At 38.3% G+C, this 110,030-nt stretch overlaps 3 protein-coding genes across 3 annotated transcripts; 2 read left to right on the forward strand and 1 right to left on the reverse strand.

The window, feature by feature from the left end:
- The first annotated feature begins 8,490 nt into the window (after positions 1–8,490).
- Positions 8,491–14,910, forward strand: LOC139744911 (uncharacterized). The gene has a single exon (XM_071655327.1). The coding sequence runs from the start codon at positions 8,491–8,493 to the stop codon at positions 13,678–13,680; it is 5,190 nt and encodes a 1,729-aa protein (XP_071511428.1). The 3' UTR covers positions 13,681–14,910.
- Positions 14,911–22,714: 7,804 nt separating this feature from the next.
- On the reverse strand, positions 22,715–33,258 carry LOC139744928 (CBY1-interacting BAR domain-containing protein 1-like). Its single transcript, XM_071655342.1, has 8 exons — positions 33,221–33,258; positions 30,320–30,402; positions 29,547–29,781; positions 28,747–28,815; positions 27,533–27,634; positions 24,773–24,883; positions 23,982–24,095; positions 22,715–23,077 (listed from the first exon to the last, which is right to left on the reverse strand). Exons 2-8 carry the CDS (start codon positions 30,349–30,351, stop codon positions 22,826–22,828), a joined length of 915 nt encoding a protein of 304 aa, XP_071511443.1. The 5' UTR covers positions 30,352–30,402; positions 33,221–33,258; the 3' UTR covers positions 22,715–22,825.
- A 15,704-nt stretch (positions 33,259–48,962) lies between these two features.
- Positions 48,963–73,540, forward strand: LOC139744929 (oxidative stress-induced growth inhibitor 1-like). Its single transcript, XM_071655343.1, has 6 exons — positions 48,963–49,088; positions 56,034–56,826; positions 63,585–63,718; positions 67,204–67,395; positions 71,466–71,554; positions 71,910–73,540. The coding sequence occupies exons 2-6, from the start codon at positions 56,688–56,690 to the stop codon at positions 72,916–72,918; spliced, it is 1,563 nt and encodes a 520-aa protein (XP_071511444.1). The 5' UTR covers positions 48,963–49,088; positions 56,034–56,687; the 3' UTR covers positions 72,919–73,540.
- Positions 73,541–110,030: the final 36,490 nt, after the last annotated feature.

Raw genomic sequence — 110,030 nt, forward strand, 5'->3', positions numbered from 1 at the left:
TCACGTTAGTCAAATAATAAATGTTGGGTGTTTTATGCCTCCGCCACGAAGTGGTGCCGGAGGCATTATGTTTTCGGGTTGTCCGTCCTTCCGTCTGTCCGTCCGTAATGAATTTTGTGGACAGTGTAACTAAAAAGCCTTTTGAGGTATCCTAATGAAACTTGGCATGTATGTGTATTAGGGGTGAAGTTGTGCCTATCAACTTTTAGGTGCACGTGCTCAAGGTCACAGGTCAAAAGGTCATGGTCAAATGGTCAAGGTCAAATGCTCAAAATTTCACTATTCCCCCCACATCTACGCAATGCCTGAAGATATTTTCTTGAAACTTAGTGTATATATGTATTAATTCTCTGGTGAAAGTTTGGGGCCATGAGGTCAAAGGTCAAAAGGTCAAGTAAAAATGTTAAAATTTCACTTTTTTCTCCATTATATATCTTGGAAATCGTTCAAGTTATCTTTGTGGAACATATATATATATATGCATGTACTGACTGTCAGTGATTATCTAGGGAATTTTGGTTCATTGGATCAAAGGTCAGGGGTCAGTGGTCAAGGGCAATGCTTTAAAATTTTACTATTTCCCTCATATTTATGCAATGCCTGCAGGATTTTTTTTTTAAACTTGGTGTATGCATGTATATCCCAATAGAGATTCTCTGGAAAGTTTGGGGGGTTTTTAGCCAAAAAGGCCAAAGGTCAAAAGGTCAAAGATCAAGAACTTTACTTCTTCCTCCATATCTCGAAGTGGCTCAAGTTATCTTGAAACTTAGTACATATTTATGCATGTTCTGCCTGACAATGATTCTCTTCTGAATTTTTGGGTCAAGGGTGAAGAGTCAAAGGCCAGATAAAAATGGTAACAATTTACTATTCAATACAGAAATTGCACTTTTTCTCCATACCTTGAAAATTACTCGATGCATAAACTTATGAAAGAGTCAAAGTCAAGTTAAAGTCCTAAAATCCCCTAATACATGCGCTCCCATTCATCCAATTAAATCTAGGTCAAGGGAGGTGAACATTCAACACATTTGTGACAAATATGTCATTTTTAATTCTACGTTTGCCAATTTGGTGGAAATGTAATCACACATTGTCCATAATAATTATGTACTTTGGACCTTTTAGGATAATCACGCATTATAGCGGAGGCATACCAAGGAGGTACATTGTACTAACATAGGCGAGCTCGCCTAGTACCTCCTTGGGCATACCAGTCGCCATAGCCACATTTCTAGTTTTGTTTTGTTTTTTCTGCAGTCTGTTTGGATTGGCATAGGCCTGCCGAAAAATGTGTTCCACCAAAAGTTGTGCCGTAATGAAGACGATACAGTGATCTTCTTCGGGATAAAAACTGAATTAGGACAAAGCATGGGGGTGAAAGACAAACACTCAATACTCGGGTAAAGAACGTACATGATGAATCATGAATGAGTTTATTATGTAAAATTGTTCAATTCAGCGACGCTTGCATCTCAACGAATACAGTTTCAGGTGTAAGGGCAAATGAACTCTTTCGGCTGCCGCCCCCCTCCCCTAGTTCCATATCGCATTCCTGTTGATATTGCCAATTAGATTTTCCGTAAGAAAATCCAGTCAAAATTTGATAGAAACCCGTTTCAACACTAAGGCGTTTAAATCACAGCCCCCCCCCCCCCACACACACACACACACAAAGTTTTGTTATCACACTTCATTCATACCACTTAATAAAATCCCATTTCCAATATGTACAAAGTACAATGTAGTTTCATGCATTGACGGCCGAGGTCGGCGACAGGAGTAGCGCCCCTCCCCCCTTTCTCCTTCAACTTACTATCCATGCCTTTGCAGTTGTAGGTTAAAACATTTAGGTATGTATGAATATGGTATCATCTCCACTGCGTCGAAGATGTAATATCATTTGAAAAATACAGACGAAGAACTTAACAAGAGGAATGAACAGAAAGGCAAGTTCAGCCACTACAGTCCAGTATAGGCAAATGACTGGCCAAAACGCATGATCAGCCAATAGACATCCTTTCATAATAGGCCGTTAGACCTATACTACCCTCTGAGGGTCATGCCAATGTGTGTTTCCGTTTCTATTAGGGGAAAAAAATAAAGAGAGAAACAAGAAAACATCGATCGAATCTATCGACTCGGAAGGCAGTGTTATGTATTTGCTGTCCAAGAGACGGTGGAAATGCGCATGCTTTTATAATCACGTAAAGAAACAACAATTGTTTTGTAGGGTAGAAACGCCTAAAGAAAAAAGAAACACACAAAAACTCGAGAATTGAAGAGACATCGAAACAATGAAGGCGCGACGCAATAATCTCAACATCCCGTCATCTAAAAGCATCAAGTTCAACCTTGAGCTTCATTATGAAACTGATACATTATTGTACTGCCGACAATACAATATGCTTACATAGATTGCTTCCCTGAAGAGTATCGGAATTGTGAAATTGAAAGGTTAGCAGTCAAATCCCTGAATTTCCGTCTCCTAACTTAAAAGGGGTGGCTAGTAACTGATCAGTGGGAATGCTGGGGGATGATTGTTCCAATCCTTGTGGGATTCATTTAAGAGTTATTGTTGTATGAAAATTATTTGCTTCAGAACGATCTCATATTCAAGTAATGTGCAGTTTAAGGCCCCGTCACTGTACAGGCATGCTAACCTGGAAACATTAAACTGCACATTACTTGAATATGAGACCATTCTGAAGCAAATTATTTTCACACAACAATAGATATACAATGTATAATGTACTCTTAAATGAATCCCACAAGGATTGGAACAATCATCCCCCAGCATTCCCACTGATTCCCGCTGATCAGTTGCTAGCGAGCATAGGGAAAATTTTTATTGCATTCTTCAAGTGCTATATTTCGCACGAAAATCGAAATTTTGGGATGATGTGGTATTATACGTGCTGCCGAATGAACCGCGTGACTTCTAGATGTGAAGATTGATTCCAAGACCAGTTTGTTCTTTATTTCTGTCGTTTTACCTCCGCCTACACGTATAGGAACAATATTGTACATACACTGTATATACGCATCTGTTGAAAGCGGCAGGAATAATTATTGACTACCGGATAGTGATGACCGAGCCGTATATAGAGTTGAGGATCCATGACCAAGATGAAATCCAAGGATTATACCGTTTCACTGCATAATCAAAAAAAATCTGTAAAAGTTCAGCGCTCTGGGACATCAAGTTCGCTCACACAACACTTTGACGGAAAGGCAATTTACCGTAATCACGTCCGAGGCTTACTCCTTGAAACATGAAAACACATAATTAGGGGGTAAAGATGAAATCTTGTGATTTAGAAAAAGAGCGTGGCTTCATTGGCGGCGACTGAACACAGGCAGGATTGAAACAGACTGAAATGAAGAGGGACTGCAAAGGTATAGCCCTGTCAACAATTAGGCCTACACCAGTGAGGTGAGACGAAACTGGTCTCGCCTCCTTGATAACACACAATCATGCTTGTGATATTATAATGTATACTGTGAGAAGAGTTGCAAATGCAGTATTATGCCTTCTGTTTTTGGTTACACATTGAATGGACGCACACGAAACACACACCACACACGTGGGGTGGGGATGTTTAGCATATGGGTTTCTATAGATTCTGCATATATTCTCCGAAGTTTCTTTGATTGTCTAGAAGCGTGACAAGACCATAAACGTGAACAAACGATTTCATAAATCGCTGTCGTGCACACTGGCAAAGGACCGCGAAGTTTAGCGGGGGTGGGGGAAATAAGCATGGCGGTCACCGTGGCAGAACTTCGCGATCTTTTACCAGTGTGACTGCGGCCAGTGCAAACGGGGCTTTTATACTGGTACATGCATGTAATGTTAAACCAGTATCGTGGATAATACCCCCAAAGACACTCTTTACTTCATGGTTTGTTGTTGTTTTTTAATGGGGAGATGGTTCTGTATTTGATTTGTGATTTTCCTTTTATTGTCTGATGGACCTCGTAGCGGAAGCGAGACATAGGCGTCACGATTCCATCGTTGTCGGCGCCGGCGTCAACAATTTGGTGCACTGTCGGAAGCATTCAGCAGCTTTGTACTATGACGACCAAACTCGATCACACGCAAGTACATGTACATAAAAATGCTGATCAAGTTCGAATATGGGTGAAATATGGGTGAAAATGTATAATTCCAAAGGTCAATGGACTTTCCCATGATAAGCACCATGCAAGTGGCTGTATAGACTTACACAGACAACAGTGGAAGTTTCATTGAAATTGAACTTAGGCACGTTTCTTGTAAATTGTGGTGATTGCACTGTTCTCATGTTTTCATCATTTTGATACCGTGCCGTTAATCACGCTCCCATGAAGATGAGGATATACATGTAATGGTAACGTTTCATCACAGCTCCTCTCTTATAGTTTCGTGTAAAATGTTATAGGGCTTGACGCTGACATTTTCCCCTGGTTGCGCTTTCTGGCCATTACTGTAGAAATCGTTAATTCTAAAATTATGGTTGCCCAAAATAAAAGAGAACATAGAATTTCATTTCTAAGTTAATAAAGTTGCCCAGTCGGGCCACCAAAAGGATAACCTCTTTGGAAATTTAATGGCCCAACATTATTTTATCTTAGTGACTCCGGGCCACCACTTTAATGTTCGAACCCTGTATATTCTTGAAAATCATGATAATGCATCATTGCAGCTATTCTGTCGTTATAGGGTTGTTCATTGCAACTCGAACATGCGTGTACGTTTTGTTTTCCTTGTCATGTAGAATCTTTTTAGACAAGGACTATATATGGGAATCCTGTTGCAGTCCAAGGTAGTGTGTAAGACAGAGGCTCAGGCTTTACGCGGCTGGGAATGTTACGATCAAATGATTTTAATTTCTTCGAAGAAGAGTGGGCCGTCGTGGGACGACAAAACTACACTTGTATCTGTGCTCAATTTCCCTCCGGAACAGAATACAAAAGGGACTGTATGATGATGAAGATGATGTATAGACGACATTCTGGCGAACAACTGGAAAATCTTAGCGCTGGAAAATATCAGCATACAAGGAATCATTATGCTGTTACGAGATTTCCCGGGAACTCCTTGGTGACGTTGCAGTGTGAAAGGCATCGCGGGTAAAATCCCAAGTAAAATGCCGGGTGACTTTGCAGAAATCCCGAACTGTCCCTGGTAAACTCCCAAGTGTCCCTAGGAATTCCCGGTTGACGCTGGAGTGTGAAAGGCATCATGGGTAAAATCCCGAGTAAAATGCCGGTTGACTATATATCCCAAATCGTCCGTTGTAAATTCCCGAATGTCCCCAGGAATTCCCGGATGACGCTGTGGTGTGAATGCATCACTGATAAACTCCCGGGTGAAAAACGAATGTCGGTATACCAACAATGCGTCATGCGCACCGTTCCCACGCGTGCATCGTGTAACGGATACTTCGACAGCAGAATATCAAACGAGAGAAAACCGTGAAGTCATCGTCACTAATTTGAAAGTTGTTGTTGTTTTCGCGTGTGTTCTACGTCTGGAGTTCCAAACCCCCGATATGGTTCTCGTGTTTTATCGTAATGATGCATTTGACATCAGTATCCCTCGACGTTATTTACCCTATTTCAAGCAATGTCAAAATAGGATCATGTTTATTACAACGCATCACATCAGTGGGGATGTTACATTAATATATGAATTAGATTTTACGGCACAAATATGTGCTGACTGCTGAAAATGAATACAAACGGTGTTACCTTGTATTGCCCCGTGCTCTTCAATTCAATGCGGAGTGTAAGGACCTATCGTGCGTATCATAAACAGCTTATCAATTTTGTTGTAAATTCCCATCATTTCTTTGATTGTTTTTAAAGTTGTCTACCACTCGTGTTCGGAATTCCGAATTACAGATTATATCGAGTGCCAACCCATCACCTTCTGCCCAATTCTTTTCACAGAGAGAGAGATAGCGAGAGAGATATTTGAAGGAAGGACGATGACAATGTAACTAAATCACATTGAAATAAAGAATTAAAAAAAATCATCAGAATGTGATGTCATATGCTCATCTCTTGATACAACGTACAGAAGTTAGAAAAATCAGCGGCTTTTCTTTACTGGTTTTGTATCTCAAATGATTCAGCTACCTTCCCACAAAGCAAACGGCAACTGCAAAGCTTGATCATAATTGTACATACAGCAGAGTCAAGTTTATGGATTCGCGGGAGGATGACGTGCAAAATTTGTGCAGTTGTGGAGTGGAGTAACATGTACCTCATACCTTTATCCAATTTATATTCAGACCCCAATGCATAGTGTTCTCGCCGTGTACTAGGACACGATAGTTTGAATGCAACCGAAAAACCTAAACAAACAGTTCAATTCACATTGCCATCACTTTTAATAAATAAAAATGTATGCCATCATCAATCCATATTTCAGTGTCCTGTGTCTTATGTGTTTGCAGTTATTGATTGGATCGTCGTCTTTTCAAGTTCAAAAGATTGGATAAGTCTTACCGGCATTGTTACACCTACTGGTTATTTAGAGCAGTTGGTGTGATAGTAGCAGGTTGCGATGATCTGGAAGACAGATACCCGCCCTTTTCATTCACTGCTGTCATCGATTGACATTTCAAAATTACTCGCACATCTGACTATTGTAAACTTGCGTGTCATTTGTGCAATATATCAAGTATACAATATGTCAAATTTTCTGTTTATCACGAAAGCTTCTTTTGCCCCCTATAACTTTACGAATATTGATATTCTTACTTAAAACGTTTTCTGACGTGACTGTTATGCACATCGTGGTATATCTTTTTGTGCCTCCGCCACGAAGTGGTGCCGGAGGCATTATGTTTTCGGCTTGTCCGTCCTTCCGACCTTCCGTCCGTCCGTAATCAATTTTGTGGACAGCGTAACTAAAAAACCCTATCCTAATGGAACTTGGCATGTATGTGTATGAGGGGGTGAAGTTGTGCCTATCGGCTTTTGGGTGCGCATGCTCAAGGTCAAAAGGTCAAGGTCAAATGCTCAAAATTTCACTATTTCCCCAATATCTTTGCAATGCCTGAAAATATTTTCTTGAAACTTTGCGTATACATGAACTACCCAATGAAGATTCATTGGTGAGAGTTTTGGGTCATGAGATCAAAGGTCAAAAGGTCAAGCAAAAAATGTTGAAATTTTATTTTTTACTCCATATCTTAAGAATGGTTCAAGCTATCTGCATGGAACATAGTATAAATGCATATACTGACTGGCAGTGATTATCTGGGGAATTTTGGGTTCATGGGTTGAAGGTCAGGGTCAAAGGTCAAGGTCAACCCTTCAAATGTTATTATTTCCCTCATACATGCCTGCAGGAGTTTTTTTTTTTTTTTTTTTTTTTTTTTTTAACCTGGTGTATACATGTATTACCCAATAGAGATTCTCTGGGAAGTTTTTCTTTTCCAAAAAAAAAAAAAGGTCAAAAGTCAAAGATCAAGTGAAAGTGCAGAACTTTTCTTCTGCTTCCATATCTCGGAAGTTGCTCAAGTTGTCTTGAAATTATGCATGTTCTGCCTCACAGTGATTCTCTTATTATTTTAGGGTCATAGGGTCAAAGGTCAAAGGTCAAGGGTCAAAGGTCAGGTGAAAATGGAACAATTTAGTATTCAATACAGAAATTGCACTTTTTTCCATACCTTGAAAATTACTCTATGCATAAACTTATAAAAGGGTCAAAGTCAAGTAAAAGTCCTCAAATCCCCAAATACATGCTCAACCATTCATCCAATTAAACCCAAGTCAAGGAAGGTAAACATTCAACACATTTGTGACAAACATATCATTTCAATATTTTGTCAATTATGTGAAACTGTCATCACACATTGTCCACATGTACTATAGATGTATTAGGAGAATCATGCATTACAGTGGATCCATACCAGTCGCCATAGTGACAATTCTAGTTCTCGTTATGATTTCAAGTAAGTGTGACTCGTATTTTCCCCACTGGAAGGGTAGTAAACCCCGGATATTTTCCCAGCTCTTGCTTTCATTGTTACAGAAAATGAATGAATTTACCGTTCAGTAGATTCATCGTTAATACTGCAGTTAACATATGTTGCAGTGGCAGATCCAGAGGGGGTGCACCGGGGTCCCTTCCCTTTAATTTTGTTTTCTTCTTTTTAAAAAAAATAGAAGATAAAAAAAAAAGAAAAATGAAAGGGGACGCTGGTCCACCTTTAATGGTTTTGTTGTTGCGTGTCAGCCGATAGACCCCAGAAGTGGTACGAGAAAATACCTGTTAAGGCTTTTTGTTTTGTTTTGTTTTGTTTTTTTGCTTGTCAGCTGATAAAACCGGGAAGTGGCACCAGAAATATAAAACAGAATTGCCCCCCCCCCCTTTGCCTGATTCTTGGATCCACCCCAGCGTTGCAAAATGAAAACAAAAAACGAAATCCAGCTAATCTTCCCCTTTCTCGTCTCTGTATTTTCTGTACTTTCAGGTATAGTAAGTCAACCATGATTATACTCCGGTTGCAAGGGTTGCCGTGGTCGGCGACCGCTAAAGATATTCGACAACACTTTGAGGGCCTTTCCATCCCCGATGGTGGCGTTCATATCATTGGTGGTGAAGAAGGTGATGTCTTCATTGCGTTTACTACTGATGATGATGCTCGAAAGGCAATGCAGAGACAGAAGCAGCCATTGTGCGGCAGTCGCATCATGCTACTTCTCAGCAGCAAGGCCGAGATGCAGGAAGTCATCGCAGAGAGTCGCGCCACGGCACAGTCTCGAAAGCCTGACCCATTCGCTCCAAACACTTCAACTGAGATGACCCTACCCACTTCTCAACCAGATGTTCATTCCAGAGAGGGGAATGTTCTGAGTTCTCAAAGTCAAAACTATCAGAATTATCACCCAATGTACGATCAACGCAGGGGACCAAGTGACTATCCACCAGACGGGCACCGTAGTGGGAGTGATGCTTTTCGAGATCCCTCTCCTGCTGGGCAAGGATATGACTCAGCCTATCCACCTAATCTCACAGACCGAATGACAGGCTCTGGCCAGTCCTCTTCCAGCATGTATAAAGGTGACGTTTACCCAAGTGATGCAGAAAGATACCGTGAAGGAGCTGATAGAGATTCTTTTGGACGGGCTCACACCGCAGGTCAGTTCATGGAATCTAGTGGAAAGATGAGCATGCCAGAAAGGTCAGATGGTGGACAAGCAAGGCAAGTCCCCAGCAGGGATTTCGGATTTGAAAGAGATGTTCCTCGTTTTGAAAATAGACAACACCGTATCAATCCTGATGAGCAAAAGTCGGCCGAGTATCGAAGTGAACGGAGATATCAATCCGAGCCATTTGCCAATTCACGTGACCCATGGCCTTCTGATCATGGTGCACCTTACCAAAGAGATCAGCCAAGAAGTCTTCTTGGAACGCCAGGAATGTCAAAGCCTACCGGCAGAGATTCAGCAGGCATGCTTGATGATCCAATGGAAGGTATTTCAACATCATATCCACCAGGCGGGCCTTCAGGTTTACTTGATTATTCCCGCATGCAGGCAACTGCTGATGAAGATGATCGTACTCCTAAACAAGGTAATTATCCACGACAACCATTTGATGAACGTCAGCCTCCAGTAGATACCTATCGACAACAAACCTCTGATGAATCATCACCCGGTTTCCACATGCGATATGACAAGGCTTCACGAGGGACAAGATTTTCAGAGCCACATGGCCGTGGAGATCAGTATTGGGTAGCTGATGACTCTTCCAAGACCACCCTTTCACGGCAGGCTCAAGGTGACGTCAGTTATGGAAGCAAGTCAACTGAGCCAGAGCCTTTTGGCCGTGAAGACTTTGTGCATGCCTCTCGCAGAGGAGAAGATGAGTACCTCAACCAGAGATCACATGCAGAAAGACGGATGAACGTACCTCCAGATGGCTATCCGAACATACCCAGGACAGGTGTCGATGGCTCACATTATGGAAGGTATGACTCAAGAATGCCCTATGATGCGGGAGGTGATGCGAGATCAAATGAATATTCTATGCCTCCATTTAGCAGTTCCCAGGAAGTTTCTTTAGATTTTGACAGTCGAAGGCTGAAACCATCTGTTGCAGAGGCCCTCGAGAAAGTGTCTAAACTTCCTCCCTCTTCTATTGAAGCACTTCTCCCAACTCTGACAGATCCGCAGAAATCAACAGCTTTGAATTATGCCATAGGTACTGTACAAGAACCCAAACCTCCCAGCAATCTTCAGTCTTCCAGTCCTTTTCTGGCTATTAACCTAAGTGGTCTGCCATTCCATTGCACAGAAAATGACATCAAAGAGTTTTTACGTGGTATCAACATCTTGCCTGGGGGAATACAGTTTGTTCCAGACTCGCGAGGTAACCCCAATTGTGCAGCAAATGTGAAAGTACAAAGTTCTCAAGATCTTGAGGAAGCCTTCAGGAGGGATAAACAGCTAATAGGCAAGCGATATATTGATGTGAGAGCATGCAGTGAAGGAAGGTGGGAGAGAGATGACAAGCAAACAAAAAGCAAAGAGACAGAACGAAGAAATCGTAGTAGGTCACCATTACGATCAGAAAACACAGCTGTTGAAGTGAAAGGTGTGCCGTCCCTTATGCAGTCACTAGATATTGAGAGTTTCTTCGGTGGGCTAGAAATTAAGCCCAATGGCATTGCCATTGAACAGGCTAAGGATACATCTGGAAGTGTCACAGCTTATGTCGACTTCATTGATTCTGACAACGCACAGAAAGCTTGTCAAAAGAGTGGCCGGTATCTTGGAAGGAGATCTGTAAGTATAAGGATCATATCTAGAGAAAGCTTTGAAGCCAAGAGAAATGATATCAAAAAGAAAGGGGAGAGACGCTCTCCTGGGCGAAGGAGTCCAGACAGACGCAAAGGGAGTAGTCCTCATAGCAGAAGAGGGCGTAGCCCTGGCAGAAGAGGTAGAAGCCCATCTAGCAGAAGTAGTCGCAGTTCACCAGGAAGGAATGGCTCAAGTAGGAGAGGATCCAGCCCTTCAAGAAAGGATTCAAGAGATAGGGATTCTTCCACACGGTCAGGAAGGAGAGGCCAGAGCCCTTCAAGAAACAATTCTGCCAAGAAGGATAACAACATTGAGAAAAGAGATTCAAGGGATGCATCTCTTTCAAAACCTTCATCTCTTTCAAAACCTTCATCTAGATCAGAAAGTTATAAAGATCGTGGCGACTCCCACTCACAAGAACGAGGTTCATGGCCTGAAGATTCCAGAAAAGATAACTCAAAATCACTGCTTCCACGGCCAGTGCAAGATCCTATTGTACCAGAGGAAGGTGAAAAAGGACATGGTCTTCTCAAAACACCAGACCATCCAATTGAAAGAAGTGCCATGGAGTTTGGTCATGAAAGGAGAGATATTGGTCATGGTCAATCATTTGCAGAGAAAAGCTCAGATCATGCAAGGGGAAGAGATGATAGAGACTTTATCAGTGAAGGCAGAAGACATGCTGACGATACTAGCCATAGATTTACTCCAGGACGAGAGCCAGATCCAGCCAATAGGGGCAATCGTGATAGCCAGGCAATGTTTGACAGAAACCAGCAAGAATGGCTGCGAAAAGAAATGGAGAACAGACGTGAATTTATGAGTGATCGACACAGAGGGCTCTTAGGAGATGCACAAGACAGACCACCTGAAGACATGCCTATTGAACCTGCTGAAAACAGACGTGGCTTAATGGATGACAGACGTGGAGAACCGTGGAGACCTAGGGAAGACAGAAGGGATGATATGCCTAGAGATTCAAGGGACAATAGGGCAAGTGTGTATGATGCTAAGAGAGATCGCATGATAGTGATTGGTGACCCCCATGATGAACACAGAGGAAGACCTGGCCTGCTTGGTGATCGTGGTCCAATGCCAATGGAAAACAGATTTGGTGGCCCTATGGATAACAGGCACACTAGCCCACTGGAAGGCAGACCTGACATGGACATGGAGAAACGAGGAAACTTCATGGACAAGAGACGTAGAGAGGATGAAGATAATTCAGGTCGCCAAAGAAAGGCACTCTTGGAACACCCTGAAGCTGCGAGGGACAGACAGAATAGAGGCCCTAGGGATGATCATCATCGTACTTTGTTTAATGCTCCTGAAAGAGGAGCACCAGATGGACGAATGGGTTCTGGTCCAGTGGACAGGAGAGACGGTAGCCCTTTTGACAGACATGGTTTTCCAAGCAATGACAGACGCATGGCTCCTGAACAAGAAATGATGGAGGCTGAGCCTTTTAGAGAACGTGCTTCATTTGGGGATGGTCGCAGGAATGAATCTGGGAGGATGCAGTTTCCTCCACAGGAAGGGCGTGACAGCTTTCCTTTTCATGGTCGCCATCCTGAACCGCCTGGAAGGGGCAGAGAGAGACAATCACCAAACCGAATGCGACATGGCCCTGGTGATGCAGATCTCAGACCAGATGACAGGAGAGATACTGAAAGAATGGATTCTGAGCCAGAAGGACATCGCAGAGGTGCAACTGATATGCAGTTTTCATCTCAGGAGGGCCAAGGTGGCAGACCAGGGGAGCAGCATGGTCCCAGGTCCAGAGAGAGGGAGGAGCACAGAGTGCAGACCCCTGAAAAACTTGATATTAATGCTCCTGATGAGTCATATGTTTGCACCCATCTGCGCAATGTTGCATACAGTGCTCGCTGGCCTGACATTGCCCACTTCCTCTCAGGGCTTCGAATTGTGCCAGGGGGAATTCATATAATGGTGAATGCAGGTGGCAAGCCAAATGGGCACTGCTTTGTTGAATTTACTGACAGACATCAGGCAATGATGGCAGAAGAAAGAAGACTTCAACCTCTGAATAATCGAAGTGTTCAAGTCAATGTGTGTTCAAAGATGATGATGATCAGGGCCCTAGAAGAAGGAGGAGAGTTGCAACAGAACACTAGGATGGGGAGACCTAGAGACCAACAATTGCCACCACGTGGCCCTAATCCGCTCTTTGGACCCCGAGGACCTCCAGGGCCCCGTGGGCATTTTGGACCTCGAGGTTTCCATGGAAATCGTCCTTTTCCAGGTCCTAGAGGTCCACCTTTCGACCTGCGAGGACCCCACTCTGGTCCCCAATTTCGGCCACCTATGGAAGGTCCACCTGACAGAAGTGATCGTCCACAAGTTGAGCGTCCAGGACCTTCTGTTGGCTCAGATCACCATGGCCAAGATCGGCATGGCCAAGAACATAGCAGAAAGCATGATGATCCCCAAAAGTCAACAGCCAGGTCTGATTCTTCACGGAAAGATGATGCCTCTGATAAGGGAGGAGATTCTAAACCTTCAGCTAAAGAACCAAAGTCGAGAGAGGAAAAGGCTGAAAATAAGCAGAAATCTCCTCCAGCCACCACTCCAAAGGAATCACCTGCAAGACCCATCAGCTTTGAAAAACAGAAGGGTTGTGTAATCAGTGCTACAAATCTGCCTTTGACCATCACTGTTGATTCAATATTGGAATTTTTCAAGGGGTTCAGCATAGTGCCAGGAGCAGTTAAGGTGAACACCAATGAGGCAACAGGCAAGGCTACTGGAGAGGCAAAAATCGTCTTCACTACCTCTGCAGAAGCCAATCGTGCTGTCAAAGAAAGAAACAACAGACCCCTCAATGGCCGCATTGTGAGACTTCACGTCCTTTGACTGCATTCTTGCCAAAACAGGAGAGACACTTAATACTTACATCAACTGGTTTTCAAGAATTGAATTGATCTCTACATACAGTGCAAGCAAGAGTTGATAAGATCCATCAAGGAAATGTTGGAAACTCTCTACAACAATTTGGTGTTGTGCTATGGGCCAAAACAGTCTGCTTTCTTGTCCAGTAATGTATATAGATGCAGCATTGTTCATGCCTTGTGATAGAGACTGCTTTGTTATTCTTTTAATGTTTGAGTGCACTCAGTCATCCTCAGTATAATAGCACCTCTTGCAGAATACTGGCATTATTATTAGTCGCCTGAAAACAATGTCATTTTGTCAATGTGTGTTCACATCCAGTCCATATGTTTAAGCAAGGGGGTGTACTGTAAATATGTTCATAAGTAGACTTCTTCAAATCAGAGGGTAGTATTAACCTTGCAGATGATGTTATGAAAATCTGTATTTGATGAATCTGTCACAGGTGCGATTTGAAAAGTTTGCTCCCAATCAACAGGCATGAGGAATGTAATGGCAGTTTCATGGGGGGGGGGGGGGGGTGATGGTAAGATTATGTTGTTATTTCTGTTTTGAGGTTGACTATCATTTCTGTTTAAAATTGCCCCTGTCGAGTCACATTCATGACTGAAGCATGTATGTAGATAGGCATCTGTGTCTTGATTTTAATACAAGAAAAAGATATGGAAATCTATTTCATTTTTTGTCGGAAATGTTTCATTAGGCACCTCACAAATTCTTATATGGTTCATTTATACTACAAAACTTGAGCCTTCAGAGGCTGGTTTGCTGATTCCATGCAATGTATTTCACGTTCAAAGTGTAGAATTTTACATCATGTGATTGTGGGCATTTTTTAACTTGTTGAAGCTTGAAAAAAAAAAACGTACACATGTACATCAAGTAATCTTGTAAATAGGCGTACATATGTACAATAACAGTAGAAGATGTAGGTGATATGGGGAAAAATGTGTTACTGGGTGTTTGATTAGTGAAACATTGAACTACTAGTAACACCACTCTTCAGTGGTGACAGTGAGGTGAGATTGTGAGGAAACGAAAAAAAAAAAAATACTGTGATCTGTTGATATTTGCATACTTCCTGCACATATAAAAGCTGTGTATGTAGAGGTAATTATACAGAGGGTCCAATGAATCTATGGTCAAACTTTTGGGGAAAAGCCATAGACAAAGTGTCTTCATATCCCCCCAATGTTGTAAGGGGATATAAGATCATGCATGTTTTGTGTTTTTGATACAACCATAGATCTTGAGGCAAAACAGGCATTAAGTGTTGTTTTTGTCGTCAGATACTGAATACAGAGCAAGAATGAGAGTCTATAGGCCTACATGTTAGACAATCTCAACAGGGAACATTGATGGAAGGATAAGACCGAAGCATTATCACCTTGCAGTGATTATGTAATTGCTATAAAAGCTACTTTATCTCATGCTCATTGTAAATTTTGTCAACAGTCTTTTGAGAGATAATTCACAGGAAATGTTGCGTGATTGTGTGTATTTCCGTTACTTTGACATCTCTTTGAATGTCTGAAGTTTTTGGTTGTCAAAAGTGAGCAAATAGTGGTTGTGGTATAGTGTACTGCAAGCCACGACATGTAGCCTATTGTAACATGACAGTGATTTTTTTTTTTTTTTTTAATGTCATGTAGTATTACACGATAGTGCTAGACTTGTGTTCTTGTTATTTTGTATCTCCTCTGTATCATATAATGTGTTTTGTATTGTAAAATAGAAGCATTTAGTCCCTTCATATGTTATTTTGTATTATGAAGGCCCATTTGATGTTTAAAGTGGCTGCCCAGTGGGAGATACCTTGTGGAGCTGATATGTTGTTTAGTATTGACTCACTTGTTTTCAGAGTATTACCTGCGAAATGTGCCAGAATGTTCCTACCATTCCTTCTTTATCTCGTTGAAATTTAACTAATTCTCAAAAACAAGATACAAAAGCAATGTTAGTTTCCCATTGTATACTATGGCCAAGATGAAAAGCAGTGGTGATCATAGTATTAGTATGATTCATGTTTGACCCCCTTGTCATGATAATGACAATCATTACTTCATCTTGAGTTCAGAATGATGCCACCAAGGTTGAGGTTGAGTTTGGATGCCAATCCTTACAAGAGCAGAGGAAGATGAAGAATAATACGAAGAGAAAGCAGCCAAAGAATACATCTTTTGATGACATATTTGTCTTCTTTGGGTTTTTTGTTTGTTTGTTTTTTACTTAAAAGAGAAGGTAGATGTGAAAAGAAACAAGGATAGAAAATGTTTTGTGTTGTACTACTTTTCAAAGTTAATTATTCATGTTTGTGAGAATACCTGCATTTCGCAGTGAGACATATTGTTAATCAAAAAACAGTTACAGCATGTCCAACTTACATTTCTAGAGTACTGTTCAACATGCTTGAAGAGTATTGAGATATTGCAAAAGCAGTACAATAAGTCTCTAAACTTGTTTGGAAAGCAAAAGTTGGTAATCTTTATAGACTTGTTAGCTAGTGCAAAAAACAAAAAACAAACAAAAAAAAAACAAAGAAAAAAAGACACCTCCACAAAAGCATTTGATGGAAGGTACATGTATCATTTTACTGTGAAATAGGCACCACCAATGAAAGCATATATTAAAATGAGTCTGTTTTTCCGTTTTGTTTTTGACATTTTAATTTCATTATCTTTCAGAGCTGTTTGGTAATGTTAAGGATGTACATCAAGCATACATATTATTGAATGTCTTTGCGTAGCAGCGATGAAGTGGTTTTTATGGAAATTCCAAAGAGTGTGCATTCACACGTACCGTATCTACAAGTTTGTAGCTTATGCAACAGATTTGCTGACTGAGGTTGCTCCAAAATGGACAAGTATCGCAAGTGAAATATTTGTATGCAAAATTTTGAATCTTAAATGTGGATATAGGCATTTTTGAGTTATTCGATATTGTTGGTTTTTCAACATTGTTGGGGTTTTTCCCTTGTACATAGTTAACATTTTTAGTACATGTACTGTGTGTCCTTAAGTTGTTTTGTATCTCAAGAATAGCACTCGTACAAAGCATCAACAGATGCCTATTACTCATTTAGTATTTGTTTTTCATTTATTTTATAGTGTACTTGTTAAGCATACTGAGTAATTTTGTATTCACAATCATCTTGTGTACAAGCAAAGCATGTGCTAAGTAATTTGATTTCAATGTTCCAGATTGCAAGTGAGAGACACACATGTAACTCTATTGGACAAAATATGTCAAATTTCCACAGATATTTGAGTTCTTTTTATCTGTTCTCATATTTGCTTGACTAAGGAGCAGGATGTGTACATTTTTCTGGGCAGTAGAACCCTATGGTTACATCATCGCTTTCCCCAAAAGTTTACAATCGGTTAAAATCCAACATGCAAGAAAGCATGCTCTCCCAGCTAGAGAAAGTCAATTCATGTTTTATCTTATCATGCTTGCATTTGTGTTTGTTCCTTGTTTTTTCTCAATAAAAATGTCAAGTTAGACATACATCTTAGAGACACTCTTTATTTGTGTGTGCGATAAAGGAATCAAGATTGTTGAATCTTCTTTAAGTAAATCTACTCAGGGATGCAACACTTTTATTTGGTTTACACACCATTTTCCATTTCATAAATGTGGGATATTTCATGCTTCCAAGTTTTTGTACACATGTCATGCAACGTCATGTGTACAAGAAAAAGATGTGTTAATTTCTTGCTACAGTGTACCAGACTTTGTCACTTAAGTAAATTTATACTGTCTTTCACTGTTTCAGCAGCTGGCAAATTTTAAAAAGGCAAAATTCATCTTCACCTGACTGACTGCAAGAAAAAAAATCTTTAACTTGACCAAGTGCAAGAAAATACACCAGTCACTAGAAAATTTCCACTGAAGAGTATTATACAACTGTAGTGGCACCAATATTTAATCCAAGGGAGTATCAAATCAGTGCTGTGCAGAAGGTGACTGCTGCTCATGCTTCAGTTTATCATCGTGGGACGACAAGACCTCATATCTACAAAATGTGAAATGTTCAGGAGAGCAAAAAACAAAACAAAACATGGCAGCCAAAGCACTATATCAAATGGGATAGCCTTTCATATGACATGCTGTGATGGCTTCATTTTGGGGGCAAGACAGCTAGGATTTGGACAGGACATTACTGAACTGATTATCTGGCCATTAATCAAAGAAAGTCATTTTCACCAAAAGTTGAGATACAAGGTTTTGTCACCCCAGCAACGATATGTTTTGTGTACATATGGATATATTGTACTAGTACTCATACTTACATTTGTACTTGCAGTCAACCTTGCATAAGTCAAAGGCCTTTTCAAGTCCTCTTCTCTTTATATTCTATTGATTTTAAGCCGTCATAAGTTCAATTTTCTTCAAGTTGAAGCTATTTCTTCAGTCCAAATATGTACTAGATTCAACTTGAGCAAGGTTGACTGTATATAGATGTATATATATATATACATTTATATATATATATATATATATATATATATGTGTATATATATATATATATATATATATTGCATAGATACCCAAAATGGCATTAAAAAGCTTCATACATGCATCTCCTCTCCAGGATGAAGCATTTTAATGCCATTTTCGGTTTTTATCACACACACACACACACACACACACACATATATATATATGTATACATACATGTATATGTTATATATGTTAAGTAATTTGGAGTCCATGTGTTGGTCAGTTCAAATACATATATCATCAATAGTAGAACAGAAATCCAGAATTTTATTATGCTGTCAATAAATAAACTGTTGGTATTGACAGCATGATAAATTGCTGGAATTCTGTTCTACTATTGATGACACATGTACGGTGTATATACAATCATGTGAGTCTGTGTGTGTGTGTGTGTGTGTGTGTGTGTATACTAATGTGCATGTAATATAAATGGAATGGCTGAACTGTTACCAAGTGATATAGACATCTTTTATACGATGGAGCACACTCCTTGCACACAAACTGCAACGAACATCTCGCAAAGAGGGAAAACCTATGTCACAGGGAAAGTAAAACATACACTTTGTGAAAACTTTCAACAACAAAAAAGTGCATGTAATCACATACATGTACTATTTTACAAGACAGTACAACAAATGCATAATCACCCCATCACATGCATTTCTGGGGCAATTGCACTTCGGATAATAATGCGTTTGCTGCACATAAAATCATTAAATGAAGTCTGCTTGCCAATTTCAACTGGAATCAGAAACCAACTACCTATTTTGTACATATATAATGAGTATACGTAACACCATGACACTTTTGCAGTCCAGAATGAAAACCCACAAAATAGTCATAAATGCATTTGTTGACATAAACATAAATATTTATTTGTTCACATATGTACTACATGTATATGATACAAACTGCATCCTCTCCTGTTCCAGAAAGGATAGTGCCAAATCAATTCTGGCTGCTGTGGGCACAACCATTAAGAAAATATGAGCACACATATTTGACGACAAATATGAAACCCTAAAACATCAAATGTACCGGTACATACTGGACGGCTGCGAAGAAAGGTTAGCGACAACTGGGTTTCGGCCTTATGTTATTTTTCACATCTCTGTGGCTGGTTGTATATTCAACATGTATGTACCCACTAAAATAGTCATTTAACTTCAGAGGCATTTGTATTTAATTCACCCACTCAAACCTATCTCAAATAAGCTTTTTGAGCTGTAACAATTATAAAGGCTGTGGGTGCAGTAGGTGTCAATCATTGAGTTCACAACGGATGATTTGGACTGGTGGTGGAGAAGTGAGGATTCTTTCTTCAAAACAGTTTATCCCCACATCAAAACGGCAGATCCTAAATGTTCTGCCAGTAAAACAATTGACTCCATTAATCTGAATACTGAACAAGGACCTGGGGTCTACAGACAGAGAACATGCAGTCATGATCAAATTTCTACTTCACATGATGTATTCTATTACAAACTTGGTATGCAACTGGCATTACTGATTTAGGGCAGATTGTTACAATTAAATAATCAAAACAACCAAAGAGATTGTCAGCTCAAAAGATTCAAATAAAAGCTGGCTGTATCCAGGTCAGGTTGCACCAATTGATACATGCCTATTGACCATTCGTTCTAGCTAATCCAACAAGATGGAACTCTGTCATACAGTCACACGTTGAGAATCAAGGTGAGTAAACATCAATGAGGTACTTGGTAAACTGCAAACAATAACCCTGTTTCTACATCACAATCTACAGGCACAAAACTGGAAACTGTACGACAAAACATTTGTCATTTCAATTAAAAACCTGTTTTAACAATGCCAATAACAGCACAGTCACATTAAAGCACATACCATGAAATCATTTTCAATGTAGTTAATCATGTTGTCCTGGAAGAACATTCCAAAAAGACATAAAACAACAGGCAGCTAACTGGCATAAACAGTACACACATCTGTCCAGTCTGCAGGTCCTAGAATGAAATGCATATATCTTTAATAACTACCTATCAAATTGACTTGCTACGTTCTGTAGATATGAAACAAATGGAAGAAAACTTGTGGTGACGAGTCCTACTGAAGTGTCACAACATTCACCAAAATGCTTAACCATATCTGCCGATCTACGGGATATCCCGAAGTTCGTGCAAATGCAGCAATCACTAATCTATGGGATAATCCATAGCAAAAATGACTTGGACAATGACGTCAGTTTTTTATAGCCTAGCTGTATGTGAACTCTGACATAACATTCTACAGTCCCTTGCCTCACTTTCTGTCACTTTGAAGTTTACAGCTAATGGAATATATTTTCCTCTGTGTGAGCTCAAACAATACTGTACGCATACATACTTAACTGTAGTACCATTCATAGGTTTGTGAGTTAGACTGTGCTTATCTGCAGCTATCTATCAGTCTCCATTCACATATTTCTTCACATCAGTAAACATTATAACTTAGAAGTTATATATATCATTGGAAAACATGCATTATGAAAATTTTAAAAATGTTGACTGTCTTCCCATTCAAAGACTATATTTTCATAAGTGGTGTCTTCTAAACAAGCAATATGAATACACACATTCATAAATGTTAATGCGTACCGGTATTTAATATGCAAATATTTATATTATGTGATGCCACATAATAACTCAAGAATGATCTAAATCTCATATCAAATACCATTTCTCTCTCTTTCAACTGATACAAAGTTTTCCATACTATTCTTCTCATAAGTGTCAGTGACATCAATTTGAATTGAGAGAGCACAGTTGAGTCAATGCATGAAACAGCCCCTGGCACACAACAGCTTGAAAACTGCATTATGTGACCGTCGCATATGGGTTAGAATGGAACAAATCCTACACTAGTAATTGAAAACAAAAAACATTAAGCCTTGTGAAATAATAGGGGGAAAAAAGGCTTAATCAGACCAGGACTATCCTATCATGGAACCAGCCACAGAGTGCTACTTGGTGCCAAGAGCATTGGGCAAATTTTTTGAGTGCAGATCAATAAATTAGCAATCATCTGACTATAAAATGGCAAGCTTTAGCACATCTTACAGTATCATCTGAAGCTTAACATGTATGCCTTCTTCCATTGACCATGCCTAAATCAGGTAGCAAATAGCACATACCTGGTACTACTAGTATAATATACACAAGAGAATACAATTGCTTATAATTACAGTAATAGAAATACTATAAGTACTGATGCATTCATTGTAATATATATAGCTTTAGCATATTCCCGTTCTCTTCCATTAAGACTAAGGCAAACCATATTCCAAGGTGAAAAGCTGAATGAGGATGCATTGACAACAATGAAAAGACTTTATGAACAATCCAGAATATTTGTGTGTGGACACATATAAAAATTACTTATCATTGTGCTCCACCTCATAATGTAAACAATCTGTCCATCTTGTGCAGTGTATGTGAACAGCACATAAATAAAAGTTAAGTTTGGGGGGGGGGGGTGTTTTATTTCAATCCCATGATCTGACTCACTGCACTTTTCAGAGATTAAAAGTGCTTCGCTTGATGCCAAGTGAATTTTCATTTGCTATTGCGAAAATGGCAGTGAATATATCACTTATCAATTTGCATTGCGATCCAAAAACGGGTATAGTTTCATGTGTGTGAATGAGCCTATATCATTTCTCTACTGTCATTTACAATGACAAGCACAAAATGGTCTATAGCCTACATTTCTTTCATAGCTTTTAAAATCCATTCTGTTTTCCATTCAGCCATCTGGGAAAATTGAACATCACTATCCTTCTCCATCTGCAATTTTGAAACATTTCATAGATTTTGTACTTACATTCTACTGCAAACGACCCAACCTGCAATTTGGTGTACATTAACCCATGCTACATCTGCAGCCTGCTTGAAAAGTAAATATCGGTCTGATTTGACTCTAAATGTATAGATCAAGCATGAATGTGTATGCTGGTTGCACAGTATCCTGTGATCATGTGTACACACTTATCTCCACAGTTTCTAAATTCACTGGGTAAGGAAACCAAGACTAGCTGAACAACAGATGACTTTAGAATACACTGGTAAACACTGACTATGCATCCATGCTACAATTTCCCTGATATCAAACATTTCCACTTTCCCATGGCATTCATTACTTACACGTCAACAAATCAAGGTCATACAGCAGATCTCACACAAAAGTATGCAGTTGACACTGGGGAACAACAGCTGTTGCACAGCAAGCTGTGTTTTGTTTTTCCGTCCTATCTCCTGCAAAGAAAAAAAAAGACACTCACAATAACATCTTTCATGATCAATCAGTCCAGATTCATCTGGAACCAGCAATATCAACTGTCCCCCTCTTGAGTGAAGAAGTTGTCTTTGTTTCTGAGTTTTGGTCACAGTCTTAAGTCTTTCAACATCCTACACAAATCTTTGCATGGCTTCTGAAAAATGTCCTGACCACCTTGCAAACGGTTATCTCTGTCAGAAGATGTTCCTCAAGACTTTGTTATTACATCACAACAGCCTTCATGTGGATCTATAAAGAGGTAATCTTCCAGCTCATGAAGTGCAGCAAAAAGGACCTCAGAGATCCATGTCCCAACTCAATAATCTTCCACAACATAGTCTTCGCTTTCGTCGTCATCCTCATCGTCATCCTCGTCCTCGTCCTCCTCATCATCCTCATCTTCCTCCGAGTACTGGAGCTGCTGCTTGCCCTGCTTCCGCCGACTGTTGGTGGAGGGGTAAGAGCTGGCACCAGTTGAGTTGAGAGAGGCCTTGGAGTCGTGTCGGAGGAGGCTCTGTCGAGATGTGCTGTCAGCAGCACTAAATGGGCGCAGGGAATTCCTGAATTCCTGTTGGACATGAGTAGATAAAAGAACACATTGACTAAAGAGTATTCTTTCACATATCTAATGGGCAGAGCTTGGCCATAGTCATCTATGACATATTCCTTTGCAGTTGTTTCAATAACATGAAAATTGATTTTCCTTACTTCACTTACATATTAGACAAAATAAACTTATTAAAACTTATAAAAACACACAATGTAGGACTCTTGCCAACTGTTCGTTGAAAGTATCAGTATGAAGAGAGATAGCTATACAATGTGTAAGAAACACCCTAAGATAATCAGAGCAGGCAAAAGACATCCTGGAATATTCGCAGCAGGTGACATGATAGATGGCACATCACCTGAAGAGGGAATGAGAGGCAGCTACGCTAGAAAGATTTTACATACCATCATGCTTCAAGAGATTCATAATCCCTCATGTAGTTGTGTGAAATGGGTGCGGGCATCATTTACAACTGATGTCATCGCAACAAGCCCCCTTTCAACAACAACAACAACAACAACAACAACAACAACAACAACAACAACAACAAAGCTCCAGAATAACAGAAAAGAGATAGAGATAGCAGCATCAACATATCATACATGAATAGCGATAGTGATAGTGACTTGAAAAGAATACACTGTATATAGTATAGAAACAGATGGAGCATAATTATGCAAGAAAACAGTGAGAAAGAAACTGAGAGTACAGGAGGGGATAGAAATATGGAATAGTTTAGGAAAATCAAACAAGCACACACCTCGCTTTGATGCAAATAAGCAAAAGAGATAAAAGATAGTTTAAACTCCAATATCAATCAGACTACATATTTTACAAAGTTTGCATTCTTCCAGAGTGTTCTGTGTAGTGTGCACAGATCAAAGAGGTGATGTCACTACCCACAGTCCTGTCTGTTTCCTACCTCCAAATCATCCTCATCACTGATGGACTGCAGTGACTGGTAGGCCTCTGTGTAGGTTTCCAGACACTTGGCATGGAACAGCATCTCTATCTTGACAAACTCCGACAGTATGCTCTGAAAATTAGGGCAAAGACAGATAATCATAATCACAGAGCTACAAATGGTGTACTCTGTTTTTTGCCATAAGCAAAATACATTATAAATGTTGATTCTTTATCAATGCTGCAAGTTTACATCTTCATGAGCAAAAGAACACAAAATAGAAAAAAAAATCACCTAGCACCCCGTACTTTGCATATTGCATGTAATTTCTTCTTTCTTAGTGCATCATTAACAATGTTCTATTGTTTTCATAGTAATTACTTTGTGCCTGAATGAAATATCACATGCAGAACTTCCACAGCCATGAGCATGTATGTGTCCTGAATTAGGCAAGACGTGTAAATTATATCGCAAAATAAAGAAAAGAAAGAAACAAAATACTTTACCTGCAAGCTTTCATAGAATACGAGTTTTTCACCATGATTTGGTGGTTTTGTCAGCATACAGCTGATTTACTAGAATCTACGTTTATATGGATCAATATAGACTGCACAAGCAGCTTTTTAGAACAAGTCTCTAATGATTTCTCGATACACATACAACTCGGCTACACCTCAATGGGACACACAGAACTCCTTCTGGAGCATTGGGTTACATGAATTTGTTGGCAGTTTACCCTGACACTGGCACCATCTTCAAAACCATAGTAACCACGGCAACCAACAAAGACCTGCTTGAAACCAACAGACCTTGATATCCTGGAGTCTCTTCCTCTCAAAGGCATCCATCTGATCCTCCAGGGCCTTGTTGCTCCTGGATGCATCTACCGTGGCCTTCTGAAGTTTGGACTCTGCTTGGGACTGAAGGCCATGACAAAACATTTTTGCAAATAATGTGAAACAGGTGTCATTGTTTGCATGGATAGCAGTAGTACTCTCAAAGTAGCAGACAAACTTACAATATCCAGATGGCAGAGTGTGTTAGGAATGAGTTTTAAAGACATTAATAAATAGTAAATGCAGTGCATCTAGGTTTAGTGATGAAATCTTAAAGGTTTATTACATTTCCTTACATGCCCTTTCCGGAAAATGAAGTGTCTTCTGGTAGCATTACAATATATTGCTCATTGCACTTCCCCTCAGAAGTCACCATTAAATTACAATCTAGCTTCTCTTTGTTTTGTTTTATTGCCCCCCAGTTTGAGATCCAGAAATAGTCTTCATAAATAATGGTTCTTACCTTTGCATATACACCGGTTGAATTCATAACTGTGAAAAGTTAGATTTTCCCTTTTACAGAGAAAAGGTAGTGATTTCCAAATTTGGTGTTGATGTACTGTTTATTTGTGATACAGGAGGTAATACCTTTGCAAGTTATTCATTTCATGTACCTAGTATATATTATTTGACTTGCAAAATAAAAAACAACAACAAACAAACACTATGAAATCTTCCACATATACATTAGCTGATTTAAGCAAAGCACACAATATGTCAGTAAAGCATGTTGTATGAAATGACAGAGATGTAAGATGGGATTTACATGATGTAACTTTTCATACCCAGCAAAGTGCTTGTAGCTGGCAAAATGATACTGATTTTGAACTTCTCTTGCATTTGTATAGTACCCCTAGTATAAACATTCGTCTCAATTCATCACATCTCCCTAAAACATATATTCCGCAATTATTCTGCAGGAGTCAAGCCTTTCAGTTGATATTGCATTTCCAATGGCAGTGTCTTTCTATTATGAGTTGGCTTGCCATTATCATTAGGTAATGTATTACTTTATATACAGACTGGTCTGAAAGGCAGCCTGTGTGGACAGTATTCACAAAACATGGTTTTAATATTTCCATATTAAAGCACAGATCAGCACTGATAACTAGACATGGTAGAAATGAATCACAGCAGCATATGATCTCACACAAACAGCTGCATGCCAGTGATATTTCCATGCATCTTACATATCATTTTCCTCAAAATCACTTCTCCTATGTGACACTTGGCATCAGGATATAATTATGTGATAGATAGTTCATTTTACGCCAATCTGTCTCTCTAATTGTGAATGGAAGTTTGACAAAAAAACAAAACAAAACAGATTTTCTTTCCTTTTAACTTGCATGCTTACAATATCCTCCACTTCCCTACATCACAAGTCCATCTCAGATTCTTAAGTTTTCCACACTCTCAGCTCGTGTCCATGTACTGAACATTCTGATGAACCTAAGTAATGATGTCTTCATATAAATCACTATGTGGCCACTTTTGTTTGAGACAGCCCGAAGGCATTGCAAATAGCAGCTCATCTCATTAGCATGCACTTGCTTGTAATCAGTGAATATATGAGACAATATGAGACAGTAAGTATTGTTTATAGTACGGTATGTTTGTATTATCAGCATCATATATCAATGAGCAAATGTACAACAATGAATTTAATATGAATATATGTTATTGGTATAACATATTGGTGCTGTCATTTTCATTCCAGTGTTCCAAGTATTACAAGCTTCTTCTTTTCTTATTCTTGTGTTGGGAGCTTTTTTTTAAAATTGTTTGTTTGTTTGTTTGTTGTTGTTGTTTGTTGATGTTGTTGTTGCTGCTGTTGTTGTTATTGTTGTTGTTGTTGTTCTTGTTGTTGTTGTTGTTGCTGCTGCTGCTGTTGTTTGAAGGGAGCGGCTTGTAGTAGAGGACTAAAACCTCCAAGGGGAATGATTCCATCAGAAACAAAACACCATGTTTGTTGAAATGGGAACTTGAGTCTCTGCTTTTTCATCATCATACACCTAATGTATTTAGTGACACACGCATCCAGCATGCGACTCATGCAGATGATATTTCAGGGGTGAAACACTCCCAAGTATTGCAAATACACTAACACATTTCATTCTGTTGTTTACATTCCTTCATGGACGATTATTTGTGCTTCACTTGCTGACATACGACAGATAAATGAGTGGGGCAAAGAAATCATCTTCATACCTGACCGTTACCTCTGCACTGTAGAAACACACACAATAAAAAGAAAATGCAGCATCAACAAAATCTCAAAAGGGTGTGCTACGTGCATTCTGTGTGCACTCAGTCTCTGCTTTCCACAGTTTCCAATAAGTGGTGCTACATCATCATACACATCATACTCGATAGAACCAAAAGACGACAGTCAGTGTTTGCAGTGTCGTTACAGCACAGAGCTCAGGACAAATTGGTACATCTACTGAGAGTATTTTTCTAATGTACACTACATGTAAATAAGTACTTGCAAAATTATAGAAAACAGAAATCAAATGAGAGAAGAAACATCGAAGAAATCTACTCAGACAAGTAAGGTGACATACATACATAATCATACATCAAAAGAAAATTGGCTGTTGCAAAACTTAGCAATAATCTATGCACCTGTACCTAAAATAGCTTTAACAACAAGAAATATCTTATCTAAACACAAACTTGACAAAAAGGAGTACCAGGTAACCATTTCTTAATGCAGTTCTAAGGACTTACTATTTGCTGTCGGTCTGCTGGAGCCTTCTGTTTCACCTTGTCCAGCTTTTTCTGCTGATTAATTTCCTTTTCTCGAGCTGCAAAGCTGCTCTTTAAATCATCCTGGGGTAGAATAGAAATAATCCCATTTCAAGCCAACAGGAAAAAATTGTTCAATGCGTTTGGTACTGTTGTACACTTGACTTAACGAATCAATCAGACATTGTTGATCACAGCACACTCATAAAATCACATAAATCTACAGGTGTCAAGACATTACACACCACAATGCTAGCTGACATGGCTCTAATATTCTAAACTTTATATTTCTCATTAAATTCTGGAGCAAATCAAGGACAACACTATAACATTTTGCTAAAAATGTGATTCATCAATTCCACTCTAACACTACTTTCTTTTACTGTGAAGAATGAAATCAAATTGAACATTATCAATGATCACTAAGATTTCAGAATTTGAACTTGCATTTTGACATGTGCTTTTCAATTCACAAGTAATATCATGTCAATATTAGTTTGAGAGTGAAAGGCTTGATCTTTAAGAATATCTTAGCAATACCCAATTTGGACAGATCTATGTGGCACTTTTTTACCACTGATTTCAGAATAAGTGCACACATTTTCAAAACTATTTTGAGTCCATAACTGGTAGAAGAGGAGCAAATTATAATACAATGTTCAATGGCATATGACTCATTTTGGTACTAAGATGGTCAGGGCCTTGTATCATATAACCCAACAACCATTGGCTCATGATTGATATATGATTACCATCTGGTAACAGTGAACTCTAGCTAGACAGTACTGAGAAGTTACAAGCAAAGGTATTCAAAACTTTAGATTGTATTATTGATACATGATATGCTTCTGCTGGTGTAAAATATGTAAAGAAAAATTAAATCAGAGAAATTAAAAGACTGGGGGAAAAAATCAGACACACAAAAAAAGCTTTGAACTGAAAAGTTTAGAAAATAAGAGAAATTGTCAACTCTGTGTGATGTATGTGTTGAGCAGATCTCCATTTAGTTTGTGTACAAATAATCACCAATATCCATTTTTTTTAAGTCATGACTTTGGAGTGTCTTCATGATGTATAGTATGGCTTTCATTGTAGGCTTGTTTGTAATGGCATCTATGATAGGTTCTCTGTATTGATGGCAGGCATTGATCATCCCAACTCAAACCAAGCGTCAGACATGGCCCAGTTTATCTTACCTTGGCATGTTTGCATGCTGTGCCATACAGCGTTAGGGGCTGGACCACCTTGAACTCCAGTCGGCTGACCTGCATTGGAATGAGCAAAGGGACCATGTTTGGAACACGAACACCCACATCCAATTATTGAGTAAGATTGGCAGAGAATGTCTTCCATTTGTAGGAGTCTGGTTAAATGTTATGGTTTTGTAAATACCAACACAATATGTCTGTTTAACCAGTAAAATCCTTGGGGGATTTAAAATTATACAGTCAACTTCGTTATGTAGACTCTTCTGGGAAAGACACAAAAAAAAATGCATGAACACACAAAGCATCAAAACTTATGTGTGCATATAAATATTTGCTTAGATTGCGGCAAGAACTTGTAGAAAAGTCAGATTTGATGAAAATTTGGGTTATGTGAGGCTGACTGTACTTTATGCAAGATCTTTGACTGTTTTTTGAAAGATACTGAATATCATTCATAAACACTTAGTGTTCAAAATACTATTCAATAACCAGAGGAATGAAAATTAATCCAGATTTGGTAAGCTGACAAATCAGATGATTGGCTGGTGCATGTAAACAATACTATTTTTAATGTTTGATTAGTTGCTCATAACTACTCGCTTTGGTACCGAGAGAGGAGCTAATAAACCAATGGATCAGTGACATTGTTGCTCCGTTTGATAAACTCTAAAACATGCATGATGCATTATGATCACTCTAGGCTCTTCATACAAACATGCTTACAGCTTTTGCTTGGCAGTGCTGTTGGCAATCTTGAACCAAATCTTTTAATGTCACTGCACACGTACCTGTGCTTGTCTGTAGTCCTGAATGGATGAGATGTGCTCTGCAAAGGCTGTAAGTCCCGTCTTGGTAGAGGGCGCTTCTGCCTCAGCATATGTAAGAATAGACTTGGACAGCAGGTCTCCCCTGTCGCGGACCCGGGCAATTTTCCTGGTGTAGGCCGAGAAATCCTGGCAGAGCTCGGCAAAGTGTTTCTCCACATTGTTTATTCGCTGCTGTACAAATTTGGACTGGCCCTCCCTGTGGTTTGATGAGACAACACAGGATTTTGAAAGGCATTGCAGCCCTGTTTGGATGTTTCCCACAGACATCCAAACATTGCTGCTTCTTCGTCCATCAGCACAACTCATGAACTACAAATACAAGTGATCTGAACATATCAGTAATTATTTATGTTAGAGTCTGTTCCTACTCGTCATCATGTCATTTGATTATGCCTGACTGAAGTCACTCACAAAATGTTCACAACAAGTTTCACCCTGACTGCGGCTAGCTTTGTGCTAACCCTATCTCACATTTACATTTCATTTTGCATTTCCAGGCAACAATAGTGCCCAAATCCAATATCAAAACATTCACATTTTCTTGTTGAACAAGGGTTATGCTAATTTATCAACTAATTTTAAAGTGACACTCAGCTTTTTGTCGCTCATCTGGAAACATCATCACGAGAGGGCCAGATGGTTAGGGTATGAAACAGGAACAAGCTGGCCACCTGGGCCACTTTTGAGGTGCAAACATTTTGCCAGAGGCATCTGTGTGATATGCAGTGACCTACCTGGCCCTGAGGTCAGCTGATCGTTGTGCCATGGTGACTGAATGGAGCAGCTACCAGAATCAGACTTGCACAATGGCTGTTGGCTAAAATGAGAAATAGAACATTCCAATGCAAAGATCTATATAAGGATTTTGAACTCCAATGCAAAGATCTATATAAGGATTTTGAACTATAGTAGGCAACACTTTCAAAGCAGAGCGAATTCATTATCTGTGTTTTCCCTTGGTGGTTGCTGGAATACTTGTATCCACTTCAAACGGAGAAACGTACAGAACGATATCATATAAAAGTTTTTAAATACTCTTTAACAAGCCATTCTAAACTATTAATACTCATTTCACATTGCACATGAACAGGAATTTTCTTCCTTTAAGAAATCAAAGTAGACATGGCAACATATCACAGTCATCTTCCAAAAGACAGATTATATGCCTAGTAAGAAGAATTAAGATATTCATAACATTTAGAAAACCCTATATTATTTCCTTCCACTATAACACAGGATATCCTGAAAAATTTTGTGCACCATAGACCCACAGCAGAAATAGAAACCTACGTAAATGCAAGACACAGCAGTTGTCTGTACCCTTTACCTCTATACCAAAGGTGGGAGCTTATTTTGTATCCATCCCATGGTTGAAACTGAGAGTGATGGGAACAGTAACATTAAAAACAAAGGAGTGAGGCTCGAGTATTGATTACTTATTCTACATCTTGTACCCACGAGGGAAGCCGAATCCAAAGGGAAGCTGACCTCCTCATAATCTAGGTTTACAAGAAGGCATCAAGAAGGGGATGACGTTGATAAGGTCACAGAAATTCAGAAGTCAATGCAGTGCAGTCAGTAGGGCACAGTAGAACAATTGATTCCTCTGTTTCTATTGAAACTTGGCACACCTTCCCCACCCCAGCCCTACCTCCAGCTAAATGAATCAAAGCAATTAAGCTCCAAAGCCATCTTACAATAGACCTTATCAGCAAATCCACTTTCAGTCAAACCACGTTCTGCAATCCATTCAGTGAAGCAGGGGTTTTGATTGGTTGGTGCAAGTTGCCCATTCAACTTATCCCTCTTCCCAAGTGCAACTCAATTAACATTGATATTCTCTTCTTCTGTATTTATCTTGCTTCACTAAGTCTTGGCCCTATTCATCCCCATTATCACAGCAACCCCTTACATTATATTAATTATACTAGTACAATTTGTACATCAGCCCTTGCCATTACTAGTATACATCAGGCACACAATACACATACATCATCCTCAACACATTGTGCTAACCCTCCACGTTAGAAAAGACAGTTAAAAAAAAACACCCCCCCAAAAAAAAAAAAAAAAAAAAAAAAAAAAAAAAAAAAAAAAAAAAAAAAAACAGCACCAGCCATCCAAGGGCATTGGAAATACAGTGTTAATCTTGAACTTTACAGTACGTGTCAATAGATAAATTTTGAATCAAGAAAACAGACAAGTCATCTGCAGAAAACCCACTAATAAGCAGCACTGTTATGTAATGGTTCTCAAGTCATTGGTCATTCTGAACTGGTGTCAATTCTAGATACAATCATGGTAGTTTGTACATTTTACTTGGAAGTGGAACAGGTGATAAACATGGATGTACATTACAATAAACAAAATCACCAAACACTGAACAGTAATTCTCAAGTTTGATGGGGATATTATATATATACAATGCAAAGCTCCACAGTGATGAGGTATTACAGTCATCAAGAAGAAATCATTGCAATCATTTTGCCCCTCATCTAAATAGCTACGTCCTCTATTCTGACTCTGCCTGATTATTATTATTTCTAGAATTTTTGTCACCTGGTTGTGACAAACAGCGCTTTTAACACTACATAATCGGGCAAAACTAGTGATCTAGTTCCCTAGCTATATCAGATCTAGAATCTAACGTTAGGCCCAACTAGGCCCTACTAATAAAACTTTCTACAGGCCACCAGCTAGGGTCTAGACTAGATGTAATTTAGATATCTAACGTTAGTCGTGTCGAGTCGTACCGTCACGCAAAGTTTTGGTCTTTCTGTTTACATGTATGGAAGCAGTGCAGTGGGATTGGGTTTTTTGGGCAGTCACCCTTGACTTCCCCTCCTCTCTACTGTACTTTACGACCTTAACCAGACCCAGACTGTGACTTTAACCTGACTGCGTGGTCACATGACTGACACATTCAAACCTGTCTGGTGACTATTGACCCCCATGACCTTGACTTAATGCTTGATGACTAGACTGAGATTTCCCACAGATGTGTAACGTTTGTAATACACCTGTGTACCTGAACTCCTGGAAAATCCGCGGGCATCAGGCGCATCAGGCCGTTGGCGTAGTCGGTCAGTATCTATTCCCGTTAAAGTAGGACTAAATCCCACTTTAGCATGTTTCAAACGAAAAGTAGCATGACATAGTCATAGACATGAGCTACCTAGTGATTAGTGTAGTCTCTAGAACGAAGTAGTCACTGGTAATGATACATGGGGTGGTAGAACATCATCTAACTGCGACCAGCCCAAACGCGAAACAGTATCACTGTCTGTGTCCAACGAGCGCCCCATCATCACGATTATACTAGTAATAGTGGTACATGACACGATTTACATCCCGGTATAGCTTCCTTGGAGCAGCGAATGGGATTACTGCAACAAGTAATTTAACAAGTAACAAGTAAAAAAAAAAATCCTCTGGTCTACTAACACAAATTTCCACGTATGGGTATGCCCTTGTCATTTACGCCAGAGGACCAACAGTATCGGCTATTACAATGCAGTCTATGCCACAGGGCAGTATTTTCAAGACACACAATGAATAAGACAATATTCAAATAAATTCGACTTCAGCTAATTTACATTCACAAGGAAGAAACGTGAAAAATAACATGAACGCACCGATTCTGGAAAATAGTGTTTACCAGGCAACCGTCAACAAAGTCGTAAGCGGTTCGCCAATGGAATGTCAAATCTAGGTAGCACGAGAGAGGGCGCAACACAACACACCAGTTTTCATTCATTCATTCATTCATTCATTCATTTATTTTTCATTTCCAACAAAAACATATAAATATATTACAAAAATTGAATACAGTGCATAAATTTCATCATACAAAGTAAAGGATAAATTTACAGAAAACTTGTAGGTATAGGAAAATGTTGGAAATGGGGAGGAATGCTAAAAAGCTGAGCTTGTAGGCTGCATTCCCCCCACACGTAATACAAGAAATTATATGATCGATAGACTGATAAGCATTGAAAATGGATGAAACAAAGAAACTAAGACAAAAAGACCTATAACCTAACTTATCCGAAACAAAAACCCTGAACAAATCCCTACACTACACTAAGTCGCTGTCATGCCGGAAAAGAGAGGAGAGAAACAAAATAGTATGTGTGTGTGTGTGTGTGTGTGTGTGTGTGTGTGTGAGTGTGTGTGTGTGTGTGTGTGTGTATGAGAGAGAGGGGGGGGGGGGGGGGAGAAAGCAGCTTAATGCGTGGTGTGAAGATAAGAGACAAAAAAAAAGAATAGAAGGACACGAGAGGTAGTGGATGGATGGAGCCGCTTAGCTGTAATTCCAATAGAATATAAGGTTGGATTTTACACTTCTTTGCAACCAATAAAGAATCAACAATTCTTATAACTGTTCAAAATATTTTTCTTCAGATTACTCTTAAAGGAACTTAAACTTAGAGATGTCCTCAAACTGTTAGAAAGGTTGTTCCAATATTTAGGTCCAGCAAATGTAAATATAGAATGTGTAAACATTGTTCTAGTTAAAGGCAGATGGAATTCATCTGAGTGACGAGTTGGATATTTATGGAACGAGCGGTTTCTCGCAAACATGCTTGTGAAGACAGACGGCAACAAATTATTAGAAAGTTTATACATAAATTGGCCAAGACAATAATAATAAATATCAGTTATCTTTAAAATTTTGTTTTCAGAAAATAAAACATCGGTGTGGGCTCTCCAAGAAACATGACAAATTATTCGAAGAGCTTTTTTCTGGAGACGGGACAGTCTGTCGAGATATGATGGATGTGTGTTCCCCCAAGCTATGATGCCATAATTCAAATAAGGTAAAATCAAAGCTGAATATAACATTAAAAGGGTGGGAATAGAAAAATAATATTTAACTCTATTAATAACACCAATATTTCGAGATATTGTGTGACAAATACTATCAATATGTGACTTCCATGAAAGTTTATTGTCAATAACCAAACCTAAAAATTTCATTGATGCAACTTCATCTATAACTATATCATCTATTTTTATATTATTAGGAAGATTATTTAAAGTATTACTAAATAATATACATTTAGTTTTAAGAAGATTTATAGACAACTTATTTGACCTTATCCAACATAACAATCTCTTTAATTCAGAATTTAACAAATCCACCAAAATATGAGGATCTGAATGAGAAAGAAAAACATTAGAGTCATCAGCAAAAAGTACAAAAGATAAAATGTTAGAAGCATTTATTATATCATTTATATACAAAATGAATAAAAGAGGTCCCAGTAAACTACCCTGAGGTACACCACAGGTGACAGATTGGTTGCAGGAGTTTTGACCAGATAGAAAAACATACTGTTTACGATCAGAGAGGTAACTCCTGAACCACTCCAAGGCCTTGCCACGTATACCATAGTGACATAATTTATGAAGTAATATTTTATGATCAATGGTATCGAAGGCCTTGGAGAGGTCCAGGAAGACACCCACTGTGTGATGAGCCCTATCTACTGCTTTGGCTACTTTTTCAATAAAGGAGAGAATTGCTTGAGAAGTGCTATGTCCTTTGCGGAAACCAAATTGTGAATCAGAAATGATATCATAAAAATCAAGAAATTTAAGGAGTCTAGAATAAACAACTTTTTCTAACAGTTTTGAAAACGATGACAACAATGAAATTGGTCTATAATTACTAATATCTTCCTTATTACCTTTCTTATAAATTGGGATTACTTTAGCAATTTTCATTCGTAGCGGAACAACACCACTGCTTAATGACAAATTAAAAATGTAAGTTAAAGGTTCAACAATATTCTCAGCTATATTTTTCAAAATAACGTTATCAATACAATCAGGTCCCGAGCTTCTTTTACTTTCCAAACTCATAATGATATCTTTTACTTCATAACTAATAATCGGATCAAAAAAGAATGAATTTGAGTTGGGTAATTTAAGAAATTCATAGAAATTTTTTTGACAAGCAGGAGTTTTATTAGCAAGATCATGTCCAATCTGCGAAAAGTAAAGGTTAAATGCATCTGCAATCATCACAGGGTCTGTTATTTCCTTGTCACCAGAAACAACTCTTGTAACACAAAACTTATCATTTTCTTTATTTATAGCACTGTTTATTATTTTCCAAGTTTTACTCATGTCATGCTTACAAAAGGATATCTGATCCGCGTAATACTTCTTTTTTTCATAACGCAATATTCTTGTAAGAGTGTTTTTATACATAATATATTTACGATGAGATTGTTCAGTACGTTTAATTTTGTCTGCATAATACAAATTGTTTTTCCGGTTTATAGATCGTAGAAGAGATTTTGTTATCCATGGTGATCTAGGATACTTTTTGTAATCACGTTTAACTTCTACCAAAGGAACATATTTCTCTAAATGAGAATTCAAAATATTCATAAAAACATCAAATGATAAATCCGTATCATGAGTGCTATATACTTCTCTCCAAGTTTCTTCATTCAGACTATTCTTCAAATTCTGTAAGTTATCCGGTGTGACTTTTCTAAATACTTCTCTAGTGGGACTGATTGGTTTCGTGGTGACTGGGATGGATGTGAAAATTGGAAAGTGGTCCGATATATCTGCTAAAATGATATTCGATTTAGGAGTAGGCGTAATATTACAAAATATATTATCAATAAGTGAAGCTGTATTATCTGTCACTCGGGTGGGTTTAGTAATAAGTGGTAAAAAAGAAGCTGAAAACATACTATCAAGTAAATTCTGAGAGGCATTTACTGTGTGGCATTTCAATATATCTATATTGAAATCGCCCATAACAAAGCATTTTTTATTAACAAAAATTGGGTTATGGATGAGATCCTGTAAGGCTTCTAGAAATAATGCACTGCTGGAGTTTGGAGGTCTATATATCAATGTAATCAAAATATTCCTAGACTTTGGGATATTTATTTCAACAACCAAAGATTCTAAAATTTCATTCATGGAGTTAAGTTCGGTGTGTACAAAATAATCAAAATGTTGTTTAATATATAATGCAACCCCTCCTCCTACCTTGTTAGTTCTATTATTCGTAATAAAATCATAACCAGGAAATGCAAAAGAATTAGGGGAATATTTAGTAAGCCACGTCTCAGTGAGCCCAATAACAGAAAATGAATTCTGGGTAGGATTTTCTAGTAAAGATTGTAAATGTTCGAAGTTGCTATTTAAACTTCGGACATTTAGATGCATCAATGAAAAACTATCATTCGATATCTCTAAAGACTGAAATTGATTAATCGTTAGATAATCAGAACCTTGATGTAATATATTTTCCTCATTCACATTCAAATTATCGAAGATAGAATTAATGGTATCTGCTGCACGGTATTCATATCTAAATGGGTTATTTTCACTTTGTTGATCCTTTTGATTGATTCCAAAAAGGTTAATCAAATCTTCATTCCCTAGAGAATGAAAAGCAAAACTATCTATCTGCGCCATCATTAACAACCAAAATTAAGTATTAGATATGGAGCGTAAGCTCCTAATTGGAGAATAGCAAACTTTACATAAGCCGAGCGGGACCCAACCATGGATTGGAAATAGATTAACAGCTGATTGTGAACACGAGAGATAGCATGACAAGCGACAACATAAACAAGTAAACATAAACAACAAAACATAAACAAAACAACAAAAGCACACATATTGCTCAGAACATAACTAAACCTGATAGACATCAAGCAAGGCGGAGCTCCCGGCGTGCTTGAAAACACACGAGTAAAAAAAAAAAAAAAAAAAAAAAAAAACCACTCATGAATGGTATTGATCTATGGCTTACGTATAAGATAGACCAACAACGCCATAGTAATCGCAGACAACTGCGGTTAAACCAGCTAATAATCAACATCAGTTTAGATCTCAGTTTTATGTATCATAAGAGACAATATTACCCCAAAAAAAAAAAAAATGGAATGCCGTGTGGAGAGAGCAGTGGATAATAACAATGAACAGGACATTGAAAGATGCTAAACTGTCACTGAATACATTCAAAATGTACAGTATAGCGTCATACTCGACGGACCCTGCACACATTTTCCAATACACATTAATTAAACCCATATATTACAACACTTTTGGTACTTCATGATAATAATATCACAAGAAAATAATTCATGTCGGGCTTTCATTGTAAGCGGTTCCAAAGCCAGCCTTGATTTGTCAAAAAAAAAAAAAAAAAAGAATTATAATAATAATAATAATAAAAATAAAATAAAAAGTGATTCCAAGACTTCCGATATTTTATAGTACTATTTCCCCCCGTTTCTGTCTATTCGAATCACTTTTTTTTTTTTTAATTCCAAGATACGCTGTCTAACGTTACATGTATTGGATGAAATTCCTGTATTACTAATATCCCAGGTAGAGTTTTATAATAAGAGACACCCCCAATAGCCATACTATCATATATTTTGTTGAGATAATGTTGTTTTGCTCATTGATTGATTCATTAATTGATTAATTGATTCATTCATTGATTCATTCATTCATCCATACATCCATTAAATATTTTTACCATCAGATTCTCCAGCAAAAACGAAAATTTAAAACAGCCCTTTTACAGAAAATGAATGAATATTATATACATTACAACATACAAGTTTACAATCATACATATTATGAACGAAATTTTTAAGCTCAGCAAAACATTTTCAGTACTGGACGAAGTTGAATGCAAAATAGAATTTCATAATAAAAAGAGGAAAAATATTTTGTGAATGATACTGTACTCGTTGCATAACAAGAAGTATTTGAAAATCATCACTTTGATTAATCATTTTCTTTGGGGATATTTTTTGTAGCAACTTTTATCTCAGATATCTCTGGTACTGATTGAAAAAAAAAATGTATACATATATATGTTGTTGCAGTTAAACTCTTCGTACCAAAATAATATTAGAAACCAGGAAGAATGTTAAAGAAGCAGTGTTTGAAGAGTGTATCCCCGTAAACATGACGATACAGATTCATATTGTAAATTTTGTGAATGCACTACAATGTCGGTCTTGATAGTTTGTACTTCGTAGTAAGACATTATTCATTCCTTTTTGTGCTAAGGGATTTTATCAAGTGTGTAGGACCTATACATGCCACGAAATGGGGTTTTCTATCTTAATCAACACTCAGAGCACACAAAAGGCTCATTTTTCTGAAAAGATTATTACTCTGCATCGTTTGTTTGTTTATTTATTTGTTTTTGTTTGTTTGCTTCAGAACGAGGCTCTGCTTGAACGACTGCAGCAGAAATATCTTGGGAAGACGTCAACTTTTACCCTCATAGACATGTGGATTTTGCCAAAAAACAAAACAAAACAAAACAAAACAAAACAAAACAAACTCTCACCCTTTCGCTTAACAATAATTGTCACCAAACCGCTTACGTCACCCTCCCAAAGGGTCTTTATTTGTGTCGTCCGTATATCTATTCTAATCTCTGTCTCTATAAAGGTCCTCCAGTTTCGATCGAGGTATTGATTTGCTATCTGAGGAACAATTAACTCCATGAAAGAAAGGAAAGACGTCTAATTAATGTTAGGTGTGAGGCTCTCGGTAATATTCTTTCAATCTTAGCTAAATCAACAATTATAAACACTTAGTCTACAGGGCCGGCGCACTGTTTTCAAAAGTGTGGGGGCCCACTTCCGGGTTTCATGAGCTAACAAGCAAAAAAAAAAAAAAAAAAAAAAAAAGGTCCTCAGCTCATCTCTCCCCTCCGGGTTTCTTCAGCTGACAAGCAAAAAAAAAAAAAAGAAAAGAAAAAGTGTGGGGGCCCAAAGTGATGACACCTTATGTATTCCTTTGTATGGTGCACAAAAAGTGTGGGGGCCCGAGTCCCCACGGCCCCCACGGCTGCGCCGCCCCTGGTCTAGACTAAAACAGAGAAGCTAATCCTTTCAGCGATCGTCCAACAAGAATCTGAAAGTGGCCTCCTGGTCCAACCTCGGACATGTCTGATTAACGAGGCGGAGAATTCCATGTATTCACCGCGGCGTGAATTGCTGCCATCCAGTGGCTGTTCCTGAATGATCTAATGGGGTTCGGAACAAAGGATCCAACTCCTTTGGTTCAACAATTCGCTTGAGACAGAAACTAAGGAAGTATGGAGATGTTTGCAGACATACACGATGAAACTTAGATGCGTATGTATATAGGGCGGCCTCCATATCAAAGCGTTCTCCATACATACTACGTCATTATTGACAAAGGCAAAAGGTTTGAAATAAGTTGAATGACCAGGAATGGGAGAGGAGTGACACGACAATATATTGCGATGCACAGTTGCTCCGGTCTCATTTTGTCTTAACGGCATCAGGTTTAAATTTTCAGGTTTAATTAAGAGGATTAGGATTAGGGTTAGGGTTACGTTTGTGGGCAGAATTTATGTTTGGATTACAGAGTGCAGATATTCTACGGGAGAAATTGTCGCAGGAGCGAATGTCATAAAACCGGGAAAGGGGGGGGGGGGGGGGGGGAGGGTTGGAAACAAAGTCATGCACTTGTCATTTCAAAGGGGTAATCCAGTTCATGATCAAATTGACTTGGGTGTGCTGCTCATAGCCGCTAAAAAGAATTCAGTTCCGCGTAGAAAACACTCTGTGCTATATTAAACTTCTAATGCGAAAAGTCAAACGGCGAGAAAAGTAAATGTGACTAAAAATAAACGCATTTTAAAGTTTAACACTGTTTCGAGCTACTAGTCCTAATCATTATGCCGATAGTATATGCATGTCAGTTAAGGTGATACCTGAGACATAATAATCAATAGATGAAACAGCATAGCCCTAATTAGGGCCTACAATGTTGTATATCCATTAACAGTCTTTCCTTTTCTTGAGTGCATGTATAGGGCGTTCGTGTTATGCGCTATATAATCATTGTTAATCATTATCATTATCATCAATATCATTATTTCTATTATGTCCAATTATTCCTTATAGGGAGCGCTGTGGCATAATGGATAACCTTCCGACTCCCAATTGGAGGACCCGAGCTCGAGTCCAGCCCATCAGCTTAACGTCCATGGACAAGATGTTTTACCCACGATGTCCCTCTCGACCAAGGAGTATTATGGGTGCCACGCACGGAAATGTTAGGGCAATAATAATAATGGCTCACTGGTAGCAAAGTGTCAACACTGAAGAGCCTATTACCCTTCCAGAAGACTGCAGCTATTATTATTCATGTATAAATGCGACATCAACTGCGTATCTATAGTGACACCTGCCACCATTATCGATATGGAGTCTTCATCGCACAAAATGTGATATGAAGCAATTTACCTTACTGTATTATATATAAACGTAATTTCTCCTTTTGGAATTGATATTCTTTTGATGTATTGAAGATTTGCAGATCCATAGTAGAATGGCATCACCAGTCGTCAGCTAAATTAACGATCATACGTTTCGTGAACACACGTGGCACCTTCAGGGTTGGAGTAGCCCTATACTAAATGAAAAAAACAATTAATTAATATACACTGTAAAAAATTTGTTTAGTTTCTAAACACCTAACTAAACACTTTTCTGTGACAGTTTAAAAACACTGCGACGCGTTTATATATTAAACATGTTTAGGAACTAAACACATGCTGTGTTTATTTTCAGCACACCCTAGGTGTTTATCACACACACATGTTTATGTTTTAAACGGTTGTGATGTTTAAAAATTAAACACCTGCTCTGTTTATAGCCTAAACACCAAACGTTTACACCATAATCACTCACAGTGTTTAAATACTAAACACCACACAGTCACATAATCACCCACAGTGTTTAAGATCTAAACACTGAACCAAAAAATAAACATGACGCACTGTTTACGATGTAAACACTGCGACATGTTTATTCGCTGTGACAGATTAAAAACACTGCGACATGTTTATTTGCCATTGAAGTGTTTATTCTCAGAACACATGTCTGATTTTTAGATCGATCACAAAATTGCATACACTAAACATGTGACATGTTTACATATTAAACATCGCAATTTCTCAGTGTTTATGAGACATGTTTACACCTTATACATGCTGAGTGTTTATATGAGACATGTTTACACATCATACATGGTAATTTCCACGTGCTTATATGAGACATGTTAACACATACATTCATACATGCTAATTTCTACGTGTTTAAATGATCATGCATGTTAATTCCCATGTATTTATTAATGTAAAGTGGATTGTTTCCACTTTTTTTTTTTGCATGGAATGAGATAAACGCATAACATTATATAGAATTTACCCAGTATGTACCAAATCATCAGCACACTTACATCGCATAATACCAGGGAAGACCTGGGTTAGCTTTCACAAACATTTTGGCTACAAGAGTCAAAGGCAATTCTCTGAATGCAAGTTATCAAAACATCGATCAAAGCTTGGGCAATATCTGATGAATAATAAGTTAAAATCCTTTAAAGGGGGAATCGAGTCCAATAAATAAGACAGTCTGATAAAAAAGAGTAAAATCTTACAAGTTAAACAGTAAAAATTTGAATGAAATCGGATGAAAAATAAGGAAGTTATAAAATTTTGAAGTTTTGCTAATTTCAGCAAAGCAGTTAAAAGTGGAATATGCAAATGAGTGAGTTGACCATGCCATAACCTCACAATTTTCCATTGATCGTGTACAAAAAAAAATGATGAAATTCAATGTTTATGTTAATGAAATGTGAAACATTATGGTATTGCTGGTTGAATACCTTCAGAAAAGTGATCAGTTAGATATATTAGGACTTGAGCCTCGGGAATAATTGCGTTTGAACGAAAAACTTGAAATTAAGTAAGTTGTGAGAGAATGACATGCCCACGTTGCCATTTGCATATTCATATCAACCATTCAAGAACTGTTTCCTCAAAAATTAGCGAAACTTCAAAATGTCATAACTTCCTTATTTTACATCCGATTTCAATCAAAATTTTACCTATGAACTCTTAATATATTACTCTTTCTTATCAGACTAACTTGTATTTGGACTGCATTTCCCCTTTAAATATTGCCATATTTTGCTATACGACACAATACTGAGTTAAATGCAAGATACCTGGGAGTCACTGGGTGTACACGAAGACGTAAATGAAATTCTTTCCTATACACACAGCAAAGTCTGTATATGCAGGAAATGGCACACAACTCATTTTGGAGAAAAAAAATATTGCATTAAACAATTACTTTTCAGCCACATGTAATTCTTGGCCTACTTTCAAGAATTGCCGTCTTTCCTCTGTATTCAGAACTAATTCTTAGTATTGTAAAACAAACTAATAAACTTGTTGATTGTGACTTGCAACTCAACGCTTCGGAAGCTTGACATGTATGTAACACCTCCAGGAACATAACTGCAGTCTGTGAACAAATCCATGCCGACCTTGAAGATTGCATCAATTATTGGCGAAGTACTTTGGGGTGTACCCGAACCAGATTAGGCTCACGGCAAGTTATACCATGCACAACACTATGGTCGTATTGGTACTGGTCAGGGAGTGTAGATGATGCACTCCATCATAAAGAGACCAAAGGAAAAAAAAAAATGTTTTCTCTGTATTTAGCCTGTGGTGAACATCTGCACTCCCTGATCAGTACCAATAATGGAACTTAAATACATACATGATATTGTTCTTTTCACTGCGACGATCACTGAAAGTATATGTAGGCTAACAGTACTGTATGGATTTTTCACTTTTGCTATTTTGAGAGAAATATTAGAATGTTAGTGGATTTCAAGGGGTGAGTGAGAAAAAACTTCTACCTTGCTAGAACCTTGAAGAAAGAAGTCAAACTCAATGAGTATACATGCATAGTCTATTAGAGTCTAATCAGTCTCATCATACTCCACATAATCATGGTATGGAGGGCTACTTTCAATCTCGACACAGCAGAATTTTTGGTAAAGACAAGAGGATATGAAAAAAAAAATAATGCATTGCAACTGGAGGCGGGAGGGTATGCAAGGCTGCCATGAACACGCGATGTGATCAGCAAGACTCCTCCCTTGTCAATTTGTCAGTCAGTTGCAAGACCCCTCCCTGTTCTCCACACATGTTTTACTACATTTCTAATACCTCTCTCCATGTGACCGATTTCAAGAATATCCCAGAAAGAAAATATTAACTACCGAATACTGCATTTCCTATCAGGTCTACAAGAAGATTGCAAAGAATTCCAAACAAATGCAACTACTGGCCTCTTATTTGCGTCCAATATCTGCTGATTGTATTGGAAGCACCTGAGGGGAAAAAATGATATGGCTGATATTTTGATTTGATTTGTTTTGATTTCTATATTCCTTTTTGCACAAGAATATAACAGAAAGCCACTCGAACAATGTTCTTGAGAAATATCTTAACAGGGAATTACAATTAGTACATTGGTTGATGAATAAAATGAAGTGAATTAAACTGTTTTTCTTAAGAGTGCGAAACGATTTCGAGCAAGTGTCTTTACATACTAGTATTAGATAAAATTACAATTTTACGTACCAGCTGTTAAAAAAAAGACAATTGCACATATCTATGAGCAATAAGAATGCAGGTGACCATTATCGTAAGCACAGAGGACAATAGACTCGCTTTGTTTTGGATATCTCTGCCATTTCAAAACCAATTTTCATCAAATAAGCATTGAATTCCTCTTCGAATTATATAGGCCCCCTACCTTCATTTTTTTTAGAGGTTCGTCATTATGTAATACACACACGCATACACACACACGGAGAACTGAAGCCCCATCGCATACAAAACCCTATCATCCCCATATGATTTACTTTATTCTAGTATACAGGTTTAGATGCACACTGTCAGTGAAGAAAAAAAATAGAAAGGTTGCTCTAACAGGTGGGATGCCTCCTAATTGGTCTGTAGTGCATCATGACGATGTGAGACATCACATGGCTAGCGGGAAAAAGATTATTAACATTCAAAATTATTATCCATGGTTCATTTCCTTCATATGGCATGTAGGCCTATAGATATACTGTATATCAGTATATCTTGCGATGTCCTTGTAATCCTCAGATGTTTGCACTTTTAGACGGGTTGTATAGAAGTAAGCGCATGCATCTTTCATTCTAATCCAGACAGGTTTGGCGTGATCCCTGATCAATTCTTCCATGATGTACTGGTGCTAGTAAAAAGAAATGATTACACAAGGAAAACAAATCAGTTGGCTTTGCAATACAATGGACTTAGCTGCTAACATAGATTCTGAAAATGAATAGATAGCAAAGAAGTTGACTGAATCCATAAGCAAGTTCAAATTAAAAGGAATGTCAGAGTCCCTTCATCACATTAGCCCTTGGTGTCTTGCGTCAGTTTTTACTTACTTTGCTGAATTTTCTGGAAATAATTCAAGTCTTTTTTGTTGTTGTTGTTGTTGCTTCTTTCTTATTCATCATCATTATCAAGCAGAGTTACGACCATTACTGTATCCTTTGTCTCTTGGGTGAAGATTTTCACATCCGTAATTTACACTTTCAACAATATTTGCAATAAATCATTTTCCATATTTATTTTAGCTAATGGATTAGATTCGGGAGTCGGGAGTAGGTAATCCCCCCCCCCCCCCCAAAAAAAAAAAAACCAAACAAACAAACAAACAAACAAACAAACAGAAGAACTTAAAGCATCTAAAATCTGCATTTTATAGAAACTCATTTACATGCCCTTTCATTGATTTGGCTCTGCAATTTTGAGTACTTACTTGATTTCCACTTTCCACATGGGTAGTATACAGTGATGTACTATCCCCAGTTGATGTAATACTCCGCTGACTGCACCATGCCTCGTTCTCTGCCAGCAGAGGTAATGATGTCTTGCAGAATTTATACAGTCGTCAGGACATCACGTCACCCACTTTGGTGCCATCGGCATCCCTTTCCAAGACATCCTAATGGGCTTTACATTCAATTTTCACCACCTGTTGAGTTATGAAGAATTTACAGGGAATAAAACTGAATTTCACTCAAAATATAGATCTAGTCACTATTCCCATCGTCATTCACATGAAAGATACTTCATAACCTCGTAAATACAGTGAGTTTACCCGCTAGGCCGAGTTTACCCATAACTATGGTACCGGTAATCTGTAGAGTGTAGGCCTATTGTATTAACGTTAACAACACTAACACGTTACAGTTACAGCGTTCCCCGTTCAAACGTAAGATTTAGAAATAGAAAACTAAAACAAACGAGCAAAATCTTCAGGGCGTAGCCTATTTCTACGCCTACTACAGTTTTACATTAAACGAGGGCAATTTTGCAATAAATCTTGTTATTCACCGACTTAGCAGACTTACCGCTTTCAAAGTTTCATGCAGGCCGGCCAGGCTAGAACTTCTTTATCGCTTCGACGCCATCTTAGCTAGATCCGTTCGTTTAGCTTTTTTTGCATGCAGTACAACAGTACAGTCAGTGCATGCAGTCGATCGAGTCGTAAGTACAGTGTAGTGGACGATACCAAGCCTAGAACGAATGCGCACGTACTATAGGCCTACGCACATCACGCTGCTAGGGCAGCACCAGCCAGCCAATCAGACAGATCCATCCGTGCAGGTACCTACGCGCACATCTCCTTTCCCGCCAATTGTGCATTGATTATGGTCATAATTATGCATAGCACGAGTGTGCGCTAGAAGCGCACGCACAGGGCACCACTGCGTTCGTTGTGGCCGCGGCCGTCACGTCACATCCGCTGCTGACTGGTAGAGTACTCGTATCACAGTGTTTATGTTAAACATGTGCGGTGTTTAGAACGTGTTTACGAGGCGTTCTAAATGTAAACGCGTCTGTTTACCCTGACAGTAGAAGTGTTTAGGCCTAACCAACAAACATTTGGGTAATGCCCTAAACCATGAACGAAATCATTAACAAAGGCAACTCCCATTTGTTTCTAGCAGTTAAAATATAGGACTGTACATGCAAAACCAAAATATGAATTTATTACAGTTGTATTACATATTTTTAGGTTATCCTTTTTCCTTATTGGTTAGGCATTTCAATGAAAGGCCTAAAACATGAATTATTTCATAGTGCCTCTTGATGTCGTAACAGTTTCCACTTTCTCGTGATAAAAGGAAACTAGAAATTGCAATTTACACACCATTTCCAACACTTCTCCATATATACATGGACATATTGAGATTAACATAGCGTGACCAGAATAAACACTCCAACTAAACACTCCAAGCTAAACACTTTAACTCTCAATACTTTACACGTGCTATACACACCGGGTGTTTAAATGTTAAACAAAGTGTTTAGATTTTTAACACTGTGTTTAGTTCATAAACATGTCGCATGTCGCATTTTTTACAGTGTAGTTAATCTCAATGTAATCTGTGTGAAACTGAACATCCTACCCGTGTTTACAGCTTGTTCACGGGTACGGACCGTTGCCGAGAAACCCACTCGTCGAATTGCTATTTTACTGTTAACAGCCGGGGTCCCGTTTGCCGACTTGGTACTTATTTATTGCTTATGAGGCAGCTTCATCACGAGTTACGAAGTAAAATTAAATACAACTGCCCAGTATGTTTTATATAGACGACACAGAGCCAACATGAAACAGACTATCAGCATTGAAATGGGATTTACGGTATAGGGCCTATATAAAGTCTTCAGTGAATTCTTTGATTTCTCTTCTGGAGGACGGTCACGTGGACACAAATTCAAGGCACATAATTATATATATGCCTATATACGTACTGAAGAAACATAATGAATACTTATACTATAACTATAGTGAGACAGCGCCCCATCTCTCCGAGTTCTAGTAATCAACGAGTGCATGGAATAACTTGAGCTATGACCATTATTACGTGGTTGACATTCCATCAGCGAACTACTCTCATAGGGATCCTGGTGCAAAAGAGCAAAAACACATTTATTATAAATAAATAGAAATTATGAATAAATATATAGATATAATAATCAAATAATAACCCTGATGAGATATTTTCCTGCCCGTGCTACTCACTGCTATGTACAAATCTTCTGCACAGTGCCTACCAATAAGTAGACTATTTGATTTCAAGTTGGTGTTTAAGTTTGGTTGAATTTTTATTTGTACGCCCACTTCCAAGTTCAAGGTAATGATGGGACTCTCGAACATCTTGAGACTTTTCCCCATAATCGTGTATTGATTCCATATTCAATTCAAATACATGAGAAATCGAATACAGTATCACAATCAACACAAATCAGCATTATATTATAATCATAATCAATAGAATCAAATCCAGCTGTACATTCAGCGAACCAAAATATTCCTAAAATACCTTGACATACCATAAATAAAAAGGAAACTATTTCAATTTTGCCTCCCCACCCATAATTTGGGCACTCTGCTCCCTATTACCGCTCCCCCCTCCCATCCTCACCCTTCCCATCAATTTCTCTACCCCTCCCATCCCACCCTCCCTCCCCCTTTCCGTGGACATAATTATGGCTCCGGGCACTTCCAACTGATTTTTATATTTCCCATTTACAAACATGAATAGCTGAAGTTTCCCTCATTGATGCTGATTTCCTTTCCTCTAATCCGTCTTAAAACCAATAGTCCATCATATGAAGGTTGCTTTTTCTTATTTCACAAATTTTACAAAAATTCAATTTCACAATCGATGTTTTCCCTTATTGCATGCCTTCATCCTGAACATTTCTTCCGAAGTAGGCCTACACATCACCTTATAACATTCTTCCACACTAGATTCCCAGATTATTTTCACGTGCTTGCAAATATAAAATGATTGTTCGTATGTGTCTTCTTCTTTTTCACAACAAAGAACATACATTACTTGAAAAGAGTACCGAACCGAAAGAGATGTTAATTTGTATATACAATGCTGTGTACCAGATTAAATTGAAACTCTCGTAATCGTCTATTTAATCAATGTACATCTTGGTCAATGTTCTCTATCTCCTTGAGAGAAAACCCAAAAATTCGATCGTTTAATTCTATCAACCGATACAAATGACACTACACTCGCTTTTTCTTTCAGAAATTTCAAATATATTGGTGTTGATCTTACATCGCTTTCCCCCTCTGTAATGAAATCAGTTTCGAAAATGTTCCCTTCCTCTTCTCTCATAATATTTCTACTCCAAACCATCGGTATATATTACTAAGTACGCGTATGTACATTTTCATCTCTCATTCTGTCACATTTCAACACGATGAGTGGTCCCCGTGCTATCGATACAGTTGGTTCTTCACAGCACGTGTTTCGGCGATTTGTCGTCGCACGTGAGCACCAGACATTGATCGGGCATACATAATGAGGAATCGTGCGCAGCGCGAGTGCACCACGCACGCAAGCAATACTTTCTCGTCTCCATACAAGGAGTATACATGCTATGATCGTTCATGTACCGCCGCCGCTCGCTAGCGCTGTGATCTCTTGAATCCTCAGATGGGGGTGTGGATGTGAATGTCTGCTGAGTTATTGAATTGTCTGAACCGAAAAACACTGTCATTGTCACTGGAACAGAATGTGAGTATAAATCAATATTTTAAACGACATGAGATTCTTTATCTAGCGATATGTGTTGCAAACGTCGTCTTGGCTGAATAATACACGCCGCGTTGTACGTACCAAGGTACTAGATCTAGGTATAGAAAGAGATTTGACCGAAAGATCGGTCTGTACGTATCTGTCCGTCGGGGAATGTTCCGCGGAGACTGCGTCTGGCTTCACGGATCCCCTCCCGGAGATCAGTTGTTAATGGCAAAATATACAAGAGTCCTCCGGACAGACGGATCTTTCTGTCTAGAAATAGATCTGCTTATTCTGGGACTGGTGTTTTACTCTCATTTGACGTTCAACTTCATGGACCACCACAATTCACAAGCTGTTGCAAAAAACAAAAAACAAAAAAACTATTCAGTGTTACTAGGTGATGAGGATATTAAACGTAAAACCTTTACTTCAAAAGGCAATGTAAGACCTAAGCTATCCAGGGCTGCCAACATTGGAAACTAGTTGAGAGTTAACCGCAGCAGCGACCCCAATACGATGTTACAGCGCCCCGCGCCGGGGTCTATAGTTGAGAGTGAGACTCCCATAGCCATAGGCCAATGCTACAAGTATAATTTAGGAGTCAAAATGAGTGAGATCAATAGAAATGCATGCAAATGAAATAAAGTTTTAGAGTGAGAAAGGACCAAAATGAGTGAGTCTCACTCTCAATGAGTGAGAGTTGGCAGCCCTGCTATCAAGGAATATTGATATGGCCAGGCTGTAAATTATCTCTAGTCAATAGACGTTTAATAGATCGACACCATTCAAACGAGGGCAGGGAGAGCTAAGTAAAGGAGTCTGAAAAAGTGTTCAAAGCAAAGAAGGGCCACTAGAGAATGATTCAATTAGACATTTGTCATAGGCTACTTGGAGTTCAAGGTTTGTAGTAGTTTGTCTGTGTTACCTATCCTTCCCTTCTCTCACATGCTCGGTTACAGATGAAAAAGAGGGGACACAATTAATGTAATGATCATGATGATATATCGATGTGTACAATTATTTGTATGGTCATAATTATCACACTAAGTTTGACACTAAGTTGTAAATGAACAGTGGTGGAGAACTCATGGTCACTCGAAGAGTCGAAGCTTGGTAAGTTGGAAAACGGAACATGCTAATTGCTAGATCATGTAAATTTCATGTAAGGAAGTACTGTGGTCAGAATGTACAATTCTCTTCCAGAACTTCATGAAGCATGTGGTCTCGGCATGCTCTGTTAATTCTTATAAGATTATTAGAATAGACTGGACGAGCATAATTGGAAGAACTGTGTATTTGACTACGACTAAACGACTATGTGTAAGAAGTACTACATACTATACTAATAGGTCCTTGGTCTCAAGCAGTTTTTGCCCCCTCCCTGCCATGTGTATACTCTATGTCCCATAGAATTTAGGATTTTAAGATACATGTTTGAATGAGAGTAGCCCAGGCTATATTAATGAAAGGATCAAGAGCAGCCAAGGATACAATCCTGATGGACGAACAGGCTCTGACCTACTACAGGCTAGTACAGCATTGTTCCAGAATTTAGTATTTAAAGTAAAAGTAAAGTGAACTAGAAACTAAAATGAAGAAGTGTTACTGTTTTGCAGATTTGATTTTTAGTCAAAATATGACAAATGACAGAGATATAATGAAGTATAGAATAAGAAATTGCAATGTAACCATTGCGGAATGTACCTAACTCTACCTGAATTCTCACAAATATGAGTGATATGTATGAATAGATTTTTATTATTTTTTTTTTTTAAGTCTATAAAACCTGAGATGGTATTATTATCAAGTATAGTGCTAGGGTGTTCTCCACCGCCACCATCGGCAAATCGCGACCAAATTATAACCACTCAAGGATACTTGCCCTTGAAGCCCTCGCGGCATGGGTGGTGGTCCTTTGCTATAAAACGATACCGGTATCTCTTTTTTTTTGGGGGGGGGGGGAGGGGGTTGCTCTCCTACAAACTATGTCACAGCTTGACTTTGTTGATGTTAAAATCCTCTTGCAAAGTATACAGTTTGTAACAGTGATACTAACTATACACAACCCTGTCGCTGTATAAAGCATCGCACAGCATCTGGTCGGGCTACATTGACACAGGCCTGCAACTTCAGTCTGTTTTGTAGCTTGGGAAGTACACGTATACATGGCTCCAAATGCCATAAAATGTTGCAGGCACAAAGAAAGGGACCAGCTTATCATATCATACAGGCCCTGTAACTAGAAAAGCACTCGGAGAGCGCAGACCTCCACCAGGTAGCTCATTTCCACCCATACACGCATGTTGAAAATCGCCCAGTTTCCCAATATACAGATGTAGATGCCTTTTGGGTCATCAGCTTCCAGCTGCGCAGTGCCTCTCCTAAACGGAGCACGCGCTGTAGTGCGCGTATGCAAACCTGAAATACGTGCAGCTTGAACCCACAAGTTCATTGACCCTCTCTGCAAAAAAGAAAACAAATCCTTCAAAAAACCCACAAAAAATTAATGGATCACTGCCAAAAGTTAATCATCTATTCCTTGTGTCATTATCAACTTTTATTCAAATGCGTTCACAACCTTTTTTATTTTGCGGACAGACAAACAAACTAATGCCGATAAAAACATAACCTCCTGCCTTGGCAGAGGTAATAATGGCTAGCTGATGAAATAATGATGGCTACATTGATTATGCAAATTAGGGTCAAGTTTATTTCTGAAGCTACATTGGAAGGTGAAGATGGGCCTAAAAAGTGTTGTATAGTCATGTTTAGTTCTGTTCATGTCGTAATCCTCTGCAAAATATACAGTTACTGAGCTTGAATATATAACACTGACACACTTCCAAATGCACACACATGTAATTTCCCCCCTTTTTTTGTATTTGTGCCATTAAATTTTTTAGGCACGTACAGGACTTACACTGTATGCCCTATGATATGACCAGCTGATCATATATTCAAGCAACACCAAGTAGGTACCAGGTACATGGCCATCTTGGTTGCAAATTTAGATTGAAGCCTATATTTAATAGATTACATTGGAAGATGAAGGTCTTTTCTGACGCTCACATGCCTGACAAACTTTTTCTCAATCCTTACTAAATAAAATGGAAAAACAAAAACAAAACACAAAACACAAAACACACACATACACTCATGCTGCAAAATGTCATGCCTCAATACTGCTTTTTGACCTCAGCAACCCTGCCAAATTTTGTTCGCGTATAAAGAACTAGAACATACAAACATATCTCAAGAAAACTTCAAGTCTATTGTTCCCTTTGTCATTCTAATGAGAGTCATTCAAGTTGATGATTCTATTTATTCTGATAATTGTTTTTCTATTGTTTTGACTAGAGATTTCTCAGTTTTAAAGATGGGGATCATCAGCCACCAATATCAGATGCTGCTTATTGCTTATCACATACTTGATAAGATCACGTGTTGTCTTTTTTTTAACACATGCAGAAACATGTGCCATCGAAGCTGCTGTAGACAATGGCTTGCCTCTAGTCAAAAGAAAGCCTTCACCCTTTAACTACCGTAAAACATGTTATATTCGCGGCATGAAATTTTCGCGAATTGGAGCCGACAGCCTTTTTCGTGGCATGAAATTTTCGCGAATTGCTACTGACATTCAATGCATGTAGTGTAGACAAAAGCTTTCGCATGCATTTTAATTTCGCGAATTTTGGCGCTCGCGAAATTCGCGAAATTAAAATGCACGCGAAAATTCCTCGTTTTACAGTATAAAATCATTCAACTATAGCATATTCCATCCTTTTCAATTTTACATTGTGTTTTAGAGTGGGATAGAATGCGTAATGATTATGCAACTGGAGCAGGACAGTGAATCAGTTTTGGGCTGGAAAATGTGACAGAAATTATTTCATCATGTTTAGAGTACAAAAAGGACTGAGTCAAATTTAAGTTGATTGCTCTCTTTTTGACACAGACTTTTATATAAGAAAATTGAGAGAATATTTGTATAATGTTTTGTAACTTAATGATTGATGTTTGATACTAGCATCAGCCAGCTTATTTCATGGTCTTACTTATACAACATCAACTGTCTCGAATGTATAAAATGCATAATCCTCCTGTGAATTAACATTTTATGATTTTCATTGACTTTTAACATTCAGATAATAATGTGTCATCCATGTAGGATGAACATGTTTCCACAACCCGTTGAGGATGGGCTGATTTTGCTGCAACATGCATTTCTCATAGACACCTGCCCCAGTATACTCGGGACTGGTCCTGAATGGGTTAAACAAAGAAACTCTCTTTGCAAATTGAGTAATACACTTGGAATAGTTTCATAGAACAGACATGATACAGGTATCCAGATGTTTTCAAAACATGGTATAAAAACATCACAACATTTAAACGGAATGCAAACCCAAAGAGCAATGTGGATTGAGTGAAAGCAGTAACATTTGTTGAACACATCAGTGAAAGTTTGAGGAAAATCGGGCAATTGATGCAAAAGTTATGAATTTTTAAAGTTTTGGTGTTGGAACTGTTGGGTAAGGAGACTACTAGAGGTTATGATGTATGAGTGGACTACAATATAAAGAAAATATAAAGGGAATTCAATAAAAATTCATTGTTCATGAAAATTACACATTCCATCAACTTGATACTGACATATAAGTTAGGGGTAACACTTATTACCCCTGCTTTCTGAAAGCGGTTAGCCAAGTACTCTTTCATTTTGCTGGAAAAGTGAATTTTTGTGGAATTCCTTCTATATTTTCTTTATACTGTTGTCCACTCATACGTCATTAACCTCTAGTAATCTCCTCATCCAGCGGTTCCAACACCAAAATTTTAAACATTCGTAACTTTTGCATCGATTGTCCGATTTTCCTCAAACTTTCACTGATGTGTTCTACTAATTAAAAATGTTAATGCTTTTACCCAATCCACATTGCTCTTTGGGTTTGTGTTCCCTTTAAATGTTTATTAATGACTGTGCTGTAACAACTGAACTGTGAGCTCAATCAATTTATCCTAAATTGACTGCAAAGGTTACCTATTTTTATGCCTCCGCCACGAAGTGGTGCCGGAGGCATTATGTTTTTTGGGTTATCAGTCCGTCCGTCCGTCCTTCCGTCCATAATGAATTTTGTGGACAAGGTAACTATTCAAAACCTTTTGAGGTATCCTAATGAAACTTGGCATGTATGTGTATTAGGGGTGAAGTTGTGCCTATCGACAGATCAACTTTTGGGCGCACATGCTCAAGGTCAAAGGTCAAAAGGTCATGGTCAAATACATAAAATTTCACTATTTCCATCATATCTATGCAATGCCTGAAGATATTTTCTTGAAACTTAGTGTATACATGTATTACCCAATCAAGATTCTCTGGTGAAAGTTTGGGTCATGAGGTCAAAGGTCAAAGGTCAAAAGGTCAAGTAAGAATATTAAAACTTCACCTTTTTTCTCTGTACCTTGGAAATTGTTCAAGGTCTCTTCATGGAACATAGCATATATACATGTACTGACTGGCAGTGATTATCTAGAGAATTTAGGGTTCATGGGGTCAAAGGTCAGGGGTCAAAGGTTAAGGGCAACACTTCAAAATTTGACTAAATATTTCCCTCATGTTTATGCAATGCCAGCAGGATTATTATTTTTTTTACACTAGGTATTTGCATATTTAACCTAATAGAGATTCTCTGGAAAGTTTTTTTTTTCTTTTGTTTATGCCTCAAAGGTCCAAAGGTCAAAGATCAAGTGAAAGTGCTGAACTAAGTTTTTCCTCCATATCTCGGAAGTGGCTCAAGTTATCTTGAAACGTACTACATATTCATGCATCTTCTGCCTGACCGTGATTATCTTATGAATTTTAGGGTCAAAGGCCAGATGAAAATGGTAACAATTTACTATTCAATACAGAAATTGCACTTTTTCTCCATACCTTGAAAATTACTCAATGCATAAACGTATGAATGGGTCAAAGTCAAGTTAAAGTCCGTAAATCCCAAATGCATGCTCTCCTATTCATCCAATTAAACCGAGGTCAAGGAAGGTGAGCATTCAACACATTTGTGACAAACTTGTCATTTCAACATTTTTGCCAATTTGTGAAAATGTAATCACACATTGTCCACATGTACTATTTAGACCTATTAGGAGAATCATGTATTATGGCGGAGGCATACCAGTCGCCATAGCGACATTTCTAGTCTTGGATTTACTACCCTGTTTAAAGTCCATTTAATCTCTGGAGAACCCTACTATATGTTATATTGAATGTCATTGTGAGTTACAATGAATGTTTATGTATTTCTATTAATGACAGGGCTCTCTGAAAGAGCAGGATCTGCAGGATTTGATGAGACTACCCTGTGGAAATAAAACCGAAATAATGATAATAGTAATTAATATCTATAGGTACAGCGTATTTACATATTTACAGTTGTATAAACTGAAGTTTATCTTAGCAGGATTCAGTCCACACTGCCTGCGTGGCTGCTTTAATGTGACACATGGTTTGATGGGTAGTGTGTGTGCTGTATCAGTATCACAAGTTTAAATTCATTGTCATTTTGTGATGGATTTTTTAAGGAATATTATAATATTTGACCCATCACCAGCTGGATGATGTCTTTCCATGCAACACTACTTCATATTTGTCGTTGTCTCTTCTATTTTTGGCAAGAATTGTGAGGCATTCTTCAATTCTGTATACAAATTGGAGTGTTTACCCAATGCCTGGATTGTGCTGTGAGTCAGCAGAATTTGTGCTCATGAATTATTCATGATCAGGGTGCACGGCCTCTTTGTGATTGGTCAATTGACGGTGCAGGAGTGCAGAGCTATTTGTAGTTGTCACTGTACGGCTCATCCATCCACTGAATGAACAGTCCATTGTCACACTACGAAATATTTATAGTGTGTGTGTCATTTTTTTTCTTCTTCCAGATCCTTTTCATTTCTGAGGTGCAGTTCTGTGTGGGTGCAAAATGATTGCTCCAGCTCTTGACTCAGTCTGCGCGTGCAACCCTCCGCTGTCTGTTGCATCCAGAAGGAGGCTGCCTCGGCCTAGGTGAAGGCTGTGCTGAGAGCTCTGTCGCCTGTCATCCCACTGAGGCCATCCTCCAAGTCCAAGGGTGTGTGCAGGGGAGAGCAGAGGGGAAAGGCACGACGACATTGTGAACACTGCCCTCCCAGATAGATTTGAGCGTGGGGCTGAGTCGCATTCAGAGGAGTGAAACTAGGGCAACCTCTGCATCGATTGACCCACAGCTCTATCACAGGAGATCTTCACTTACATGGTGGATGATACTTACTATCAGTGGGATATTAGTCTTCGTAAAAATATTATGCATGCATGATTGCCTCTTTGACAAAGCCTTGACTCCTCACCTCCAAAGCGTCTGATTTTGTATTCATCTCATTTTCCCTGTACAACGACTGCCCTAGCTGTCATCAAATTGAAACTTAGTGAAACCAAATCTCGTGCATGTAAAATTGTATTCACAAAGTGCCAAGGAGCTGAAAGTCATTGGAAGTATGATTTCCTCACTGCCCTGTTGAGGCAAGACTTTTACCCTGCCTGCCTTTGCGATTAATTAGATGGCTTCAGAGGACCACTCCCCTTGCTACAGCGACTGTGACTTTGATTCCCACTGGGAAGGCTGTGGAAACCAATCTGGGAGGACGCGGGAGAACCACGCACTGAAGGAACCCTACTACACACCCGTGCTTATCATAGGTAAGATGAGAAGATGTGTGAATTACTAGTATTCAACAAAAATAAGTTTTGTCTTCAGTGTCTGATTGACTTGGTTCATGTTCTGTTGTTTTAACTTAAGACTAGAGGTGATTTCCTTCAGGTGTGATGTAATTGATGATAACTTGCTGAAATACTTTAATTAAGTCGCTCTCCTTGAGTTTAAGGTGGTATATTATAAGATTAATATTTTTTATTTGTTTTTGTTTCAGAATCTAGTCATAGATTTGCCATCTCACAGGGAAAGTTGAAGCATGGATAGACAGAGCTTTATAGACTGAGCAGGAAACAGTTAAGCATGGGATAAACACTAAAGCCTTAATGGCTTGAGATGATTTGTATGGATTGACACTATTTATGATATCAACTTTGCATTTTTTGGATTGATGGATTTATGTTTGTGAGAACATCATCTCTCTTTTTTATTTTGTATGGTTTTGATACCTATTGAGTAAGTAATCATAATGTACATTAGTTGGTACTGTTTGATCGATGACATATTGTATACTATTTCATTCCTTGATTAAGTACACTGTACTTGAAATTGATGTCAGACTTTGTATTTAATTAAGTGTTGTTCCGATGCAATGTAATTTTGATAATATTTTAGTCCCTTGATAAGGGGAAGGGGTGCTCTCTTGCATGAATATGGAACTTATAAGGAAAGCAACAGTATTTTCCTGCTGTGTGGCAGTTTCTTCTTTTAATATTTAGTCTTGGCAAGTCAATTTATAATAGTAGGAAAATATGATGCAATCATGTTTTGTTTTTGTGTTATTTTAATGTCCACACATTTGGCAAATTGTATTTGTTAACTGTTGAAGCAGTACCTACAACTGTACATGCATGTGCTGTATTTCTATTTACTCATTGTATGAAGATGAGAATGGAATCCAATATCTCAGACTTTTTCAGTGTGGAATTTACCTTTAACTAAATATGGACCAATGTTTCCAGTAAAGAAATCTGAGCTGCAAGGTCCTGTGTGCTCCCAGTATCTCTGATATGGTATAAATTAAGTACCGGGTACTAAATATTCAGGAAAAAATTATGATTACAAATGCTCTAAAGAAAGGATGAAATGTGAGTGTCTGGATTATCATACATGTCATGTATCAACTTACTGGGTACAATTTTTATTTTACAACACTATCTGCACACAGAAGTGTTTATAAATGAATTGTACTTGAGAGTGGAGAAACTTCAGAAGCATTGTGATTTTGTCCCTAGATATCTTTAAAGTGATAGCATAATTTTCCCAACATACTGTAAAGAGTGCTCTTTTCATTCTTTTTCAACTATTTAAACATCATTATTGTACAGTCAGTATTGTTGGGCAATTTTTAGATTGAATACCACATGGTAAACAGTGTCTTAAATGTACAACAAATTGATTTACTGACATGTCTGCAATAATGGTGCATACAAATAGTAGCTGCCTAATAAAACCATAAAAAGGAAAATTCAAAATAAGAGCAGATCAAATATGATTTTGAAAGTGAAAACTCATTGTTTGTTACATGAAACAACATATTAAGTAAGGGTCATGCTGCAAGAGAGCTGTACTACAGTTTAGATCTTCTCAAGATGACAGTGTGGGCGTGTGCACAACTTAGCCTGCACTTGTACTCACTTTAATGCAATACATTGTAGAAGAAGTTTCACCTTAGTTGTCCTCTTGGCTGGGGGAAAGGGGGTCATATGTGGTGTCATGGCATCCTTTCTCGTCTATACACCAACTGTATAACAAGACCAGTGTATCAGCGTTCATTTTGAGGCTGACCTGTTCACCACCGGTGCCAGATGCATCATGTCACGCCATCGTCAATACATCTAGCTGTCACAACTGGCTGGCTGCCGTTAAGGGCTGCAAAGGGCCGCAAAGGGCCATGCAGGAAGTGGAGAGGAACATCCAGTGTTCCGTGGCACAGTGAAATTGCATTATTGTGGGGGTCAGCCCCTGGATGATGTGGCTGTAGCCTGGACTTAAAGGTGCTGGCTCCCTACCCTCTTCCTTCAGCCTTGAATACCACTGTTACAGTCCAGAGAGATTCATTTGACATTGAAATAAGCTCCTTGTTGAACAAGTTTAAACTCCACAACCCAACAAATTTAGCAGTTAGGAAATGGTATTTTTTTTTTATTCTACTCCCACCCCCCCCCCCCCCTTCAAATTTCGTGGGCCTTCTCTGGGTACGTTATGAGAAAGGGCCTCTACTATCAGATTAAGTTACATTTTTGTCTCAATGTGCATGCTATATAATATTTCTACGTCACAAGTTGTCACAAGCTACCATGAGCTGTTCTAGAGCAGGAATGCAGTACTGATTTTCAGTTGTGAGCTTGTCATACTGTCTTTAAGCTGCCACAAACACTCAAGTAGTTGCTGCTATCCATCAATATAGTAATCAGGTTAATGAGCAATAACTTGCTCTAGAGGACAGTAGACAAACCACAGTACGTTTAGACATTATGTTTGGAAGTCAAGATCTATTCAACATATTAAGGAAAATGAGATGGGCAGATGTGCATGTATGCTTGTTCTAGTGCAAAAATAAATTTAATTTCTTCTAGAATGGCACATTTCTGTTCAGAAAAGGAGTCATTTAAAATATACAGTACGAAATAGTAAATTACTTCGCTTGTCTTATGACAAATGACATCTTGTTAAGGATGGGATTTCACGGAGCACGCGAACGATTTGCGAAGGACGCGAATGACAAAATCCAACATTCGGAAAAGTTTTTCTCCGAATGTGTTCCGACAATGAAGCCGAAAACTATTCTTGCGCAATTTGTGCGAAGTTTCCACGACGTATGTGCGAATGTCGTGTGTATCATTGCTTAAGTACAGCATGTTACGTACACGAAGAACACGCGACGGAAATGCGAACAACGAAAAATTTTCAATAATCATGGGAGAAAATGTACCCAAGGAGAGGTGGAAGCTGTCTTCAGTTGATTTTTTTTTCTTTGCTCTGTTTTTCCTTTCTTTTTCTCTCATTTCTCTATCGTGTGCTTGCCTACATTTTCCTATCTCCACTAGTAAAGCATTTGATTTTTTAGCAGTTCCTCCCACACATAATCTCTATAGTTCAAATGAAATTTTACATACTTGAGATTAATTTCAAGTGTATTCTGCGATTTTTTTTTGGTATATTACAGTTTGTATATCAAACATTTCTTTCTCTTTGCTAGTTTTTAATTTCTTTTGTTACTATAGTTGTTAATAATTCTTTGATGTTTAGATGTATTCTACGATTTTTATCTGTAGATAACGTATAAGTCATACATCCCCCAAACGTGCGGTAAACGTTCGCGAGAATGTCTCAAAAGGTACGCGAACAGTTTGCGATTACGTCGTAAAATGATCGGAAAAACTTCGCAGATTTCGCGTAACATACGCGAGACATTCTCCAAAGTTTCGGAGTCTATTTGGGGTTTCACGAACATTTTGCGAATATCGCGCGTGTCTTACGAAGGTCTTGCGCCTATGACAAAGCTTTAAAGACACTTTCGAGAACAATTCACGAGCAAATTCCGACTAAGTGTGCGGAAAAGGTTCGCAGAAAATTTCAAACTTTTTTGAAATTCTCGCTGAAGTAAAAACGACATTCGCGAACAACTGACGACGCTTCCGAACCCTCACGTTCGTTTGGTGTACTTTTGCAGACTAAAATACGAATGCTGGATTTTGCCATTCGCATCCTTCGCAAATCGTTCGCGTGCTCCCTGAAATCCCACCCTAACGAAATGTTATATTTCGTAAGGAAATGAACATTTCATCGACAAAATGACTGATTTCATCTTGAAATTGGCCATGCGACACTTGGGGCCCAATAAAAAACTATGGTCTTTGTCCATGGTTTATACCATGCTTTCAACTGTACCACCTTTGTGAATTTGGGCCATTGGGTCTAGCTGAGTGCTGTTGTGTATGTTCTAACCTATTTTATAGGATCGGCCGATTTTCTGCATTTCCCATAGACATTTGCCCATGTATATTCAGGACTTGTCTTTAACAGGTAGATCATACTGTGAAGCATGCCGTCTCCTGTAGAAAGAAGGAGAAAGCCCTGTTTCTCAGATAGGACATTAAATTGAGGTCTGAGGTGTGAAAGAATCCTTACTTAGAATGCACAAGTAATGTAAAAGATCTCACTTCATTCAGTTCATCGCAAAGAGCAGAGTGCTTCCACAGTCAAATAGTACTTCCACATACCTGCACAAGAGAACGTATGCCAATGATACCAACCCAGTGTGATTCGCATTTGTAGCAATGGTCACCAAATGGTATTAATGAGGCATATTGTGCTATAGGCCTACAACTTACAAGACAGGAGATTGTCTCTGGTCGATATAATCTTAAAGATAATAAAAAGTTTTGGTACCTCAAAAGTGTCCTTGAATTTCCTTGTCTAAGTTTGTGTTTCAGGTTAAAGTACCTTTCATATAATTAACACTGTGAGACTTACTCGCCCCAAAGTGCTCTCATGTCTTAGTAATCATGCAATGAACTGCGACCAGCAGCCCCATACGCATAGCGACCAGCAGTGCCATACGCATAGCGTATTCGGGCTTCGCATTGTAGCATTCAGGATCATGACAGATTTAGTATCGCAGGGTAAATGTCAACTTAAAATCTCATAAATTCTTCAATTTGAAGACTTACCAATTAAGTTGAAGTATTGAAAACAGGTTTCGGGCAACGTTTGGTTCTGCCTATACAAAACTTGTAGTTCCTTTCTGTTCGAATTGATGACTGAATGTGACTCGGTCGACAGGACCTTAGGAGAGCTACATACAGTACACTGAATACTACAGCCAGTGCCTGCGAACACATCACATGCGCACAAATTTCAAATCCATGAACGGATAAGATGTTTGTGTGCGCATGCGCTGGCCATAGTATCCAGTGTATGTAGCTCTCCCAAGGTCCTCTCGACCGAGTCACATTCAGTCATCAATTCGAACAGAAAGGGACTATTGGCAGAACCAAACGTTGTTCGAAGCCTGTTTTCAATACTTCAACTTAATTGGTAAGTCTTCAAATCGAAGAAATTTTTGGATTTTACGTTGACATTTACCCGCGATACTAATTCTGTCATGATCCTGAATGCCACAATGCGAAGCCCCATTACGCTCTGCGTATGGGGCTGCTGGTCGCAGTTAGCTATGCGTACAATGGGCTGCACGCTGCTGGTCGCAGTCAGTGGTTTCGTACAATATTTATCGACGCTGTACAGCGTCTGCTCTGGTACGAAACCATTATTGCATGATTACTAAGACATGAGAGCACTTTGGGGCGAGTAATTCTCACAGACAACGTACTTTAACCCGAAACACAAACCAAGACAAGGAAATTCAGGGAAGCTTTTGAGGTACCAAAACTTTTTATTATCTTTAAGGTGCTGGGTAGAAACCTGTGATTTAATGCACTGTACAAATGTATCTATAGACAAGTTACAAATGTATCTCTCACAATTGTTGCAAATAGAAGAGTGTAATCTCTCTATCTATAATGTTCATGTCTCATAAGGAATGATCTAAATCAGAGAATGTCAAATTTATGGGCATTGCAGTGTATGAATAACATTTGGCGTGGTAATCTGATGGAGTCTAATGAATTTGTGACACCATGAAAACATTATCCAACAGCTTTGAATTCCATCTAGTAATTGCAGTATAATCTCTCTCTCAAGGCCTAAGTCATTCTTATGCTGTACTAAAGTGTAATCATGAATCATAGAACCCCATCAGACAACCCAAACAATTCATTGGTATAAATGTTTATACTATAGAAACATATTCTAGCCATGCTAATCGAGCTACTCATGTGTGCTTGAAAGAAAAGCTGAATTATGTAAATGTAATCATATGTATATATTGCAGATCACATTTTGAACACCCATGGTTCCAATTGGTATCCCAATGTCTAGCTTGAATATGAGTGTGTATTTTTCTCATCTGATGGGTTTGATGGAAAGTGAAATTATACTGGGAATGCAATTCAGCTGACATAAACCATGCACAAGAAACAGAGGTGTGTGTTGTGCCTGCATGCATACTTTTGAATGTGTGTATGTGTTTGTGTGTGTTTGTTTGTGTGTGTGTGTGTGTACAAGCAGTACTGTTTAATAGCAGGTCATGAAGTTTACAGTTTAGTTTTTGTGTGAGATGTTATTGGCAGTTTATAATTGAAAAGGAGGCTCATTTTAGCATCTGACCTGCCCCCAATTGCCCTTAATGTGATTCGAAACATGTGTTGGGAATAGGACTACAAACATAATATCTGTACTGTTTGAAACAGGGACTCATAAAATGTGATACTCAGAAGAACATATTGAAAGTACTGTAATTGCTGGCCTGAGTCTGATTTCCACCCAAAGTATTAATCTTGTACATACTTTATACACTTTGTATGTCTTACCCATGATGCCTCGCCCCTCTTACACTCACACGTAATTGTCTGTGTGAGGTTCCTTTTGAGTATCGTGATCATAGCAAGGCTTTCAGGCAGAGTTATCGTTGAAAAGGCTACATACCCAATTCTAGCAAAGATTTATGTTTCATTTATAAGCTTAACCCCAACCCCCCCCCCCACATTTTTTGCTTCTTCCCCCTTAAAAAGATCACAACAATAACAACAAGGAATGGGGGAAAAGTGATGTCAGCATAATCACACAGAATTACAAGTTGCAATCATATCATGCTTTTTAATGGAAAATTTGCTGATTGCAGGTAACGGACCATCAGGAATATGCCTGTCCTATCTGTTGTCTGGTAACCGGCCATATTTCACTGGTCAGCCACACCCTAATCCTCTGCTACAACTCAAGCTTGAAGGGAAGACAGACCAGTCCATCCTGGAATTGGTGAGTATTTGATTAACTAATATCTCAAGAGAGAAAAAAAAAATTGTCATGTGATGTGAAACACACTTTCAACTCACTGCTATTCGCAGTGGGTGTTTGATGATTCCGATAGTATCTATCAGAGACTGTTGGTGAAACATAATAACATTGTGCATGAGCCCCGGGAAGACTTGCTAAAGCACTTCAGTGTGTTTGGAGATATGTTAACAGCGCCTCCTGTAATATAATTCTTGATAGCTTTCTTAACTGTCCTTCTACAAGACCATGTGCAAATTCAGTTCTATTTCTTTGTTTATTGGAATTTCTTCTTGGCCCATCAAATCTGAGAAACAACCATCTAAGCTGTATTATGGTTCAGTATTCTTTCATTCAGTGCTGATGATTCATAATGTAGAATGAAAATAATTCATTGTTAAGGTGGGGGCGCTGTGACATAGTGGATAAGACTCCTGAGTCCCAATCGGAGCACCCAAGTTCGATTTCCACCCAGTGCTTACGTCCATGGACAAGATGCTTTTACCCACTACAACACACATGCCCTCTCGACCCAGATGTATAATGGGTACCTGGCAATGCTGGGGTACTAATAATGGCAGGGCCCTCTGGTAGAGCAGTGGCAACACTGAAGAGGCTACCCTGGATAAATAAGACCTTATTATTATCATCGTTTATTTGAGCTTTATCTCAGTAATTTACCATTGGTTCATTTTGATTGCAAACTTATCAAGAGCCTCTACCATGTATAATGCTAAATTGTATAACTGATACTTAATATGATGATGATGATGCAAAACATAATGTATCACCATTTGTCTGTAAAGAACATTCAAAGTAGCCCAGCTCCCTGTATTTGTCACATATTATTCACAAAATTGGTGGAAAAGATAGGTCATAAGTTCAGATGTGAAGAGTTGTATCAAGGTTGTTACTTATGCAATGTTAACAAGTGACATACAAGTAGAGTGCTGCATCATGCAAAGTTCGAGACACTTCTTATGTAATGTCTGCCTAGTCTTCTTTCAGAGCCTTGACTAAAACTTTTATGCACACTTTAGCAGTGGACCTGCAGTACTTGTGTAATGTCTTCCATTGGGGCCCTCTCAAAGTGGCATTCTTAATGTCAGAGGTGGTATCTTAAAGCTACAGGCTTGTACCTCTACCCAAATATTTACAAAAGGGATTCCAGTATTTGCAATTTGTCAAAAGGGGATGAGAATGCTAAACTGCTTGGAGAAATCTTGTGCTCAGACTTAACCGTACACTTTAGTAAGGGTGCTAATGTCAGACATGGCATGTTTTTATCATTGTAGCTAACCCAATTTACTTTCCTTTCCTGCTTTGTTTGATTTTTTTTCAGAACAATTACACTTGCACTCATGAAATTTTCACTCTCAGCGCAAAATAAGATATCACATACCGTGTATTTGATATGTAGAGCCTCTTTGCTTAACTTTAAAAGAGCATAAAGGTGTGGCAGGGACTGTGACAGCAAATGTTTAAATCAATGAGGTATACTGATTAGTAGAAAAAAATTGTGGTAATATGTATTTTAGAAAACTTAATTCAATACAGAGTCAGTGCTTGCATATTATGTGTGATACCCGTTCAGGATATACATTTGTATTTTTGTTGATGAGTGATCAAGTATTGCCATCTATGGAGGCTCTATTATGCTAGAAAAGTTTTGTTATGCATTCCAAATTGAAGTGACACTTTATATTCCATACAGTGTATATGATACAATACAGCATTTGGAATGTGTCATCAATCTAGTGGCTGTTCTTAAGCACAAAGGGACAAATTCAAGAACAAAATTGTAATATACTGCAATGAGCCTTTACAATCATGCTGCAAACGTCATACTGCATGTGGCATGCATTGTACATATTACCTATGAATGGTGCTTGTACCAGATGTGATGACAACTTTACTTGCATCTTTCCACGTTTCGTATTTAAAGGGATGGTACCGTTTTAGTCGAGATGGAGTTTCAGGTCTCAAGATTACGAACAAAAGAGCATATATTATATGAGGAATTCAAAGTTTGTTTGTTGAAAATGGGTTTTGAAATTGCTTAGTAGATATATCTCTATAATCCAAAACAAAAAGCAGTTAATGATAAAAGGTGGGGCCCACCTTTTATTAGGATCGCTTCATTTTACTTTGTTTTTTGGATATCTTAGCCATTTCAAAACCAATTTTTATCAAATAAACTTTGAATTCCTCCTAGAATTGTATGCTGTGTAACATTTCATGAAGTGTTTTCTAAGTATAACACAACAAATTCAAAGCTGAATCTTCACCTCAACCAATACTTAATTCCTTTAGATATTGACAACTATAATGCTTATTACAGATAATTTGCTGTTATCGCATTGACTCTAAACTTATGCTTGTCACTCAGTCGCTTTTTTATCAGCTGTAAGTGTACAGTTTAGCTTGTGTGATTTGCTCATATTGATAAGACTTCATATCAAGTTGCATCAAGGACTTGAGCCATGAACAGCACCAGTTAAACATTGAAATTTGAACATTGTACCTATTGCAGTACTAGTAAAGGCAAACTGTTCGTTTAAGATCCAATTTATTATTGAGATTATATTTTGCCAAAGTGCATTTAAGAAAGAATGGAAAGGTTTGGGGTACTGCCTCAATTTCCCATGAATTTAGCATAACACCAGTAGGATATTTAGTCAGGATTTGTTCCTGTTGATGCAATTTAAATTCAGTTCTGTCACTTGTTTTCTTGTTTGATCACCGCAAAAAAGAATAATGAAGAAGACTTCCTCTGTTTAAGCAAAGTTGGGTGAACATACAATGTCCTAACAGTGCTTAAAGAAAAGATAAAAGAAGTCACATTTAGTTGACAGGTTAACCAATTGTAGACATGCGAGTATGACAGAGACTGACTTTGGGAATACCCAATATACAATGCAGTAGTACTCCTGTACTAATTCACATGTTTGCTTATGGGAATTGATATTATTGTGTGTTACATTTTCCTTTACTATAAAAAAAAGATACTATCATCTAGGTAACAGATGCATCATCTTCCAACTTTTCCAAGGCAGTGGTAGTGGCAGATTACAAAACAAATAGAAAACAAACAAAAAACTATATTTCAAATCAGTACAGGGGAATACATTTGCCCATCATCCATTTCAATTGATACTTCAGCCAGCAAGATGCTGTGGACATGGTGACATTGGTTATTTGAATGAAGCTTCTGCAGATTGAGATTGATGACACTATGAACATCCAGGACCATTTATGGTGTTTGCCAAATTGCTTTCAAGCAACTCTATGCCTTTGTGTAATATCCAGGAGTGTAAATACCGGTGTAATAGTTAGTTGTTAGTGTAGGAAAAGTGTAGAATTTGTTACTTATGAAGGAATATGAATAGTGTAGATGGGAGTGTGACATTCAGGGAAAGTAGAACCCCATTTTGATTCTCATTATTGAATGTGATTAATGCTCTCAATAGGATCTGGAGTATCTGAGTGATGGTCTAGAAGGGCGATCACACAACCCTGTGGCCCTCCTGTTCGACTCCCTCTTCCATCCTGCGGCTGACCTCGGTGAAGAGGAAAAGTCACGATTGGAATGGAGGCATGATTCTACCAAGGCTGTCGACCACATCGTGCTGGGCAGCGGGCGACCAGGGGGATCCTGGTGGGTGAGTTCCATATACAGTGCTTTTCCTTTTCCTTTATAACGAACGCAGTTATAATGAACAGGATATTGTTACAAGGAAATAAAGATTCAGGTTCCAAAATTATCATAAATATGTACAGTATATAATGTTTTTGTATGGCTATAACAAAATTTTGATACAAGAAAAAATACTGCATTTCCCGAGGACATTTAATTAAACTGAAGTTGCCTTTGCCAGGTTTTCTTCTTCTTCTTCTTCTTGTAAGCTAGTAGTGCTCTTGATTGAGTGTTTGAATCCATACAAAAAATGTTTTGCTAGTTCTCCGTGTAGTGATTCAGATGGGAACAGTACTCATATTCATTTCATGAAGTAGCAAAACTATGTACTGCATCAATGGCAGGTTTGTATAGTTCTTGCGATCATCAGCATTGACAGCATTCTTTTTTCTTACTGTGTTCGAGACCAGTCTACTTCTGATATGGCTAAGTAATACACATATCATTTAATGTGATTTCTATTATATGAGCAGTGTTAGTCTTCACTGTGTCTAATGGCATGACAAACAATTTTTTGTCGTCAAAGTAAGAAAAATAGAGACATCACAGCATATTTGACTTAGCTTATATTTCTATGGCTGCCATTGAAGGCCATAGGGGATGCATGATATGTGAATCACTAAGCATTCACTTTTGAAACATTCACAGAAGTACCTAGTGCTGTCTCTCTTATACACATACACACACACACACACACACACACACACACACACACACACACACACAATATTCATCTGGTGTAATTTGGATATCAAAAGCATTTGACTGATATTTCAACAGTGCCTTATACACTTTCTTTCTATTGCCATTGTATAAGGCAATACATGTACCCCATAGGTTATATTCCTCTTTTTCTTTTTCTTTTTTGTCTTTTTATCCTTCTCACCATATCATGTTTTCTTCATATTCTGTTTGTGCTTGCATGCTTGCATGAATTTCATTATCTTTTTCCCCAGTTTTTAGTGAAAACAAGACTTTTTTTTTCCCTCAGCGCGCGGCAGACATTTTTGTGTATTCAAGACCATGTATCATTTGGGAGGTCATTGGAATAATAGCACATTTCATTTCTATCCAGCAAAGTCATGCTGCAGTGTGTACTTGGCTGCATTGAGGTTAAGTTAATGTATACAAATTGGCTACCCTGACCCACTTGTCTGCTTACCACCGGTGGTATTCTTTTTTTATTTGCCATGGTGAGGCAGCCTTTATAGTGATCAATGAAAAAGTCCTTGAATTTTTGAGATTCTTTGTCATTTATGTTGGGAGATGATGGCCGGTGGGATAGATGTGGGTGAGGCATGAACTTTTTACACGTTGTTGCTTTCTGTTTCCAATTTGAGTCGACATACTAAAAGGCTTCCACTTGATATCTAACCCTTTTATGCAGTTTCACAGGATAATGATTGATTATTTTTATGCCCAGGCAGGGTTTACCTGTCAAATTTGTGATCAAGTTTACAGAAGACCACATTGAGTTGTGGTGTGTAAGTAAGCATGACATATTCTTGGCTGTTGCCTTACCATGTCAACACACAGACACACAAAGATTAAATATAGTGATGAAAATAACAAAATTCAGCAAATTGCTTGGCATTCTTGATTAGAAAGTATCACAGTAATTGCATTTTTATCCATCACATCCTCATTCCACAGAAAATTAGTTGGTGGCATAAACAGGTTTAGCTGGTATACAAACTTGTTCCTATTACACTACCTCTGCAGCAATTGTGGCCATGTTAAAGTAGCACATGACAAAGGTAAAGCCAAGATATGATACGGAATTCATGATCTTGCAATACCTGGGCCCGGCTGTGTATACAGTGACAGCTGAATCTAATCTTGGTATAGATGCAGAGTATCCTGTGGCTGTAGCCTTGAGTCATGATTAAATACAGTATTTCCAAATTATGAGCCCACAAAATAATCACTCAGATTATTAGGTATTTGCCTTTTCATGATAATACCAGTTACGTATCAAATGCTCTTTTCTTACAGGGGTCGCACTTAACTTTTTTTTTAACTAGCCAGGCGGACTACTTAGAATCAATTTTGACACTGAAGCAACATTTTGGCTAGCCAGACGAACTAGTAACTTCAGAATTTTATGATTTTTAGCTAGTCCGACGTGATTTTGGGTGGCCAATGGCCAGCGGACCATCGCCAATTTCGAACCCTGTCTTACGGTATCCTGTGTAAAGTCTGTACCAGCACAATAACAGCTACGCTCTATAGTAAAAATAAAATTTATGTGGGGATGTGAGCTGCGATGATATACAATGCAGTGAGAGAAAATACAATAATTTGGACCGTAAGGAAGAACTGCAAGGGAAACTAGGGCAGGACATCTACTGTTTAACTAAAGGTTACCAGGGGCACTTGTACCAAGGAGCTTGAAACTCCTTGCTTGTACTTGCATGTAAATGCTGAGTGAGTGATATATGACAGTTGCCTGGCTAAGCGATAATTTTATCAGTTGCATCATGAGTGCATTGTAGCTTGTTATGCTTAAAGACCAAACAAACAGAGAGAAAACCCATTGAATTACCATTTTTTAAAAAAAGGAACTGAGACCACATTGGACTATCATATTATCAAGGCTAATATCGGCATCCACTCTATCCTTTCTGCAGCAAGTGCCGCAGGTATGGCATTCAGTAAGCTTAAATTCACATGACATGCTCTCTTTTTCTTGTTGTTGACAACAGTGACCTAGACAAGGTGTTCTAATTGAAATACCGGTACTAAAGAAAAGTGTGTGATGTAAGTTTGCCATGCAATAAAGGCGTACTGTTGCCTGCACCTCAGATCTTATCTGGTTCTGGTATCCTGTTAAGGATCCCATCACTTTCGCTTTAACAATTTTTGCTTTATCCGTGATGCGGTGGGGGAATCTTTCTGGAACAATGCAGTCACAATTGCAAGATTTGGTGATTGCCATCTATAGTATAAATTACTTATGACAGCAATAACAAGAACAAGTGTTAACCAGGTGACATCAGTTCTAATTGGAGAGAGATTTACTTTCATTTTTACCGTATGCGTAGTACCCAGCGTCACTCAAGAGCTGACGAGAAAGAAACTAATGCATTGTTTTCATTCTCAGTCTGCGGTTAGTCTTACCAGGAAGTTAAGGACAGTCTTAATTACCTTATGTCATTCCACCTGTCTTGAGCTCACAACTGCTGCAGACATATGTCATTACAAACTGGGATATGAAGGACAAGTTCATGAGAGGTTGAATTAACGATCATGTGCCACTTCAGTGAATCAAGGAATAAACATTACCCCTTTTCAGAAAGCAAAGTTAGCAATGTCTTGCCTTCTTCAAGATTAGCTTTTCCAATAAAGATTGAATAAATAAAATGAAATAAAAACACCTGTATCACCATGCATTAGTGCTGCTATTATTTTTTCCTTCATTATTTCAAGATCAGCGTATGTGGCAGTGGTCTTTGGGTGCTTGTATCATACACTTGACAAAAACACAGTAAACACATTCGAGAATTCAAGTGCTACATCTTATGTTCCACCATAGGCATATCCCTGCATACATTTTGCTGTTTTGTAGTGCAAAATAACATCATCCGCAATAACTGTCATTTATGAAGGATGCATTTTGAGTGTAGTGCACGTGCTCATACTACTACACTTGTGTGTTATGACCTGTTACTATCCTGTGCAATGATGTGTAGCCAACAAATTTCTCTCTGTGAAATGTATATTCCTCCTTGTGGGCAAATAGAAATATTTAATAAAGCCATGCTAGCACCCCAAGTACTTGATTAATTTTGTCATACATTGCCTGCATGCAGTCAGACCCGTAGGTATAGGCATTATGTACCAGTGGTGCTGTACACAAACATTGCATGTTTGCCTAGAGGCATTCTTGTAGTGTGTTGTTTATTCTGCAAATATTCAAATAACTTGTGACATTTGTGAAAATGAAGTCACCGTAAAATGCATCACTTGTGTAATGTTTTGATGTCTGCAGCAAGCTTGATGTGTGTTGGTGTTTTTTCATGTCTTTTTACATAGCAAATGGATGACTCTGTGCTGACTCTAAGTCTTGGGGCATGGATGGAGCTACCTGACATGAGCTTTGAGGAATGGGCTGCAGAATACAGGTATGGAAATTATTAATAGATTAACAGATACAGTGATAGGCAGACAGACAGACAGACAGACAGACAGACAAGCAGGTGTTGTGCTTTGGCACTGTGATGACTACTCAATATGGAAATATTTAGCAGAGTATCTGAATATGAGTCTTGTCAGCTGGCTTGTCGTGAGTCGTTAGGCTCCCGTACTGGCCAATTCTGTGGCTTGTATGTAGTTCTCATGCCAGGAAAATCGTAATTTAGGTCAAGGCTTGTCAGCTGCTCAAGCTGTTAGTCTGAAACATTGCATTCCACTGCTATGGTGCCTGTTTATGACGATGCAATCCCAATAATGTATCCATCATTTTTGTTACGTTGACAGGGAAACTCACAGTGAAACAGCTGCCAAGACCAGCCATCGCAGAGCCACGCTGTCGGAGGTTGCCCACTATTATGATGCCTATGTGAAGAAGAAGAAGCTTGTCGACTACTTTGTGCCCTACACCAAGGTGGTATCAGTCCGTCGCCTCAAAGGTCGCCGTGTTATTAACAGTGAGAGTGGTGAGCCAGAGATCCGCTGCCAAAGATGCTGCAAATACCAAGGAGAGAATCTCTTTGAGATCAAGGGTGTGAACGTTAATCCCGGGTGTGGCTGCAAGCAGTCCTTTACTGTGTTATCCCCAAATGTTGTCATGGCAACAGGAATGCTGGGAAAACCAAACCGACTAAATGTCCCGGGTGACGACTTCCGTTACGTTCGGTATGACTTGAAGTACCTGGAGTCGGCCATCCAAGAAGGGGATCTGAGCCAGAACTCCTACCCGGTGCTGGTGATAGGATCGGGACTCACAGCAGCTGATGCCATCATCATGGCGAGGAATGCGGGGATACCAGTGGTGCATGTCTTTCGCCGGTCCCCTCGTGACTCAGCCATCACGCTGAGCAAGCTGCCCAAGGTGGTGTACCCTGAGTACCACCATGTGCTCCAGATGATGAGGGGAGAGATCCAGGAGGAAGGCTACACTCCCCTCCCCAAGCACAGGGTACTGGAGTTTGGCAAGGAGCTGCTCGTCACCATTGAGGGCGACGACTCCACCCAGCGCATCCCTGTCTCCATGGTGACAGTACTGATTGGAGCTAAGCCGGATCTCTCTTACCTCCCACAGGATGGCCTCCACCTTGGAGAGGAGCGAGAGGACATCAGCTGCAAGCAGAATCCAGTCAGTGTGGACCCCTACACCATGGAAACGTTGCAGGAGCCTGGCTTGTATGCCATGGGACCCCTTGTTGGGGACACCTTCGTCCGCTTCGCCATGGGAGGTGCCATGGCTATTGCTAGTCACCTGTCAAAAAGTCCCTGGGATGGATCATGCTGTTCAAATGAAGCATAGTCTAGAGGGTACTCTCTGTGGGATGATATGCTAGTGCCTCTGTATGGTAAACACTTCTCTTGCAGATGATATTTTTGTAGAGATTTTTATATGGTCATAGAAATATATCAAGTGTCTGACATCCTTTGTGTAGTAACACAGAGGACTGAAGCCCTTTATACTCTACTGCTTTGTGTTTCTACTCTGGTCTGGAATATTGAAACGTGGCAAATAGGTAAACTTCACTGAGAAATATAATTTCTCTTGAATAGATGAAAACAACTACAAATCTTGAGAGGCATCCATGGGATCAAGGAATTTCAATTATATGTAGCAGAAAAGTATTAGTCTATTGCCATTGCTAAATCACTGATATTACCTTTCTCATTCCTGTTAAAGTTCAATCATGATAATCACACTTATCTTTGCAGAGAAGGTCATTATGGCTATGTAATTTTGTTGTTTTGTGTTTGTCAAACAAAACCAGTAGCATGTAGTCCCCAACATTCCAGAGATCATGGCTGCATTGCTTTAGACCCTGATCATTGCGATGTTTGGCATACAACACCCAAAGCGATTCCATTGCAGCAATATTTCAGTTTGTCTTGTATGACATTGATGTTTCTGCTTGCTGACTTTTTTCAGTGGCATTGTAGCGCTCAAACATTTTTTTATTGCTTATATTAATTGCTATAAAAAAAAAAATGAGTGTTGTGTTCTTGCAAACATTTGTTAATCTGTCAGAGTCTCAACTGTGAGAAAGTTTTTCCTTCACATGTAGGATTATAAGTGCTATTAGTGCTTGAATGCACTGAAAAACTATCCAGATGAGAGCGACGATGTATTAATGTGAGCAACATTGCATTTTATAAGCAGCTTTTGTAGCAGTATCAGTCAGTATTATCATCACTGGATAGACATTTGTCTGTTGACAGATTTGACTACTGCCATATACTTGGTGAATGTGACATATAAATGAGTATTAACAGCTAGCAGTACATGCTTCCCAAAGAAAGTAGTCTTAGAGAGGGCTTGTGTAGTGTAATGTTTTATTTGTTGGGTAGTTAAGTAGTTTTGCAGCTTTACTATATTGTTTGACAATCATAGTAAATCATCCGACTTGACCCGATGCAACTTTTGTTTTTGTTTTCCTGTACGTGGAATGTTTGTCAATGGTACCTGACTATCCCTTTTGCAAATCATGCAAGTAGTTTGTTGAAGTAGTCTGTGAGTACAGTATTAGGTTATGTGTATTTTGAAGCCTTTTTTTTTTTGTCACAACTGTTAGAAGTACTGGAATTATGTTAAGTACTCCTGAGTTCTGCACAAGGATTACCTGCTGATGCATGGTTATATGATGGTATATTTCCCATCTGTATAATACAATCAGTCTGTCCATTTCTTTCTTTGTACTGTTTTTTATAGTCAAGAGTGCAATGATGGTGAATATTCATGATAATCGTTGTTGATTTAGTAGCAGATATTGGCCCGAGCATGAGTCACCCCCTCGAGGCTCTGACATTTCTGTGACGATACATGTATTTAATGCTGCAGTTTACAATACGCATGATGAGTACTTGAATGGGGGTATTGGTAAACTATGAAGCTTGAATTGGGGTAATGATAGACCAATGAAGCCCTGATTAATGTATCAATGTAACATAATATGCTTTATTTGATATCACAGGATGTCTCTAGCACCAACTTTTTTGAGGTGAATCAAAAGGGTCGCTGATAATGTTTATGGTAATTTATGTTAATTGCGGATCGAAACACTCTCAGGTGTGTTTTACACTTCAGATCATTCATTGTCATGAGTTTGATCATTGAGTTTGGAATACTCAGTTATGTAATTCCTTCAATAGCAGTTTGAAACTATCAGAGAGAGAATTCCATGCTAGCCCTTGCTCATTAGGTCTACATCATAGTAGCCCTGTAGTGGAACAGTATTTGGATGGTTATTGGATTTATGGGGGGGGGGGGGGGTTAGGATAATACAATATTAATGAGGTTTGTTGGTGTGTAAGAGGAAAATAAACTTACTTGTTTTATATCTTGAGGAGTCTGAAGAGGAAAAGGGGCAACTTATGGTACAGTAAACTGACAAGTACAGTATGTTAATTCTGAAACCTTATACCAAAGGTTTTCCTAAGTTGCTAGTATTAATCTGTACTTCTTTTTTTTCATGTGGTCCTCTTTATATATGTCTGAATTGGAACAAGTGTAAGAACTTGTCTCTCATGAGCATGCAAGTGTATTTTCCTCATGCAGTTCAGAACATGCTAATAAGCTGGGATCTCTGTAAGATCGTGTCATGTCTTGTATACATTTCTTTCACATCTCTATTATGAAACAAGTATAACTTTTTTTTTTTTGGTGCACAATAACTATGGATGGTGAAATGTTAAGTCTATAGACAAGAATGGGAGTAAACTGATGTTGAATTATGTTATTAAATACCTCAGGGCAGTAAGGGTAACTGACTGATGAAATATCAAGAGACAGTTCAATTACATAATAAAATGCCATCATCATGTACAATTTTTATTTTGTATGATATGTATATACACAACAGAGGACATGTGCAGTATTCACCCTCGCTGTATACGTGAATGTCTTGATCATCTGCATTGAAATGCTGCCTGTGCGTATGTGCAGATTTTTTTTTTTCTGTACTGGTGTGGACCAAGGGGGTCATGTATGCAAGATGTATCAGTTAGGGTGTAAAAGTAGAGTAAGTGAATCTTAGTTACATAGCACAGGGAATTGAATCACTACCTTTGAATTTATCGTTTTTTTTTTTGAATTTATACAAAATCTTGATCAGTACTTTCTACTTCTTTTTTTCAGTCAACCAACTGTATGTTCTTCCTTTTCCTCCCCACAAGACAAGAGAGACTTGTGTAAAGAGCTCATGGTTGGATTGGTATATTAATAGAAGGCACTCTCAGTAGTTTCCCTTTTTATTGATTAAAAAATCATGTTAATATTTATATATACAGTATATTTATGTGAATACACATTTATTAAAGTGTCCGTATGAAGAAAATCATAAAGTCTTTAAAGGACAAATCCACCTTCATATACATAAGGATTGAGAGAATGCAGCAATATTAGTAGAACACATCAGTGAAAGTTTGAGGGAAATTGGACAATCCGTTCAAAAGTTCTGAATATTTTAAGTATCTGCACAGTCACTGCTGGAAGAGAAGACTACGACAGTGTATGATGTCACATGCGTACAACTATATAATTAAAATAAAAAGAGAATTTCAGAAAACTTTACTTTTTGAATAAAGTGCACAGTTCTTCGACTTGTTACTGACATATGTTAAGGGTAATATTATTCCCCCTGCCTTCTGAAAGAGAGAAGTCGAGTGTTCTTTTGTTATGCGAGAAAAATAGAAATATGTTGAATTTTCGTTATTCTTCCTTTATATCGTTCTTTATATCGTTGTACTGATGTGACATCTCAAGCTATAGTAGTCTTTTCATCCAGCCGTGACTGAGCAGAAACTTCAAAAATTCATAACTTTTTAACGGATTGTCCGATTTTGCTCAAACTCTCACTGATGTGTTCTACTAATATTGCTGCATTCACTCAACCCACATGTCTATGAAGGTGAACTTGTCCTTTAAAAGTAACAATATTGGTGGGATGTAGATGAACAACTCAGAAGTTCTTTTTTTTTTGTGGGTTAAAAAAAAACAGAACATGAAGAAAGACAACTGACTGAAAGTGAATGAAAAAAAAAAAAAATTTGGGGGGTAGTATTTGCTATAAAAAAACATCTCAAAAAGGGTGACGACAGTCAAATATGAGGCACAAACCTGAAGCCACTGGACTGCAAGTAGTGCAATTGGTGAATGACCGTAGATTGGACTGAGCTGTATCACAGTATATGCAGTTTGCAGTGCGCTTTACAAATGGCTATGTAAGAGAGCCTTATCTATTCTCTGTCTGTAGTTTGTGATCCCCTCTTAGCTCACAATGTCATCCACAGTCTTCTACTGCAATCGGTGCACAGCATCGTTTGGTAATCACTCGTATGTTCTCGCATGATCATTTGCATTGTAATTCTGTAAGGGTGAAACCATGAATTCTTGCTGCATTTGACATTTCATAGGGAGTTAACACACTGAAATGTGATATAGAAGGAATCAGAATTGTTCTAAGAGAAAAGGTTTTGCATTGGAAGAGCTTTGGGTGATAGTTGAAATCAGTTGGAACTAAGTTGGTAACAGTGTACATATCTGCTCAACTGTTCTGTATATTTTTGATAATTTGTTACGGATCACAGAGTCTTTCATGTTTTATGCTCATCTCATATTGATCTACATTGTACATGTGAAGTTGAGAAAGAAATATATTGAAAAAAAAAGACAACTTGGATGATGAGTGTTGTTTTTAATAACATATTCCATGTAGCGAAATTCCATGTTTTTTGCAGTTTTGATGTATGATTTTTGTGCGGCGTAGAGTTCTTCTTAAATTTGACGAATTTTGTAGCCACATTTATTTCGCATCTGATACTCATGCTGGTTCAAAATAAATGTACATGTATGCGCAAATGAATACACAACAAACATATGCATAAGTACACATGAGCACACACTAACATCAAACAAACAAGCAGATACTCTAACACAGTGTCAGCCACTTCTTCAAGCTTCATTTATGATGTACGGCGGCCCTGTTAGCAATTATGCTCACCTATACTCTGTTGCGCAGAGTGATGGAAGCTGAGGGATCAATGTCGATACAATTTGAGTTTTCCGCAAAAAATAGAATTCTCTGTTTTGTTGTTTGCAAAAATCAAACAATAGATTGGAACTGAAGCGATAACAAAATTTGAGGGGGGGGGGAGGGGGTGGTGCAGATGTGGGGAGACATCCATTTCCCTCACCGTCCCCACCCCCTTCAGTTGCAGCTTTGCTAAATCCCAGTTTCTCACTGGCAGCCAACTGATAAACATGGCATCTCTGGTTTACAATTTTCACCTGAACTCGATCTTCACGTAGTATTCTCTTTTGAAACAAAATGAAAAGTGGATTAATTACATCCTTGATATATTGATTGATGAGTTGTAACAATTTCTGTGATATAGTATTACATGTAACAGTAAATGAACAGGATAGTTGTGAGATTATGGTATCTCATATTGCATTAATATTCTGATCGTTGTCAAGGCCAATACTTGTAAACTCTTTCTGGTTGTTTCTCAAATTATTGGATTTCACAAAAATTTGTTCCATTTCATGTCATCTGATAAATAGAGCAAATAATGCATTTCTGTTCTAGTTATTAGTAAAATTAGACTGCAGAACTTTTTTATGGTACAACATTGGTTTTTATTTCTTTCATCATACAATGTAGTTTTGGCTGTTATATTGGGGGGGGGGGACAACAAATGAAATGAGAGGTCCTACAACACTGAGTTGCATGCAAATTGAATTTCATTGATCACGCAACATGTGCATGATCATGAGTTCGGGCCTTCCATGGCCAGATTCATGTGTATATTTAACACCGCCTGACAGTACCATCTCAATGCCATATCAGCACCATGAGCAGTGAGGTGTGAATGTGAATGTATGATCACAAAGAACAGGGGAACTACCTGCAGTGAGCTCTTTCATAGTACCCGTATATTATATAAATCACATGTAGCATCTATGCCATCTACATAATCCATATCTGACATAATTCTGAAGATTTCATGATTTCCCATATTTTGCCCTATGTATGCATGCCTACTATGGGCAAGAGCTGTACACGATAACAGCCTTTAGTACAGTCTACAATGAGAATTGTATAGGAAATCAATAACAGCATCTGTGACCTTAGTCTGGAGTGATATGGGTCACCTTGTCACCATTTATAATTGATTATTTTTAGTATGTTTGTTTTTGTTGTTGTTGCATTGTAAATTGCATTGGAAAAGTAGCTCACCAACAAAAAGGGAAACAAAAACCAACAACAACACCAAAACAAAACAATGCCAAATATCCACCATGCTGTGACCCCTCAATGTTTGCACATGATGACATGCTTGCCTGGTCTCATGGGTTACCTTTACGACAGACACTAGAAATACACCTGGAAGAGAACTATGGTTTCTCATCGCGCTATGTGCCGATTTCATGTCGAATCCAGCGTATGATCTCGATTAACTCATTCCACAGCTTCTCTCTCACATATACATACAGGCCAGATTGCTTACAGGAGACTCAAGGGCAGTAATAAATCACTTGTGTGATGAACCAGTCTCTCAAGTATGACAGTTGGTTTAATGTTACAGCATAATACTTAAAGGGGAATGAAACGTGAATTTACAAGTGGATTGACTGATGTCTCGTATGAAGAACAGTAAAAAAAAAAAAAAGTAAAGAAAATTTGACATTTTCACTTTTTCAGCATAACAAAGAGTACTTGGCCGACCTCTTTCAGAAAGCAAGGGGAATAATATTACTCTAAAGTCTTCATAACTGTCAGTAGTTATTTAAGTTTGGGGAATTAATACTTTTCATTAAAAATAAAATTTTGTTGAATTTTCCATATAGGTTTTTTTGTTTTAACATCATTCTTCATATTTGATGTCACAAACTGTGGAACCATTAGTCTTCTCATCCAGTGATGGTTGCACCAAAACTTTTGAACTTCATAACTTTTGATGAGATTGTCTGATTCCCCTCCAACTTTCATTGATATGTTCTACTAATATTTCTGCATTCACTCAATCAACGTGTATTTCGGGAATTTCTTTCCCCTTTAATTGTAAAACACACATGATGCTGACTGTGAAGTACTGGTATATCAGTGCATGTCATCTTTTGAAGGGCATATGTCTGGTGTGTATGTGTGTGCATGTGCCTCAATATGTCTTGCAAGCAATACAAGATAGTGACTCCATATTTACAAACAATCGCGGGGTTGAGACCAATTTATCAAAGTGTACAATGTATTTCATTTCTGACAATGTCTAAAACCATGAGAGTAGAAGGTAATTTATAAGCTCACAGCAATCGGCAGACTCCTCAGCTGTGTACACTCTACTTGAAACCATCAATTTATTAAGTGTGGTATAGACTCTCAGTGCCTTCTTGGATGTAGTGATTACTGTAAAACGAGGAATTTTCGCGTGCATTTTAATTTCGCGAATTTCGCGAATTTCGCGAGCGCCAAAATTCACGAAATTAAAATGCACGCGAAAGCTTTTGTCTACACTACATGCATTGAATGCCAGTAGCAATTCGCGAAAATTTCATGCCACGAAAAAGGCTGTCGGCTCCAATTCGCGAAAATTTCATGCCGCGAATATATCATGTTTTACAGTAGTAAAAAGGCACAAAAGAAACAGAAAATACATTGTATAAAATATTATTCAGTAAGCCTTGCAACAGACTACTAGAGGCTCTGTCAAAACCAGTTTACTTGTAAGTATATGTACTTAGAATGGCTTGTTTTATTTTATTTATCTATTCCGTTTTTATTTTCACAGGGTAGCCCTTTCAGTTGAAAAACTGATTGACAAAGGGGCCCTGCATAAAACAATATGAAATACTTACAAAGTTACATACAAAAGTAAAGTAAAATGATAAAAAGTGTCCACTCCACTTGCATGCTTAAATATCTTATGATATCATTCAAATATTAATCAACAGCCAAAAAAAAAAAAAAATCATCATGCAAGTAAATCAAATCTGAAAAAGCATGAAAAGCACTTCTGACTTGTTATTCACCGTTTTGTCAACTGCAAACGCTGAATAAATAACAATAATTCTGATGATAAAAATATGTCTCGTTTGTAGATGGGTACGTGCTCTTTACAAATTGTACAAGACAAATGCACAGATGATCCAACCAGACTGATTGATTTTAAGTGCCTCCATCTGTGTCTGTAGGGTTTTGAAGGGTGAATAAACCCTGCAGCTGCTATGTGATTGCTATAGATCAAAGTGAAAATGCTGCTCTAGCTGTGCCATACCTATTTAGGCATCTGTCTTGAATGCATCAAACTATGAACCCCACACAGCTGTTTCAATTTTTGGTGCATCATATGGCATCTCGGTGATGAGGAAAACTTGGGAGCTGCAATGTGGAGATCGATGACCATGGAATATTTGGGCGTCTGGGTTAGGCCTATGAACTGATGAAGAAAATGGAAGAGATTCTCAGACGGACCTTTCTTGGGCAGGTGGTATATTGTGGTATAAAGTGAGCTCACTGAAAGAGAAACTGACGCTTTGCCCATATGAGGCGAATTGCCTTTTTGAGCATTAGCCAAATTTTCTGGCCTAACAACAGCAAACAGACTATTACTCTTTTATCTTTTTTTTCCTTTTGTAATGTTCTTCGTGTTCTCAGATAAAGATATATACACAATTCATTTCCCCGCAAGCAAAACAAAGGAAGACGAGAGCTATAAAAGTCATGCATGATTGATATCAAAGCAATTCAGCCAAATTGCTGCTGTGTCTAGAGCGTGTGAATCTGTGAGTGCAATACTTCATTTAGCGTTGTATGGTCGTGTATGCATGCTGCTAGCGCCTGGTGCTATTTGCAAATTGCCATCAATTTTAATGAATTAAAGCATCTTGTGCACAGTGACTGTCTGGACAGCATACGTGACAAGTGCCACCCATGAAAGATATTACTCAAATACAGTTTCCTGTAAGAAAATTCAGTTACATAGCAATGCATGAGAGTGAAAATATGCAAATGATCTCCTGGATGAAAAAAAAAGTGATGAGATTTTACAGCCAATATTTTGATTAATTTCTCAAGTAAGGCAATTTGTTTTCATTTTACATATTTACAATGAATAGGATATACTTGTATTCCAGAAATTACTTGTTATTCAAAACTTTCATAACACGTTTCTTTGTAGTGTGTATATTTTCTATAAGCCTAGATGTTTTGTGAACTTAACTTCTTATCAACCCATTGCAGTCTCATGTTAATGGTTCTGCATGGCAATTTTAAGTTACATAGGCCTACTAGCTCGGTGTATCCGTTGGACAGAATAATCCTGATGGATGATAGGGTAGGGCCAAAAACACCAATAAACCTGGGGGGTGTTTCATCAACGTTTGTCGGCGCTGACAACTTGAATCACCATAGTAACAGTCAGTGACCAGAGCATCTCAGCCAATCAAAACCAAGGACCTTGCTGAAATTGGTCAGCGCTGACAGTTGTCGGCGCTGACAAGCGTTGATGAAACACCTCCCTGCACTATTGTGTTCCTTTGACATTCTGATGGGATGTTCAATCCTCAACACATTAATCGAAATGCTGCACCTGTCATGGGTAATTCTGTAGTCCTTCGGATCCTAATCTGTATTGGAAAGATTGCAACACAGACTTTTACGGATCGGAAACACTCTCCTTCCAAATTAGTAAGTTGGTTCTGCACTGCTGCCATTTTTGGATTGTGTGTTGCTACGGCCTGATAGACACAGTCCAGCTTTGGGAGTTTTTGCATGGTTTTAGATCATGCGTTAAGTTCTGCATGATCAACTTTACAAGGCCTGCAAGGGATTTCTGCATAACTTAATTATTGGTAGAGCTTAGTGAAACAGGACTAAAAGTTAGCATGTATCAATACAGTTTCACATGAGTGAAGTCAACACCCCTCCCCCAGGAATGTGACCTCTAACAAAATGATGAGTGATCAGCCTATACATTGCATAATATTTTGTTCATAGATATACTGACAGTTAAGCATGGACTCTTAAATGGTGGCACTGAAAAAAATGTTGAGCCTCCACGGAGAATGAGTGCAAAGACTGCTACACGTACGTGATCAATTTGTGTTCCCTGGCTCCCAACATGAAAGGGCAGGGTGATGGTATTGTACACCCCTCATTATAGTTTGGCAGAACTTAGCGTGGTCAAGGTCCCACAAGTCATTTTCTTCTAAATTTCACTAGACTGTCCCCCCCCCCCCAAAAAAAAAAATGCATGTTGATCACGCCACATAGTATACGCTGAATATTGCCCGAAACATGATAATAAGCTAATAAATGCTGGTAGGCTGTTATCTCATGCTACTATACCCAGATCAACCTAACACAATGTGTGTCAGAAGTCTATATTCTAATATCAGACATCCATAATTCCTTTGATAGGTTTCACTCTTCACCTGATGGACAGTATAATGTAGATGGAGGTTTGAAAATATGATACTGGTGATGTTGGAAGTCTCTCCCCACCCTTTCATAATGAAGGGATGGGGTAGGGTGTGAAGAGGAAAGCTTATTTCTTTCCACTGCATCTACTTTTTTGACCAAGGATCGATTGCTCCCACAAGACTATTTGCCCTGCAAGCCTTGCTTTGCTCTCTATTACCACAAACTTGTTAGGTGAAGGCACAAGCAGACAAACACTGGCAAAATACCTGGCAAATATTTGAAAAGGTACGAAAGAGAAAGAATGTAGGGGAAGAGAAAGAAAGAAAGAAAAAGAGAGGGGTGGGGGAGGGGGGAGAGAGAGGACAAATAGCAAAGCAAACATTCAACAAAAAAACCCATATCACTGTCATTGTGTTGCTTGTCTTCATTTGACATATGTCACACCAGATTTCACCTTTCCTCTCAGCATAGTATACCACATTGTCATTGCCATAACACACTGTGTGTATGTGTGTGTTTAGCGGTGGTGGTGGTGGTGGTGGTGGGGGGGGGGGGGGTGGAGGGATTGAGGTTCCAGCATGTGGGTCAGATGTTCATCTTCCAGGCACGTGATCAGGACACCATTTCGTAGAGTTCTTAAAAAATTACTATGTTACAGTAAGACTAAAAAATTTGTCAAGAGAGACAAATAGAAGTGTGTGGTGGTCTGACCCTGATTGTGGGTGATTGGTCATGTAATATATTTGAGCTGTTCATCAAAAACAGATTTGAAAGAAAAAAAATCCAAAGCTTACCTGTCAAGTAAATTGATTTATCAGAAGAAGAAGAAAAAAATTACTGCCACAGAAACAACATGGAACCTCAACTTTGAAATACATGTTGGTATACACACACATTTATACTTGGCTCAAGCAAACTTCAATCCCATGTCCATACATGAACCTATGAATGAGGTAAAAATGCTGTAATGACTACACATGATCATAGATGCCAAGTCAGAATGTAGAAAGGTGTGAGATTTCCTTTGGGGGGGGGGGGGGGGGGAGGGAGAGGGTTTAGGGTTGTTGGAGAAGGGCGTGCCCCTCCCACAGTAAGGAGTTCTGAAATCACGGTCTGGTACATTTTGAACATTTTATTTCAGCTTATTCAGAAGAAAAATGCAATACATGTATTGCCTCAAAATGTGATTTTTTTTTTTTGGTTCCTGTGGTTGAATTTTATGTTGTTACTGTTTTTGCTTTTTGGTTTTTGGTGAGGATGTTAGGTGTGTGAACATGATCAGAAAGACTCTGGAGGTGTGAGCCTCACTCTTAATGCATGAAACTTGGCAGGTCTACATGATACAGTCTTCACAAAACCACAGAATCCTAAAATTGTCTCGTAAGGCACTTAAATTGTGCCATGGATGAATAGAGCAAGAACGCTTCCCAGATCTCTTTCTATGCTCTGACTTCTAAAGTCCCTTCAAGACTTATGATAAGAAATAGAAAGTACACATTCCTTATCTACCTCTTGGGGGGCATCCTTTAATGATCTCGTTTTGATGGAAGAATTGCAAGAATGGTGCAGAGGAACCTATTACTGTACGTGAATGAGATAAAGAGACAAATATATTCTGCAATATAATGGAAGAGAATCACACATTTTGATTGGCTTCTGTTGCTGTACAATTGGTCTGGCGTTCCTGGTGTACCGTTTGGCCTCAAACTTATCCTGCTACTACAGTATGCAGTGATAGAACCTTTCTTCGGTCAGTTCCTGCCTGGCCCTTTCCGAATTCTGAGAAGAGGGCAAGGTGGTCTCAGTAAACTTATCTCTAGACTAACAACTGAAAATTCCAATGCGGCATCAAAGCATTTTACACTGTATTGTTCATGGCTTTGAATACTGAAGGCATCTTCCAGGGGTTGTAAAGATAACATTAAGAATTATATTTTTCGTTAGACTGTAAGATTCTATTAAACTCTATCAACCCCCCCCCCAACTGGGAATATGAGTCTCAACAAGAACCTCTTTATCATCAGGTTGGATATGGCTAGATGCCTGAAATTGGGTACTATCTAATACTGCTGGGGCCATTCTGTTTAATAATAATAATAATAACAATAATAATAATAATAAAAAAATATATATATACATATACACACATAATATATATACATATATATAATATATATATATATATATATATATATATATATATATATATATATATATATGTGTATATATGAATTTAATACCCGATTTAACAAGATAGAATGCCCCATAACATGGAAAGATTTCAGTGGTCTCGGGCAGTCGTTGTAACAAGGTTCCCAAGCACATCCATATCAATTATCATCATCATTAATATCAACATCTTTGCCAATAACAGGTTTACATCTGTTTGCATCTAGCATACAGATATGTCAATCTTTTTTCTTTTCTTTTTTTCTTTCACCATTCTCCTGCTCCTGTGGATGAAAGTACTAATTTACCCCCATAAATGTTACATCACAGCTGCAAAATTCTGTGATGTAACAGCCATCATCCATGAAGTGGCATGCTGATTTTCGGTTTTTGTTTTTTGTTTTTCCCTTGCTAAGTCCAACAATGCTTTGCAAACAATAAAGGCATGTACCGTGTCAGAAGGCGGTCAGTTTGCAAGTCACTCAAGTCACCTGCAGAAGGAGGGTTGGTCTCCAGCTCTGTCTCTTGTTATGCAAATTATCCCCTTTCAACCCTGCGTACCACTCATCTGACAAGTGTACCCCTATCTCGTACCAGGCCCCGCTGTCAAAGGAATTGGGGGGGGGGGGGAACAATGGGATATTTTGTCCTACTTGTGGTGACCCCTTGCTCTCTTTCGATTTTCTGCACAAACCTTTGAAGTGTTCACTGTAGATTTTTGTGATGAGAATTACTGTGATTGCCAAAATGATTAGAAATCAAGCAGTGAACTCTGGATTTCTGTGTAAGCCATGAGTTTCCATCAGCTCATTAAGTGTAGGAAAGTTCAAATGCATGAATTAGTGCTCATTCTTGACTTTTGATTATTACTTTGTTTTAGTCCTCCCCATAAGTAAATTGTAATTTGATACAATGATCTTATTTGTCAATCAGTTACGATGTAGGAAAGTTGCTATTTAAGGGCATAGAATTTCAGTCTTAAACATCATGGTTCAGTGATTAACACAAAGAGATTTAATTCCATTTTTATATTACAGAAAAAAGAGAGCCGACCTTCAAAGCATTATGACTAATTACAGTACTCAGAGAAACAGTCACGCAGGCTGCATGCAGGGAGCACTTATAGATAGCATGTCTTCAAAATAAATATGCTATCTAAATAGATGTTTTCAAAATGTTTTCATGAATGTTTTCATGTTTTCAAAATAAACAACTGAAAATATTGTATATAGATTTGTTCTATAGTGTGGACTTTGATTTGCTCATACAAAATGTATGACAATAATCACAAATATATTGCAGTGTGTTCTGCAGGATGAGGATGATGTTTCACACTGATGTACTACTAGTACTTCTTGCCAAAGTTGTTTGCCTTAAAGAAAAACTAAATCATTAAAAAAAAATCATTCCCTGTCTAGTCTACATCTGACAGCATTGCTTAAAGCAGATGCTGTCATGACTCTGATCATATACAATTGGAAAATACAAAAAAAAACAAAAACAGAACTTACTTCTTGCTTCTTCTTTTTTTTTTTTTTTTTTTTTTTTTTTTGAAGACAAGCAATCTTGAATGAATTTTCCCTAACAATGAATGTACAGAAACTAGTATTTCCCTAGTATTTTCTTATTTTCTTACGGTAATTTTGTGCAGAGAACTATGATTAACCACATTTCATAAATTCATGAAAATTTTCATTAAAAAAAGAACAATCAGAAGGCACAAAGTAAGACTACATCATACTCAATGAAGGATATCTTTACCAAGCGTTCATCGCTTTTGACCCATCGGTCCACTTTATTTTGCGGCACATAGATGTTCATTCTCGACAGTTGATTATTACATGGTTTTTGTCTCCTCCATGAGACAATTGTAATTTGGTACAATCATCTTATTTGGCAATATTACATTCTTGCATATGTTCATTCTGTAATAAATGTCTATAACCCCAAAAAGACTGCCAAAGAATGAACTGCATGTCACATAACATCTGTAAAAGATATAAAAATGAAAATGTGCATTTGGCTCATATTAACACTTAGCCTAGAAAATGCTATAAACCACTGATATACTAGTATACTGTAACATATGATATATTCACGGCATGAAATTTTTGCTAAGTTGAGCCGATGGCCTTTCAATTTTTTGGCATTCAATATATATATTATATATATGTATATATATATATATATATATATATATATGTATATATGTTTTTATATATATATATATATATATATATATATATATATATATATATATATATATATATATAATCATGTATTTGGTATGCCCTGTCCTCTCTGTCAATCATTGAAAAGCAAATAACTACAAACCAGAGTCATTTGTTTTGCCCCAGTGGTCCGAGAAGATTGTTAAGTTTGTATACATTACGTCCTTGAAAAATTTTAAGATAACACTCAAAACACAGTCCTAGAGATAATTTTAGCAAATGCACGACTGCAAATAAGCTTCAGTTCTAGATAAGGGCGTATATGTTTTTTTTTTTTTTAATCTTTGGCAGCTGTCCAAAAGATGGAAGTGACCGCTGAACAAACATGTCAAGGTAAAAATTGGAAAGCTAGTAGTCTTATAACACATAGTAAGTACAGAACACTCCTGTTATAAGGAACATGGTTATAACAAAATTCCAGTTACAACAAAGTAAAAATTCAGGCAACATTTCATTTGTTCTGTTATAATGCACACATCAGTGTGGAAGAGTTCTTCATATCTTTATCTCTTTGAGAGTACAAAGTATTAAAAACTCAAGCATCATTTTTTTTCCCCCTGAACAAATAGATTGGTTTGGAAAAAGGGGGAAAAAAACAATCAGGGTATTAAAGTACCATTCAGTGACCGGTCGAAAACTGGTGTCGAAAAATCGAATATTGCGTGGAAATCCCGTCGCCCGTCGCCTATTCCAACGGAAAAATGAATAAAATATCAATATCCTATTTTCAACTGAAAGTGGAACACGGGATAATGGATTTGCTCTGAAATCCTGTTTTCCGTGTTTCATTATGATGAAATGGCGGGAAATGACTCAAAATCCTATTTTCTCAATATTTCATAAAATAGGAAATGGAAAACAGGATATCGGTTCGATATTCGTTTTTCTATTTTCCATTTGCAACGAGCGACGGGATATTGAAGACCGCCCCCAACGGCCACTTTGTTTCGACACATAAATCAGTGGTAGCGGTTCGGGATTATTCAGCGTCTAGAAGAAGAAGACTATACCTTGGCTACGATATGCTAGGCACCTCATCAAACTACCAGCCGGGGGTCTCTCCCACCTCCCTGGGTGTAGCTTTTTATAGCAACGTGCTCTGCTGCGAAACGACAAGTTTGTAGAGACTTCCGACCGTAATTATGCGATATTTCCATCTACAGAAAACCTTTTTCTTCTCTGACTGAAACTGTGATGAACTAAGAAAATAGTTTCAGATGAAATCCTCGAATTTCAACAACTTCACCAATAACAATGTCGGTGATTTTCAAAGAGAAGCATGAAAAGTAGGGGCAGGTAAAGAAACATGGCGTGTAGCTCTTTGTAGCGACGTGCTCTGCTGCGAAACGACAAGTTTGTAGAGACTTCCGACCGTAATTATGCGATATTTCCATCTACTGAAAACCCTTTTCTTCTCCGACTGAAACTGAGATGAACTAAGAAAATAGTTTTAGATGAAATCCTCGAATTTCAACAACTTCACCAATCATAATGTCGGTGAAAACCGTGAGAAAGGAGGACAACAGGGAGAATAGTACCAATCATAGCTTTTCTTGGGGGGGGGGGATGGAACTGGTAAATTATTCAATGTAGGCCCTTCTCATTTCCAAACCTATTCAGCAATTCTATATAATCATAGAGACTCTGTTTTGAATTTGTTTGTTATTTATGACCAGACCATTGCGCTACATACTTCATTCTAAGTTTTTTTTTTCTTATTATGCAAACATCTAAGATTAGTCTAACAAATTTATAATCATATTCTACACAATGTATACACCAAGTGAAATCCTCTGTTGGTTATGATTCACCTCTTTTCTCACCGCATGTTTCTTTACCTGCCTCTACTTTTCATGCTTCTCTTTGAAAATCAGCCCTAACTTTGGCTTAAAGGGCAATTTCTTCCCATAAGTGGAAAACGAATAAATAAAATAAAAGATAATAAAGGGGAAAACTGTCTTTCTTTGATTATGTATGCGCGCTTGTGAGTTAATTGTCTCGAATTCATTGTTGGACATGTATCTTTGATTGAATCAGTTTATGTTTTTCTATAAAAGGTGCTTTATTAGCGGTATGTTACATTGAATTTTCTGTCATGACCAGAAATAGGTGGACAGTCCATAAAACAAAATATAGAATGTAGTCTCATGGTCCACCTAGTGGTTACTTCTGGACATGCACCATCACATGAAATTGAAATGGAATGATCACATGAAAAAGCAAGAAAAGAAGGGGCACCTAAAGAACTTAATGGTGAGAAAAGGGATGAATCATAACCAACAGAGGATTTCATTTGGTGTATGTTTTGTGTATAAATTTGTGAATCTAATCTTAGATGTTTGCACATTTACAATTACCTTAAGGATACAAGATGTCAGGTTTTCCCTGGTGGTGAGCTTCCCTATGTTGCCGGGTTGGAAAAAAGCAATCAAATTCAACTGAAGGAAGCACGTCAGGAAGAACTTGAAGACACACACATGAAAAATAATAATAGTAGATAATAATACAAATAATTTCAAATTGAGCATGTACACCAGGTGAATTATTGTACATAAAACTAGAAATACAATTGTGGGGAATGGTATTCGTCCCACCCCCCCCCCCCCCCATAAAAAAGTCACTCCAGTATAACCAAAAAAAAAGTGTTATCAGAGTACATCTCTGAAAAAAACCCACAAAAACAAATATAATTGCGCACTGTTAATTAATAATATGTTCTTAGCACCCAAATCCTATCCGATGACCCAAAACCTCTGCCCCCACCCCCCAAATAAAAATCACCGTCAGACAAATTCACGGTACCAGGTATCATCAACGTACCCAAACCATCTTAGATATACACAATAAAAATAAAAATAAAAAATGATTTCAAAACCTTAGCTTCGTGTATCGTTAACCTGAGACTCCATTACCCAACGTGTTCTCTATGAAAATCCTTATGTGGTAATACATACACCATTTTGCAATTAACAATGTATATGCACCGAAATTCATAAATACTATTGGGTTTTGAGAAGAATGACTAAAAAAAAAACATAACCCCAAACCCCCCCCCCCCCCCCAAAAAAAAAAAAAAACCAAACAAACAGTGAAATACTGGATCAATTATATGTATGTCCTACACATAAAGTCTGAAACCCAGGGACAAAAAGGTTGGATCGGAAACAAAATTAAATATAAATCAATCAATCATAAATCAAAATGTATAAAAAATTATCTTAAATTCAATTCCATTGTACCTACGAACTGAAATATATCAGTCATGTGAATGGTGTTCGCCCCCCCCCCCTCCCCATAAAAAAATTCTGTGTGTCATAGTAACCAAGAGCAGTCATATAAAGAGTAACAGCAAAAACAAAATCACAATCCTGGGCCCCATTTCATAAAAAGTTTATATGACAACTCACTGCTGGAATGGCAATTGTCATGGTAACGACAAGAATCCAGCTTCTTGATTGGCTGTTTGCTGTGGGAAGTTGTCATTCAGGCAAGAGTTGCCATCCTAACATCTTTTATGAAATGGGGCCCAGGTCCTAGCACACTGAAAAGGGAAACGCAACTCCTCTCTCCGTTTTCACCGACATTGTTATTGGTGAAGTTGTTGAAATTCGAGGATTTCATCTGAAACTATTTTCTTAGTTCATCACAGTTTCAGTCGGAGAAGAAAAAGGTTTTCCGTAGATGGAAATATCGCATAATTACGGTCGGAAGTCTCTACAAACTTGTCGTTTCGCAGCAGAGCACGTTGCTATAAAAAGCTACACCCAGTGAGGTGGGAGAGACCCCCGGCTGGTAGTTTGATGAGGTGCCTAGCATATCGTAGCCAAGGTATAGTCTTCTTCTTCTAGACGCTGAATAATCCCGAACCGCTACCACTGATTTATGTGTCGAAACAAAGTGGCCGTTGGGGGCGGTCTTCAATATCCCGTCGCTCGTTGCAAATGGAAAATAGAAAAACGAATATTGAACCGATATCCTGTTTTCCATTTCCTATTTTATGAAATATTGAGAAAATAGGATTTTGAGTCATTTTCCGCCATTTCATCATAATGAAACACGGAAAACAGGATTTTAGAGCAAATCCATTATCCCGTGTTTCACTTTCAGTTGAAATTAGGATATTGATATTTTATTCATTTTCCCGTTGAAAGAGCAGATGGGCGACGGGATTTCCACGCAATATTCGATTTTCCGTCACCAGTTGTCGACCGGTCACTGAATGGTACTTTAATACCCTGATTAAAAACCCTCAACAAACTTGGTGCTTACTGGTAACTGGAACGTGAGACTTTGCCAAAGTGGCTGAAAAAAATCTACACTTGTATTTGCACAATGTGATTACCATTCGAAGGTCTGCATTTCAGAACAAATTTGGCAACCATTTCAATGATCTATGATGATTCTTGAGTTGTTTTTTTTTAATAACCACATAATATTGGTTTCATTCTACTCCACTGCTAAAAAAATGGTTTACAAAGTTTCAGACTCAATCAAAGATATTTCATGAGGCTCAGCTGATAGATGTACTAGCTGGATTTGGTAAGTGATGAGTATCTGTAGAGCAATTTGGGGAAAAAAATGACAAGGATTTAATTTATTTACACATCAATTATCATGCAAAATGTAAGTCTATTTTCTTCAGAAAGCAACATCAACCCACTGAGGACTAGTCCAGAGTATACTCGGGTAGGTGTCTATGGGAAATGCAAGTTGCAGCAAAATCAGTCAGTCCTCAATGGGTTAAAAAAAAATTATCAGATTTCACACAAGAGCATCATTAATGCAGGAAGTTTATGTGCTTACTAAAAATTACAGACCCCTTCACTATCTTGGTATGATCTTGCACATCGAATAGGAAGCTATTTCCCATTTTAAAAATGTAGAGAGGAAAATTTTGAAACCATGGAACAAACTCATAAATCCTTTAATCTAACTTACTGTTGCTGCTTTAGTAAGTTTTCTAGACAGTGGCTTACCTGTGGATACTTGTGGTTGATACTGAATGCAGGCCTTAAGCCTCCGTATTCAGATCCAGATTCTGTTGACGTTTTAAGTTAGATGGATTATGGTCAGGTGGAATGGGGTCAAACTCAAACTTGATGAGCTCTGTCATATTATCTTGATACTGAAACAACTTTTCAGAAAGTGTCATTCTGTGTGTCATTCTTTGCAGATTACACTTGTGTAATTTCTCCTACACACAAATATACAGACACAGGCGCATGCAGATACACACATACACACACGCATACATACACACATGCACGACAACGATTCTATTCTAAGTATGTGAATACCACTTTCACAAAAATCAACCATGTGCCACCGCTGCGACTTCTGATGATGAACCTGCCTCAGGGCCGAATGATGGCACAGTATGACTTTACAGCTGGAAAACACGTAAGTAGACCTGAGGATATAAAACACACAGATGGAAAGAATATATGAATAATTGCTGTACATTTGAGAAGACTCCAGCATTTCGTGTGAAATGAGTGTAATTTTTTTAGGAAGAACAATTACTGTAAAAGCCTAAGTTTTCACTTGAGTAATTTTTCATGCTCGGCTTGGCAAAATGGATTTTGTGTGCTTTTAATTTCACGGCTTGAGTGAGCACTTAAGAAAATTGCTGTTACCAAAGCGGTTAAAATGGTACAGTTTTGGTTTAGATGGGGCTTCAGGTTTCCAACCTTGTGTGTGTGTGTGTGTGTGTGTGTGTGTGTGTGTGTGTGTGTGTTTGTGAGATGAGAAACCTCTTATGAAATATTAAACTAGAAATGTCGCTATGGCGACTGGTATGCCTCCGCCATAATGCATGATTCTCCTAATAGGTCTATAGTACATGTGGACAATGTGTGATTACATTTTCACAAAATTGGCAAAATATTAAAATGACATGTTTGTCACAAATGTATTGAATGTTTACCTTCCTTGACCTATGTTTAATTGGATGAATTGGAGAGCATGTACTTGGGGATTTAAGAACTTTAACTTGACTTTGACCATTTCATAAGTTTATGCACTGAGTAATTTTCAAGGTATGGAGAAAAAGTGCAATTTCTGTATTGAACAGTAATTTGTTATCATTTTCATCTGGCCTTTGATTTATAAGAGAAGCACTGTCAGGCAGAACATACATAAATTCAGCATGTACTAAGTTTCAAGATAACTTGAGCCACTTCCGAGATATGGAAAAAAAAGTAAGTTCAGCACTTTCACTTGATCTTTGACCTTTTGACCTTTGACCTTCTTGGCAAAAAAAAAAATCCCAGAGAATCTCTATTGGGTTAGACATGCATACATCAAGTTTAAAAAAAAAAAAATATCCTGCTGACATTGCATAAATATAAGGAAAATAGTAAGATTTTGAAGTATTGCCCTTGACCTTTGACCCCTGACCTTTGACCCCATGAACCCTAAATTCCCTAGATAACCACTGCCAGTCAGTAGATGCATATACACTATGTTCCATGAAGATACCTTGAACAATTTCCAAGATACAGAGAAAAAAGTGAAATTTTAACATTTTACTTGACCTTTTGACCTTTGACCTTTTGACCTCATGACCCCAAACTTTCACCAGAGAATCTTAATTGGGTAGTACATGTATACACTAAGTTTCAAGAAAATATCTTCAGGCATTGCATAGATATGGGGGAAATTATAAAATTTTAAGCATTTGACCTTGACCTTTTGACCTTTGACCTTGAGCATGTGCACCCAAAAGTTGATAGGCACAACTTCACCCCCTAATACACATACATGCCAAGTTTCATTAGGATACCTCAAAAGGTTTTGGTAGTTACCCTGTCCACAAAATTCATTACGGACGGACGGAAGGACGGACGGAAGGACGGACGGACGGACGGACGGACGGACGGACAACCCGAAAACATAATGCCTCCGGCACCACTTCGTGGCGGAGGCATAAAAACATGTAATTCTTAGAGGAATTCACAGTTTATTTGATGAAGAGTGGTCTTGAAATGGCTCAGAAATCCAATAAACCAATCCTAATAAAATGTGATAGGCCACAACTTTTTCTAGGATCTTTTTGTTTTATCCTGTTTTTGGATATCTCGGTCATTTCAAAACCGATTTTCATCAAATAAACATTTAGTTCCCTCGAGAATTGTATCACAGAAGTGTTGCTAATGAATTTAATTTTTCAAACATTGCACTAAATTGACTGCAGATGGTGAATAGTTCAGCAAAGTCTGCATATTTAAAACAGTGCTACTTTCAATAGCAAAAATCATGATTTTCATAATTTGAGAAACAATTAGTCAAAATATTTGCATAAATTTCAGAAATGCTTTGTATATGGGTAGTGAGTGAAGTGATTATATTTTAATCTTTAGTTAATTTATTCTTCAAATATTAATCTAATCGTTAAAATCAAGTTTCTTCACTGTATCTTCTAGTCTAGACTTCAATTCATACATGCTATAAAAGGTTTTTGTTTTCTGATTCGAAAGAAAAGGAAACATATCTTCTTTCTTTCAAGAAATTTTCTAATGAATTTCCATAAATATTTTTGGGCTTAGTCTGTTCACAAGCAACATGAAATATATTGCAACTATTTTTCTTAAAAACACTACCACTAGCTGCACTGGATATGAACAATACAAAGAGATTGATGAGTTCTTAAATCTTTATGTGCCATGATGGAAACCCCCTGTGTGCCACATTATTCACAGCCACCAATGTAGCATGCTTAGAGAAAACCTTCTGTTTTTCAAATCTATGTCACTTCTATAGATTTCTGTTAAGGTGGACATAATAGTGAAAAAAGTTATAGAGAAAATGCCAAGCTTTGCTTTGGTGTAAATTGTATGACAAATCCATGATTGATTTTCTTACAATTGACTTGGAGCTAAACTACTGTAAAGGCATGACTTTGCACACAACACAGTGACAGAAACTTAGAATTGACACGCAAATCCTGTAGGGAATGCCGCCTGTTAGTCAATCACAACATAAAATGCAAGTTATATGCGTGAGGAACGGAAGCACGAGAAACGCTTTCACTGTACTGCGGCGTTTGGCGATTTATCGATCGGTTTGGGCGGGTTTGTGCGTTTGAGCAGAATATGCGAAGTTGGCATGCTGTCGACAGAGTCGGACGTGCGAACGTGGCCCATAAAGAGTTAAAGGGGAAGGAGAGATAGAGTGAGAGAGAGAGAGAGAGAGAGAGAGAGAGAGAGAGAAAGAGCAAAGTTCATCAGAGGAATTACCAGGGACTTTTTTCCCTTTTTTTCTCCTTTTGTTGTTGTTGAAAAGATGTTAAGTCTGATGTGTCTGAATCGTGAGAATTGCATTGCTTTCAAGTCATGAACATAGGTTACAAATATTCTTCACAACCTGTGTTACAGAGTTGAGACTCCCAACACAATCTCTGACAATGGGGTGGCGTACGTGGGGTGGGATGGGGTAAGGACAGAGCAGTTGAGTATGTGTATACTGTCCTCTGCATTCATTTTACCCACCCCCAACACACACTCACACTACAAATATCAAATATGTGCAGACTGCACATACTTTTGCATCTAGCTGCCAGATAGTAAAATTTGAATAATGCCATCCCACCCCCCCCCCCCCCACACACACACACACAAACTCACATCCACACAATAACAAATGTACTTGAATGTGGGTGGATTTTAGTCACTTTCATACTGGCTATATTAATAGGGAGCTTTAGATTTTAGACACGCGGACGTTCAAAGGAAAAAAAAAACATGCTCTGAGCATGCGCAGAAGCGCGCGTCGAGTCGATCTATTTTTAGCTTGCGTCGCCTGAGTTTTTCATTACACGTACTGGGCTATTTTTACTTCCGCACAGTTTGCAACGTAGAGAGCTACTTTATGCACCGATCACATGGGGGCGCGATTTTATTTTTTATACCTTGCGTCCCAGCGTAATCTAAAGCTACTTTTCTGCACGACGCAGGGGAGAGGAGAACGTTCAGCGCAAGCGTCGTCTCAAACGTCCGCGCGTCAAAATCTAAAGCTCCCTAATGTCTGTTTGCGCAGATGTATATAGGCCTACACTTCATTTCAAAGCCCACATCCAACATGCAACACCCTCATATGCACTCATAAAATGAAAACATGTAAAAAGGAATCATTCACATCTCTTTAGTATATCAATTTTGATCGCCTGATGTAATGTGAATACCATACCTGATACTATTCTTTGTGTCATTCTATGGTTCAATATCTCCAATTAATCTACATACTGTAAAACGAGAAATGTTCACGTGCATTTTAATTTAGGGAATTTTGTGTGTGCCAACATTTGCAAAATAAAAACGTGCTCTTAAGTTCTTGCCCCTACAATATGCATTGGATGCAGTTGCAATTCGCGAAAAATGTCATGCTGTGAGAAAGGCCGTCGGCTCCAAATCGCAAAATTTTCATACTGCGAATATATCGTTTTTTACTGTATCTCCACTACCACAAATTTGATTCTGGAAAGGTACACAATACATACTTCATAACAGAAAAGATAATACAGAGCGGAAAAGGAGATCTAGCACCTGACAGAGCGACTATTTCATGTCCTTTGAAGAACAGAACTACCCTGACCCGTTTATTTTCCATAAGATCTTATCAATGGACTCAGCAAGGCCTTATGCACACAGAGGAGAGGTTGTAGGAGATATGTAATGTCAACACTGCGCACAGACCAGCACGTGATGACGAAGCTTGTGTGTACAAATATCTCACCAAACTTGATATTTGCTCCAGGAAAATGCCAACCACGGCAACAGCTCCGCCGGACGGCAACGAGAAGAGCAGATTTATGAAATGATATGAAATTTAAAAAAAACACTCACACAAAAAAAGAAAAAAAAATATAGGACAAGGAAGGGAATGGAAGGAACAAATTATACAACCTTGAGCGGGATTACATAATGATGACAGATCACATGCAGGCACTGCATTTTGGCATCTTTGGGATTAGTGACTTAGATACAATCAACTGCTTACAGGGTCATGAGTTAAATATTGATAGCTACGGACTGCATTCGCATGCTTAGAAACCTAATTCTTATATCATGTACAGTTGACTATCTAAATTGAAAAGATCACATGGTCCTGTGAAAGATAAGGCTTAGTATTCCGTCAGTCTTATTCCTCGGATTGGCATTAGTTTCAAGGTTAAAGGGACTGTACAGTACTGGTTGAGGTAGGGATTCATGTTTTGAACATTCCTAAGTGAGATAATGAAAAGCCTCTTATGAAATATGAAAGAGCATGTACTTTTAAGAAGGATTCAATGTTTATTTGATGAAAATTGATTTTCAAATGGCTGAGATATCCAAAAAAGTGCTAATAATAAAAGACGACATGCCACAACTTTATTAGGATCTCTTTGTTTCACCTTGTTTTGGAATATATCAGCCATTTCAAAACCGATTTTCATCGAATAAACTTTTGATACCCCCTTAGAACTGCATTCCCCCATACATCTCATAGAGTGGTTTCTGAATATCTCGCAAAATGTTAAAAGCTAAATCTACACCTCGACAAGAACTGTACACACCCTTTTAAAGGGATCATATAGTTTTGGTTGAGAAATAATTTTAGGTTTCTAAAATTTTTTGGTGAGATAATGAGAAACCTCTTATGAGTATGAAAGAGCATGCAGTTATATGAGGAATTTAACGTTTATTTAATGAAAACTGGTTTTGAAATGGCTGAGATATCCAAACAAGAGAGTTTATAATAAAGTGTGGGACCCACACTTTATTACGATCGCTTTGTTATACTTTGTTTTTGGATGTTTCAGTCATTCCAAACCCGATTTTCATCAAATGAACTTTGAATTCCGCTTAAAATGGTATGCTCTGTACTATATCACAAGTGTTTTCTTGGTATCTCGCAAAAAGTTAAAAGCCCAATTCTGATCTCCACCAATACTACCATCCCTTTAACATCTTCTCCCAGCAGATGACGTTAGACATTGACAGAACATAATTGTGATAGGTTAGAGTTGCATTCTTAACCGTAGAATTTGACCATGTATTTTAAAAAAGAAGGTGAAAAATGTAAAAAACCGACCCTAATATGTTCCCAACCCTAAGGGAGCCACCCCTGGATCTGCCATAATTAAACATGAAACTAGCTTCATCAATTTCTGCACGTATAATGCTACCCAAGCTCTATTATGGTTCAAGAGAAGATTTTCAAAGTTGATTGAATTTAGAGGCTTTGGGGCATTCTATACAGTCAGTGGGTGGGGGGTGGGGGGGGGGGGGGGCTTGGTGCCTTTTCTTAAATCAAGGTCTTATCATCCCAGAAATACTATCTGCAAAGTTAGGTGAAAATCCATGACGGTGTTTTCAAGAAGCGTACAATAAATTAGGCCACAATTTGCTGCCCCCCCCCCCCCTTGGCCCCAGGGAGAGTAAAAAAATCTGACATTCCTGGTACTGAAAAATTTGCAGGGACATCGTAATAGAGCAGTTTGCATGCACATATCTACAATCTGTAGTGTTTCTAATACTGTATCACATATTAATCCACATAAACATGTACAGCTATCTTGTCAAATGAGACAAAATAATCAGTAAATTGATAATCCAAATGATAAAGAAGCTTTTGCATTTCACACCTATCTGATATATTTTTTTAAAAAAATCATAACTGACACATATCTCTGACGAGTTCACACATCAAAAGGACCATGATGATGGGAACATGTAAATACACTTCCTTTTCAAATATTGGCATAACTTCCGTGGGACCTATCACTTGGGTCAGTGGGAAGGTACTTCAGACCAAACTTTGGTCACTTAAAAACTCATCTTAATATCCAGTTAAAATCTAATAATAAGTCCAATGTTCAACAAGTTCTGAAGTTTACATTAAAGTTAGAGTGTTTTTCTCACATCATGTTTGTGATGGCTTTTGATAATTAAAGTAAAAACTTGACCTATAGATAAAAGTAAGACAAGGAATCTTGAAGTGTCACACACTTTATAGAATATAGTGCTACTTCAAACGGGGGGGGGGGGGGGGGGGGGGGGGTAAGGATGTCATCAATTCTCAAAGCTAGCCATTGACCTTATGGTAGTCACTGCTAAATGTCTTTTTTATGTGAAATTAATAAGATAACTACAAACTTTATTGCCCAATTAATATGATAGATCTACAAACTTTATTGCCATACTAGAATAATAGGTCTACAATTAACCCATACTGTACTGAATTCTGAAATCCCCTCAGATTTAATACACAGGCCACCAGGCTCCCATAGGGAAAGGGATAAAAGCTTCCAATGTCAGACAATAGTTTGCATGATTGGCAAATACTCACAATCTGGTAAATATGTATGCACCAATTTTCACTACTATACTTAAGCATTATCAAAATATGGAAAAAAAAGTGAAATTTAGCATATTCACTTGACAGTCTGAACCCATGGCTCAAATTCGAGAAGCACTCTGAGAGCGCAGACCTTCGCCAAGCATGCAGCTCATTTCCGCCACTGATCTTGTTCTTCCATAGAGATATCAGTGATTTCCACCCATATGTACTTATAGCTTTGTGTGCTAGACGTCGCCCGATTTCTCAAAATAGAAGCCTTTGTTACGTCATAAACCCTCAGCTGCACAGTGCGCCTCGCCCTGGCAGAAACTAGATCATGCACTTTAAGTGCGCGCATGCAAACCTCTAATACACACAGCCTGAACTCCCAAGTTCATTGACCTTACCTGCCAAAATATCAAAAATCCTTCATAAATTCCCCCAAAATTCTCAGATCACTGTTAATCGTTTAAGTTGTGTCATTCTCAACCTTTCCTGCAAGTTTCATCCCAATCCGTTAACTACTTGAGTAATTTTGCACACGGACAAACTAACTAACAAACAAACAAACAAACAAACTAACTAACAAACAAACGGTAACGAAAACATAACCTCCTCCCTTGGCTAAGATAATATAATTGTGCAGTAATGCATGTAGGCAAGTATCCCATGACCCAAATTATTCCCTTATAATTGTGCCCAAATTATTCCCTTATAATTGTGCAGCAATGCATGTAGACAAATACCAACTTAATCAAACCTCCTTGCTTTAATCAAGTGTATACGTGGAGTCATTCCCAAAGCATGGAGAAAATGGTGTAATATCAGCATTAAATGCAAAGTAGTATAATTTTAGCATCCTAACCTGACCTTTGACAATTTGACCACTGACCTCATGACCCAAAGCTTCCCAAGAGAATCTGGCAATATACACATGTAGTAAGTTTCATGAAGATACACCAAGAGCCATTTTCCAGATACGGAGGAAAAAGAGAGAAACTTTAGCATTTTCATTAGACCTTTGACCTTAGACCTCAATTGTTAAGCATAGTTCTGCTTCTCTTCCTCCCCCACCCCCCTTCTACTTAATTACTTGCTAAGGTTTGCTCTTGCTCATGCTCATGGGAAACTAATTTGGTATAATGTGGATGCTTTTAATACAACACATCAATTGCTCACCATTTCTAGGGGATGGTCGAGACAACATGTGCTCCATAACAGTGCTTAGTCTGAAGGGCAATAATATCTAATGTAAGGAGACAAGAAAATAAAAAGAATGGACTCTAAACAAAACCTTTGGAGCCACTGCTAATATCTTCATCTCATACTAAAAGATAGTGCATGATTAGGGGCAGCTGCATAAACAAAACATAGCTTTCAATGCAATTTATTCTGCTTCGACTTTTTTTTCTCTTGCTGTTGTTGTTGGTATTGTTGGAGGTGGAGGAAAGGGGATGGTAAAGGGAGGGGAGAGCCCTCTCGGTGAGATGGACATTTCAGGGAGGTGACGGCCCTCATGGGTGAAGGCATATATGTGAAGACTGGTGTGTCTTGTGTCTTTGTGTGAGTGGGAATGTGCCCTAAGGGGGGGGGGGGGGGGTCATTTGAAATGAGCTTGCTATATCTCTTTACAGGGCAGTGAGGTGGCTCAGCGGATAGCGTGTCTACCATGCAATGACATATGGGTTCAAATCCCAGCGAATCTCATTGAGCAATGCTATCTGTTATCATAGCATCCCCACCAGTAAATTGCAAGACACTATATCACTCGAATACGGCAAAAACTAGAAGTTCTATATGCATGTAAATTCCTGCTTCATTCATTCATCGCAGAGTGCGGGGTGCAAACCCGGTGAAGCAGTCCCGCCCCACTTACACTGTACGCACAGAGAAACAAGTTCGTGTAGGTGCCAACTCCTTGTGATCCGCCATACGTGACTTGAATGATGGTATCAACAAGGCACATGTCGGCACACAAGAAGTTGAAGGAGCTATGTCTCTCTCATGTGTGACAACACATGATGCCTTGATACAAGTATGACATTTACTCTATTTCTATTATCATTCACATCAAGCAGTTACTTAGTAGGCATTACGAGTGAAAAGTTGATCACTACAACCTATGGCATTCTGATATATTGTAGCATCCTTTTTATAGGTTTCAAGCATTTCCACAGTGGTGGGAAAACATGGATTGCTACTTATCATCCAAGTAGCTTTACTCAGGAACCAAAGGTCTGCTGAACTATTCTTGCAATTCTACGTCAGTTTATCTTATTTTGCTGCTGTCAAGAAAGTGAGCTCCTATCATAATTATTCTTGTTAAACAAAACCAACTTGGAGGTAATAATTCTCGTATTTTAGAGCAGCATTAGGGTGTCTAGACACGTAGTAAAAAGTTCAGAATACATGCGTAAATCAAGATGTTCAATCATAACACCATGGAGCAAAGGTTACATCACAAGTGTGTCACGTACCAGCTTCTGATAACATGATCAAGCATTTTCTGGCAGGAACATTGGCATGAATGATGGCCCTAAACACTGATATGCTTTCATAATTACACTGATAACTGAACATCAACCCCATTTAATGAAGTACTGATGCATGTCTACCACCAGATTGATATCAATACTTACTGTACGTGTTTCATATTGCTTGGTTGTAAAAACAAACAAACTAATCTTCAAATTTTATGCACACACACACACACATCCACACAAATCATTGCTCTGGGAAAGTTTAATTACACAGCTTCAAAGCCAGAGGTGTTGAATACAATGTGAAATGAAACAAGGAAAAGTAGAAATTTAGCGGTGCGTAATATATGTCCCCACCGGAAGTAGCATTTTGTAGCAAAATGTACAATATAGGTAAAAATTCAAGGTCAAAGGTCAAAGAATTCAAAGGTCAAAACTCTGTGTAGAAGTTTTGAAGCCCTCACCTAGTGCCATCACATAAAGCAAACGGAATCGAAATCGGGTTAGAAATAGCGAAGGAGTAGCATTTTGTAGCCAATGTACAATAAAATGTAGGTCAAAAATCAAGGTCAAAGGTCAAAGAAGTCAAAGGTCAAAATTCTGTGTAGAAGTTTTGAAGCCCTCACCTAGTGCCATTACATAAAGCAAACGGAATTGAAATCCGGTTAGAAATGGTGAAGGAGTAGCATTTTGTAGCGAAATGTACAATACAGACCTGTCAGAAATCAAGGCCAAAGGTAAAAGAAGTCAAAGGTCAAAATTCTGTGTAGAAGTTGTGAAGCCTTCACCTAGTGCCATCACATTAAGTAAACGGAATCGAAATCGGGTTAGAAATGGCGAAGGAGTAGCATTTTGTAGCAAAATGTACAATATAGGTCAAAAATCAAGGTCAAAGGTCAAAGAAGTCAAAGGTCAAAATTCTGTGTAGCAGTTTTGAAGAACTCACCTAGTGCCATCACACCAAGCAAATGGAATCGAAATCGGGTTAGAAATGGTGAAGGAGTAGCATTTTGTAGCAAAATGTACAATATAGGTCAAAGGTCAAAGGTCACAACTGAAATTCTGTGTAGAAGTTTCAAAGCTCTCATGTAGTGCTATCATATAAAGTAAACAGAATCAAAATTGGCTCATAAATGACAGAGAAGTAGCAAATTGAAGATTTTGATCACACACGGACGCACACACGGACAGACGGACAGACAGACAGACAGACAGACAGACAGACATAAGGACACACAAACGTACGGAGCCCATTTCATAGTCCCCTGCTCGAACTCGTTCGGCGGGGACAATTATTTCTCCATAGCACCAAAAGTGACAGAATATGGTAAAGCTATATATTTGCTCCTATTAGCAAAGTTCCACTAAATTAATATCGATTGCATGTAAACATTCCTTGCGTGTTGATGAGAACAAACTTTGTGGTAATCCACATTCTCTTTCAACACAAAGCAGTGTAAGAACACTTTCTTAATACTAGTACAAATTTCTCTTAAAATATAACCTACTTTGAGAATTCCATTTATAATGCAGACGATGTATATCACATGCTAAATGAAAAAAAAAAGGGGGGGGGAACAGTAACCTGTCATTCTTCAATTACTCAATCTCATATTCACATTATTTATGGACAAAATTACATGAAAGAGAGCAGGTTGTCTTTTATGCTACACTTTACTGATATCTCAAGCTGTACATTTTCAGTTTTGAGACCTGCAAAAATCACACCTACATAAGCTCTTACACCTTGAATCATGTCAGTTCACTCCATTCACAGTGTGAGGTTAGTACAGTAGCTGTGAAATCAACCACTGACATTTACATACATCATAAAGTCAACCATCAGTTTTGAGAATTGAGACAAGTCAGGAGTTGCAGTGTTGAATAAGGTCATATCTGGTATTCAGTTTGAAATCACAATCAGCATTCGTTAACAGTTAACAATCTCAATCAGATAGCATGGTAATAGAGTTGGGAGGGTCTTTGAGTGGAACTAACAATATCTTCTCCACATGGTTGAACCAATACCGTATCTCCTTGTCATCACATACAACAAACTTACGTCATATTTGTCAATCTTCTTGGGCAGCATTCTTGACAACTGAAAAAGCAAAATATGAATACACAAATAACATATCAAGGTAGTGACTGCTATCAATTGATATGAATTTTTTCTCTAATGTACTTTTCTCCCTGTGCATATTAGTGATATCAGTCTCATTTACTGTACTCACGTCAACAGACAGGCCCCCCCCCCAAAAAAAAAAAAGGTGGTTTGATTTGACAATTTGTTTCCACTATGACTTCAATCATGACTTCAGAGTCCTCTATAAGCACTCCTATTATGTTTGATTAAAAAAATAAATATACCAGTAGGCCAGCGTTGATACACCAGGGCAGAATCCCAGCTTTCATCCTGGGTTTCCACTGTTTGTGTGACCCGCTATGCATGCTACGATTGGCCATAAGTAGTTGATTCTTGAATGTGAAATATTTGTTTATGTCTATCACAATATAGGGCTTTTTACACTTGTAAATTTTTGCTTAGCCCCGGACCAACGGTGGGGCTAAGGGGGGGCCTTAGCCCCACCGTTGGTACGGGACTATCCTTAGCCCACTTTCTGTTTACACTCGTTTTTGCCAAAGTGGGCTAGCCCCACCGATAGTACGGTACTATCTGGCCCTGCAAATAGCAGGGGTTAGCACCGCAATTGCGGTGCCAAGCAAGTGAGTGTAAACAGAACAAAAAAATAATCCTGGGCTAAGCGACGGAGACGAAGTCCGACCCTCACTGACCAATCAGAAACGAGGTAATCAAGTGCTGCCGGTGCGTGCGTGTACGTGTACAGTACACAGCGTAATTATGAATATTCATGTGGTTTGGAAAGTCCGGGGCTAAGAAATACGAGTGTAAAAAGGTCAGTTTTCTCCTTAGCCCCGGACAAGAGATAGTACAGGACTAATTGGCGAGTGTAAAAAGCTGAAAAAATTGGTACGGGACTAACGATAGTCCTGGGTCAGAGAAAGTCCGGGGTTAAGAAACACAAGTGTAAAAAGCCCTTATGTGTAACTGTTGAATTCATGGAGTAATTGCTGTGATTGTATCAGATTTTGAGGTCAATCGTGATGATCATAGAAAAGTTTTGGACAATGTAAAAATGTCTAAAGTACCATCAACGCAACTGCCATGACTGACGTGAAGATCTGATACAATCACAATGATTACTCCATGATTCAGACCATGATTTCAATCATGGGCACAAAATTGTGATAGACAAAATCAAAATCTCCAAAATCAGCAACTAATGGCCAAATGTGGCATGTGTGGAAGATTGCATGACAGTGGAAACCTTGCATAATCACAAATGTAAACTAGAAATATCACTTAAGGTGATTAATACCCCCGCCCTGTGACGACAGTCTTACCCAAGGAATGATCTTTCCTTGATCTTCTGCCATTTAAATGCCGTTACCATGGCAACGCGGCTTCCGACATGTCCAAAAAATGTCTTGCACATCTTCCCACCAAGACTATTGTGTGTGCCACATTTCATAAGCTTTTGTCAAAAACTGAGGAAGTAGTTCAATCCACAAGATCTTTCCTTGATCTTCCGCCATTAATATGCCGTTACCATGGCAACGCAGCTTCCGACACGTCCAAAAAATATGTCTTGCACATCTTCCCACCAAGACCAATGTGTGTGCCACATTTCATGAGCTTCAGTCAAATACAGAGGAAGTAGTTCAATCCGCAAGATCTTTCCTTGATCTTCTGCCATTTATATGCCGTTACCATGGCAACGCAGCTTCCGACACGTCCGAAAAATATGTCTTCCACATCTTCCCACCAAGATCAAGGTGTGTGCCACATTTCATAAGTTTTGGTCAAAAACTGAGGAAGTAGTTAAATCCGCAAGATCTTTCCTTGATCTTCTGCCATTAATATGCCGTTACCATGGCAACGTACTTTCGGGTACTGTCAAAAAATGCGTCTTGCACATCTACAACCAAAGGCACACATCTGTACCAAGTTTCATGGAAATTGGGCAAAAACTGAGGAAGTAGTTTGCAACACAAAATTTTCCATCATTTTGGCTCATAATATGTGAGCTGTTACCATGGCAACATACTTTTTGTCACTGTCAAGAAATGTGTCATGCTGACCTATATCCTAAGACAAACATTCAATATGAATTCCATGAGAATTGGAAGAACACTGATGAAGCAGTTTTGCCATGAAGCATTTTGCCCTATATTTTACCAATAACATGCCGTTACCATGGCAACGCACTTTTTGCCACTGCGGAAATATGTGTCTTGCACATTAACATATTCAGATGAACATCTGTACCTAATTTCATAAAAATTGATCAAAAACTGTGGGAGGAGTTCGCGACGCAAGATTTGTACCCATTTTTGCCCATAATATGCCGTTACCATGGCAACGTACTTTTGGGTACTGTCAAAAAATACGTCTTGCACATCTACAACCCAAGGCACACATCTGTGCCAAGTTTTATGGGAATCGGTTTAAAACTGAGGAAGTAGTTCGCGACGCAAGATTTGCAACGGACCGACCGCCCGACCGACCGCCCGACCGCCCGCCCGACCGACCGCCCGACCGCCCGACCGCCCGACCGTCCGCTGATTCCTATATACCCCCTTCAAACTTCGTTTGGCGGGGGTATAAAGAGGAAAAGCTCTAAATGCAGTTGTGTACGTACCATTGCCTCCCCTCCCCTCCTTCCCCCTTTCCAGGGGAGTTACTTCTTAACTCTTCACACACCTGACTCGTTGATGGTTTGCCAACCTCACTTACAGTACTTCATTCTATTATACACAACCAGGTACAAACATAGCGATAAATCACAATACACAAAATCATATTGAAAGTGTCACAGTCGTCAATTTGTCATAAAATCTACATCACAGCAAAGCTTGAAATTTCCTCTACAACCTTGATGTACTGCATTTCTAGCATATATTTATATATATACATACATATACCTTTTCATAAAAACTTACAAGGCTTTCAAAAATAATGTTTTCCAAAACCACTCGTGCATTGCAGTCTCAGAATAATGCGGCACACAGAGTTTTAATGTGATATTCAAGCACTCAGTGACAACTGACTGTTCTCACAAAGCCAAGACCACTGTAAAAGGAATGTTTTGTCCAATACAGACCTGCACTACCTATACTCTTAGAGATCATGCACAGATTGACAAATCTCTCTACACACAAACATACAGACATAAACACACACACACAAGTGCATTCTGTGAAATGGAGGAATTTCATCAAAGGTTTCAGACTTTGACTGTTCTCATGCGGCACAGTGCTTCCATGATCCCCATTATTCAACCCCTGGCTTTTGACACGAATAAAGACAGATTCCAAACGAAAAATAAAATGCAGACTGAAAGAGTGAACAGAATACAGAAGAAAATTTGACAAAGAGAAATGCAGACAGACAAAGCTCCCGGCCCATCCCCAGAAATTTTGATTTCTTTTTACAAATTTGTAAATTAAGAACCCATGTCTGTGCATTTGTGCAGCTATCAGCACATCTAAGCAGATAGCTGGTATTCTGGCACAGCTTGCTATGGCAGCAAGTATCTGTATGCTCTTCCAACACTACATCAAGTGGCAGCAGTGAGGGGGCAGACGCCTTGTCAAACTTGCTCGGCAGGGGCACCCACGAGCACGCCAGGAGACTGAATGTGAGGAGGATGTATTACCATGGAAACAGCCCATGCCTCGAACCTTTTACTTAGTCATCACAAACCTTTTGAGAGTCCCCACGCCTATCACAGGTATTCAAACCCTACAACTGGTCTGGACAGAAACTGATTCTGTGAGTAAAAATAATCCCAGACAATTTATTGCCAGCAACAATTTGACAACAATGTGAAGTCACTGAATTCTGCTATTCTTTAAAAACAAAACCACAACAACAACAAAACCCACACAAAAAAAAACAAACACCACAAATGTGTAGCTAGCTTGGCCGATATGTCAGATTCATCACATAAAAAGTGAGCAGGGACATTAATTTTTCTCTCATAAACATGTGTGGATGTGTGTACCAGTACTATTTTGACAACTTGAACTTTTCTGCAATTACCTCACACACACAGACACAGACATACACACATACATAGATATAATACAAATAAATACACTATTAGAAATACATACACTTATTATCATTTAAAAAACAAAATAACAGTTGCACAGGGGACAAGCAGGTTTGGGTAAAAGGGTTGGAAGTATGAACACACACCTTCATTAAGATTGCAAGACATGTTTCATGATTAAACATTAAAAAAGAAAGTTTCTTTAACCTTTATCTTCTCTATGCTCAATCTTTCTCTTATTTGTACAGTGTAGCTTGTGCTTTTTACTGTTTTTAACTGTTTTTTTTTTTCATATTGGCTATGTATTGCCTGGTTGCAGACATTTGAACTTTCTCAAATGCAATTTCATATAAATGCAATAGCATACATAAGCTGCCTTTTTTCGAGATGTAATATGACACTTGATATCCCAAGGGAGTTACATCCCCTCCCCAAGAATATATGAACTGAAAGCATGCAGAGCTGATTGCACAAGGGAAAATATTGTCTTGAGGTGAAAAAATATGGACTGTGAAGTGTTGTATTACAATGATGGGCAATATTCTTTACATTTTATGGTCTACATAAATGTGACCCGCCACAACAAAAGGATCCTACAGTCGCGGATGGCTGAGCCGAGAAAATTGAGTTTGAAGTCAGATCATTAAAATTAGTCAAAATGATGGGATTTCTGTTTTTGGCATAATTTTGCAGTCTAATGTATCGTCTATCATCTGCCGAAGTTACGAAGCAAAATAATAAAAGGAAAGGTAAGAAATTAGCATTTTTCTGGGCCATCATTTTTCGACTTTCAATGGAACAGAAACATGTTAGAAGATTTGGATTTAGTGCCGCAGCTAAACTCTGCCCCTAGCAATGAGGGAGTGATCTTATTGGTCAGTGCGTAGCATCATAGTTACTGATTGGTCGTGAGTAGACGACTGGTGCTAAGCTTGAATGAACATCGCAGAGGTTGCTAAGAGCATACCTTCTATTGTCAAGAAGTGTAAACTGTATTGCCTCCCCTTGATCATGATAGCATCGGAAGGAAAACTTTGAAGGCGGTTTTCTCGAAATGCTGATTTCCTAAACCACTCGACATGCGCTAACAAAATCATGGATATCTCCGCAACCGAGTACTTTTATGAGTCGTGTTATATATGAAATTAAAGTGGAAGAGTAAAGGAATAATGTCATGTCATTTTAAGAAAACTGTCCTCCCCCGACTTTCGGATCCTTTTGTTGTAGTGGGTCACAAATATTATATCATTCTAGCCTTCAAACTCTGGAGAGATGTTACCTGACATGATGTCACTGCTTGCAATATAATAATTTAAATCCTCTCTGCATTAGTCACATGATTGCACTATGACCAATCAGCGGCCAGTAGGACTATTTATGTTATTGTAGACTATTAGACTTTTATTTGGTGTGTCATCAGTGCACAGAGAATTTCATATGGCTTCATATGGCCCCAACATTCCTTATGTACTGGATACAATACTGCATGATTTCAAAGAATACATCTAACTTTGTTTGCCATATTGCAGCCTTGTGTAGTACTTCAGAAGAAAAGTACCATGAGTAATATGATTGTATCACATTTCAATGATTTGATTTGGCATTTTTTATGCACTTAATATCATGTTTTGCTCACAAAGTACATGACTGGCTATGAGCC

The sequence above is a fragment of the Diadema antillarum genome, unplaced genomic scaffold, assembly GCF_040938485.1.
Source record: "Diadema antillarum isolate AM-2024a unplaced genomic scaffold, OU_Dant_1.0 seq00001221_RagTag, whole genome shotgun sequence".
NCBI lineage: Eukaryota > Metazoa > Echinodermata > Echinoidea > Diadematoida > Diadematidae > Diadema > Diadema antillarum.

What these genes read in the sequence shown, in the direction of transcription:
- LOC139744928 (XM_071655342.1), bottom strand. Translation starts at nt 30,351, where the DNA reads ATGGCACAACGATCAGCTGACCTCAGGGCCAG. An exon ending in CAGCAGACCGACAGCAAATA is followed by an intron (nt 24,884 to 27,532) that starts GTAAGTCCTTAG and finishes CATGGCCTTCAG; the next exon opens with TCCCAAGCAGAGTCCAAACT. An exon ending in GTGATGAGGATGATTTGGAG is followed by an intron (nt 23,078 to 23,981) that starts GTAGGAAACAGA and finishes CATGTCCAACAG; the next exon opens with GAATTCAGGAATTCCCTGCG.
- LOC139744911 (XM_071655327.1), top strand. Translation starts at nt 8,491, where the DNA reads ATGATTATACTCCGGTTGCAAGGGTTGCCGTGGTCGGCGACCGCTAAA.
- LOC139744929 (XM_071655343.1), top strand. Translation starts at nt 56,688, where the DNA reads ATGGCTTCAGAGGACCACTCCCCTTGCTACAGCGACTGTGACTTTGAT. An exon ending in GACCAGGGGGATCCTGGTGG is followed by an intron (nt 67,396 to 71,465) that starts GTGAGTTCCATA and finishes CTTTTTACATAG; the next exon opens with CAAATGGATGACTCTGTGCT. An exon ending in GAATGGGCTGCAGAATACAG is followed by an intron (nt 71,555 to 71,909) that starts GTATGGAAATTA and finishes TTACGTTGACAG; the next exon opens with GGAAACTCACAGTGAAACAG.